The 144,179-nt window shown below is 45.5% G+C and overlaps 3 protein-coding genes and 2 pseudogenes across 3 annotated transcripts; 2 read left to right on the top strand and 3 right to left on the bottom strand.

The window, feature by feature from the left end:
* The first annotated feature begins 500 nt into the window (after window positions 1–500).
* On the top strand, window positions 501–29,129 carry LOC146064822 (cytochrome P450 2C5-like). The gene is made up of 10 exons (XM_083178724.1): window positions 501–657; window positions 3,198–3,394; window positions 3,938–4,100; window positions 9,919–10,068; window positions 16,279–16,439; window positions 17,280–17,456; window positions 18,431–18,572; window positions 20,359–20,543; window positions 27,864–28,005; window positions 28,771–29,129. Exons 2-10 carry the CDS (start codon window positions 3,212–3,214, stop codon window positions 28,947–28,949), a joined length of 1,482 nt encoding a protein of 493 aa, XP_083034850.1. The 5' UTR covers window positions 501–657; window positions 3,198–3,211; the 3' UTR covers window positions 28,950–29,129.
* A 2,323-nt stretch (window positions 29,130–31,452) lies between these two features.
* On the bottom strand, window positions 31,453–31,571 carry LOC146064971 (5S ribosomal RNA; annotated as a pseudogene).
* Window positions 31,572–33,611: 2,040 nt separating this feature from the next.
* Window positions 33,612–33,730, top strand: LOC146064983 (5S ribosomal RNA; annotated as a pseudogene).
* Window positions 33,731–38,464: 4,734 nt separating this feature from the next.
* LOC146064825 (cytochrome P450 2K4-like) lies at window positions 38,465–67,246 on the bottom strand. Its single transcript, XM_083178727.1, has 10 exons — window positions 67,045–67,246; window positions 59,816–60,009; window positions 57,921–58,083; window positions 55,898–56,047; window positions 51,538–51,698; window positions 48,823–48,999; window positions 47,282–47,423; window positions 45,176–45,360; window positions 42,040–42,181; window positions 38,465–40,114 (listed from the first exon to the last, which is right to left on the bottom strand). Exons 2-10 carry the CDS (start codon window positions 59,984–59,986, stop codon window positions 39,936–39,938), a joined length of 1,470 nt encoding a protein of 489 aa, XP_083034853.1. The 5' UTR covers window positions 59,987–60,009; window positions 67,045–67,246; the 3' UTR covers window positions 38,465–39,935.
* A 30,641-nt stretch (window positions 67,247–97,887) lies between these two features.
* Window positions 97,888–140,911, bottom strand: LOC146064823 (cytochrome P450 2K1-like). Its single transcript, XM_083178725.1, has 10 exons — window positions 140,693–140,911; window positions 135,045–135,239; window positions 128,336–128,498; window positions 123,373–123,522; window positions 113,682–113,842; window positions 110,367–110,543; window positions 109,375–109,516; window positions 107,719–107,903; window positions 104,986–105,127; window positions 97,888–101,449 (listed from the first exon to the last, which is right to left on the bottom strand). Exons 2-10 carry the CDS (start codon window positions 135,225–135,227, stop codon window positions 101,271–101,273), a joined length of 1,482 nt encoding a protein of 493 aa, XP_083034851.1. The 5' UTR covers window positions 135,228–135,239; window positions 140,693–140,911; the 3' UTR covers window positions 97,888–101,270.
* Window positions 140,912–144,179: the final 3,268 nt, after the last annotated feature.

A 144,179-nucleotide genomic window follows, 5' to 3' on the forward strand; every position in this document is an offset into this window, starting at 1 on the left:
CAGCTAAAAAAAACATGAAAACTCCAACAACCATATCCCCATAAGTATACAGTCAGTAAAGTTGAATATTGAGTTGCTGTTATTCTCATTCATTAACCAGCCGAGAATGACAAGACATTGCAACACACAAAGGGGGTTATTCTGGTTCACTCGCAAAGGCAAATTCCTTCTCAAATGGACAAAACCATATGCACTGCAGGTGGGGTAGATGAGTTAGATTTGGGTGGTGTTTTACTTCTAAGTGAGATCTATATTGCAGTGTAAAAATAAAGCAGTCAGTATTTACCCTGTACAGAAACAACATAACACCCAAATCTAATTCTCTGTTTGACTAATAGATAATTATTTACATAGATGTATCCACTTTATGAGCTGCTGGGCTGATACAGTAGGATGATAAGTGTTATGTGGTAGCACAGTAGGTTATCAGTGTCCTGCACTGTGTACTGCGCAGCATGTGCGCTGAGCACATTGTGGGCGGAGCTATAAGACAGCAGCAACTGGAATGTTAATAGCCAACAACTATCAATAGCTGACGGACGTCATGTTGCAACGTCCACAATATCACAGTATTTAAAAGCAAATCATTCTCACTAGGAGTGGAGAGCAGAGACGACTGGGTTGATACACCTACTTCACTGTACAGGAGGACGCACAGTAAGAAACCAAATCTCAAGGCTTTTCTTTATAGAATGAACAGCTTTTCTATATTTAATATTAATTGCAAGCAACGCCAGTGCAAGGTTTATTGGCACTGTAGGCAGAACTAACAGATTGCAAATATTGGACGAGTTGTGGGGTGTGGGGATACTGCTATACAGGCTGAGTGGAGGTAATAACCTGCTTGGAACAGTAGCAGTACCAAATACTGTTATACCCCTTTCAGATGGACCCTAATTACTGGTTTCATGCCGGTCTATTGCCGGTTCGACTCAGAAATAGTTGCGATCTGAAAGGGGCGTACCGGGTCCAGCAACTGGTTAAAAAGTAGGGTTCTTGCCGGATTGCTGTGCTGTATAAATGGGTTAATCGGGTCCAGCAACCCGGTTCGTGTTCACACTGATAGAGGAGGCAGTGCGTGGAGCAGTGCCAGCTCCAAGCGCTGCCTCCTCCCCCACCCTCGATGACGCTCCACAGCTCCGCCACTACGTCCCAATCCCGCATGACGTCAGTGACCCAGCAATATTGCCGGGTCGCTGAAGGGGGCTGAAATGAGCAAAAAGGGTTGCTCAGGGACTGAACCATGACAAAGTCCCGTTGCGACCCTGCATTTTATGATGTGAAAGCGATATAACTGTCACCACTGCTACAGAAAAGTGTAGTGTAGCGGTTTTGAACTGCAGAGGGTTCATTTAGTTTTTCTCACTTTTGGTTCTTTCTTGTATGACAATGATGGGCAACAGGATGATACATTAGCACAATCTAACAATTAATATTAACAGTGTTTGTGACTGCAGGTACCTAAAATGTTATGTAACAGTAGTAAAACATGTTAGATGTTGAAATACAATTACATCTTATAAATATTGTGCTATTTTTGGGCCAAGTGCCATAGTGCACTATAATTTGTTGAATGTGACACATCTTACAAGTGCTCTTGGATCCAATACTCATTGGTAGAGGTATGAAGCAGTGATAAGGGAGGAGAAGTGAGCCATGGCAACCAATCAGCTGCTCTGTATCTTTTTATATTATGCAAATGGCAGATGTTACTTCAGTGCTGATTGGTTGCCATGGGTCACTTCTCCTCTGGCTTATAATGAAGCCCCACATAGAAGGGTTTGTAGTCATCATGTTTCCAGTGCAAATGGTGGCATTGAGAACATTTGGCCTTATTCCAGGGTTGCCGACTTTAAGATTCTCCTCTCCGGGAGAAGCCTGGAGAGGAGAGATTCAGCAGCCACTTAGGGGGCAGGGCTTGTGAGTGACACCATTAAGCCCCGCCCCCATGCTGTTAAAGCAGCTAATTCACAGATCTCCGTGGAGGGGGCGGGGCTAAAATGACGCGATTGTGCCGTTTTAGCTCAGCCCCCTCCTCTGAGACCCGAGGATTGCGGCATTTTAATGCCGCGATCCGGGGTCAGCGGGGGTCCCCCCTGAATCCGGGAGGGTTGCCCACCCTTCCGGGGGGCCGGGGGGGGGGGCCGGGAGGGGACCCGATTTTCGTGAGACTCCCGGAAATTTCGGGAGCCTCCCGGAAATTCCGGGAGGGTTGGCAACCCTGCCTTATTTTAGTTCACTCTTTCTGACAAAATCCTTCTTAGATGGACAAAACCATGTGCACTGCAGGGGGGCAGATGTAACATGTGCAGAGAGAATTAGATTTGGGTGAGTTATTTTGTTTCGGTGCAGGGTAAATACTGGCTGCTTTTTTTACACTGCAATATAGATCTCACTTTGAAGTAAAACCCCACCCAAATCGAACTCTCTCTGCACAAGTTACATCTGCCCCACCTGCAGTGCACATGGTTTTGTCCATCTAAGAAGGAGCTTGTCAGAAAGAGTGAACTAGAATAACCCCCTTTGACACTATAAAGTTGTCACAGATGATGTTGACATGGCTAAAATGTCCACAATATTAATGTCAACATTTTCCAAACTGTCAGCAATGAAAACACTGACAGAATATCAACATAGGAAATGTGAACATTGCGTCAACACTTTGATTATGTTTACTGATGACGTTTGGATTAGTGTTTCGGCGAGGGATAGAGTTAAACAAACAAGGCATTGTTGACATTCCAACAATGTCAAAATTAGAACAGTGTCCACATGCTTAATGTCAAAATGGGTCATGTCAACATTGGGAACATGTCCGAAGTTCTACACCTGCCATTTGTATTAAAGGGACGGTTCAGACCTGTTCCCACAGCTCCTAATTAGTCTCCCATCCCCGATGGAGGTGGTCTGCCCTAGCGTAATATTGCCTGATTGACACAAAAAAACGGTTGGTGCGCCTATAGAAATGCTCGGCAGGCGCGTCGCCTAGTGAGAAGGTCTGAATCGGGCCCTAAGTTCAATAACAATGCCTCTCTCAGAGCCATCCTTCATTTGCGATAAGTCAGACTCAGGGGCCCCTAATGGCCGAAACATTAGCAGCACAGTACTGAGATCATCGCCGACCCATGTTTGCGCTGTAGTTGGATAAATGTGTTCCTTATGACAGACCTCCGGCTTATCTTGTCTTCCCTCTCTAGGCTTTGCAGGAGGAATGATCTCCATGGACCCGATCACAGTTCTCCTGTCCGTGATAGTCATCCTATATTTGGCCAATGCCTTTAGCAATCGGAAAAAATACAACTACAAGAATTTCCCCCCTGGACCAACACCTCTACCCATCATTGGAAACATGCACTTGATCGACAGCGCGAGACCCCATAACACATTTATCGAGGTAATTATTTACTGTGACAAGGATCACAAACATGGGGACACAGGTGAAGCCTTTGATATTTATTTTAAATAGCAGGTCGCAGCATACCAGATTAATTCCATAGGCAAGCGTAGTTACATATGCTAATGGCCCAGGCCGAGCACCCCACGCCCCTCTTCACCCCCCACTCGCAAGGCCGGGGGCATGCACCTGGCAAACAGACTTTTCACCAAGGTCGAACACACCCAGTGTATACAGAACACCGGTCCCCCATACAAACTCACGGGCCAGTGAGTCAACGAGAATAAGGGCCAATGGGGCAGAGATATTAAGCTTTAACAAGAGATAAATGCAAGGGTGATAAGGAGAGATAAACGTCCAGCCAATCACCTGCCAACTGCCATGTTACAGCCTGTGTTTGAAAAAAAGTCAGTAAGGAGCTGATTGGCTGGACGTTTATCTCTCCTTATCACCCTGGCATTTATCTCTTGTTAAGGCTTAATACATCTGCCCCAATGTTCTTTGTAATGATCTGGTGCTTTTTGTTCGCTTCTGTCTTTACAGTTATCAAAGAAGTACGGCCCAGTATTCAGCGTCCAATTGGGATTAGAGAAGTATGTTATCCTGTGTGGCTATGATGCTATAAAAGACGCCCTAATCAATTACCCTGAGGAATTCTCGGAAAGACCTGATACACCCGTGTTCGAAAGAGTATCAAAGGGAAACGGTACGGTAACTATTGTCAATTGAATCACAGATCATAAAAACAAACACATAAAGAACTGTTAACGTACAGTACATGTATTAAACATATTAAGCATGGATCAAGTTAAATAAACACTTTTCAATAATTTATATGGGGCCGATTCAGACCTGACCGCTGCCCTGCGAATTTGCAGCGGCCAGAGAACAGGCAGATGCCGCCCAGTTATAGTGAAACCCCGCCTTGCAAGTTAATGTGCTCGCGGTGCGAATAGATTTGTACAGCCAGCGAAGACTTCGCAGCTGAGTGAATATGTCACAATCCATTCGTAAGACGCTCACCGTGGAATGGATTTTCCCACTGGTCGCCATAAGTTCGGAGTAGCCAGGGACTTACTAGGTGGCTGCGGAGAATACAGGCTTATCCGACCCGGAGCTGATGTTACACATCCTCCCCTACAACGCTCAGACCCGCCTGGGTTTTCCTAGGCACGTCTAGAGTTTTTTCCGACATGCCTGCGTTTTACTTAGCACACCCACTAAACGGGCTGTTAATCACCTTACGAATGGCCAGTGAAGGAACACAGGTATCACGCATGCATGTTGAGGCTCATATGCATGCTCAGTATATCGATAATCGCCCGCTGTGTCAATACGCTCAGCGTCAATCAGATCGGTCACTTAATCACATGGTCAGCGTCTTTTCCATTAAAATGTGTCTTATTTGCATCGCTATGTCAAGAGTGGGCAAGGGCCTTGGTACTGAGGAGGGTGTGGTTAAAACTTGGGGCGTGGCCACATACGCTCAAGCATTGGGGGGGGGGGGGGGTGGTGGTATTTGTATATTTGGACATTTCTCAGTCTTAGCAGCAGACCTGGGTCTGGGTTTTTGATACCAGATCCCCCCGACCCTTCACCGACCCCACTGATTGGAAGCTTAATTAATATTCTGCTGTGTAAGCAACAGCCCATAAAATGCTGTGCGATGACTTTATAGGGTTACAAACTTAAATTCCTGTCTGATCAGGGATTGAAAAGGCAGTGGATGGACAGACAGTCATAGTAGTAGTAGGCGGCAGGACACCATGCTGGTAAGACAAGCGAATGAGACTCCTTTCACACTGTCATCAATGTTCTGGGGTATTGCACATCAGTCGGATCTATTGTGTAGTGTGAAAGAACTCGGCTGAAATCACGAGCGACCTGACATTTCAACCTGGATATCCAACAGGGTTGAACACATGTTCAACCCGGCTTATGGTGCATGTGAACGGGTAAGCCGTGTCAATGTCATCTTGCACCTGTTAGGAAGAGCCGACGCTGGAGATGATCGAGGTTCATCAACGGCAGGGCCGGCAACAGAAATCTCGGGGCCCGATACTAAGCATGTCCGCCTCCCCCGTATTGTCAGAGACCGGGACAATACGGTAACCACTGGCATAGCGTCATGCCACGCCCCTGTTTTTCGGGCCAGACCAAGTAATGCAGAGGGGGGGGGGGGGTGTTATTAGTGTGGGGCAGTGTTAATGCAGCTACTTGTTTTGTTTTATTAATTACAGTGCGGCCAAGAGCGCACAGTTTTAAAAGCCCCATTTTATGTTCTTTTGATCACTGGTGCCCCTCCGACCCCCGGGGCCCGGGTTAAGAGTCCCCACTCCCCTTTGTCGCCGGGCCTGATCAGCGGTGACATCACCAACTCATGGTTTCGATTCCCCCTATGAGTTCCATTACCTCAGTGCTGTGAGGCAGTAATGCTAACCATTAGGGCTATTTCACACGCTCCGGCTCCTGCCGGGCGGCTAAATCCCGCACGGCGTAAAGCCGTGCCGCACACTGTAGTTAATAATGGACTCAATTGTGTCCATTCACACGGGACGGCCACGGCCTGACCGTCCGGTTGCAGCCGGATCCCACCACTGGAAGGGAGGGCTGCCGGGTTGTAAACTATGGTGTGCGGCACGGCTTCCTAGTCGTGCGGGATTTCGACGTCCGGCAGGAGCCGGAGCTTGTGAAATAGCCCTTACACCATCCGTGCTGCTCTAAACATTGTATCCATTTTCAGTGACTCCTCGGAGCAGTTGTTTAGAAAATCTATATGTACTCATTTGGTTGGCTATAAAGCAAGGTCGATATAAGAGTGCAGGAAAGGCCGGATTAAGCCTTCAGGTGGCCTGGGTCATTGGGCCCTCTCCCTCTTGTCAACTGCACAGGAGAATATTACGCTGTCAGAACACACGTAACGGCAGTATAAACTTACAGACCCTAATACAGAAGTGACAATAGTAGCATCAAAGCCTTGTATGTACATCATACATATGTATAATGTCACTGACTAGTTCACATAAACTAGGAGGCAAGTTCAAATGTAAGGACATGTTATCAAGCAAAGGTAGGAACATTGCGATAAGAGAACACATGTAAACTCCAAAGTTGTTGGGAGAGTACATGTAAACCTTATGGGCAAGCGTGCTAGGCAGGGCATCTGGCTTATCAAAGAGTCATACCCATAATATAAGTGGTCTATAACTGAAGGTGGTCAGAAAGAATAGAGGGAAATGACGTGGGAGAGTACGTATAAACTTGCTGGTGTTAGAATGTACAAGAGGCTGATAATCTTATGATATCAATATTGCGCTTGTTAGAAGGAGCTGTTTTAGACACAGACAGCAACAATATATCAGGGGTGTCCGGCCCTTAAACAGGGGTAATCAGAAAGAGAAAGGTGGCTTTGCTGCGCTCAAAAATAAATTTGATAAATATTTAATTGTAAAAATAAATATTTTTCTTATTAGACATAGTTTACAATATTTAAAAATAGCATGCAGATATATTATATGCAGAAATAACAATAAAATACAAAAAATAAAAATAAGAGAAGCATGTATTATAATTAATATAGTCAACCATAGCCTCTGATCCTAAATTGTCCAACAATAGATGGTGTTATGTCCCAGTTGCAAAAGGGTTTCTCCAAATAACTATTTGGGTAAGTGTGGGATACAGTACCTCAATGGTGCTGGCGAGGTGGCTTTCCTCCGGTGAGATGGTAGAATACTGTGTATGGTTGCCGCAGGCTGAATATACCCATCTCCCTTGTAACCTTCAAAAGCCTTCATTCTAATGACATCACTTCAGGACTGTTCTGTGTAACCTGGTGGGACTGCTATGCTATAGATAGTGACTATCCTTGTGTATCCTTTCTATTATCCCTATAGAGTGTAAGCTTGCAGCAGGGCCCTCCTACCTCTATGTTTGTTGTGATTACCAAGTTTGTTTTAACACTGTTGATTCCAATTGCAAAGCGCAACGGAATCTGCTGCGCTATATAAGACACTGTAACGGAATCTGCTGCGCTATATAAGACACTGTAACGGAATCTGCTGCGCTATATAAGACACTGTAACGGAATCTGCTGCGTTATATAAGACACTGTAACGGAATCTGCTGCGTTATATAAGACACTGTTACGGAATCTGCTGCGCTATATAAGACACTGTAACGGAATCTGCTGCGCTATATAAGACACTGTAACGGAATCTGCTGCGCTATATAAGACACTGTAACGGGATCTGTTGTGCTATATAAGACACTGTAACGGGATCTGCTGTGCTATATCAGACACTGTAACGGAATCTGCTGCGCTATATAAGACGCTGTAACGGAATCTGCTGCGTTATATAAGACACTGTAACGGAATCTGCTGCGTTATATAAGACACTGTAACGGAATCTGCTGCGCTATATAAGACACTGTAACGGAATCTGCTGCGCTATATAAGACACTGTAACAGGATCTGCTGCGCTATATAAGACACTGTAACGGAATCTGCTGCGCTATATAAGACACTGTAACGGAATCTGCTGCGCTATATAAGACACTGTAACAGAATCTGCTGCGTTATATAAGACACTGTAACGGAATCTGCTGCGCTATATAAGACACTGTAAAGGAATCTGCTGCGCTATATAAGACACTGTAACGGAATCTGCTGCGCTATATAAGACACTGTAACGGAATCTGCTGCGCTATATAAGACACTGTAACGGGATCTGCTGCGCTCCATAAGACACTGTAACGGAATCTGCTGCGCTATATAAGACGCTGTAACGGAATCTGCTGCGTTATATAAGACACTGTAACAGAATCTGCTGCGTTATATAAGACACTGTAACGGAATCTGCTGCGCTATATAAGACACTGTAACGGAATCTGCTGCGCTATATAAGACACTGTAACAGGATCTGCTGCGCTATATAAGACACTGTAACGGATTCTGCTGCGTTATATAAGACACTGTAACGGAATCTGCTGTGCTATATAAGATGCTGTAACGGAATCTGCTGCGCTATATAAGACACTGTAACAGAATCTGCTGCGCTATATAAGACGGTGTAACGGAATCTGCTGCGCTATATAAGACACTGTAACGGAATCTGCTGCGCTATATAAGACACTGTAACTGAATCTGCTGCATTATATAAGACACTGTAACGGAATCTGCTGCGCTATATAAGACACTGTAACGGAATCTTCTGCTCTATATAAGACACTGTAACGGAATCTGCTGCGCTATATAAGACACTGTAACGGAATCTGCTGCGCTATATAAGACACTGTAACTTAATCTGCTGCGCTATATAAGACACTGTAACGGAATCTTCTGCTCTATATAAGACACTGTAACGGAATCTGCTGCGCTATATAAGACACTGTAACGGAATCTGCTGCGCTATATAAGACACTGTAACGGAATCTGCTGCGCTATATAAGACACTGTATTGGAATCTGCTGCGCTATATAAGACGCTGTAACGGAATCTGCTGCGCTATATAAGACGCTGTAACGGAATCTGCTGCGCTATATAAGACGCTGTAACAGAATCTACTGCGCTATATAAGACACTGTAACGGAATCTGCTGCGCTATATAAGACACTGTAACGGAATCTGCTGCGCTATATAAGACGCTGTAACGGAATCTGCTGCGCTATATAAGACACTGTAACGGAATCTGCTGCGCTATATAAGACGCTGTAACGGAATCTGCTGCGCTATATAAGACACTGTAACGGAATCTGCTGCGCTATATAAGACACTGTAACGGAATCTGCTGTGCTATATAAGACGCTGTAACGGAATCTGCTGCGCTATATAAGACACTGTAACAGCATCTGTTGCTCTATATAAGACGCTGTAACGGAATCTGCTGCGTTATACAAGACACTGTAACGGAATCTGCTGCGCTATATAAGACACTGTAACGGGATCTGCTGCGCTATATAAGACACTGTAACGGAATCTGCTGCGCTATATAAGACGCTGTAACGGAATCTGCTGCGCTATATAAGACACTGTAACGGAATCTGCTGCGCTATATAAGACGCTGTAACGGAATCTGCTGCGCTATATAAGACACTGTAACGGAATCTGCTGCGCTATATAAGACACTGTAACGGAATCTGCAGCGCTATATAAGACTCTGTAACAGAATCTACTGCGCTATATAAGACACTGTAACGGAATCTGCTGCGCTATATAAGACGCTGTAACGGAATCTGCTGCGCTATATAAGACACTGTAACGGAATCTACTGCGCTATATAAGACACTGTAACGGAATCTGCTGCGCTATATAAGACACTAACGGAATCTGCTGCGCTATATAAGACACTAACGGAATCTGCTGCGCTATATAAGACGCTGTAACGGAATCTGCTGCGCTATATAAGACGCTGTAACGGAATCTGCTGCGCTATATAAGACACTGTAGCTAAATAAATAAATAAACTGTATACACAATGAGTATAACGCAATGGCTGTACTTACTCTATTAGTATCTATTACAGGTGTTATCTTTGCTCATGGCGAGAACTGGAAAGTGATGAGACGTTTTGCTCTCTCAACACTGCGAGATTACGGGATGGGGAAGAAGAGCATAGAGACCAAGATTAATGAGGAATGCGAATGTTTAATGCAGACGTTCAGATCCTACCAAGGTGAGTGTTCTCTCACAGCAACTGTCACAGGTAACACTGTAACCAGTGTGTATCATTTTATGTATGTAGATTAACTGAAGAAGCCAGTGGATAAAGGTGTACAGGGGTGGTACAGCTTGGGAAAAGGTATTTAGGTCAACATTGGGAAGGTCGACAATGAAAAGGTTGACATGGCCGACCTAATGACCCATACAGCTCATAGATGATGTATAGTACCACAGTCAAATATGTCAACCCCAAAGGTCAACATGCACACAAAAAAGTTGCACAAGGAAAAGGCAGACGACGGAATAGTTGACATAAAAAAGTGAACACGGATTTTCGCCAAAAATCATTCAAAATAATTATTTTCAGTGGCGTCTCGTACCTTATGGCAGGAGGGGGGGGGGGGGGGGGCTGTCGCTGGCTACGATGCAGGCAGACACCCCCCCCCCCCCTGCTGCCTCTGCCGCTCCTCCTGGTCCCTGCCACAGGTGCAGCCTGTAACCTGCGCCTGTACTATGATGACAGGTGCCAGGACTGGCGCATGCGCAGTACATACTGTACCTCTGTGCTGCGCATGCGGCCAGCTTCTATGGGCTGCTTCGGCAACAGCCCATAGAAGGGAAATCATGGTCCTGACACCTGTTTAATACAGATGACAAGTACCGGGACCGGCAGCCCATAGAGAGATGCCCTGGAGGAAGGGAACACCTCCCAATGGGACTGCTTTGGTGACTGGCAGGTCGGACTTCCAATAGGAAGTAACTGCCAGTCACAGTGAAGCCAGTGCAGTCTCAGAGACTGCATCAGGCTTCACTACATTGGTGGATTTTACCTGGGGGGGGGGGGGGGGGTTAGCTCAGGGTTGCCGACCCTCCCGGAATTTCCGTGAGTCTCCCGAAAATCGGGTACCCCCTCCCGGCCCCCGAAGGGTGGGCAACCCTCCCGGATTCAGGGGGGACCCCCGCTGACCCCCGGATTGCGGCATTAGAATGCCGCAATCCTCGGGTCTCAGAGGAGGGGGCGGAGCTAAAACGGCACAATAGCGTCATTTTAGCCCCGCCCCCTCCACGGAGATCAATGAATTCGCTGCTTTAACAACATGGGGGCGGGGCTTAGTGATGTCACTCGTAAGCCCCGCCCCCTGAGCGGCTGCTGAAACTCTCCTCTCCGGGCTTCTCCCGGAGAGGAGAATCTTAAAGTCGGCAACCCTGGGTTAGCTGCAGCTCATAGGTAAAAAATAAGCCCTGCAGCCATTGCAGTAAAAACCGCCGCTGGTTATTTTGCAGTTAATGCTGATGTACAGTAGGAGGTCTGTAAATCTGAATCTGTATAAGAACGAAAAGTCAAATGTATGTGGAGACTACTGAATTGCATCACTCATTGTAAGTAAACAAAGCGATCCGGTCAACTTCGAATGTGGAATGATTGTTGTTTCAATTTCCTTATCTCTCTATCAGGTGCTTTAGCCTTATCAAACTATGGACTTTGTGCTACCTTTTTTTTAGTTGTCTCTGTACATGTCTTTATTTCCTCACAGCCGTATTAGTTAATATTTATTGAAGATGGAAATGATGCAGTGGGTGACTGAAAAATGTTGTTAGGCAAAGGGTTATATAGGAGACAGTCAAAGGCTGCCAGAGGGTGACAGTGAGTGGCAGGTGGGTGACGGGGAGAGGCAGAGGGTGATGGCTAAAGAGGCAGAGGGTGACAGGAGAGATTGGGGAAAAACAGTGGGTAACAGGCAGAGGAAGTGGGTGCCGGGGAGAGGCAGAAAGTGACAGGGAGAGTAGCAACCAGTAACGTATTATCATTTGTTGATTATTTATTGCTTATTAAAGTAATAACAAACATTGGCTGATTACCGATGATGAAGTGCAGCATATTTACCATAGGTACAATGGTTGCTCTGTGTGCAATGGAATGGAGGCAATTGGCTTTATTTATGAAGAGGTGGCTTTTCTAAGCTGCTGCTGCTGCTTCCTGATATAGATATTTTAAAGTTGCAGTTACATTCAGTGTAAAGCCCACCAAAATGGCAACAGCTTCAAGAACCCACCGCTTGGCTAACATAGCCCAGTGTCAGGCTTGTGCAAATTAACTGGAGGCATCCCAAATGCACGGAGGCCAAATAAATGTTGTGCTCCCCCTGGAGATGCGGAGCACTTTAAACTGACCATGTCGACTATGTCGACATTTGGGTAAAAAAACTGTGAAAAACCCCTTGTCGACCTCTTGACTGTCGACCTTGCCCACATCGACCTAATGATTGTGTCTACCTAATGTCCTGTCGACCTAGACACATGTCGACCTTGACCCAAGTCAATCTTGCTGCCTGTCGACCTAGTGGTGTTGACCCAATGCTTCTCGACCTAGTTGGTGTAGACCTAACAAATAACACCCGTTCTCTTCTCCGCTTCTGCATCCATTGAGGTGTTCTCTTCCCCCTTCCTCATGTGTCCATTATCCTCCCACCTGTGTCCATTACTTTATTTATCTCTCATATGTTCTGCTCACTTACCTTCTTCTCTCTTCCCTGTTCCTCAGCCTCAGCTTATCCTTCACTCTTCCTTACCCGTGGGTCTTCTCTCTTCCCTGTTCCTCTGCCTCAGCTTATCCTTCACTCTTCCCTCCCCGTAGATCTTCTCTCTTCCATCAGTACAGTCTTAGCGCTCCAAATGCTATGATTGTCAGGAGGACACAGCGGCGCCTCTTCAGTCAACCACTGTGCCGATGGTGGCAGCAAAACCCCCGTAGAGTCCTACATCCCACAGCAACTGTGTGACGTCACCCAGCAAGCCAGGGCTGAGCCACACTATGCAGTGCACGGTGGGCTTTTCCAGGGAGGGCTTTGCAAAACCCTTTGAATCTATTTTGTGCCAGACCGGGAAGATGAAGAGGTTGGTTGTCCTGGGAAGGTGGGGGTGGAGGTTGGGAGTGGATATGAGTGGGTATGGCTTCAGAGAGCTGCTAATGGTGACATTTTTAGTCCGGCTCTGGGCTCCTCTTTTACTGCAGGAACCACGGAACTAGCCATGAGACAACGGAGGAGGTGCCCACCTCAGGGCTGGAGGTTTGCCCCTTGGAGGCATTGTGTAATGATATAGACTCTGTATGATCAAATGTGGGATTCAGTATTAAATCCCGGCGGTCGGGATCCCGGCGTTCAAAATCCCGACGCCGGAATCCCGACCGCCGAAATCCCGACAAGGGGGGGACGTGGATCGCCCCCCCCCCCCCCGCTACGCTCGGCACACTAATTTATTCTCCCTCTGAGGGTGTCGTGGACACCCATGGAGGGATAAAGTGTCGGGATTTTGAACGCCGGGATCCTGACCGCCGGGATTTACACTGCATCCCGATCAAATGTGTGGTGTATTGTATTTGTCACTCTGTTATTTTATTATCTTTCTTGACTAGTTAATTTAGATAAGTATATATTTCACAGTTGGATATAGAAGTGTTCACATTGTCATGACTAGGGATGCCAGGGCATTTTTTCAATCCTGGGATTCGGGATTGAAAAATGCTCAATCCCGGGATTCCCGGGATTGGCCTTCCTAATAAAATTTAAAAAAAAAACACGCAACAGATCCCAACTAATCCCCCCCCCCCCAATCCTCCCCATCCCCCCTGCCCTGCACTGTCACTTACACATCGTTGGTGACAGGCAGCAGGACCATCTCTGGTCTTCACAGTCGAGTGTCTGGGAGCGGCACAGCAACAGGGGCAGCAGCATGGCGACTGAATACAGCGTGTCCGTTGACCTCACGTCACGCTTCGCTGCTCTCTGTGCACAGCCGTACCCCTGGGGGGGGGGGGGGTCCGTTATGCAGCCGTGCAGCACATCTGAGCTATGTAATGTGCACATCTGGCTTTTAAAAAATAAATTCATTTTGCATTGCAGCAGTAATCCCGGAATCCCGGAATTAAGAGCTTCAGTCCTGGAATTCAAATCCCGCCTATTTTATGCCAAAATCCAGGGATCCCGCCGATCCTGATCCCCGGATTGGCCTCCCTAGTCATGACACATTGGGGGTTATTCAGAGTAGATTGCTGATGTGCAAATTCACAATCGTCTGGATTATCTAATGACTGCTCATGCACACGGATTGTAGCGCGCATGAGCGAAGCCAAAGAGCGGGAAAGAATAGCGTATGGATCTAATTGCAATCCCCTCTCAACTTGACCGGCCGGTTTCCAGGGGTGTCAGGTAAAACGCAGGCGTGCCCAGGTATTTCCAGGGACGGTCTGTGACATCAGCGCCGGTCTCGATCAGCCTGATTCTGTCGCACAGTTGTGGAAGGATCAGCGTTCCGCACAGACTGCACAGACTGGGAGGTCATTCATTACATGGATATGCAGAGAATAGTTAATAGCAAGGTTTTCACACCTCATTCGCACACAGGCGTTTTCTCTTTTTGTCTGGGCAGCGGCTATCTGCTAATTTGCAGATGAGCGATCTGTTCTGAATCAGGCCCATAATACATTAAATTGTCATACCTGATTATTGATTGTTTTCTCACTATATATATATATATATATATATATATATATATATATATATATATATATATATATATATCAAAAGGATGACCCCACGTGCGCCCGTAGAAAATTACAAGCCGCTACTCTATGACCCCCCCTGTTAGTGGGAGGCAGGTGTTTAGGAATAGAAGGAATAGAGGTATAGAGAGCGCTTTCAACCACCAAATGGAGATTCAAACAATATTTTGTCAAAATACAAAACAGTACAAATCTTTATAAAACCAGTGTGCTTTTTATTGAATGATTTTTTCAGAGTCACATCTGGAAATGGTATCCTTTTCGGAAATGCAAGTAACCCGACGCGTTTCGTCTTGAAAAAGACTTCATCAGGGGTTTAGTACATAATGATATTAAAACGCTTATACCAGCGTGTAATTCTTCAGATATGCGTAAACAGTATAAAACTCCCACGAAGGGGCTGACTTCAGAATCCGAAGCAATTTAGCAGCGTTTATACCAGCTTGTTTTGCTCCAATAATACATAGGTTGTGATGACCTCCCTCACAGGGGTAAAATTCAGATATCTAAAGGTTATTTCAAATGGGCATACTGACGTATGTTTTCTTTAGTGGTCTAGTGGCTGTGATAGCTTTCACTTCAAACAGATGATTACCCAGATTGTCTCTTTGTGGGGGCAAAATCCGCAATTTTTTATGGGTCTTAAAATGGTGGGCAGTGTTCAACTTAATGTACGTGGGACCATCCCATGATAAGGGGTTAACCACCTGTTAGACACAGTGTTTGGCCCGATCAGGCGATTAGGCTCCACAGAATCTACTCTTCCGATGGTAGATAAAACGCACGTAGAAGGCAGAACAGAAAATCCAGTTTCTGGTCTGAATGTGAAGTGCAATGACATGATCGGCAGACAGATCATTGCACTTCACATTCAGACCAGAAACTGGATTTTCTGTTCTGCCTTCTACGTGCGTTTTATCTACCATCGGAAGAGTAGATTCTGTGGAGCCTAATCGCCTGATCGGGCCAAACACTGTGTCTAACAGGTGGTTAACCCCTTATCATGGGATGGTCCCACGTACATTAAGTTGAACACTGCCCACCATTTTAAGACCCATAAAAAATTGCGGATTTTGCCCCCACAAAGAGACAATCTGGGTAATCATCTGTTTGAAGTGAAAGCTATCACAGCCACTAGACCACTAAAGAAAACATACGTCAGTATGCCCATTTGAAATAACCTTTAGATATCTGAATTTTACCCCTGTGAGGGAGGTCATCACAACCTATGTATTATTGGAGCAAAACAAGCTGGTATAAACGCTGCTAAATTGCTTCGGATTCTGAAGTCAGCCCCTTCGTGGGAGTTTTATACTGTTTACGCATATCTGAAGAATTACACGCTGGTATAAGCGTTTTAATATCATTATGTACTAAACCCCTGATGAAGTCTTTTTCAAGACGAAACGCGTCGGGTTACTTGCATTTCCGAAAAGGATACCATTTCCAGATGTGACTCTGAAAAAATCATTCAATAAAAAGCACACTGGTTTTATAAAGATTTGTACTGTTTTGTATTTTGACAAAATATTGTTTGAATCTCCATTTGGTGGTTGAAAGCGCTCTCTATACCTCTATTCCTTCTATATATATATATACTGTGTATCTCGTATAAATTGCTCATTTTGAATGTAAAAAAATCCATCTTTGTTTTATTATCAGGGAAACCCTTTAACCATCTGACCGTCATGAACGCTGCTGTCGCCAATATCATTGTGTCCATACTACTAGGCCATAGATTTGAATATAATGATCCAACCATACTGAGGCTCATGGGATTGATCAATGAAAACGTGAAGATTCTGCAGAGTCCTATGGTCAGGGTAAGACCCTCACACCGATTTATTGTATTTAATTACATTCATATTCCTTCAGTTTATAATATACTGGTATTTGGACCATTTGACACTTCACAATCTATTGCACACAGGTTCTCTACTATTCTACGCTTTATTCCACTTGTCTCCTCTATTCTTCTGGTCTCGCTAATTCTACCCCACCTCCTTCCACCTCCATTTTCCCCCTATTCCTCTTGTCTCGTCTTGCTCCTGCCTGCTTCCTACCTTATGCTGAGACTATTCTCCCATTCTGGCCTGCCCGCCCACTGCTATCCTGTCTGTAGTATCAACATTCACGGGTGGTGTTCTGGTTACCTAGAACCCTCCCTCCCCTGGCTGATCACAGCTGGAGTCCCGCCCCCTATTTGAAGATATATATAAAACTAGTAAAGGTCTGGTGTTCCGCTCTGTCCAATGCCGCCCCACCCACTGTTCTCTGTTCCATCTATACTGTATTGCCCCCCTCTCTGTCCACTGCAGGTATTCTAATCAGCCCCTCACTTTGGTCCCACCCTGTACCTCTTCGTCCCACTCTCATGCACTGTCCTGCTACACCCCCGCTCTGTCTCACTCCACCCCTGCACTGTAGCGCTACACCCCAGCCCTATCCCTCTTTCCTCCCCTTTCTCAATCCTCATCTGTATACTTAGTTTACCCATTCACTGCATGTCCACATACTTTAGATTATTGTACAGATGTTTAATTAACCATTTTTGTGTTTAGCTTTTCTTATTTACATTTTTGGAAAACTTCTTTTCTTTTTACACTTTAAAACTTACAGTTTATTTAATGGAATATTCTGTTTAACATGATCATTTTTTCTAGTTATACAATAGTTATCCCTCACTGATTGGCTGGCTTCCCGGGGGTCACAGAAAAATCTTTGAAAATAACAATGAAATGCAGGAATTTACAAAAGCCACATTTACAAAACAGAAGAAAGAGCTGGACGTAAATGATCAGAGGAATCTTATAGATTCATTCCTAGCAAAACAACAAGAGGTACAGTGTGCAATCATTCCATCTGCGATGGTGGTTTGGAACAATGTTTTATGTCCTTTAATGACACAAACCCCTATGCAAGGATAGAATCCAGTGCAATCGTCATGCAGGGAACTCAAGTGTGTTATTCTTACCTCCCATTTCAAAGTTGTTCATTTGCTATTTCCTCTGAAGATGAGATTTGTAATGTTTTTGCAAGATTCTGAACTTGAAAATCATAGACCATTTAGGGATCATATACAGGTGATTTTCTGCCTCTGCTCTGGTGATCTACCACCTCTTCTCTGTGATCCCCTGCCTCTTCTCTGGTGATCTACTGCCTCTGCTTTGGTGATCTACTGTCTCTGTTCTGGTAATCTACTGCCTCAGATCCAGTGATCTGCTCTGGTGATCTCCTGCTTCTGCTCCAATGATCTGCCACTGCTCGGGTGATCTACTGCTACTGCTCTGGTGATCTCCTGCCTCTGCCATGGTGACATCTACTCTAGTGATTTCCCACCTCTGCTCCGATGATCTCCTACCACTGTTCTTGTGATCTGCTTGGTGCAATCCTACCTCTGCACTGGTGATCTCCTGCCTTTACTCCAGTGATCTCCTGCCATGGCTCTAAGGATCTCCTGACACTGCTCCATTGATCTTCAGCCTCTGCTTCCGTAATCTCCTGCCTCCATTCTGGTGAACAACCACCAGCCAGATCCCTCTCAGGAACCCCCCCTGTGGCGTGTGGAACACCATGCGCATGCACGTGCTCCAAAGGACTCCTGGTGAGGAGTGCTGTCCTTTGAGACTCTACATACGTTTCTAGGTACAAATGGGTGTTATTAACCCCAATATACACATGACAAGTGGCGTTATGTATCGCAGATGCATTACATAGAACATCCTGCCTTGTTGCGCAAATATTAGTCAAAAGCTATTTTTTTTATTCCTGGACTTTATTAATCTCAAAACATTTCTCTATTTATATTATGAAGGGAAAGCCAGAATCTACTTTATATTACCACAACGACAACCTGATCACACTGGTCAACAATCTGTTTGGTGCTGGAATGGAGACAACCTCAACGACTCTGAGATGGGGCCTTCTGCTCATGATGAAATACCCTGAAGTCCAAAGTAAGAAATGAGTATGAAAATAATAGTAATGTTATATTGGATGTAAAGCTAGCTGTGCCATAAACTCTGATGGATTACTGTCCTATGATGTCATAGTTCTTATCTATAATACACTGCTCAAAAAAATAAAGGGAACACTTAAACAACAAAATGTAACTCCAAGCCAATCACACTTCTGTGGAAGCAAACTGTCCACTTAGGAAGCAACACTGATTGACAATCAATTTTGCATGCTGTTGTGCAAATGGAATAGACAACAGATGGAAATTATAGGCAATTGGCAAGACACCCCCAATAAAGGAGTTGTTCTGCAGGTAGTGACCACAGACCACTTCTCAGCTCCTATGCTTTCTGGCTGATGTTTTGGTCACTTTTGAAAGCTGGCGATGCTTTCACTCTAGTGGTAGCATGAGACAGAGTCTACAACCCGCACAAGTGGCTCAGTTAGTGCAGCTCATCAAGGATGGCACATCAATCCAAGCTGTGGCAAGAAGGTTTGCTGTGTCTGTCAGCGTAGTGTTCAGAGCATGAAGGCACTACCAGGAGACAGGCCAGTACATCAGGAGACATGGAGGAGGCCGTAGGAGGGCAACAACCCAGCAGCAGGACCGCTACCTCCGCCTTTGTGCAAGGAGGTACAGGAGGAGCACTGCCAGAGCCCTGCAAAATGACCTTCAGCAGGCTACAAGTGCATGTGTCTACTCAAACGATCAGAAACAGACTCCATGAGGGTGGTATGAGGGCCTGACATTCACAGGTGGGGGTTGTGCTTACAGCCCAACACTGTGCAGGATGTTTGGTATTTGCCAGAGAACACCAAGATTGGCAAATTCGCCACTGGCACCCTGTGCTCTTCACAGATGAAAGCAGGTTCACACTGAGCACATGGCAGACGTGACAGAGTCTGGAGAAGCCAAGGAGAACGTTCTGCTGCCTGCAACATCCTTCAGTATGACCGGTTTGGCAGTGGGTCATTAATGATGTGGGGTGGCATTTCATTGGGGGGCCGCACAGCCCTCCATGTGCTTGCCAGGTGTAGCCTGACTGTCATTAGGTACCGAGATGAGATAATCGGACCCCTTGTGAGACCATATGCTGGTGCGGTTGATCATGGATTCCTCCAAATGCAAGACAATGCTAGACCTCATGTGGCTGGAGTGTGTCAGCAGTTCCTGCAATACGAAGGCATTGATGCTATGGACTGGCCCACCCATTCCCCAGACCTGAATCCAATTGAGCACATCTGGGACATTATGTCTCGCTCCATCCACCAACACCACATTGCACCACAGACTGTCCAGGAGTTGGCAGATGCTTTCGTCCAGGTCTGGGAGGAGATCCCTCAGTAGACCATCCTCCACCTCATCAGGAGCATGCCCAGGCATTGTAGGGAGGTTATACAGGCACATGGAGGCTACACACTCTACTGAGCCTCATTTTGAGTTGTTTTAAGGACATTACATCAAAGTTGGATCAGCCAGTAGTGTGTTTTTCCACTTTCATTTTGAGTGTGACTCCAAATCCAGACCTCCATGGGTACATCAATTTGATTTCCATTGATAATTTGTGTGTGATTTTGTTGTCAGCACATTTAACTATGTAAAGAACAAAGTATTTAATAAGAATATTTCATTCATTCAGATCTAGGATGTATTATGTTAGTGTTCCCTTTATTTTTTTGAGCAGTGTATATGTGTCTAGTGTCCGTGTGTCTCCGAAACACTGCCATCTTTTAGCAGCAAGTGAAACTTCATCTACTATCTTTCATATCTCTTTTACCTGGCAGAAAAAGTGCAAAATGAAATAGAGAAAGTGATTGGATCTGCTCAGCCTCAATTAGAGCACAGGAAGCAAATGCCATACACCGATGCTGTCATTCATGAAATTCAGCGCTTTGGTGATATCGTCCCGAGCAACGTTCCACATGCAACTATTCAAGATGTTACTTTCAGAGGATATCTCATTCCAAAGGTGATTTGAGCTTCCTAAAGTACTTGTTTCATCTTTAAGGTCCCCATACACTAGAAAGACATGATCCGATTTGACCCAATTCGACAGATCGGGCCGATAGAACAGACCAAATCTCATGTGTTTGACATCCCGTCCTACCTGTTGCGTGGTCCCATGCACATCAGACCGGAGTCGGAGGTCTGAGGGGCTGCAAATAAAATAGATCTGTGTGCAGCCCGGAGCCAGGCGGGGGGATGCTGGGAGCCTGCGGGGGGATGCAGAGAGGCGGGCAGGGGGAGCCGGGTGATGGGCAATTTAAAAAAAAAAAAAACATACAAATTAATAGGCAGCCACTGATTGGCTGTAAGCTCTCTCAGCCAATTAGCGGCCGCCAAAATAGGAAGCCAGTGCTACTCGGCTCCTGGCTGCCCCTGCCCTGCTCTCCGCGAACCACTCCACCTGGTTCCCGGGTCCCTCTGTCTGCAGCTCCCCAAGATTTATTACATACAATTACAAAACTTGGCACATCAATCGTATTTGTGCCCTCCCGGGGAGCTGTCGGGAAAGTCAGGTCCAATTTGTCCTTCGAAGCAGCTCTGAAAATTATTTTCTCGCTATTATTATTATTATTATTATTATTATTATTATTATCCTCATTATCATTTATTTAGTTACCATATAAAAGTACAGTAGATGTATGCTATATGTGGATTGCATCATTGCTATCCACTTGTGATATACTGTAGGAAATATTGTTGCACAGGAAATGCTGTTGCAACCATTGTTTGCCGTGCTCATAGGCGAATCTAGGGGGTGGTCCGGGGGTACACAGGACCACCCATTAGCCCATTTTGTAGCTGAGGGATGGGGCTTTCCATCATGATGTGTGGCACAATGTGTAATGGGCATTATGGTGTGTGGCCTTATGTGTAATTGGCATTATGGCATGTGGCTTTATGTGTAATGGGTATTACGGAGTTTGCCAAAATGTGTAATGGGCATTACTGTGTATGGTCTAAAGTGTAATACCACACCCCTTTTTGTGATACCACGCCTCCTTCCCATGAGGCCACGCCCCCTTTTGCCACGTGGCTATACCGCGCAAAGGTCCCCCTGCTATTGTGTCTAGGTCTGGGACCACCCATTACCATAATTCTAGATTCGCCTATGGCTGTGCTATACAAGAAACTTTAAATAAATAAATAAATGAATAAATAAAGTGTTTAGTATGACATACAAGTAGTAAAGAAACACTTATGCAGTTCTCCAGAGTACTGAGTTGAATTGCACACTGAGCACTTTACAACCTATCTGTCTCTTTATATGATGGCCATAAATGCTGTGTGCATATACTGTATGCAGGGATAGGGTACCTTCATGACTCTGGATATTGTGACAGTTAGTGAACTCTCCCTGTGCACCTTCTTGCTATTCTGGAATATGTGACCTGCTGGGTGGTCTGAAAACTGTGACAGTTATTTGCAGCCACCCACTAATCAGGTATTTTTCTAAATTCATCTTCTAAAAGGATAACATAGTAATATAGTAATTAAGGCTGAAAAAAGACATTAGTCCATCGAGTTCAACCTATCTAACTTGTAACTACTGACTTGAATAAGTCATATCTATAGGATTCCCTTAGTGGCCAAAAATGCATCCAGTTTTGATTTAAATTCATGAGCAGCTGTAACCACCCCACCGGCAATGAGTTCCAGAATTTTACTGCTCTAATGGTGAAGAATCCTCTTCTTACTGTAATTCAGTACGGAATTTCTTTTCCTCGAGCCTCAGTACATGCCCGTGTGTCCTAAGTATAGGCCTGTTAGTGACCAATCATCCCCCAGTTCCATATGATTCCCAATCCTGTATTTGAATGTATTAATCATATCACCTCTCAGCCTCTGTTTCTCCAGTGATAACATATTCAGCCTGGTATAACCTATCTTTGTATTCTAGTGATTCAAGACCTTTTACTAGCTTAGTCGCCCTTCTCGGTACCTGTCCCAATTCATTTATGTCATTTTTAAGGTGTGGTGCCCAGAACTAAACACAATGGCCCTTATTCTACTCGGCTCGGTACGGCCCGCGTGCGGCCGTACCGCCGATGTTTTTGTTCTGCACATGCGCAGAGGTCATTCTGCGCATGTGCAGCCCCCTTCGCCGCAGACGGATTTCGTCCGCCGCAAAGGGGGCGTATAGGGGCGTGAGGGGCTTCAGCCCCTCATTACCCTATGTGTACGCCCCGCGTTTCATGGGGGTTCCCATGCAAACGCGGGGCGTATGCATGGTAATGAGGGCATGACGCCCTCATTACCATGACATGGGGGCGGAAAGCTGACGTCGCCGGATGTCAGCTTTCAGCCCCCTTTCAAGCTCCCACACGGACGATTGTCCGTGTGGTCTGAGCTTGCGGGAGCTGCCGCGGCGTGCGGGCCTGCCTTCGATGGTCGTCGACCATCGAAGGCAGGGGGCAGCTCCCACCATGGTGGAGGCGTAGCCTCCACCATTTTTGTGCGGATCGCCAGCCGTCCGTGTACGGACGGCCGTGGCGATCCGTCGGGTGGGCGGCCCTTGGTTTGTGCGGTCGGAGCCCCGTGTGCGGCTCTGACCGCACCAACCAGAATAAGGGCCAATATTCCAAGTGTGGTCTCACCAATGCCTTGTAGAGAGGCACTATCACATTGGCATCCCTTGAATCCATACCCCTTTTAATGCATGCCAATGTCCAGTATGCTTTTGCTGCTGCCACTTGAGCAGTGTGCACTATTACCCAATTTATCATCTATGATGACCCCCAAGTCCTTCTCTACAGCAGAATTTCATATAATAACTCCATTTAGCCTATGAGTAGCTTGTTCATTTTTGTTCCCATAATGAATAACTTTACATTTTTCAACGTTAAACTGCATTTTCCACCTTTCCGCCCACTTTTCCAGTTTACTTAAGTCACTTTGTAGTGTTTCCACATCCTCTCCTGAGTTAATTTCCTTACTCAATTTTGTGTCGTCTTTAAATGTTGCAATTTTACTCACTATGGGCCTTATTCTGGTTGGTGCGGCCGGCCCGTACGCGTACGTTCCGGGGTTTTTCATGATCTGCGCATGCGTACAATCGCCAATGCGCAGGCGCGAACACTCCACAACGCTTACGGACGGGTCTCTACGTGCGAAAAAACCTGTACGCGAGAGTACGGGCATTGGGGGCGGCATAGGGGCGTGATGAGGGGAGCGGCCGAAATAATGAGGGAAAATGGGCGTAAATATGGGCGTACATGGGGGTGTGTACCAAAAATGAACGGTGCTACTACCGCACGATCGCCTAAAGCACCGTTCATTTCGGACACAAAACAGGCGCCCGCCAACCGCCAGCTCAGACCACCCCTACAGATACCGCATGCCAGCGTGCGCCTGGGTTTGCTAATTTACGCTGATTACTACTCAAACACATACACCTGAATGTAATAACCAATGCTGCAGTCTATTAAGTCCAAACCATGATTTCACTACCTGCAAGCCACACACATCACTCAAACACATTGGAAGCTTATCTTTCTATACTTCTCTACATTTAAAGGTTTGTTTAATTTAAGGTAAGAATCTTTTTAAGACCTGCTTATATATGCTAAGGTAGGTATTTGTTAAACAGTTATACACATTCACTACGTGCTTTCATAGACTTTACACAGTAGCACACTCAATCTACACAAGTCGACATGTGTCAACGTGTTCACTCTAATACAAACATAGGTTTTGTATTTATGATACAATAACATAAACCACATCTAACACCTACAAAGTATGTTTCAGCAATGTTTTAAGGCCATGCCCACTATTTTGCACACAATCTTCAATTGAGTTAATAGAAAACAATAATTGAATAACAATTAGAATAATTAATTAATTGTCAGAATTGTAGTTGAAAGGCAAGATTTGCAGGTCCATATATGTGAAGGGTATGCCAGCGTGCACGGACGTACGCTCACTCTCACGAGCGGTGACATAAGCTGAGTTTTCTATTGAAAACAATAGGGACCCGTCCGTGCAAGCTTGCGTACGCTCAGATAGCCGCAAGAAGTCGGTGGGAAGACGGACGAGAGACGTCCGTAAACGGTGGCGTACGCTCTGTTGTACCCCAGTTGTCGGAGTGTAAGGGCTGGTCCGTCCGTGTACGTTGGCGTACGCTCAATTGTACGCCACTCCCCTTCGACGTTGTTTCTGCCCGTACGTATGCGGCTGATTTGTGGGTGGACTTAACCCCAACGGCCGCGTACGGAGAGCGTACGTTAATAGCGAACGTACGCACGTTTGGCCGCTTCGATCAGAATAACCTCCTATGTCACTTCCAATATCTTTAATGAATATATTAAACAAAGTGGGTCCCAAATGTAACCTTGCGGGACTCCATTTTGGACCTTACCCCAGCTGGAATGTATTCCATTTAAAACCACTCTCTGTCCCCGATTGTGCAACCAGTTTTTAATCCAATTGCAAATGTTATCTCCTAACCCTAAATTACCTAGTTTCATTAATAACCTTTGATGAGGCACCGTATCAAAAGCTTTAGCGAAATCAAGCAGTATTACATCAGCAGATTTTCCTAAGTCCAGCCCCCTACTGACTTCCTCATAGAAGCTAATTAAATTAGTCTGACATGATCTATTTTTTGACGAATCCATGCAGAGCCTTACCTATCACTTTCTCCTGTTCCAAGAAATTTTGGATAACTCTTATTATTCCTTCTAATATTTTACCCACATGAATGTTAAGCTGACCGGCCTATAATTTTCAGGGTTAGTTTTGCTTCCTTTCTTCCATATTGGTACTACGTTAGCTATGCACCAGTTCGTTGGCACCATCCCTGAGTTTATTGATTCCTCGAATATAAGATATAATGTTAGTGCTATGACATGACTCAATTCTTTTAGTATCCTAGGGTGTATTTCTTCCGGGCCAGGAGATTTGTTACTATTTAGGTTCTGTAATCTATTTTTGACTATTTCCTCAAACAAACATACAGTTTGGGAGGAATCATTTAATCTGTGGGAGATCTTCTGAAGATTCTTCCCTTGTAAATACTGAAGCAAAGAATTAATTGAATAATTCCGCTTTCTCTTTTCCTTCTATTACCAGGGTACCCTGCTTATTTGGGCCACTATTTTCCTTTCCTAACCGCTTATTCTGGTTGATTTGCAGCCTTGCGATTCCACCAAAGTCTGGCCCTGGGAAGACCAGTTAGGAGACTATTGCAATAATCAATGCGGGATATAATGAATGCATGGATTACAGTTTTTGTAGTGTCTTGTGTAATGTACGGACGAGTTTTGGATATTTTAGAGCCAAATTAAATGTGAGGAATGAAGGAAAGTTCAGAGTCGAAATAAATAAAAATAGGTGAATAAATAAAATATATTGAATCTGGACCAGAGGCTGAAATGATGGAAGAAATAATGAAATTAATCCCAATGGAACAGAAGTGTATCGGTAAGTGAAATGAGTCAAAAGTGCCCAGTGGGTTGATAGTTACGACACACTGTCACAGTTGGTCCAATCCCAGGTGCAAGATTGTGAAGGTGTCCTCAAATAATTGCGGCAGTGGGGGCACAGTAGGCAATGACCCAATAGTGATAAAATTGTTGCCAGGAGGTAAGTATGGAGGTAGTGGCTGAGCAGAACGGAGCTATGTGGGCAGGCGGCGTGTAGATAGCACCGCCGTCTGTCTCCCGTCTGCTCCGTAGTGTAGCACAGAGCTACGTAGGCAGCGGCGTGTAGGTAGCAGCGCCGTCTGCCTCACGTCTGTTCTGTGGTGTGGAAAGCGGCGGTGCAGACGTCATACACCGCGGCTTCAGACGGGCGTGCAATCCCAGTGGAAACTGGCGTACGCTCGCCCTATCATTAGCAGCTAAGACACAAATCAAGTCAATAACATAGTATAAATGGGGAGGGGAAAAGGGGAGTCAAACACACTGATTTTCTAGGTCAGTGTACACTTCGCAACACGGAGCTTCATCAGGACAAGCTATAAGGACACCTATCAGTAGCTGACAGACATTGGAATAAAAGTGTTGAGCACCAATATATTTAAAGTGTCCATTTGTCTGCCAGCAGTGCCACAGCAGCACTTATTTACATCCATAAGGGGACATCAGGGGAAGTGGGCCACACTGAGTAAGGATAAATCTTTATCCTTTTTTATCACACTGTCCGCGTCTTATGTTTGTCATTTGTTTGTCAATATTTCGCCCCGTTGTCTTTTATGAAAATGAAATAAAGGTTATATTTTAACAATATCTGTATCTTGAGGTGCACCACACAGAGACATTTTCTTTCTCTTTTCTTGATAAAGTTCTCCTTCGTGTCCAGTGGTAGCACACCCTTCTGAAATCAATAGAGTGGAAACCTCCAACATAACCACTTTGAGGGTCCTTTAAAATTGTATCTTACAATTTAACACACAGATCCAGTGCGACTGACCTCCCCCCACACCCCCAACCCTGTTTTTTTAGTATTTTATTTATTCACCTATTTTTTATTTTCTTCTCATATTGTTGCACAATTGTACCAAATGATTTTTAATTGTTATTAAATATTTGTAATACCTTTCATCAAACCAGCGCCACTTTTATTTTCTATTTTTGTTTTGGTCTATTGGGGCTGACAACCCCATTGCTAAGTGGCAGCTTTTAGCGAGGCACCCTTGGTAGCGCCTGTCTGTGCACCCCAGGGAGCACACTGCACCTCTTTCTGGTAACTACTCTTGGCTGGTGGGAATATAATTCTTTTTTTTAAATGTTGAGTTTGAGGTGGCGAGCTGCCATCCAAGATGAAATGGCAGACAGACATTCAGAGACACGGAGCAATACTGATGGTGACAATTCCGGGGAGGATAGATACTGTAGATTTGAGTATCATCAGCGTACAGATGATACTGAAATCCAAAAGAGCTGATGAGTTTGCCAATAGAGGAGGTACAGTATATAGTGAGAAAAGCAGAGGACCTAAGACTGAGCCTTGTGGTACTCCAACGGATAGAGGTAGTGAGGAGGAGGTAGAGTCAGAGAAGGGAACACTGAAAGATGGATCAGATAGGTAGGATGAGAACCAAGAAAGGGCTGTGTTCTGAAGACCTAGGGATTGTAGTGTTTGTATGAGAAGAGAGTGGTTGAAAGTATCAAAGGCAGCAGAAATATCTAGAAGAATAAGAAGTGAGAAATGGCCTTTAGATTTAACTGTATACATTATAGTAGTTTATGTATGTAGAAGCATCACATTTTTTTATAACTCGATCATTTCAATATCAAATGATTCTTCTTTTACACCCACTCTTACTCTGTATTTCTCCCAGGGGACCACCGTTCTCCCTATACTGACCTCTGCACTGAGAGACAAAGCCTACTTTGAGAAACCTGACCAGTTTTATCCGGAACATTTTCTTGACTCAAACGGGAATTTCAAGAAGAATGAGGCGTTTATACCATTCTCATTAGGTAACATTCACTATGAACAATTTTTTTTTTGTTATGAATCCCCTGAGATCAATAATATTATTACATTTTATCTGCAGTATAAAAGTGGATTTACCTTACAGTATATTATAGGATTAACATCAGGGCAAGTATTAAAGGTGCAAAAATATCTACCAGCCAAATGTGAGAGTGTACTCAGGGGAATCATTGGGAAACTATTTGGATCCTCCATCAATATTATGATACCCCCCCCCCCCACACACACACACACACACACACACACACATCATTATATACTGTTGGAGTGTATCTCAGCCAGGACTGGGGATCACCAGATTCCCTTTAATGGTGATCACCGGTGAAGAGACAATACATCTGACGGGGATGCTCAAGCATGTCCCAGTCACTCCACGGTGGTGAGTGGAATCCACTTCAGGGAGACAGGCAGGGTTAAAGGGAAATGCGGGCAGCTATGGGCGAGATGGGGGAGAGACAGGGAGGCGTCAGAGACCAGTGGAGAGCTTTGTTGGAACAGGGTGCATGAGCATCTCCTGTCCGCCTTCTGGCGGATGGCGGCGGCTGCCGATTCGATCGCCAGGAGCAGCTCCAATGAGAGCTGCTCCATCTGTAGTCCTAAATAAGAGTGAAAATCTGGCCCCCTTCTGTCGACCTAGGGTACGTCGACCATTTTAAGGTGTCGACCTAGTCACTGTGAATCAATATTGCCTTTTTTTACATACACTGATATTTAGCTGGACTCACTGTTCTCGTTTACATGTGATCTAGGTAAAAGAAGCTGCGCTGGGGAGAACCTAGCCAAGACGGAGCTGTTCCTGTTCTTTACGACCTTCCTACAGAACTTCACATTCCAGGCTCCACCTGGAGCTGAACTGGACCTCACCCCGGGAGTTGGCTTTACTAATGCACCATTACCTCACGAAATCTGCGCCATACCTCGAAGCTGAGCACGTTTACAGCCGCTTTTTAGTATAAGATCTATCATAATTGCAATGAGTCAGTCAGACGGCAAATAGTTAGATTTTTGTACTTTGTACAGTAAATGTATTTTTGTACAAGTGTTTACACGGAAAATTATTGTGCATTAAATATATTTGTTCTAGAAATTAAAGGACCGATATGTTTTGTTTTATTGCAAATATTTCATCATCGATAATAATAAAAATAAAATATCTTGCCAAAAATTCCATTTGAAGACCCTTGGGAAGAGTCATCAGTAGCGCCACAATTTCTGATGTGTGAGCCACAGTCAGTCCACAAGTGTGGTAACCCTAGCAACCAGGAAGTGGGCTTGGCAACAATATAGAGCCTTCACCAAGGGCCCTATTCAGACCACACTGTGCGCATGCGAATGCTGTCCGTATGTAGACATCTAGGGAAGGCTAGCCTTCGCTGGCTGCTGCGGCTGATGGTATCCATGCGTTTTCTGGGAGTGCCCCAGAAAATGCAGGCGTTCCCCCAGTTGTATGGAGGGAGGGCGGCTGTAGTCATCAGTGGTCTCCTTCTCCCCGCGGCCTTCGCAGCGCCGAGTGAGTCTAGACTTACCCGGCACTGCGAACAGAGGGGAAAACGATCTGATGGCGAGTGGTTCCGAATGGTTTTCCCCTCATGTGCACAGCTGCAAACGCATTCCCCGGCCATGCACATGGACGAAATGTCAATCGGGCGGGGCGGGCTTTACCTGCTCTCTGGGCTCTGAAAACTCGCAGCCCAGCGATCAGGTCTGAATCGGACCCTAAATACGGTTAAAATTTTTTTAAAGAGCAGATCACATTTATTAATCCAGAGGTGCAATTACCATTGGGGCAGCAGGTGCATTGCACCAGGGCCCTGAGAAGTAAAGGTCCCACTGCTGTGTGGCATATTGTGAAATTGGGTTGGAGTGGAAAAGGGGGGCCCAAATGATATTTTTACACCTGGGCCAACTACTCACAAGCTCACGACTGCCTTACTCAATATCCTCTAAAGGAGAAACTACATGACACACAGCCATATAATTCCTGCAATAGCTATAGCTTTACCAACAGCAGGAATGGGGAACCCATACCTCCCAACTGTCCCGTTTACCATGGGAACGTCTCGGTTTTTGTGGATGCTCCTGCGGTCCGCCTGGGGCCAGCAGTGTCCCGCCGCGGGGGTATAGATGCATTTGATTGTATGTGTTTACACAGTGAGGTTGCAAAGCTCCCAACATGACCCATTCCAGGAGGGACAAAATGCTCTGATCCTGAACTTGTTGCCAGTGGCAGTTGCAATGATGGGACTGTGCTACTGTACTAAATTTAAATAGGGGAGCCACACTTGCCAGTGAGTCCCAGACTGTGGTGTTTGGGGTGTCAGTTGGTGGCAGTCCCCTATTTGAATTTTGGACTGTGCTGCAGCCCCACATCTGCAACTGCCACTGGCATGAAAGTCCAGAAACAGAGCATCTTGTCCCTCCTGGAACGAGTCTTGTTGGGAGCTATGCAGTTGTGCTGCAAACCCTGCTGGAGGTGAACCAATAGGAACTTGTGGACCAACAGCCAGACAGGAGCCATTTCTGAGGTGACTCCTAACTGGATGCGGTACGCTAGCTCTTATTGGCTTGTGACCGCCTCTGTGTTGGAAATACTGCCTGCAGCGACTCTACCTTATTTTTGAGTGCACTATTACGTATAATACAGTCTTTCTGTTCTTTAAGCCGTAACTCATTACGGCCACCAAGATTTCTCATTATCTTGAATACATGAGTCTAAATTAACCTGCATGTTCAGTCAACAGGTGGGGGTCAATAATGATGTGTAGAAGTGCGCATCATTAATGACATCATTTGAGCATGCACACTACAGGATATGCAAAAAGGAGGCTGTAGATCCGCACAGACTGGGAGTTAGTTTATTGATCAGAAAACCAACTGAATTACAACTACTATAGGATATAATTTCTGGTAGTTATGGGGTTGGCGGTGCGCCCAGCGTTTAGGGTCAATGATTGTACACTGGGGTTTTGTCAAGGAAGACCTGACAAAGAGAGAAAAACGCTTTTTGGGCGCACTCCTTTTTTTGTAAATTTACAAGTATTAGATGATTGTTTTAAGATATAACTTTTATTAAAGACTTTGTTAAAATAAGTGGCACTCTGAGTTCAAATAATTGAATAGGTTAAAAATGTAGTGTGGTCCTCAAACTATTATTGTTTAAGGAATAATAATTAGTATGTCACACTTTACTTTATCATTTATGCACTGAGTTTTTCAAAGGTACGATTACCAGTGAACATAGGCAGAGAAATGATTTGGTTCCCTTTATGGATCGATATAGTGTGCTGATATTGCACGATAGGTATACACAGTGGTTTACCACAAATAGGTCACAGCCTTGTATAATAAATGGTTTCTAATAACAACAGTTCTCTCTAGCAGTCATGGGTTCAGTGGTTAAATTGAGGCAACGGCTTGCTTCCCTTATACGTGTATTGCCACACCTGGTCTTCCCCAGGGGTCTCCCACCTGAGTACTGTCCCGGCCCTCCACTGCTTGGCTTCCAAGTTCGGAGAGGGTTTGGGCAAACCAGCGGGGTATGGTGGCAATACGTAAAAATTAATGCAAGGTGCTTCAATCAATTAGTACTGTTTGGCTGCAGATAGCGGTGGCGCATCAAACTGGGCCTTTTTTAATGGCCTGATAATTTCACAAGGGGTTAATGGTAAATAGCTTATTGGAAATGCAGTTATATTGGCAGGTAGAGCACACTGGTACCGTAGAAAAAATAAGTATAATATAATGGTTGACACCGATTGTGTCGACACAGTGTTTAATTTAAAGGAGAAAAATAATTATTATACAATGGTGGGGAGTAACAGTGTAAATAGTAAATTGTTTTTGGAGAGAAGAATTATATTAGTAGGTAGAACACATTGTTGCAAAAATCGTGCTGTGAAAGACTTGCTGTCTGTAGATAGAGTCAGTTCTTGGCAAGTATGAAGCACTGATTTAGAGCAGTTTGAGCAGGATACATAGACACATTGTTAATGGTTTTCTACAAATAGATACAATATTGATGAACTGCTCCTGATTGATCAAAGGAAAAGGGAGATACTGTAGCCAGAGTATGATAGCCGGCTTGCTGAAAAAAATATTAAATAGGGCTGACGCTGTGTTAGGATGGTTGACACACGATGTGTCGACACAATGTTCCCTGTGGTATAAAGTACAAAGTAGCGACAAGTGGGGAATGATGTTAGAGCGAGCACTTCCCAAATGCAAATGCACAGGGGAGTGTGCTCGTGTACCAGCTGCCGCTGCCTGTGTTAGCGGCTGATTCGGGACTCAGCGTGTCCGCGGCTTGCTGCGGTGAGCCTCGCGGTGTTGAGCCAGACCAGGAGATGTTAACAAGTGGTCTGCCGCTGACTGGCGGGGTGCGGGGAGATCCAAGGCGCAGGAAGCCGGACCTGCTTGTTGCTGTTGCTCCGTCGCAGTGATTGACGGCTGGTGGAGTCGCGGCTATATCGCGTTGGTTACCGGTGATGGCCGGTGATTGCTAGAGAGGTAGGCTGGACGGGAACTGGCTGGACACGTGTTTCGCCTATGAGGCTTCTTCTAGCAGTGCCATTTCGTCTGCTAGAAGAAGCCTCATAGGCGAAACACGTGTCCAGCCAGTTCCCATCCAGCCTACCTCTCTAGCAATCACCGGCCATCACCGGTAACCAACGCGCTATAGCCGCGACTCCACCAGCCGTCAATCACCGCGACGGAGCAACAGCAACAAGCAGGTCCGGCTTCCTGCGCCTTGGATCTCCCCGCACCCCGCCAGTCAGCGGCAGACCACTTGTTAACATCTCCTGGTCTGGCTCAACACCGCGAGGCTCACCGCAGCAAGCCGCGAACACGCTGAGTCCCGACATCAGCCGCTAACACAGGCAGCGGCAGCAGGTACATGAGCACACTCCCATGTGCATTTGCATTTGGGAAGTGCTCGCTCTAACATCATTCCCCACTTGGCGCTACTTTGTACTTTATACCACAGGGAACATTGTGTCGACACATCGTGTGTCAACCATCCTAACACAGCGTCAGCCCTATTTATTATTTTTTTCAGCAAGCCGGCTATCATACTCTGGCTACAGTATCTCCCTTTTCCTTTGATCAATCAGGAGCAGTTCATCAATATTGTATCTATTTGTAGAAAACCATTAACAATGTGTCTATGTATCCTGCTCAAACTGCTCTAAATCAGTGCTTCATACTGGCCAAGAACTGACTCTATCTACAGACAGCAAGTCTTTCAAAGCACGATTTTTGCAACAATGTGTTCTACCTACTAATATAATTCTTCTCTCCAAAAACAATTTACTATTTACACTGTTACTCCCCACCATTGTATAATAATTATTTTTCTCCTTTAAATTAAACACTGTGTCGACACAATCGGTGTTAACCATTATATCATATTTATTTTTTCTACGGTACCAGTGTGCTCTACCTGCCAATATAACTGCATTTCCAATAAGCTATTTACCATTAACCCCTTGTGAAATTATCAGGCCACTAAAAAAGGCCCAGTTTGATGCGCCACCGCTATCTGCAGCCAAACAGTACTAATTGATTGAAGCACCTTGCATTAATTTTGACGTATTGCCACCATACCCCGCTGGTTTGCCCAAACCCTCTCCGAACTTGGAAGCCAAGCAGTGGAGGGCCGGGACAGTACTCAGGTGGGAGACCCCTGGGGAAGACCAGGTGTGGCAATACACGTATAAGGGAAGCAAGCCGTTGCCTCAATTTAACCACTGTACCCATGACTGCTAGAGAGAACGGTTGTTATTAGAAACCATTTATTATATAAGGCTGTGACCTATTTGTGGTAAACCACTGTGTATACCTATCGTGCAATATCAGCACACTATATCGATCCATAAAGGGAACTAAATCATTTCTCTGCCTATGTTCACTGGTAATCGTACCTTTGAAAAACTCAGTGCATAAATGATAAAGTAAAGTGTGACATACTAATTATTATTCCCTAAACAATAATAGTTTGAGGACCACACTACATTTTTAACCTATTCAATTATTTGAACTCAGAGTGCCACTTATTTTAACAAAGTCTTTAATAAAAGTTATATCTTAAAACAATCATCTAATACTTGTAAATTTACAAAAAAGGAGTGCGCCCAAAAAGCGTTTTTCTCTCTTTGTCAGGTCTTCCTTGACAAAACCCCAGTGTACACTACAGGATATGTTAAATGATTTTGCCCCTTTTACGAGTAATATCTTTTAATCCTCTAGTGTGTATGGTGCTTTAGACATCTAAATAGTTGATACATATGATACAGTGCTGATGGAATTAGAATTTGTGTATTCGGCAAATGGTGAAATAGAAATGAAAATTAATATAAATAATCTATATATCTGCTGTAAAGAATGAGATTCATTCCGTAGGCCAAACCACAAATACACTTTTCCTTTGGGTAAACCTGGTTCCCATAACCGTTCCCAACATTTGTTAAAAAAACAAGACTAATTCAATCAACAAAGTATTTTTGCTGTAAAATTTATCTGAGGTATGATATAATTAAGTCATGTGATGCCTGACGAAAGCAGTTATTTAAAAAAAATAATAATAAATTAATGTTCATATACAATGCTCCATTTAAAATAAAAAAGTTACAAATTGGTATTTTGCCTTCAATGTGTTGGAATGTGCCATTTCCCAAAACAGGGTTTTATCCTCAATGCCAGATCTGAGAGACCTTACAATTGTGAATCAGCATAATGTGATTTATTTGTAAGGAGCAGCCTTATACAGATGGAGAGAGTAGACAGTTTCAGGTACCTAGGTGTCTACATCACGCAGGACCTGACATGGTCCTGCCATGTTAACTCCCTGGCGAAAAAGGCCCGGCAACATCTTTATCATCTTAGATGGCTGAAGGACTTTAGACTATCCTCAAGGGTACTAAAGAATTTCTATGCCTGCACCATTGAGAGCATCCTGACAGGAAATATCATGGCCTGGTTTGGGAACAGCACCAAAAAGGACAGACAAGCTCTCCAGAGGGTTGTGCAATCGGCAAAGCGTACCATCCGTATCGAGCTTCGAGATTTGGACACTATATACAGCAAGCGATGCTGGACCAAAACCAGGAAGATAATGAAGGACCTCAGCCATCCCAACAATGGACTCTTCTCCCTATTGCGATCAGGGAAACGCTACCGCTCATTGAAGGCAAACACAGAACGAATGAGAAGGAGCTTCTTCCCGCAGGCCATTAGAGCCCTCAACCAGACCTTCTAGTACCGGGCCTTTCCTTCCTTCTACTAGACCTACCCCACACAATCTCTTTCTCTACACTATTCCTCAGCCGATCTACTTACCCTAACATAATGTAGGACAGTTGAATAAGCATTTCACTACATATTGTACTATGTAGGACTTTGTATGTGACAAATAAATACATTTGATTTGATGTAGCGCTGCTAATTTAGCAGGGTAACTTTAAAAATGTGAACTGTGTGGGGATCCCTGGTTTAAGCCTTTGCCACCATACCTATGGAGGAATACTGGCAGGGGAGAGATCTTTCAATCTCCCTCCTGCAGCCTCCGTCCAGAAATCCAGAAACTAATGCTGTGAAAATATGTTAAAAACTCCACAATGCCGCTGGCCCTGTTAGTTTTACATACTGTAGTACATTGCTCAGATGCGTATTAAGGGGCCAATTCTGGTTCACACACAGTGAACTGATTTCGGCCCCTGCCGCAATGGTCAGGGTTTGCGCATTAGCATTTCTGCTCAGGTGCAAACCCTGGCAGCAACTGGCCTTTGCGAAGTTCGCATTGGGGAGGGACGGGGGGTGGTCATTGGCTGTTGCGGCACTGGGCCATGGGAATGCCCATGAAAATGTTGGGCGTTTCCATGGGTATGCATACGGGCCGATGCCTGACAAGGGTGGGCGGCTGATATCACATGACGTCAGCCGCCCTTCCTGTCTTGGCTGCAAATATAAGTTAGCTGCAGCGCCATTTTTCCTCCAAATGGATCCGATCCGATGTCAAACACCTCAGATTTTTTGGCCGATATATCAACCCGATCTGTCGAACAGGCCGAATCGGACCAGTGTATGGGCACATTTAGCTACTGCAATCAAATGATTGTAATACTGTATGTTATATACAGCTTGTGGATGTTATACAAAAGGAAGTCCTTGTAACAGGGACGTGCAGTCAGTGGAGGCAGTGCCTCCCTTGTCATAATGATGAAAATAACAAAAGGTAGATATTTATATATCAGTGCGGAGAGGTCAGTGCCTCCCCAGGCAATGACCTCACTGCACGTCACTGCCTTGTAACATTTACAAACTGTGTCATAGACCAGAAAAACGTGGCACAAATGTGAAGCAAGTTATATAACATTTTGGGACTTCAAGAGAGCACAGAGCGCGGGGTAAACACCATTTCTTACTAGAGAAAAGGTAGAAGGATTTTTCTTTTAACTATTTGAATGTGGTGCAATTATATTTACAATTATAGCCCAATAAAGATATTTAACTTTCTTGTGAAGTGAATTTAATACTTTAAAAGATTTAAAAAAAAAAATAATACAATTTGAGAAAATGATTTATTGACATTGTATTGAATTGTGCGCGTTGTGATCGGGGGAGTATCCAGAAGAAAATGATAGGGGGTGGGGGGTCAACATCATATAGGAAAGGGGCAGTGTGGTGGTACTAGGTACATTTTTGGCATGACTAAGGCGGACGTGCTCACAAAAAAGAGGCGTGATCTCACTTAAAGGATCGTGGCAGAAGCACATACACAGGGTGACATACAGTACATGGGGTGACAGAGGGAGATACACAGGGTGGCAGAGTGACATATACTGGGTGGAAGTGGCATGGTGGCAGAGGCAGAGTTGGATTTAGACCTTATGGTGCCCCAGGCAAGATACCGGCTTGGGGCCCACCTCCATGCAACGATCCATAGCCCGATATTTTTGAAGCTGATTGCAGGTGTCATCGATAGAGTACCTGAGCGCCAGCACAGTATACTGATAAATGCCCAACTGCGTGAACATCGGCATTGCGTACAAATCTGAAGCAGACTCTAGGTCTTTTGGAAGTAGGCCTGATACCTGTGTAACATTTACAGTAACCTGACTGCCTACATACCACGGATGAAGCCACTGTGTGTGTCCAAACATTTCTGAGGTGACAATGGGACATATACGGGGAGTCAGTAGAACAGCGGGTTACAAAACATGTTTCCCCTTGGGGCCGAATGTAATAACAATGCGAAATACATCCCGCCCTGCATTACAACGATTCTAATTCAATTTGTAATAACATATAAGATCACTATCACAAAGGACAGCCCTGTGAAAAGAGCTGACCTTTGTCAAACCGCCAACACTGGATGAGAGGGTGACCGCGGGTCCCTGTCACCTTCCACGTCTGGCAGCATCCTGCTGCAAAAAGAAACTCCTAAGCTCCTCCTCCCTGCACACGGAAGGGAAAGTCCTGTTGCTAGGGAGGAGGATGTCACTGGGTCCGGCAGCACACCAGCAGGTTGCCTGGACAGCAGGTGAGGGGGTGGTGCAGGGGTCGGCGGATGTCAGCGGAAGATGCAGGAAGAAGCCCATAAGCATCGAAAATGTGGCGGTCCCGCGTTGATACATTTGAAAATTTTCGTTTAATACATCCTGGCCTTAATCCGCTTTTGTCAGCTCAGCTACCATATTACTTTACCTCAACCGCATCTCACCCCATTACTAACTGACCTGGCCAGCCGCCACTGCTGATTTCCTGTATGCACTGGATGGGACATTGCTAAAGATAGGCTAGATATAGTTGGAGCCTGAATAGTGACAATAGTGACATTGTTTTAAATTGTATTATATTGTATTCAACTACAGTATGCTGACAGAAGGAGATTTGGCCTGATAGGGGTTAAATCCCGAGGCACTTGGAGATGTATTGGAGGTTTATTGGATTAGTTAACCAATGGGTAAAAGGGAAGCAGAAGAGCTTTGAGTTAGGGTTCTATATTAGGGTCCCTACCTCTGATTGAGGCCTTTTCTTCAAACCTATACCCATCCTCCTTATTGTTTGGTTTCCTGGCGGCAGCAGTGAGATTCATATCAGACATGATTCCGTGCTAACTCTGGTATTCTCTCAGGAGAGCATTTACCAAATACGGAGGTCAGCGACAGGACTGGGTGGAGACAGGGTGGTTAATCTATAAGGCTTCATAAGAGAGATTAGGTGGAACCCATGTTGGCACTGTTGTGTGTATAAAGGCTGCTATTGGAGTATATGGTATCTCTCAGGTAGTCTGGCTTGCTCGCTTTCTACTTGCAACCACAAACAGTTTTTTATATGAAAAAATTGATGATCAAATTTAACATCGGCTCTTGTTGTGTGTATGGTTATTTATTAGAGTCTAATACCCCTTTTCCACCAACCCAAAAATCCATAGTTTTTGCACATGAATGTGTACCACGGGATTTTTGTCAGTGCAAATGGTGACAAGGTAAACAACCGGGGTCTAGTGACCAAGGTTTTATCTCCCAGTACATAAGCAGGGTTTTTAGCAGGTAAAACACGTGTGGAAACCCTTCTTACACATGTTTTTTGACCCAGGCAGGGGAGGCTGGCCATTGCACAGCCGCCTCCCACTGGCCGCCCGCTGCTCACCCGCTGTTGCCCATCCGCAGGTGCCTGCTAGCTGCTGACCTCCCGGTCCGGCGGTGCCCCCCCTGCCACTTATCACCTGCTTGGCAGTGCCTGTATGCCAGATGCCAGTGCCCTCACACCGCTGACCACTGATGTTTGTTCCCACATGCTTGCCACTGATCCCCCCCCCACTGTCCTGCTTTCCATAGTTAACATATGCCATTAAGGTATTTATGCTGTTTACAGGATGTTCACAGTGACCCAACCTACAAAATCCCTAGTTTGCCATCCTTATATACGGACACATTCAGTTGGATAGAATAGTATCGGATTAGCGAACCGCTCTATTTAAAACACTGAGACAACAACAGGATAGCGATGTTACCTTATCTAGGGAAATATATCATATTATCACTAAATTTTGACTGGTCCATCAATGAAATGTTGACAGTATCTAGGTTGGAAGTCAATAGTTGATGGGTTCAAAAGGTGGACAGATGAAAGGACGACAGGTACAAGAGGTCCACATGACAATAGTTGACAAAAGTTTGTTTTTTAGGCTTTTTTTACATGTTTTCCTAACACTCGCTTTAATTACTATCTACGTGGACTATGATTGAACTCCAGTTATACTGTAAAGTGCAAGGATACATGTGTCCGCTGATTGTGGTAAATTAGGGTGAAACAAACAAAATCACACAAAAAAGAAAAAATACTTGACGATCACATGTAATAATCATCAAATATTATCTATTAAGTATGCAACATAATGAAACATGAAAAATATAACACAAGTACATGAAAATGAATATACAAGCCCCAAAGTAACCTATAGTTACCCGTAAAATGCTCTTACCTTTCTACAACAGTAGAATCTGTGATACCAACATTACAGACACATTTGGATACTTTATTAATTATCAAGGTATCCTCATTCCATTCAATCTCCAAATTAATCAGATTACCCAAAGTAGAAGCAAAGGGGTCCATGACGCATTCATATTTTGCTCTTTGAGTCATCCCTTTACCACTGTATTTTGGAACATACTGTACACATTGCTAGATGTTTTCTCAATATCATGAATGAAGGAGAGTAGACTGCTCAACAATCCGTACTATCCATTTTAATTAACATTTATCCATCCCAAGCGAAAGCACTAATTCCAAATTCAGTAGCTGCAACCTGGGAAAAGAAATACCAAAAACCTTATAAACTACTGTATGAATATTTTTCCTTTTCATACTAAACAACACTGAGAGGGCTTTCGGATTAGCTTGTGTTCTTCTAGCTGCGGGGTATAGCACAAGTATCATAAGACTGTGGGGCGTTAGTAGCTCCCAACGCAGGTGTGAGGTCCACTGTAGCTCCGGGAGGTGCCTGGAAGGTGAAGTTCTGCAGCAGGGTTGTAAAGAACAGGAACAACTCCATATTGGCCAGGTTTTCCCCAGCACAGCTTCTTTTACCTGCGGCAAACAGAAATAGGAAACATTAACACCAGCTACAGAAGTAGTTACTGGCCAACACGGGTCCTTGTGGAATCCAACCGTATGATGGCTCATGGTTTGCTACCCAGGGGAGCCGTCTGCTGAGTAAATAGTTCCTAGTTGCTCATTTTATATGAAGTCATGGAGATATACACAGATGCTTAGGCTGAATGGGTTCTCAATATTCACTTTGTAGCCCTTTGGAACATGAGGCAAAACTTTAGAGCAGATAAACCTTCACTTGTGGAATATGTAGTCGTTGACTTGGCCGAGGGAGTGACAATAGCCTTTTTAGAGGTCAAAAATCATTAAGTAGCTACTGTAATTCCTGCTAAATACTGTATATCACCAATGCATGTAGGGTAAGTGTAAAACTGGGATATGTTTGTTATTCAGCTTCCTAAATTCATTGCAGAATTGGATTGTGCTGATTTTGAAATAAGAAATTGTTAGTTTGCTCCACAATGTCACAGAATTACAACACCTGAACCTGCTGTTTCTGAGGCCCGGTGGTGACATTATAAGAACTTACAGCAAATATGCTCTTTTGTTATGATGTGATTTGGGAAAGTTGAAATTAGCTTTACTAAGAATCCCACTTCTAACGCCAATTATGACCCAAACTCCTTTAAAGATGTCACTCACACGTGGGAATTCCTAATAGCTTCCTTGTTTCTTAAGTAAGACTTACACAAAAGACTTCCTATTTGGTCAGTTCTATGAAAAAAATTTAAACATTTATACATGAACATTTCTATGCTCTATACCAGCGGTGGGGAACCTCCGGCCCGCGGGCCATATACGTCCCCCAGAGCCGGTTTGTGCGGCCCGCCCACCCGCCCGACAGCTGTACAGCGAGTCAAGTACAGGCGAAATCTCGCAAGAGCTACCGACCTCTCGCGAGATTTCCCCTGTATGAGACTCCCTGCACAGCCGCCGGACCACACAGACCGGCGACTCGTAACCTGCAGCAGCCGCCGGAACGTGGGACGGCTGCCGCTGAATGATTTGTAAGTTTCTTTTTTTTTTTTTAATGGCCCCCGAGGCATTATGCCTCAATGCAAATGGCCCTTGGACCTCAAAAGGTTCCCCATCCCAGCTCTATACCATTACTACATGATAGTACAGCACTGTGTATTAATCAGCATTACTGCCTCACAGCACTGAGGTCATGGTTTTGATTCCCACCATGGCCCTAACTGTTCCTTCCAGGGGTTTCCTCCTACTATCCAAAAATATACTGGTAGGTTAAATGGCTCCCAACAAAAATAACCCTAGAATGTCTGTGTGCGTGTACATGTGGTAGAGAATATAGATTGTAAGCTCCACTGGGGCAGGGACTGATGTGAATGTTCATATATTCTCTGCAAAGCGCTGCAGAATACATGTGCACTATTTAAGTAACTGCTAATAAATAAAACATTAAATAATGTCACTCAGATTTGAATTTGTACTATGCTTTCACTCTGTTTTGTGGCCGCCCTGTACCTATACTTCAGGGTCTAGTAGCTGCTAAGCATTTGAATGAATCAAACAGGATGGTAGCTGTGTATCCATGTGTGCCCTATATTCTACATTAATGTTAATTAATGATTTATTTAAATGTATATTAATTATTAATTCATTATAACACATATGCAATGAGAAATGGTGACAATATTCTTATGTATTAAAGTGCACTAAAAAGAAAAAACTTCCTATAGCTAATAGTAAAATTCCAATGGGAAAAATAACTTCCTACAAATGTTGGAATTGTGGTTTTACTGTCTCACATGCCTAGCCTTTCTTTGTCATACATTAATACTGACCAAGGACCCGACAGGCCATAAGTACAGAATATCTGGATTCCCAAGCCCTACCCAACATTGAGATTGTCATCAAAATGAGTTTGGATTTAGCATTACCCAGTGAGAACGGTATGAAGGCTTCATTCTTCTTGAAATGTCCTTCTGGGGTGAGAAAATGTTCTGGGTAAAACTCATCTGGCTTCTCAAAGTAGGCTTTGTCCCTCAGTGCCGAGGTCAGAAAAGGCACCACAGTGGTCCCCTGGGTAGAAAAAGCCATTTAGAACCTGCCCATTATGGGACAAAACTACTATACAATGTTATAAACAGAATATGTGGAGCTCACTTATAGGCAGAACCAGTTGTGCAATGGGAGGGTTTAAAGGTCTGTAGCCAATATGACCAGAAATGTGGATTGGCAAATTGGCCAGATCTTGGGCATGATTCAGGAAGTTTTCCGTCGATGGTGGTGTGCACATATGCGAATATGCGCAGATCACAGGGGGTCCTGTTTTTTGTCTGGTGATCACATACATATGCCAATTAAGTAATTGACCAATCAGAATTTGAAACTAGAATTGGAGCATGTTTTTATTGTTTAGAAAGCCAATTTTATACATCTAACTTACTTGGCCAATAGTTTGTTGCACAAACAGCGGCTCATTTTATGGGTGAAACTGGTTTTGCCACAACTAGTGTACACTTTTGCGAGCATGTGTGTGTTAGGGTTTTGGGTGTGAACCCACCGCTGGGACCCCTGTTTAGGATGGCCATGTCATGCCCTAGGCTGACTCTGTTGACCTCCTCGTACAGGTGACTGTAGTCTGCGGGTAGCTAGGCTTCTCCTGTAGTCGCTGCATTTGAAGGAGTGAGTTAAGCCCACTCCAACCCCGATGCAACCAGGTTTTAAGTGGTGACAAGACTACGGCGACCATCAGAGGTAGTGCCAAGAGGAGATCTAGCGAACATGCGCTATCTGGGAGGAACACCCTGCCTAGCGGCACCTGGCCAAGGATAGGGAGTGCGACCCAGTCGCAGACACAGAACACAACAGAACCAGGGTGTCTCCAACCTAAAACACGCCAAAGTAAATAATGAGTACACAAACACACGGAACCCCAAAACAAGCGTATACCCACACCCAGCTGCACCAAATTGCACCATTGTAAATGCATTATGCCAGTGGTTCCCAAAATGTGTGCCAGGGCACCCTGGGGTGTAGTCGTTGCCGCAATGGGTGTGCACATGTGTACGCATCGGGTAATGATGAAGAGGGATAAATCTGTAGTTGGCTGCATTTTGAATTGGATCAAGCATACATTAGAGCTGATGCAGATTTAAGGGATGCAGTGAGGATGTCTACAGTTACAATGGGTCTGATTCACGTTAGCTCGTTCAGAGCCACATTCGGTCAGGGGACCATTGGTGTGGCTCTGCATATAGTCAAATATACGTGCGCAGGGCCACAGTGCAAATGCTTTTCGGCAACTGTCACAGTTGCCAAGGTGTTCGCACACAGCGGTGCGGACAGGGGTGTTCCTACAAAAATGGTGGGTGCGCCCAGAAAAATGCTGGGTGTCCCCATGTGAATGCAGGCATGCCGAAGCTTTCACAGGGTGGGTGGCTGATGTCACAGGACTTTAGCACCCAGCCCCTGCTCCACCATCTCCAGGGGACACAAGGGATTTTGGAATTCTGCACACACTATGGCACTTATGCCCTCAATTTGTGGGCAATAACCCACTGTGTGTTCATTTACACCAGTGGGGGGTGCTATCCTAAACGTTCTGGACAAGAAGAAAACAAAAATAAAAAGAGTTTGTTGTGGATGCACTCCTTATTGATATTGAAATTTTTATATTGATTATACTTCTTTGAGAATTTTTACTTAAAAGTAGTGGGGGCTCCTTTTATCTTTATTAAACATGAAATGGATACGGAGACACCCACACGGTAGCAAAATAAGGGGTTAAAAGATTACATTGACATACATACACACACATATGGTGATAATAGAGAAAGAAATGTGATTTAAATATTTAAAATGTAGGTAGAGGTGACTGGGTGTAGTAGCGATTGGTGTATACAGGGGTATATTCCCCACCAAACTGTTTGGAGTGGTGTTTGTCTTCAGTGGATTCAACCTAGTGTTATTGACCCAATTAAACTTTTAGTGATTGCCTAGATTGGCTATAGTAGTTTATTGGGCTCATCCCCATATAGTACAATTGGGGTCTTAAATTGAAACACTGTCTAGGTTTGAAGACAGACAATTAATTAGTTTGTAGCAATTCTCTCCAATCTGGCTGTGTGCCCGGAGAGTTGAGATACAATGTTCTAATGGAGATGTCTCTATATCAGAGAGCATATTACAACAGTGGCATCTGCTGGACAAATGTGGCTATAGCAGTGTAATACAGTATGTTGTGGCATTGATCCTGATATTATGCAAGTTATATTGACACTGTGCTCTGATATTCCTTTACTGGATGAGACTATCCACTAGCAAGACATTTACATATGCCCACTCAGTTAGGAAAACAGCCTGGTGAGTTAAGGGTACATGATGGACAATAAATTTCCCGCACTAACTAACAGTCTACTCTCTAGCGTTACCATGGACAGGACACGCGTTTCGCTGGATGCGCTTCTTCAAGCTGACCCAGCTTGAAGAAGCGCATCCAGCGAAACACATGTCCTGTCCACTGTAGCCCGGGACCCACGCGGCACCCACGCTGCCTGTTTCTTCGCATAGGTGTGTGCCAGCGGTACTTCACCACTGGCACACACCTACGGAACAGACCAACACATCGTGGGTACTAAAAAGCTGATGGGTTCCGGCCCAATGCTCACAGGACCGTGCATCGGGTTGAATGAGGTGTCAAACACATCCAATTTGAGTCAATTTCTTAGGCTCGATCTGTCGGAATCGAGCTAAATTGGATAAGTGTATGGGCACCTTAATACTTATACCTGTTACCACCTGGACAAGAGGACTGGGAAAGGTAGAGGGAGGTATTATGTCAGACAAGCACAGTAAGGGTACATTAGTGTAATGGTAAACAGATGCAGTGTGTTTATTTTGAATTGCTTAATTCTAGCAAACGTTCCTTACTGAACCCTTACTGGGCCTCATTCAACCTTGTTACCCCACCTGCAGTGTAACATGGATTTACCCAGTTGTGTGTTTTTTGCTTTGCTAACCTGAACCAGGTCCGATGTCCCTATGATTTTCTCTTGCAAATATAAGTCTCACCTTTGGAATAAAGTAGCCTCTGAATGTGACATCTTGAGAAGTTGCATGTGGGGCACTGCCCGGTATGATATCACCATAGCGCTGAATTTCATGGACAACGGCGTCAGTGTACGGCATCTGCTTCCTGTGCTCTATCTGAGGCTGAGCGGAACCGACCACTCTCTCAATTTCATTCTGCACTTTTTCTGTCAGAAAAGAGATATTACTGAAAGTGTAATTCATGTCACATATTCATAGCCCAGATCAGTGGTTTTCCAGGCCAACCATCTGTGTTCAACCAGCGTAGCGTAATGAGACGCACGGACAGCAGTGCCCTTACACATGTGGAACCTATACTATTGCTAGCTCCATAGTTGTGGGCTCCCATAAAGCCCTGGCTGACACCTGGAAGTCATTTTTTTAACCCCTTCTGTGATTGAGTCTGACCTGCTCATACTGTATGCCATTCCTGCTGTAGCGTAAATCTGTGTTGAACCAGTATAGCGTAATGAGATGCACGGAAAGCAGCGCCCTTACACATGTGGAACCTATACTGTTGCCAGCTTAATACTGTACTGTACAGTAGGTTATCTTTTTGTGCCACATCGACCCGTTTGCTTGGAATGGGACACACAAGCTACTAACATACTAAACAGTACAGTAATGTAAAGTAGTTCTTTGTGCATTTCAATGGACACTTCACGAACATACAATTCGGATTCTTTCGCTACATCTAACGCATGCGCAGTGATGAATTTAAAAAAGTGGTGGATGATCACTGGTATTGCATTCATCTGGTAATGGCATTCGCCAAACGCCAAGCCGCGTGCAACTTATTTGGTGCAGTGTGACTAGGCGCACTCTTGCGAGATGGTGAGCCAAACGCCATAGGTAGGATAGGTGAGCGTGGATCCATCTGTATACGTAATAGACCTCAGTCTTGGACACTCTTTCTGCCTGGAACTGTAGTCCCATCAGCCCCCCCCACCCCCCCGATGGCAGCCCTGCTGTAATTACCAGGGGACCAAACCCTAAATTTCTAAAATGGTATAGCACACAGACAACATCTAGGTCAGCAGTCATTAGGGTAACAGAAGAAGGTCTATGTGCACAGGTTGGCATTGACAAAAGATCGACACAAGTATAATGTGTCTTTGACATGGAAAAGACACATCAAAAGGTTGCATGCTGCAGTTATTAACAGTATTGCTATCACTGCAAGACATAGCAGTGATAGCTGCACCAACCACATCCGTATTAGCCCCATTGTAGGGCTGCCAGTACACATTAAACCACACAGCCAGCACCCCCTATTCCCATTATGACATACAGTGCCCCTAGTTCGTATTATGCCGCACACTATAGTTACTCCATTTCATATTGTGTCACATTACAATGCCCATGTTCATATAATGTACATTTATAGTGTCATCCACATTAAATTATGGCACATAAGAATGTACTCCAGGTCACATTGAGCCAAAAAACAGAGGCATCCAATTCAAATTATGTCGCATTACAATGCCCCCTTACCGTTATTACACCCACTACACCAGTGGTTCCCAAACTGTGTGCCTTGGCTCCCAGGGGTGCCTCAGGACACATGCAGGGGTGCCGCGGCTTGGTGGTGCAGGACCAACTCAAATTATTAATGGTTAATTATTTATGAGCAAAACCAGTGCTGGTGGCTGCCAATGATAGAATGTGTGCAAACAGAAGCAAATCCTGCCCTTTACCACATAACTGCCGCTAAGAATCGCATATAAACCCAATCTTAATATTTTTTTTTGGACCTAGGGGTGCCGTGAAAAAAATTCTGATTCTCTAGGGTGCCCTGAATCAAAAAAGATTGGGAACCCCTGCACTACACACTTCTCTCACTGACAGGCTGGGCAAATGATCAGACCCAATTGCTTAGCTGACAAATCTGGGAAATTGGTGTTCAAATTTATAACCTGGGTCCAGACCTCCTAGGCCTCTGAGCCCCACAGGAGTGGCCCTCCTTGCACCCACTATAGTTAATCCCATTAGTATATTACTGTATATGGTTATGTCGGACAATTGTTTGATGAGGAGTTTTCTCTCACAATGTATAACCAACATTAAATATTTATATATATTTCTCACTTTGTATAGCTGGATATTTCATCATGAGCAGGAAGCCCCATCGCAGAGTGGTTGAGGTCGTCTCCATTCCCGCACCAAATAGATCCGCCATAAGTACAGTCAGGTTGTCATTGTGGTAATACAAGGTGGATTCTGGCTTCCCCTGGACAACAGGAAAATAACATCACTAACTGCATCCTGCTTACATGGATTTAACATCTGACTCCCCTAACTAGCATGCATCCACACAGGCAAAAAATTTTTCAATAGTCGCTGACTGACTTTTATCATGGCCAGAGTTGGTCATATTCGAGGCGGGTCTGACGTCTTGTGATGTCAACCACCCACCCAATACAGGCATCGACACTCCTGCGCTTGGGCGTTCCCCTGCTCCAGTGCCCTGCCCACCCCTTCCCTCCCCACTGAGGCTGAGCACGTACCACACAACCTCCATGAAGCGGACATTTAATCATAGTCAACTGAATATCAAAAATATCCCCAATTGTTCCGTAGTGGAGCCCAGAAACACCATAAAAAATGTTACACCCCCAAAGAGCATCCACTCCTGTTCCTTTTACAGATGCATATACAGTAGATGGGCCCCAGCCTTAGATATGTATTTGCATATTCTGTGCGGGTCCCTTGGAGATTTGCATAGACTCCGTCGCTCTCGCACATGGTTAGGGGGGTGGGCGGGATGGAGGCGGGCAAGGGGTGTTTTCATGCTTACACCCTGTGTTTCCCGGGCATACCCACCAAAACGCTGGCTGCACCCAGGAAAATGCTGGACGTCCCCATGCAAACGCAGGGGGGCACCTGCCTTTCCAGGGGAGGTTGACTGATGTCACAATACGTCAACCACCCACGGCAGGCGGGCAAGGCAGGCGGGCACAGCTTTTGGGGGGGTTTCAGGCGCCGTATGCACTTTGCAGTGATCCACGGGGGGGCGTTGGTGCGGCACTGGCCAGCTTCTCCCTACACTTGACCCCCTCCTCCCCGCAGCAGCACTGAGCAGCTTCGTGCACCTCTGACCCCGTCTGGAGGGGGGGGGAGGGAGGTTGGAGAGAGACACTAGGGGAACGGTCACCTGGCTCCACGGGGGTGCAACGGCCGCCGCTTCCATACAGCACTTCAAAGTGCCGCCCTCCAGAGGCTGGCGCCCTAGGCAAATGCCTAGAGATGCTTAGTGGGTGCGTCGTCCCTGAGAAGGCTCGCTAAGCAGTGAACTACCGCTGCTTAGCGAGCCAACCAGAATGACCCCCAATGTTTGCCGATGTAGGAGACACATCCGAAAAACTTTGCAACACACCAGTGTTCTAGCTGCGTTCCACTTTACATCCCCCAAACAGTCCTTAACTTTCACTTTGCAAATAAATAATCTGAACATAGTTGGAAAAGTACTTTGGCTACGTACCGGACAATCATGGTGCATGAGCAGTTGGCCGATTAGCGCTCAACCATGCTAATCAGGCCTTTAAATGAAGGGTTTAATGCTATTACATACATATATACTTATGGGTGATTAAAGCCAAATCATGTAAAAATGAAGATGTCATTTATACCTCCATCTGCTTAGCCAGGAACGCATCAATCAGATTCCTCTGGTCGTTCACATCCAGTTCTTCCTTCTGTTTTTTAAATGTCGCTCGTATGAAGTTATGTAACGTTCTTATGTTTTCAAAAACTGTGTGGTGAGCGCCCGGCACCCATTCCATCACCGCGGGGAAGCTGTTGTACAGCTATGGAAGAACAATGCAATGTCAAGTAAACATGCCTTGTAAATAATTACTTCTTAAAAAATAAAAATTTGAGCATTCTCGGCCAAAATCCTGCACATCCGACAACTTGGACCCTATTATATTTACCCTATTACATTACAATGTACCCTATTACGATGTCTTGTAACATTGTTGTATTCAAAGCATAGTTTTGGATAGTTTAGTGCCATTATTGCAAGAAAGGGCAAAATGTATTTGCATTATGTAGGCTGAGTTTATAGTTAGGAGCTGGCTGATCTCTCTCTCTCTGTCTCCTTTATATCTCCCCAAGCTTGAAATACATTTTGTCGTGGAATAATTGCAGTTATGTATGCTGATACTGCTACCCCCCCCCCCCCCCCGGGCTGGATTAAGGCTTCGGGGGGCCAGGGCACTTTAGACAGGGGGGACCCCTCCCAATTGTCATTACTCGCCGCAAACTGCACAGGAGAATTTTACACTGTTAAAACACAGAGTAAAGGCAGTATAAACTAGGTCGAGGGGGGATTAATATTAATATTTACCACATAGAAAGCCTGTGTTTGTCCCTCTGTACCTTACTCTGTAGGAGCCCTGACAGGCTCAGCGCTGCCTCTGATTAAAAACCCTCCCATAATGAGGCTGCTGCTACTGTTGTTCTCCATGGGTCTGAGAAGCATGTAATGAGCTCCACCAAGCAGAGCTCAGCACAAGCCTCTCAGCCTCTGACCTCTTGTGCAAAATCTCATGGGACTTAGTCAACTAGCAGTAATGAACTTCACACTTGTGTAGTCAGTGTGCCTTGGGTCCCGATGTTCAGCACCATTAATCATTGTCACATTGGCAGATAGGTGAAGCTACAGCACTACCCCACCCCCATGGAGAGGGGTACTGATCCCTTGTGCCCCCCTTAATCCTGTCCTGACTCCCCCATGTATGAATGTGGGAAGTGGAAGTGTGTCTTTCCCCTGGCTGGGGGAGAGACACACAATGCTATCAGCACTAGGCTGATATGCTTTTTTTTGGGGGGGGGGGGCTGTCAGTGATCGCCGGAGTGAGGAGTTATCACTACCCCACTTTGGCATCTGAAATGTTAATATATTTCTGCGTTGTTATCAGCAGTAAGCATTATAACTGCACAATACATGCAGAAAAAATACATCTGCCCAACAGTTCATAGACCCCATAGTCAGTTAATGGAGATGTATCAAACCTTAGAGATAAGGTGAAGAAGTTGCCCATAGCAACCAATCAGTTTTCATCTATAAGTTTCTACAATAAATAGGGGTGGCCAGTGACAGACTGGGCCGCCGAATTGGCCCTGGCATTTGTGCACATGCGTGACTTTTGTTGCGCACATGCCAGGCACGCGCATACCAGTGCACACATGCACTGCTCTCCCGGTTTGCAGGAGAGGAGGCAATACCGTCGTGTGATTCCCCTCTCCTGGACCTCAGCGGCGCACAGAGAGAGCCGGCAGACCCGCCGCAAGTCCAGCGGCTCTGTCTGTGCACTGACCGAGAGGCGGAGCCTTCACTTACAGGAAAAAATCAGCCCACCAGGCCATCGGCCCCTCTGGCATTTGCCAGAACTGCCAGATGGCCAGCCTGGCTCTGGGGCCAGTGTAGTTATTGAGTGTGCGGCCATCCGATCCCTCTTGAGCTTCCTGGGACCTTCCCAGGAGGTAAGATCTCATGTGACGAATCACATGCGGTCCTTCTGCATGTGATGTAGTCCAACCTCTGACTCCGATCTGATGCGTACAAGGCCGAGCATCGGATCAGATGTCAAACACATGCGATTTGGGCCAGTGTCACCCAATTTCTCAACCAGATCCATCAGAACTGGGTAAAAGCAGTCCAAATCGCATAAGTGTATTGAGGCCTATAGCTACAGTTTCACACCTGGAGCTATTCAATTATTATGCAAATCCCCTACACAGTAAATCCAGGGCTAACTCGTACAAGCCATATATATGAGGTAGCCCCATACAGTGCACTTAACGTGGGTTTTTCCACAGACCCTGAGGGTCAAAATAATATTTTGCACTCTCTGGAGCTTACTGTGGGCAAAACCATCACCGGTGTTGTGTCAAATGGTGCACAGTCTGCATTACTCCCTCAGTGCCTTGGATGCAGCCGTCCGAAAAGCGCCATGGCCTAATATATATTGGCATGGCCTAATAAAAAGGGGCGTGACCTCAAAGAGGTCTCTGTTCCATCACCCCAGTGGCATGAACCGCATTAACGGAGATGATGGCTGCTCCTGGAGGCTGGTTACAGTTTGATATTGCCATTTTTATTATTATACATGTATATATTTAGGAAACAGAATAAAAATACAAATAACTATGGAAATGGAATGGCAAATGCAATTTTCATCTTCTTTCTGTGTGGAACTATAAGTCTCAGCATGGTAGAAACTCTCTTTATGTTTGGAAACAGAATGTGACTGTACGGTCTAGCCCCCCTCCCCCCTTATACATACAAAGCAGCTTAAGTCACCCAAACCTTTGAAACAGCAATATTATTTTACACTTACCATGACAATAGGTTTCCCCATGAGTTTTATATTGCCGTTAATTAAGTACATGAGCTTCAGAATAGTTGGATCATCATATTCAAATCTGCGATTCAGCAGTATGGACACTATTATATTGGCTACAGCTGTATTAATGATGCTCAAGTTATCAAACGGTTTTCCTAGAAATGAATAAATATACAAGTTATTACCAATATTGATAGGGGGGATATAAACCATCAAATTATTGTTATCCTCACCTTTATAAACACTAGAACTCACTGAGTGCTTACTATGCATATTAGTGTAACATTGGTACAATATAGGTCAGTGCTCATTCTCTGAGTCACCTATCACGGAGGAACAGACTAAAATATAGATACAGTATAACCACAAAGTTGATATGGGTCTAAATTGGTTGATAGGAGAGCAGGAGCAGCAACCAAGTACTAGTGCTGTGACTGCTGCCAGTCATGATGATAGCGACATTAATATGTAGTGATTCAACATCAACAAAAGCTGGTGCTCAAGGGCAAACAAAAAAAAATCACCTCTTATAAAGAGAAAGTTTACTTCCAAAAACATATTAAATTGCCTACATGGGAATCGATCATTACAAAAGTATCTGTACTTTATAGCATTGGGTGGCAAAGGTCTTCCTCATAGAATTTGTTGCTGATTTTTATGAACATGAGTTTTGTGCCACATTTATATTAGCTGCTACTTCAAATGGTTTCAATAGTTTGCGTAAAGCAGAGTGTGTGGAGTAAGGTACATTCTCCCTCCTCACCCTATGTCATAGCTGCTTGAGTAGGTTTTGATGCATTGGTTAATGCATATAATGGTTGCAAGTCCACCTGGTTAATTCTTCTTGCTTTAGTTGGTAGTATGGCATTTGAAACTGTTCTTGCAGCTGCTGCAATCTTCTATAAGCGGTTATGGAATGAATGCCAAAAATATTCAGATTTTTTTATTCGGGCCACCGACAGTATCTCCTGCATGCCTAATATTTTTTTCAAAATCTGAACCACCAAGTTTATTGTGTGTGCAAAACATGGGCTGTGTTCAAATTCACCCAGTGGGATTGCTCTCACAATGTTACATGAATTATCAGACATTACAAATTATCAGGAAAGTCTTCATTTGTATTTTAGTGAAGCCGGTGATGCAGAAAGTAGCCTATTGTGAATGAGCTTTTGCAAAAATTTAGTTTGACCAGTACCGCTTGTACACACATGGTTTGTGGATAAAATTGCATTTTATGGGCCAATAATGAGCAATTTTTTAACCACCCAGGCAGGTGAGGAATCATTATTCTGGTCAAATAGATTTATAGATGGAACGACAATGGGAAGTTCTAGCGTGAGACGCTCGTGCGTTCCCATCTCAGCGAATGAAGCACCGAGGTGGGGATTGTCGAGCTGAACGAAAACGGCTTAATCTGTAAGATGGTATTTGATTGCAGAGATACAGGTCCTCAATTAACTGTCGAAAACCAGGTTCATTGATGATCTACTGGACATACTAACTCGTTTTCTTCATCATAAAATATTTTAATCAATCAAAAAGTTAACTAACTAACTAGTCAATCCTTATATCTTTTCACCAACTGAGGAGAGAAAAGGTCATTAAAGAGGAAAATCATTTTCAATCATTAATACTAAATATCTAAATAAAATTAACAAGAAATCAAACATTCCAACTTTACTCACCTTTACTTGCCTTCCACACCATACATAACCCATTCCCATTAGCCTCGGATCTAGTTCTTGAATAATTAAAATATACTTTCTATAGGGTCATATAGTTTACTAAACTGATCGTCCTGTCTGCCACTGCAGTGTCACTCTGTTTCCTAAATGTGCCATGTTTGAAGTTGAACTGCCACGTGTGTAGGGTGGCCAATCCTGGGATCGGGATAGGCAGGATCCTGGGATTTGGCCCAAAAAAACACCACATGCGCAAATCTAATGCCGATCCCAGGCATTTTCAATCCCGATTTCCAGTATTGAAAAAAAATGCCCCGGGACTGGCATCCCTACACGTGTGTGTACTGCCCCCTGCTCTCGCTGATCTTAGTCAGCCAGTTAGCTCGGTGTAACCTTTTGGCCTAAAGTGGATAAAAACTATTTCAGAAGATGGAATGGGGTTTATAGAGAAAGCAAGTCTCTTATGTGATGCACTTTCAAGAAGCTAATATTTAGAGAATAAAAATTAACCTTTAATTCGTTATTTAAGATGCGAAGTATTTAAAAACATACATACAACATGTAACAATTAAGGACAGTTTAAAAAGGATATAATTATCCTGACGTGGCAGAGGAAGGAATGTCTTATACTGTGTTACAATTACTGGGTATAGTAGCAGAGATAGGGACCGTGCCACTCCGCTTCGTTTAGTATAGAAATTCAGATGTTATGATTTTTAGTAACCGTTTGACAGCTAAAGTGTTAAGGAGCAGACACGGACGGCGTCCCGGCCGTTGTGAGTCACTGGCGGCGTCAGCTGTAAGCAGATAGACGCGCGTCTATCTGCTTACAGCTGACGCCGCCAGTGACTCACATCAGTGAGCTCACAGAGAGTGCGTGATAACGAATCCGCACCACAGGGCAGACCTCTGCCAGACCGGGCGCTGACTGCACGGAGGAGATCATTCATCTCCGTCCGTGCTTACAGCGCTGTCAAAGTTTGTGTGCACCCTTTCAATGAGAAGCGCTTATACAGGCTACGGCCGGCGCTTCCTGTGTCATCTGCAGTAGTAGGATTATATCTGAAGCGGAATTATCCGCACACTTCCAATATATGAAGAAAGATAATATTTGCCTCTATCTGCAATAAAAGCAATCAGTGCAGGACCAGAACGGCCGGGACGCCGACCGTGTCTGCTCCTTAACACTTTAGCTGTCAAACGGTTACTAAAAATCATAACATCTGAATTTCTATACTAAACGAAGCGGAGTGGCACGGTCCCTATCTCTGCTACTATACCCAGTAATTGTAACACAGTATAAGACATTCTTTCCTCTGCCACGTCAGGATAATTATATCCTTTTTAAACTGTCCTTAATTGTTACATGTTGTATGTATGTTTTTAAATACTTCGCATCTTAAATAACGAATTAAAGGTTAATTTTTATTCTCTAAATATTAGCTTCTTGAAAGTGCATCACATAAGAGACTTGCTTTCTCTATAAACCCCATTCTATATGTTTTTTCCTGTCCGGTGGTAGCACGCCTCAGTCTAAAATTGTGATATTCCCTACAATGACAATGAGGTTCTATGTTTAAAATGGGAAAACGGTTTTTCCCACATTCAGATCAGACCAGTGCGACTGACACTCCATTTCCCCCATCCCTCTTCTTTATTTCAGAAGATGTCAAGTTGCCAAAACTGACTAGAAATGACTGGAAATTAATTCTGTTGAGGTTAATAAATCTGAAGGAACAAAAATAGGCTCAATTTACATGAGATTAGCAGTTTGTAGCATTTAAAAAAGTAGAGACACAAAACCAAAACCAAACAAGTGAGGGATGTTTTTTTTTTGTTAAAATTTTAAAAAATAAATTAAAATGCTTCTACCCACAAAATGGCTGCCCCCATGGTAAAATTGATAGATGCACAAAAATACTGAAATTGATGCTTTTAGATGTAAAAACTGTGTTATTGGAGATAAGGTGCACAAAATGAAATACATGAGATAGAAGATACAGAATCTATACAGAAATAGAATAATATCATACCTCCCAACTGTCCAGCTTTTTGCGGGACCTTTCTGATTTTTTGGGACAGTCCCACCTTCCTGTTTGGGGCTGGAAGTGTCCCGCGGTGGGTGGGGCAGTTGGGAGTCCCCCCTGCCTGCCAGAAATATAAACTGTGCGCATGTAGAAATTCAGAGATGCAAAGGGGCTGGGACCCTGTCCAGCACCTTTCGCAGCGCTGGCCATGCCTCTGTAGTGATGAAAAACAGGGGTGTGTTGTCTGTGGATGTGGCATCCGTGAGGCAACACCCCTTTTTTATAGGCCCTGCCCCTTTTCTGGGGAGCCACCCAAGTGTCCCTCTTCAGAGAGGACAAATGTTGGGAGGTATGTATTATTAAAGGATGGAATAAGCGAAAATGAGAGAAAAAAATCCTTAACAAAATATCACATAATACAGTTCAAATTAATAAAAGCATTACAATAATTTCATTAGTTTGTGAGGTGTATACACATACAGCAATTAGGGAATAATTCAAATCTGTTTGCTAATCTGTGTATATTTGCAGCCTAGTGGGGGTGTAAATGCTGCCACTAGGCAAACCCCACCATCGATTCAGACCCCCAAAATTCCTACAGTGATCTGTAATCTGTGTTCTTGTAGAGATTACAAAGTAACTCACCTCCATAGGATTTAATAGTCTGTGATAAGTAAGCGGCCTCCTCAATGATCTTGTTTTCTATACTTTTCTTGCCCATTCCAAAGTCCCGTAATTTTGATATAGTAAATCGTCTCATCACTTTCCAGTTCTCGCCGTTAGCAAAGATGATGCCTGTATAGAATAGATATATAAATATATGCAGTGGCGTAAGTTCACCCCAGTTGCCCGGAGGCAAGATAAATATTGGTGCCCCCCAAATAGCTCAATCAGTAAGGTGTCTGTCTTCAGTAAGACAGGTCATGGGTTCTTATACAGGTTGGGAGGCTTGCAAAAATTATGTTAGGAGGGGGAGCCAGCCACAGAAACGATATCAACAGCTTTCAATGAACTGATTCAAACCTGCAGGGGAGGAGAGGTGCCCCCTAGGGAGGAGGAGCCCGGCGCCAGATGACTCCATTGCCTCCCAGACTTACGTCTCTGTATATATGTGACAGTGCTATACTGAATCAGAGTACTGGTCATAATAGCGATTCCCAATATCTTTGAACTTCATTGAGAATAACATCTGCCTCAAACACTTGTGTACTGACCGGACACTGATTGGCTGAGATAATTCTCTCAGCCAATCAGTGGCCTCCCATCTGATTGACTGAGCAAATTCTCTCAGCCATTCCACGTCCAGCCAGTCATTTCAAAATATTCAGCAGCCGCATCCCACCCCGCAGCCTGGCAAAATGCTGCTACAAGCTCCTGGCCACCGTTGCTGCTCGGACAGACCCGGCTGCCCGCCACTATGAGCTGCCTGCCTCCAGCCAGCACCAGCTGGCCGGACCCTGCCACTAGGAACTGCCCGCTGCCCGCCCCATGGACCACGCTGCCTGCCCCCCCCGCCGTGTGGACCGGAGTACCCACACAAGCACGGGGAGAATGTACAAGCTCTGCACAGTTAGGGCCATGATGGGAATGGAACCCATGACCTCAGCACTGTGAGGCTGTAATTCTAACCATTACACCATCCGTACTGATTTATATTATATTACTCTATATTTCACCTAAATGGGTATGGGTCATAGGGACCACAGTGAATAGGTCGACCACTATTGGTCGACACATGAAAAAAGGTTGACATGCATTAGGTGGACAAGCTATAGATCAACATGAAAAAGGTTGCTCCTCTTTGAATTTTGGACTGTGCCGCATCCTGCCACTAGGAAGGAAGTCCAGAAACAGAGCATTTTTTCTGTCCGGGAATGGGTCACGTTAGAAGGTCCAGTGGCACCAAGGGGTACTTTTTTACCAAAGCCCAAATCTGCTGAAGGGGCCGGGGTCCTCCTCCCCCGTTGCAGGGAGCTGGGCAGTGGAGAGAGATTACAGGCTGCCACCACACCACAGAAACTCTCCCCAGCTTAGCACATGCTGCACAGTGCAGTGTGCAGCGACAGCCTGTCATTTCACTCCCTCTCATTTATTTTATTTTTTACACGGGAGTGTCCACGCCCCACCCTCTGCATGGTGACCACGCCCCCTCCTTAGTACTGGAGCTTGGCCGACCTTTCCCTAATTGCCTGATTTGCATTTTCTATCATTAGCAATCTGTGCTGAATTAGGCCCATTGGGGCAGATGTATTAAGCCTTAACAAGAGATAAATGTGAGGGTGATAAAGAGAGATAAACATCCAGCCAATCAGCTCCTTACTGACTTTTTTCAAACACAGGCTGTAACATGGCAGTTAGGATGTGATTGGCTGGACGTTTATATCTCCTTATCACCCTTGTATTTATCTCTTGTTAAGGCTTAATACATCTGCCCCATTATCTGCTATTGTAGTATATGTACAGTATACTGTATTGTTTTTATTTAAGTTTTGTGAATGTATTGTGATTATATTTTTCTTTTCTGTGTTTTTTTATATTAAATATAATATTTTGTCTCATATCTGAGACTTTAATCTTTTAGGGTGTTTATGTGTATATAGAATAATATCATATCATGTACATTCTGTATGTAAGATAATTTTTATTTAAGGGAAGAAAAAACATTTACCGTTGTCCTTTATTATTTTAGAAATGATTGGGGCTTCTGGTCTGTCAGAAAATTCATCCGCGTGGTTTACCAGAGCATCTTTGATGACATCATAACCACTTAGGATGACCATTTTCGCCACGCCCAGCTGGACGCTGTATACAGGCCCGTACTTCTTAGACAGCTGTAGATGCAATAAGCAATAACCGGAATGATCAGCAATATAGTCGGGAATAAATGACATGATGCCAGTAAAGTAATCATTCCCTTCAACTGGTACTCATAAACAGTGGCGTCGAGAGGGGGAGAGGGTACTTTTAATCTGGGCCGGTTCAGCTGGAGGGGCCCTAAGGCATACTTGCCTACTTTAAAATTCTCCTCTCCGGGAGAAGCCCGGAGAGGAGTCTGTCAGCATCACGTGTGGGGGGCGGGGGCCTGATGTAAATGTCATCAAGCCCCGCCCCCAGCACTGCAAATCCCCCTGATTTGCAGGGCCTCACGGAGGGCCGGGACTAAATGATGCTATCTGCATATTTAGCCCCGCCCCTCCCGGCGAATACACGCAAATCGCAGTAATTCAACAATGCGGGTGAGGGTTAGGCAGAATCCAGGAGGAATGCTTACTTTTCCGGGGGGGCCGGGAGGGGGACCCGATTTCCGGGACCCTCCCGGCCAATCCGGGAGGGTAGGCAACCCTGCCCTAGGGCCCACTCTCCCCTCCTCCATGGCAGGGAGCCAGGCAGCGGAGAGAGGTGACAGACTTCTGCCATGTACACATTAATAGGTTAAACCACTATTGATCGACACAAACAAAAGGTCAACATCAATGGCGGTTCCAGTGGTGGAGCTGCAGCTCAGTTCAAACTTCAAATAGGAGAGCCACACCCACTGCCAGTGAGTCAGTTTGGAATGACAGTTGGTGGCGGTGGGCGTGGCTCCCCTTTTTAAATTTTGAACTGTGCTACAGCCCCTCTTTTGGAGCCGTCACTGGTGAACATGGGAATGGTCCACACCTGAAACGGTTGACATAAGTTTTTCACAATTTCATTTTTTGAAGGTTTATCAGACTGTACCATCCACTTGGACAATGCTTGGGAACATTAAGGAGCGCTGAACGCAGTGGAAACAGAGCAAGGCACCCGGACTGAAAAAGCTCTCAATGCCTCAGGCCAGGAGCTCAACTTGAAAAAAAAAACATAAAAAACTTATATCAACCATTTCATGTGTCGACTATTTCTGCATTGACCTCGTGTTTGTGTCGACCTCCAAAACGGTGTTACTGTAGTGAAGAGGTTATCTTTAAAGCCAGGTAATAATGATATTCCAAGCATTAGGCCAACAACTGGAACTTTAATTGTTCAGGTGCCATTTCCTGGAAACTGTGAATGGGATTTTACTGGAATATTACTGTATGGAATAAAACAATTGTAACTGTGGTAAGAAGTCTGGCAGTCCGCATGGAAACGGCTGCCAATAACCCTCTAAAAATGGCCACGGCCTTGAAGGAGAATACAGATAGAGGTCCTACTGGAAGTCTAGCTTCTGTCTGGGAAATGCAGCCTGCATAGTGATAACAGTAAGCGTCTAGATTCAGGGATTTCTAGAGTGCCTGCTAGTCACCCCTGGAAATAAGCATGTAAAGGGGCAACGAGCATTAAACAAGTATTTAACCCCTGGCAATGGGCAAGTAAGCCATGGAAACAAGCTTAAAACCCCTGACATTGTGCAAGAAACCCCTGGCAATGAGTTTATAACCCCTGGGAATGAGCATATAACCCTGGAAATGAGCATGCAACCCCAGACAATGAGCCTGTAACCCCTGGCAACGAGCATGAAAACCTTAGCAACGAGTATGTAGGTAAAAATTGATAATCAATGTACTGTATGGGGGTGTGTCAACGCAAGTGATGCATTACCTCTAAAAATGTATTAATAGGCTTAGACATGTCAAACTGGTGTATATTCCCAATGAGGGGCAACGGGTTCGGTCCTGGAGGGTAATTCTTGTAATTTTGTTTATGACTGTTATAAATATAGGCCAAAAATAGGATGACCACAGCGGACAGAACAATTGTGGCGGGGTCCATGGCAAATAACGATTCCGTAAGATCTATAGAGGGAAGACAAAACACAGGTATGATAAATCCCTAGACAGTGCAAGCAATATTCCGATGGGTACCACCCTAAAAGAATGCCCCATTTTGTTCAACAACATACCCGGAGCTGGCCCGGCATAATTGAATCACTCTAATATCTGTGAAGAGAGTGGTAGGCTGCCCGGCTATCTTCAGAGCTTCATAGCTGAGCCGGAGGCTATTTAAATCTCATGCCGGGTTGATAGCCAATAGGAGCTCGTGGTTCAGCAGCCAATCCAGAGCAGCTGTCAGACTGCTTCAATTCTGCCGGGCATTTTTTTCAATGTGCCCGCTGTATACCCGCCGGCACCGGCTCCCATATGGAAACGAGCATGTAAACCCCCTGGCAACGAGCATGCATGCAACCCCCTTGGCAACGAACATAAAACCTCCTTGGCAATAAGCATGAAACCTCCTTGGCAATTTATTTATTTATTTATTTATTTATTTATTTATTTATTTGCAGTTTCTTATATAGCGCAGCAGATTCCGTTGCGCTTTACAATAGTAGACAGTGATAAAACAAACTGGGTAACAGACAGACTTGGTGGTTAGAGGGCCCTGCTGCAAGCTTACAATCTATTAGGTATATAGGAGGGAAACACAAGGACAGGCATCAGTAATAGCATAGCAGTCCCACCAAGTTACAAGTCCAGAAGGGAAGCTATATCATACATAAGTGCCTCGGAGGGTTATGCGTGTAGAACTTAAATATGATAGGCTTGCCTGAAGAGCTGAGTTTTCAGGGAACGCTTGAAAGTTTGGAGGCTAGCGGAGAGTCTAATTGTGCATGGAAGGGCATTCCATAGGATGGGAGCAGCCCGATGAAAGTCCTGTAATAGTGAATGGGAGCTAGTGATCCGCTCAGATGAGAGACGCAAATCTTGTGCAGAGCGGAGATGGTAGAGATGGGAGATATTTTGTGATAAGTGCAGAGATATAAGCTGGTGCAATATGGTTAATAGCTTTATATGCAAGTAGAAGTGTTTTATATTGAATACGGTAATATACAGGCAACCAATGGAGGGACTGGCAGAGCGGATCAGCAGACGATGAGCGTCTTGCAAGGAAGATCAGCCTAGCAGCAGCATTTAAAATAGATTGCAGTGGTGAGAGTCTGTTCTTGGGAAGTCCAGTTAGGAGACTATTGCATTAATCAATGCGGGATATAATGAGTGCATGGATAAGAGATTTAGTAGTGTCTTGTGTGAGATACGGTCGTATTTTGGATATGTTTTTTAGATGCATGTAACATGATTTGGAGACAGATTGAATGTGGGGAACAAAGGACAGGTCAGAGTCGAGGGTGACCCCTAAGCAACGAGCTTGTGGGGTAGGGTAGATTGTCGAGTTGTCAACAGTGATGGAGATATCAGGATGGTAACTGTTCTTAGTTGGCGGGAATATAAGTAATTCCGTTTTGGAAATATTGAGTTTGAGTTGGCGAGAAGACATCCAAAGTGAGATGGCAGAGAGACATTCAGAGACTCGGCCCAAAACCACTGGTGACAACTCTGGGGTTGATAAATAGATTTGAGTATCATCCGCATATAAGTGATACTGAAATCCGAAGGAGCTGATTAGTTTGCCAAGCGAGGAGGTATAGATTGAGAAAAGCAGAGGACCTAAGACTGAGCCTTGCGGAACTCCGACAGACAGAGGAAGTGAAGAGGAAGTAGAGTCAGAGAAGCGAACAGTGAAAGAGCGATCAGATAGGTAAGATGTGAACCAGGAAAGGGCTGTATCATTAAGACCTAGGGAGTGTAGTGTTTGTAAAAGGAGAGTGTGATCCACAGTGTCAAACGCAGCAGAAAGATCTAGAAGAATAAGCAGTGAGTAATGGCCTTTAGACTTAGCTGTTACCAGATCATTCACCACTTTAGTCAGTGCTGTCTCAGTGGAGTGTTGAGAGCGAAAGCCTGACTGAAGCGGGTCTAATAGGGTGTTGGAGTTAAGAAAGTTTGTTAGGCGAGAGTAGACAAGTCTCTCGAGTAGCTTGGAGAGGCATGGGAGCTGAGAGATAGGACGATAGTTAGAGAGAGAGTTAGGGTCAGAATTGTGTTTTTTCAGAATGGGAGTAATCGCTGCATGTTTGAGCAGAGACGGAAAAGTACCAGTAGCAAGAGAGAGATTGCAGATTTTAGTTAAGGTTGGAATAAGCACAGGAGATAGATTTTTAATGACTTGTGCAGGTATAGGATCAAGAGGAGAGGTAGTAGAGTAGGAGGATAAGAAGAGTGCGGATACTTCCTTTTCATTTGTGGGCTCAAATGAAGAGAAAGTGCCAGAGGGTTCAGGTGTGGCAGAAAGAGGGTTATGGTGCCCATACACGCTACGATTATCGTATGCGTTTTGTACTTTTTAAGTACAAAACGCATCGCATATACGATAATCGCGGCGTGTTAAGTGTCTGCCGCGTTCAGATCCGACGCGATGGGCGTCCCCGGGAGCCCGATATAGTAAAGTACAAAAAGGATGTGCAGGCACATCCTTTTTGTAGTCAAAATCAAATCAAATCAAATAGGACCAAAAAACCGTAGCGTGTATGGGCACCATTAGAGATTGTGGAGCATACCATTTCATCTCGGATGTTATCAATCTTGTCCTTAAAGTAGGAGGCAAGTTCTTGTGCACTGATGGTAGCCGGTGGGGGAGGAGGGGGAGGGTACAGAAGAGACTTAAATGTGTTAAAAAGTCGCCTAGGGTACATTGAGCATGAAGCCCTGGGCATTGATAAAGAACCCCCTAATAATGAGCATGCAGGTAAGCGGCACTTACAGTATGTGTAATGGAGCATCACGGTGTGTGGCATATGTGTAATGGACATCAGTGTGTGGCATATGTATAATGGGCATCACAGTGTGTGGCATATGTATAATTGGCATCACAATGTGTGGAATAAGTATAATGGGTATCACGGTGTGTGGCATACGTGTAATGGGCATCAGTGTGTGGCATATTTATAATGGGCATCACATTGTGTGGCATATGTATAATGGACATCATGGTGCGTGTCATATGTGTTATGGGCATTACAGTGTGTGGCATATGTATAATTGGCATCAAAATGTGTGGCATAAGTATAATGGGCATCACGGTGTATGGCATATGTTTAATGGGCATCATGGTGTGTGGCAGGTGTAATGAGCATCACAGTGTGTGGCATATATATAATGGGCATCACAGTGTGTGGCATATGTATAATTGGCATTACAATGTGTGGCATAAGTATAATGGGCATCACGGTGTGTGGCATATGTATGATGGGCATCATGGTTTCTGGCAGGTGTAATGAGCATCACAGTGTGTGGCATATATATAATGGGCATCACGGTGTCTGGCAGGTGTAATGAGCATCACAGTGTGTGGCATATATATAATGGGCATCACGGTGTGTGGCATATATATAATGGGCATCACAGTGTGTGCATATGAATAATTGGCATAACAATGTGTGGCATAAGTATAATGGAGCATGGGCGCTTTAAAAAATCTTGCTCAGGGTGCTAGTAGTCCTCGAACCAGCCCTGCCGATACAGATGGGGCCAATGTCGTCTCAGCGGAGCACTGAGAGGCTCACGTGCCCCATTCTCGCGCCATGTGCGTCCATGTCCTGTGCCCATCCGCGGGATAGCTATCCGCCAGAAACCTGCAGATGGCGGTCTGGCGGAAACAACGAGAGCGGCCCCATCTGTATGTTTGTTCTGTTCTCCTACAGTCGGTAACAATGGGCCTGATTCCTAAGTCTGACACAAACCACACGCAATGCCGATGTTGCTTCTGCCACAAAATTCAGATGGAGCATATGTTGTCTTGTGTGAGGGATGCACTGTATATGCTAGGGGTGCAGAGGGGGTGCACTGTACATGTTGGGGGTGCAGAGGGGGTGCACTGTACATGTTGGGGGTGCACTGTACATGTTGGGGGTGCAGAGGGGGTGCACTGTACATGTTGGGGTGCAGAGGGGGTGCACTGTACATGTTGGGGGTGCACTGTACATGTTGGGGGTGCAGAGGGGGTGCACTGTACATGTTGGGGTGCAGAGGGGATGCACTGTACATGTTGGGGGTGCAGAGGGGTTGCACTGTACATGTTGGGGGTGCACTGTACATGTTGGGGGTGCAGAGGGGGTGCACTGTACATGTTGGGGTGCAGAGGGGATGCACTGTACATGTTGGGGGTGTAGAGGGGATGCACTGTACATGTTGGGGTTGCAGAGGGGGTGCACTGTACATGTTGGGGGGTGCAGAGGGGATGCACTACATGTTGGGGGTGCAGAGGGGGTGCACTGTACATGTTGGGGGGTGCAAAGGGGGTGCACTGTACATGTCGGGGGTGCAGAGGGGGTGCACTGTACATGTTGGGGGTGCAGAGGGGGTGCACTGTAGATGTTGGGGGTGCAGAGGGGGTTCACTGTACATGTTGGGGGGGTGCAGAGGGGGTGCACTGTACATGTCGGGGGTGCAGAGGGGGTGCACTGTACATGTTGGGGGTGCAGAGGGGATGCACTGTACATGTTGGGGGTGCAGAGGGGGTGCACTGTACTTGTTGGGGGTGCAGAGGGGGTGTACTGTACATGTTGGGTGTGCAGAGGGGGTGCACTGTACAAAGTAGATGTTGGGCTGCAGGATGGGGATGAACTGTACATGTGTGGGTGCACTGTACATGTTGGGAGTGCACTGTCCATGTTGGGGTGCAGGTTGGGGAAGAGTGCACTGTCTGGGGGAAATTTACTAAAGGAAATTTGTAAAAAATAGGTGTATTTGTATCCAGAAATATACTTATCTTTGACATTTACTATCCCGAAAATACGGCAATTCGTATTGATAGCACATCAAGACGAATACGAATTGCCGTATTTTCGGGATAGTAAATGTCAAAAATAAGTGTATTTCTGGATACAAATACACCTATTTTTTTTACAAATTTCCTTTAGTAAATTTCCCCCTCTATGTTGGGGTGCAGTATAGGGATACATTGGTCCATGGGTTTCTGATGTGGTAATACTAGAATACTAGATCATAATGTATGAAATGAGAGTGCACTCCAGTAACATCCAGGAAGTATTAGCTGTGCTTCTGTGAATAACCCTATGCCATTCCTGGGTGTGTGTGTGTGTAATCCGGAGAAGCTGCAGCTCTCAGTCCCCATACTCCCCCTGTGTGATCAATCCCAGCTATACATGGGGTCTGGGCATTGAGTGCCTCTTAAGGTTATGTGTACTTACAGTATGTTTATTGCATCTAGTTAACCATAGTTACTGATGTCATGCATCATAAAGGTGGTCACAAGATACTGTTCAGCATGATACTAATTATGGCGCAGCAGCGGCGTAACTATAGCACCGCAGCCCCCGCCACCGCGGGGGGCGCTGTGCATGTGGGGGCGCCGGGGGCTGCGGTGCTATAGTTACACCCCCCCCCCCCAATACCCCGCAGACTTACCTATCTCGCTGGTCCCGGCGGCTCCGTTCTTCTGCTGAGGACCACCACAAAATGGCCGCCCCCATATAGCACACAGTTCTCTGAAACTGTCTGCTGTATGGGGGCGGCGATTTTGTGGTGGTCCTCAGCAGAAGAAGAACGGAGCCGCCGGGACCAGCGCGATAGGTAAGGCTGCAGGGGATTGGGGGGGGGGGGTTGTTTGCATGGGCGGTGGGGCAGCGGGGGATTGGGGGTGCTTGGCGTGGCGTGGGCGGCTGCGGTGGGCGGGGGGCCCCTAACGGCGAGGGGGCACCCAAAACTTAGTTACGCCACTGTGGCGCAGAGATCTCCGATAGCGGAGACTAAACACGCAGGCAGGTATGCGCCTGGCACAGCTGCTTCTTGTTATCAGTTGATACATCTTGAAGTGCATACATTATTTTTTCATTATCAGTTATGTATATAGCACACACATATTCCACAGCTCTGTATAATATTTGCATATTCACCTCTGTCCCTGTCCCAGTGGAGCTTACAATCTATATTCCCTACCACATCTACATGCACACAGAGACATTCTAGGGTTAATTTTGTTGGGAGCCAATTAACCAACCAGTAAATTTTTACATTGCTGGAAGAACCGGAGTACCCGGAGGAAACCCACGCAAGTACAGGGAGAATATACAAACTCCGCACAGTTAGGGCCATTTTGGGGATCAAACCCATGACCTCAGTGCTGTGAGGCAGTAATGCTAACCATTACACCGTCCATGCTAAATAGTAAACTAAATATGTAAGCCTAAATCATTTATTGGGTAATATACACAGCTGTAAAACAATAACGCTCACAATAATACATACTTGCCTACTTTTGAAAACTAGTTTCAGGGAGATTATACTTCGTAATAAAATTTTGCAAAGCGCCCATTGAGGGGGCGTGTCAAGCTCCGCTCTAAAGGGCGTGTCTAGTTCCATATACGGAGAGATTGTGAAAATATATTGTGAACATGGCACCTAGAAGCGTGGGTGTGTAATTTAAAATGACTTATATACAAATGTAGATGAGCCCCAGAGCAGTTAGTAAGAATTACTATACTTGGTAAAGTGCTGGGAAATGGTGCTGATGATTCAATGTAACTATATCTGTGTCTCTTTCTTTTTTCCCCCAAAAAATGTAACAGTGCAATGTGGGCTAGGTGAAATGAGGGAGATTACTAGACTAATGAGGGAGAGAGGGAGATTGCTTCTATTTCAGGGAGTCTTCTGCAGAATGCAGGAGGGTAAGCAACTATGCAATAATATACTATGGGTCTATTTAGTAAAGAACATGGTCATAGTTTAAATAACAGCAGCGCGTTATCACAGAATATTTCAAGACAACCGTATATGTATATAAGACTTTGAGCTAAAGATAAGTCCGGACGAAGTTCCTAGAGTCAGACTCGATATAGACTGTACACAGTGAGTGCATGTGTGTGTATAAGTGTATAATACACTACAGAGTATTTAAGGAGATAACACTGATAGTTCATAGACAAAAGCTAAGCCAAAACAGTGTATAAAATGCATATTAAATTGTGTTCTTACTGTGAGTGCTGCAGAGACTGCAACAAGCCTTGAATCGGTTTCCTTATCCCGTCCTTCCTGTGCGAGCTGTGGGTGTACTTTTAAACGCTAGAGAAATCAACACACAGACTTTTAGACCATAATTCCAGTGGACTCCGCCCTTCAGTAAACACACAGAAGCTCTGGAGAAAGCATGCCATGGAAAAATAGCACTGTATAACAATCTGTGGCTGTACTGTGTGGGACATTGGCCCTTATGCTGCCCATACACTTGTGAGATATTGTATACAATCCTTCTATTTCAACCTCATCTGGCCGAGAAATCTAATGATTGTATGCACAAAATGTGTACCATTCGACGCGATGCGCGGGCACGCCGCTCGATTGTCGTGTCTCGCGGTCTTATGTGCTGTACATAATTGTATGTGCAGTCGAATGCTGTTTTGTGCGCATGCGATTTTTCAAAACGGCTATGTGCAATTCTTGAAGAGTTCTGGTCACTTCCTAGCCCCTCCTCTTCCACCCACCCTTTTTTATCAAACGGTGCATTCGATAAATTGCATGATCAAATGCAAAATCGAATGCACTAAAATGCTTTGGTACTTGTTTCCTAGCACGGCGCCACCGATTTTGATTGTATCCATCGGGTCGGAAAAATCGTGTAGATCGCATCGCATGCCAACCAAATCGCATGCGATGCGATCGACCCGATTTTTACATTGGAATCAATGTAAAATGGTCCCTGAGACCCGATTTTACATTGATTTCAATGTAAAAAGCCCCAAAACACCCCATTTTAATACCCAAATCCCCCCTCATGTTTTAAATCCTCCCCCCCATTCTTAATGCCACCCCACTATTGACGCCAACCCGAAGCGTGGCGAGCGCAGCGAGCCTGCGAGGGGCGGCGGTACGCGTCCTCCGACCTTTTCATACCCCTACTATCCTCGTCGGCGTGGAGTTGATCTTATAAAGTGTGGCGAGTGCAGCGAGCCACCCAGCCCGGAGCGTGGCGAGCGCTCGGTGGCTCGCTACACTTTATAAAATCATATTGGCCCATTTCACATTGTCACCGATGTAAAATCGGGTTGATCGCGTTAATTTTCATTGACAAATAATTTAACATTGTTCCCTATGGGAAAATCACGCTGATCGCGTCGGTAGCATCGCGGCCCCTTATTAGGGGCCGGGATGGACGCGATCAACGTGATTTTGTCTTTCACCGGCAAATTAGCTGGTGATTGACATAAAATCGGGTCCATCGCGTTGATTGTATGTCTTAAGTGCCTTAAACTTAAGGCATACAATCAACGAGATGGGCGCCGTGCTAGGAAACAAGTACCAATGCTTTTTTTCATGCGATTTATCGAATGCTGAGCTTAACGGGAAATCGAACCCGAGATTGCATCGAATGTAAACGCATAAGTGTATTGTTCTCAAAATGGGCAAAACCATGTGCACTGCAGGTGGGGCAGATGTAACATGTACAGAGAGAGTTACATTTGGGTGGGGTGTGTTGAAACTGAAATCTAAATTGCAGTGTAAAAATAATGCAGTTAGTATTTATCCTGCACAGAAAAAAACCCTCTCTATACATGTTACATCTGCACCACCTGCAGTGCACATGGTTTTACCCATTTTGAGAACAAATTTGTACTGCGATCATCTGAATAAGGGCTGTTAGAGTTAGAAGCGATGGCAGCTTTTAGTTATTAGGGGTGTGCACCGGGCACTTATCTTGTATCGTATTTTGGGTTTGGGGTCTGTTTCTCCGGCTGTGTTTTGGGTCTTGATCTGTTCCAAAACACCACCCTTCCGGGTTTTGTGTTTTGGATTTTTATTTTTTTTTTATTATTTTTTTTATAAAAACTGGTAAATACTGTACGCAGAATTTGGCTTTTTGCTTAATTTCCACTCATTTCCAGTCTATCCTGAACACCACACAATTTTGTTTTTAGGTCAAAAGGTTGCACCGAGGTAGCTGGATAACTATGCTAAGTGAGCATAGTGGGCAGCATAAACATGTGGCGCATCTAGGAGTGGCACTGCAGCGGCAGACAGGATGGCAGTTTGAAAAACTAGGCCCCAAAAAGCACATACCGCCTATAAAAAAAGAGGTGCAAGATGGAATTGTCTGTGGGCCCTCCCACCCACCCTTATGTTGCGTAAAAAGGACATGCACACTGTCTTTAACAAACCAATCATTTCAGCACCAGGGTTTGCCACACAAGTGTGACTGAAATGCTTGGTTTGTTTGGGCCTCCACAAGAAAAGAAGCAAGTCACCTCTCCCTGTACAAACCGGCTCCACAGAGGCAAGATGTTATCCTCCTCCTCCGTTTTGTCACCCCCATTAGTGTGTACATCCTCATCCTAACAGATTATCAATTCATCCCCACTAGACTCCACAGTCACAGGTCCCTCTGTAGTCTCTGGAGGCAATTGCTGGTCTTCATTGAAGAATTGATCATTCATTTTGATGAACATCATCCTCTCCGCATTTTGCGGAAGCAACCTCCTACGCCTCTCGCTGATCAGGTTCGCAGCTGTACTAAAAACTCTTTCGGAGTACACACTGGAGGGGGGGGTGGGGCAACTAAGGTAGATTAGAGCCAGTTTGTACAGGGGCTTCCAAATTGCTTCCTTTTCCTGCCAGTACATGTATGGACTGTCTGACATGTCTACTTGGATGCTATCACCAAACCAGACTCGCTCCTGCTCGCCCTGCATCACTGCCAGCAGTTTGGGTAGGAAATCTTAGTTGTTTCATTGCAGCCAAAGGTGTGGGAGAAAATGAAGGGGGAAAAAAACACAAAAAAAGAAAATGAAGGAGGAGCTGTGGCCATGTTATGGTCCACTTCAGATGACAATCTCTTGATCAGCAGGTCTTTGCACCTTTGTAGACTTGTGACATATGTAGGGCATCATCCACAAGAGCTACATGCTTTGCGGAATCGCAACACTTTAGCTCCTCCATCATTTTCTCCAGCTGCTTCTGCAACAGCCTGATCAGGAGAATAACCTGATTCAAGCTGGTAGTGTCGGATCTGACTTCACATGTGGCAAGTTCAAACAGCTGTAAAACCTTGCACAATGCGGAAATCAGTCCAATGTAAGTTAATGTAAAATAAATTTTAAGCATCGGCAGCTCCTACCTCATTGTAGGAGGGGGGCTACTGCTTGCTGTGATTCTGGCACTCCCTTGCCCACTGCTGATCCCTCTCTGCACCTCGTCCCATTTACATTTCAGAAGACAGGCACTATGATTGGCAAATGCACAGTATCCACCTCGGTACTGTGATTACACATGCCCCGAGTTTCTATGGGCTGAGCCCTGAGGGAGGAAGCACCTCCCAATGGGACTGCCTTAGATGACTTCCTATTTAAGTCACTTCCAGTTAGGACCGGCGCTTCCACTAGGCAGTTTTAGGCAGCTGCCTTTGGGCGCTGGGTGCCTGAGGGTAGTCTGCTGTCGCTGTCAGATGGAAAATTGAAGAAAACAGTAGTGGCCATAACACCTGCCTCTGCTTCTAGTACTGCCTACTGCCTGCTGACGCCTCTAGGATCCGATACAGCGGCGGCTGCAACACAAGCAGGCAGGAGAAGGGACTCTGGGGCTGCCCACTGACAGCAGCTGTGCGCTACATAAAGGGGCGGAACTATTGGCGGCGCAGTGCATCGGTGATCATGTAGCCCAACCGCTGCCCATCAGCACTGCATGCTGCCGCCGTTTCCATGTTTATTTTTTTTTTCAACTTAAAGTGGCACAGCGGCAGCATGGGTGTGTAGGAGGTACACGGACCTGACAGGATGCTGCAGGGGGGAGGTATGCAGAAACCCCCCTTCCTGGACACTGCAGGGCAGCCGTGGGATTCCCTCAGCCTGCACAGCTCACTTGTCTGCCCTGTGCTGCTCCCGGCCATGCGTGTATGTCAGGAGTCAGGCTGCTGGAGGGAGCAGAAGAAGAGAGAAGTGGGTCCCAGTGGCAGAAGGTTGGGAAGCTCAGGAGGGTGCATGGATGAATGAAAAGTTGCAGTGAGGTGAATCGGTCCGGAATGTCTCCCAAATGCAGCCTTCTTTTAAGCACAGGGGGGCAGCTTAGTAGCTACTACACACCCCCTGAAGCCTAACACTATCCCCCCAGCAGCCTATCTCTAACCATACATACCCCTCCCCACAGCCTAACTCTAACTATACCTCCAGCATCCCGCAACCTAACGCTAAGTATACACCTCCCATAGCCTAACCCTAAGTATATACCCCCCCATAGCCTATTCTTAACTATACACCCCCCCCCCCCCCGTAGCCTAAGCTTAATTTTATACCCCTTCTCTGCAGCCTTTAACACTAACCATACACACACACCACAGCCTATAACCCTAACCATACAAACACCATGCAGCCTATAACCATAATTATCCATACACATACCCCTCACTCTAACCCTAACCTTCTCCCCCACAACCCTTACCCCAGGGTGTGGCATAATATGTCAAGGGCATTATGGTGTACGGTATAATGTGTCAGGGGGAATATAGTGTGTGGCATAATGTGTCAGGGTGATTGAGGTTTGTGGTATAATGTGTCTGGGGCATTATAGTGTGTGGTATAATGTGTAATAAGCATTATGGTGTGTGGTAAGATAGGTAAGGGGCATTTTTCGGTTATTAAGCTGATTTTTTTGTTACAGAAAAATTTGAAGCTCTTCAGGAGGATTATTTGTCTCAAATAGCTCTTGCCCAATTAAAGTTGGAGACTACTGGTGTAGATAATTGTTTGTGTTGGTATTATGGCCATTTGGATGCTGGCATCAGTATTCTTGACACCGCCATCTTATACTCTACCCAGATCATTACACCAGCAAGGGCCTCTCTATACCATAGTTGACCACTTTCCGGTATGAAATAGTGGGAAAGTCCATTGCCTTCTGCTTTGTTAACATACCACCATCTCTAACTTCACAATACCAGCAATTATAATATAACATAGCTTGGGGTGGGGAGATGATAATGGAATCACGCTGCCCACGACTGGTTCACAACACCCCACGCCCCTGCATTGCCATCTTGGCTGCAGTCTCCTGAGGGGGCAGTATATAGGTCAGAAGGCTTACACCTAATGATTTGCTTTGACTATGATAACTAATGCCCACTGCCCAGCCCTGTGGCATTTTATGTCACCCTATGAATATAAAGTGTTGGCAATAAAATACTGCCCATGATTTATTTTTTAAATATATTTATGCAATTATTTAAAATCACGAAAGGTCACTCTAGTACGTTATGGTCCAGGTTATGCCCCTTTCTGACCGCACAAAAAACCCCGGTATTTTGCCGATTTTTACCCGTTTTGAAACGGTAATCTGTGCGGTCTGAAAGGTGCAAAGTGATTTTACCGTTTCCCAAAAAAAATGTTTTTGGAAACGGAAAAAAAGCAGGGTCCTACCCGTTTCAGACCTGCTTTTTTTGGGGACAACACGGATCTGAAACGGGATTCTCCCCCCCCTCCCCCCTGGGCAGCGTAGGGAGGGGAATAATCGCGCTGGGGGCAGGGGGTCCCTACAGTGTATGTTATATCAGTGGCGGGGTCCCTGCAGCTACTAGTTCCCACATGCTGCAGGGACCCCGCCACTGATATCACATACACTGTAGGGATGCGCGCCCCCCCCCCCCCGATACACCACCCTGCTGTCAGATGTGGATGCTTACAGCGCAGCCCATGCTGTGATGCCTCCCGAGCCGAGTCCCCGCTGCCAGTGGTCAGTGCCAGCGGCGACGCGTCGTGTCCTGCTGTGATGCCTCCCAAGCCGAGTCGGGCGCCGCCGGGCGCCCTCCTCAGTCCTCGCTGCCAGCGGTCAGTGCCAGCGGAGCTGCGTTGTGTCCTGCAGCCGGCGATGCGCTGCGGCCGCCCTCCCGCATGTCCCTGTGCACAGCCCGCAGGGAGCGGTGATAGGAAGCGAGGCGCCTGCTCCTCCCACACTACTAACCCCCGAATGATGGGGACTTCGGGATCCCTGATTGGACGCCTCCTGCAGCTACACCCAGCCGGACGACTTGTATCAGCAGCATGGTAACGGCAGCCGCGGCTCCAGGCATGTGTGCGGCTGGGATGCTGCTATTACAGCAGGCAGCGCACTAGGGCTGCTCTTGGGGCTCATGGGTGACTGGCTACTGCTGGGATGATGATAATGGGGGTGCACAGGTTTGCCCCCTCCGCAGCTACAAAGTCTTGGTTGGGACCCTGGGGCTCCTTTGTAAAAATTGATTCATTGCCCCCCCCCCCCCCAATATCAGTTCAGCGGACAGCTGCTCTCCCTTCCCCCCCCCCAATATCAGTTCAGTGGGCAGCCGCTCTCCCCCCCCCCCAGCCTGGAACGGCCACAGTGCACAGGGCAGCAATGTGAGCCGTTTTTTCACTATTGCTTTCACACCGCAAACCTGCTTTAAACCAGGTATTTAGATGCGTGAAAGGGGGTAAACTTCCTCTGACCCGTTTTAAAAAAAACATTTTAAATACCTGGTCTAAAGCAGGTTTTGCGGTGTGAAAGTAGCATTATAGTTACAGGTTAGAGTTCTGCGTTTTCCATAATACCCTCTACATTTGAACTGGAAATAGCTGTATACATTCCAGTGCACAGGGAAGTCTCACCTTTACCTGAATTACCGTCTCACCTTTACTCAGCAGAGAGAACTCAGCTCACTTGTATCTCTCCCAGGTGCACATTCTGCAGAATGCGGAGCCGTCACATTTTGTAGTACATATACTGCAGGGCCTGATTCTGGTGGTTAACTCGTTAAGCTGCAAAGCTCACAGCTTACCGAGTCCCATAGTGTCTGTCTTGCTGCATCGCTGCCCCCCCCCCCCCCACACTGTCGTATCCACTTTATGAAAACACATCCCCTCACATGTCCCACTGCTGGATAACTCATTATTTCATTGTCGACGATCATCAAATGATTTCTCCAGGGCTTGCAAATAGCCCCCTCCCCCAACGTGACACTGCCATTTACATGAAAATTCCCAGTTTACATGGGAATGCCCGTGAAACGCAGGGCGTTCCATTGTCCCATCACCGCCACCTAAAGGTTGGCTCCTCCTTGACAGGATTTGCATGCTGAACTGTGACACTACATGCAGCACTCATATCATGTCAATGTTTAAGAGGCAGAGAAGTCTCCATGGAGGGCGCAGCATCTTCACTGAAGCCACACCTCCTTTTGCTTACATGCATGAACAGAGGTGGCTGCCATAGGCGAATCTACGGGGTGGTCCGGGGGTGCACAGGACCACCCATTAGTCCATTTTGTAGCTGAGGGGTGGGGCTTTCCAATGAGCCCAGCCCCGTGTCTCTAGCCCCCTGGGAACCGGAGATACTGCCAGGCAAATATGGAACGTTTTCCTTATAGGATAACATGGGACCTGCTAATTCTGACCCCCACCCAGTTCAACAGCTGCCAGTTCCCCCTTCGGCATCACTGAAGCTCGAGGTTGATCTTAGGCAAACCCAAATTGCGGGGCCTTCAATCTGATATCAGGCTGGATCCATATGGGTTAATTGGTTCCAGGGATATTGAGGTTAAACCGTTTTTTTTATTTCTTAAATGTAATTTAATGACTGTTTATGTTCTTTGAGGGCAGATTTCTCTGGAACCAAACAGCACAGTTTCACAGCACCAAAATCATTCGAAGCCAACTCAAAAGTTCTTCAATATGATACTGGTCTCATGTAAATGGGTCAGTTGGTTCTGAAAATATAGCTGGTTGGTTAAAAGGGGGTAGGGAGAGGGGAGTGGTTGTTTCTCCCCCTCACACCAGAAAATGCAGGGACTAGGCTGGTGTATAAGGGGTCAGCCTGGGAATGTCCCTGCATGATCCTGGGACCATATTCCCGGGTAAATCCCTGCATTTTCTGTTGTGAAAGGGGTATTATTTCAAATAGCCGTGACCTGAAGTGCTCTGAATACAGCCGGGCAGCCCCTGCTCTCTGCCCAGCTGTCAATGACTGTAACCCCTGCAGCTTCCACTCCAATTCTTCTACCCGCTTTCACCTCAGCCCGCCCCTCCCCTTTAATCATGTGGTTCCGGCGCCCGTCGTGCTCCCCCGACGTCACGCACAACAACAGCGCGCACAATATTTCAAATGTCCACTCGGCTAGAGGGGACACCAGGAGGGGAGTGGGAGCGTGCTCTGCGCTGTGCTCTGCTCCTCTTCCCATAGAAGCAGCTGCACCGCTCTCCATCTCTCCCTGCAGCAGCAGCGAAGGCTCATTTAAAAATTTACAGTAAGTGGCACTTTTGGGGGCATTGCTTAAGGGATGCTACAAGTGGCGGTATGTGGGGGCATTACGCATAATGTGTGGCTTAATGTGTAAGGGGCATTAAATTGTGCAGCATCATGTGTAAGCGGCATTATGTGTGCAGCATCATGTGTAAGGGACATTATGTGTGCAGCATCATGTGTAATGGGTACTATGATGTGCGGCATCATGTGTAATGGGTACTATGGTGTGCGGCATCATGTGTAATGGGTACTATGGTGCCATCAAGCAAGAACCCCCTAGCAATGAGCACGTAGGTAAGCAGCACTTATGTTGCAAATATGTAATGGGCATTACGGTTTGTTATATAGTATGTAATGGGCATCATGATGTGTGGCACAATGTGTAATGGGCATTATGGTGTGTGGCCTTATGTGTAATTGGCATTACGGCGTGTGGCTTTATGTGTAATGGGTATTACGGAGTTTGCTAAAATGTGTAATGGGCATTACTGTGTATGGTCTAAAGTGTAATACCACACCCCTTTTTGTGATGCCACACCTACTTCCTGTGAGGCCACGCCCATTTTTTGCAGAGCGGCTACGCCGCGCAAAGGTCCCCCTGCTGTTATGTCTAGATCTGGAACCACACATTACCATAATTCTAGATTCGCCTATGGTGGCTGCTGCCCCTAGGCTGCAGCACCGAGCAAAGTTTGCAGGAGGGAGCCAGCCAGCATATATCAACACACATGTAAAATATGTGCTGACTGCCTTACCCATGGATCAGTAGCCGCTTGAGTGACCACTCTAAGTCATAAGAGTGCTATTATGTGATTGGCTCCTGGGTCTCCAAGTGACAGAAGTAACCCAGAGGTCAAAGGAAACCCATGTGTATAAAAAGGTTCTCTTCAGTTTGTATGGATTGGGAAGTTTGACTTTTTTTTAACCCTGAAGATGCCTACATGGACCAAAGAGGACCGATCTACACTGAATAATAAGTGTGTATGTGTTTGTTTTTTTACAGGTACAGTATGGATTCTACTAGAGAAGAGGACCAAAGGGTGATGTGGGAATGTAGATGAGTATATCTATGTATGTAGGTGTACATGGGGGTTTAACTGTCACAGTGTACATGTATTTTTTATTGTAATATTTGTTTTACAGGTGAAACTACAGGTACTAATGAGTACTTTAATTCCCAGCATGCTGATAATTTAAGTACCAGCATGCAGGGGAGGCTTTCTGGGACCTGTAGTTTCACTCGTAAAACATATTAATTATAACTTTTACACTAATTTCAATCAACTCTGGACCCAGGATTCCATGGTCCAGCCTTGCCCCTTGGGTGCCCTGGAGGTTGGGACTTTATTGGGGGGGGGGGGGGGGGGTTTCCCACTACCCCAATGACCTTGGCCAGGGCTGACTAATTGGGTGATAATGCCATATCTGCAGGGACCAATAAAAACATACCCCCCCCGGCTTTAGCATTACCTTATAGACAAGTAGATCCACTAACGAAACACCTATATCCTGTTCCCAGAACCAGGACCAGCTCAAGAGCCCAGTGCTGCTTCTTTAAGTACAGGGGGCCCCTATGTCCTTTACCTTTGTATTTGTGGAACCAAGACCAGCCCAAGAGCCCAATGCTGGTTCTATAAATACAGCGGGACCATATATTCTTTTTCTCCTGTATTTTTTAAATCAGCATTGGCTTAAAGAGCCAGGGGTTGTTTGTGCTTAGAAGCGGGGACCCCCACACCATTTTAACTGTTTATTTTAAATTTATATACAGAAACACTTCACTGAGATGACAGATCCACGCGTGCCTTATGTTTGCAGTGTGGCTGCCGGCAAACTTGGCAGCCAAACACGAATCCCTTCACCAGCAGAAAAGACGAAGCAGCGAACACAGCAGCTCAATAATAAACAGATTTTTCCCACCGAAACAGAACTATTCACGTTCGTAACCAAAGGAGATGCTACTCAGCAGATATATGGGAGCTTAGTAAAATTACCCCTAAGATATTATTACACTGTATAATCGTATAACTGTATATAGTAAGGATTATTCTGATTGACTCGGACAGGTCACATTCGTTCGTATTGCGTATTCCTGCTGAGTGTGTGTGCGTAGCCTATGCATTGCGCATGTGCAACAGCGGCACTCCGTACTCAGACGGATGTCCACCGAACACTCTCGGAGAATATGGGCATAATGTGGGCGTATCTATGGGCGCGGTTTCAAAGTGGGCAAAACTGGGCGTAAATTGGGGCGTCAACATGGGTGTGCTCGATAAGTGGTAGGCGTGCACTCGGACCACTCACCGAGCGGTCACCTTGCGGACGCAACCCATCACTCCCAAAATGTTCGGTGCAAACAAGTAACTTTTATGTCCCGGAGGGCAATGGTTCATGTGCAACGCATTGAGTCGCACAATCAGTACACCCCGCACCAAAATTACTCTCAGCATAGATTAGTGTCAGTAATGGAGTGCTTAGAGGATCAGGGCTAGAAATGGGTCATTCGCGAACGAACCGGGTCTGTTGAACGGATCCCATAAAAGACTGAGTGAGCCACTGATCCCAAAAAGGTAAACCGTCTTTTACTTTCAGTTTTATTTTTCATTACAATGCATTTGCCTGATCTCAGCACTGCCACCTGTGGCAGCTGAGATGTACTTACTCTGGAGACTGAGTACAGTCAGGGCAGGCGACAGGGGGGGTCAAAGGGGACACTCGTACCGGGCCCCGACCAGTTGAGGGGCCCCAAAGCTTTGAGAAACTCAAGGTCTGTAAGCATGACTGCCTAATCACCTGTCTGGCTACCCATACTAACAGGGGCGCTGGAACGTTTTTAGGTTGGGGGGGGCAAGATATAATCTCACACACCCCCCCCCCCCCTCATCACCCGTCCGCCCGCAGTACCTGTGTGCCAGACTGCCCGGCTGTAGTCTCCGCTGTAGTCTGCGCTCCGCTCCGCTGTAGTCTGCGCTGCCCGGCTGTAGTCTCCGCTGTAGTCTGCGCTCCGCTCCGCTGTAGTCTGCGCTGCCCGGCTGTAGTCTCCGGCAGGATAATCTTTATTTTCATATCTCCCGCTGGACCGGCGGGCAGCCAATCAGGAGCGGCGGCATTGATAGCCGCTCCTGATTGGCTGCCCGGCGGTCCAGCAGGAGATCTGTGAAAATACAGAAACTCCTTCCTGATACTAGTACAGCCGGGCAGCGCACATACAGTCTGCCCGGCTGTCAGCTACCTATGCGTGTGTGAGCGCAGATGCAGGGACCGGGTCTCCCGTTGGCAGTGGCGTCTTTAGGCGGGTGCGGGGGGTGCAGCAGCACGGCTGATTTTGGTGTCACCCCACTGACTGGTGACACCCGGTGCGGGCCGCACCCCCCGCACCCGCCTAGTGACGCCACTGCGCCCGCCCGCCCGCCTATATTAGCGCCTCAGTAATTTTGGGGGGGGCAAGCTGCCCCCTCGCCCCCCCCGTTCCGGCGCCACTGCATACTAATGAGTTTAATGACACAACACACCAAACCACACAACGCACAATGTTGTGCCCTCCCATCTGCCCTTCCCTATTATATTACATTGTGAATATTAATTATCTGTTTATTTCTATTAATAACAAAATACATTCAATATGCAATGTAATAACAATCTGCGTTCGGTGTTGGGGGCCTCAGAGATATCAGTGTTCCGGGCCCCAAGATTTCTGTTGCCTGCCCTGAGTACAGTACTGCGACTGCAAGTGAAAGAAAGCATAACAAGGCTGCTGCTGCTGCTAGGGATGGCCATCGGTGCAGACGCCATCGATGGTTGCCATCAATGGCGATTCTGCACCCAGCCATTGATCAGTGTTTTACTCGGTCATGTAAGTTCTTATTTGTTCAGCTCAGTTTTTAAAAAAAAAAGTAAAAAAAAAATGGCAATAAATGATTGTAGAACAAATTATGCTTCGTTATTATCAAATTAGCCCTTCTTTCAAAGTGAACCGATGATCAGTGTAAAAGATCCAGATCTTGTCACGGACTGATGTGCTGGATCCCAGCTCTCGTTAGTGACCCATTTTGCCCATCTCTAAAATTCAGGGCTATTCGTATATCCTGGGCACAGGGTTTTGTTGTCCTCTGCTCAATGGATAACTGGGGGTATAAATATTAATCCATACAGTATATAATGGTGTATCTAGTTCCCTGGTAGTCACTGTCCTCTACTTATATCAGGGTTGCCTACCCTCCCGGAATGGTCGGGAGGGTCCCGGAAATCGGGTCCCCCTCCCGGCCCCCCAGAAAGGGTGGCAATCCTCCCGCATGTCCCCCCCAGCTCCCGCAATGTGTCCCTCGGCGGGGGAGTCCGCGGGTAAAATGCCGCGATCGCGTCATTTTAGCCCCGCCCCCCGCAGTGCAATGCCTGCAATACCGGCATTGCACGGCGGGGGGCGGGGCTAAAATGACGTGACGTGTAGGAACGCCCCCAACAGTGCAGCATCTGTGTGGCCACGCCCCTGAACCACCTCTTTTTTCAGGCCCCGATATGGCCCCGCCCCCCCTGCCTAACAGAGCTGGTTGCCCTCTCCCAGAGAAGGCAGCTGAAAAGTTGCCAAGTATGACTTATATATACATCTCAAAAACAATATTAGCGGCTTTATTGCCCTCCACTGGTATATAGTAGATCCAGGCTAGTTATTACTGTATGAGATACCACAGTGTTTTAAATTCCCTGGAAAATACTGGGGCTTTTATTGCCACCTACTAGGTGTTCCAGCGTCTCTGGACCTTACATCAATGTGTGTTTGGTCCAGTCTAATTTTTACTAAGGGGGAGATTCTCTAAGAATCTCCGTCCCCCTTCGCCGCCCATCGCATTTATAATTATCGCATATGTTGTAACATATGCGATAATTAAGGCAAAGGACAGCTCTTGCGTTAAGAGCTGTCCTTTGCGGTGAGAGTCGCCGGGTCTTAGCAGGTCCCGGCGGCTCCCCCCTCCCTCACACAGCCGGCGCTGCTGCTGCTGCACCGGGCTCTCCTCCTCCCTGCACCCGGAAGAGGATCAGTGCAGGGAGGAGGTCACAGGTCCGGGCAGCACAGCTCTGTGCTGCCCGGACACAGGTGAGGGGGCGTTGCGGGGCGGCGGGGGGTCGGCGCGGGGCGGCGGAGGGTTGCGGTAGAAGACCATTGGCTTCTATGGGGCATCGCCAGATTTTTCTGGCGATGCCCCCCGCCGCGGTAACCCGACGGGGGATGCTTACAGCATCCCAAAATGCGGTAAAAACCCAGATAACGGGGTTTTTACTGCATTTTTTGCTTAGAGAATCTCCCCCTAGGTGAGAGACCACATTACTGTATGTTCAACACAAAAAATATGGGGCTTACATGCCACCTATTAGATATTTATATTCCTGTCTGTCTCGCACAAATATGGGGGCTTTTATTGCCACCTACTAGACGCTGCAATAGTTAGTATTATAGGTGTAACCACGGTATTATATATTTGATAGCAAATAGGGGGCTTTAATGCCACCTGCTGGTTGCTTCAATTCCTGTGGGTTTCATGATACACACAGTGGGTGACATTCTATGGGATGAGATAAATGCGCGTTTTTTTTATCGCACCACTTCGCACTTTTTCAAATCGCAAGATTGCCCCGTTTTTCGCATATTTAATGAGATGCGAAAAACGGGCCAAATAGTGCGAATAGGTGCGAGGTGGTGCGATGTCTTTAGTCCTGAAAATGTGTGATTTTCATATCTGAAAATCGTACGTTTGCAGGAAAGCGCAAATAAGTCCCCCGCCAGAGCATAACCAGCCCCGGGCTCATTGAGCCAGTGCTGGTGACATAAAATCAGGGTCCCCGACAAATAGGGGTCCCCTTGATTTCATGAAACCAGCACCAGGCTCAAGGTCCAGCGCTGGTTCCCAAAATATGGGGGACAAAATGACTAGGGGTCCCCCGTATTTTAAGAACCAGTACCGGACCCAACCAGCCAGCGGATTAATGCCACAGCCGGGGGACACTTATTATATAAGGTCCTGCGGCCAAAGCATTATCCCCGTGGCTGGTCAGCATGGGCAGGGGTCCTGGGGAAGTGGGAACCCCCCCAATGAAGGGGTACCCCCCCCTCCAGGACTTACCAGCCCATGCTGATAGCCCGGGGCTGTCCCCGATGCCCCTGGGCGGTGGGCATCGGGCTGATGTAAAGTGTAAAAAAAAGCAGAAAAACTATTGTTTTCTACTGGCGAACTATGAGTCCCAGCAAGCCTCCCCCGCATGCTGGGACTTGGAGAACCACAAGTCCCAGCATGCGGGGCATTAAAGGGCCCGCTGACACTTGTAGTTCTACAGTACAAAAAATAGTGAAATAACACACACACTGACACCCTGAAAAATAAAAGTTTAATACACACATAACACACACACTGATACTTACCTAATTGAGCCCGTAGGTCGGTCCCTGGATCCTGGGTCCGGGTTCCGGGGCTCCAGGGCAGAAGAGTCCGGTTCCGGGGCCTTGGTCCTGGTTCCGGGGCTGGTCTTGGGGTTCCGGGGCTGGTCCTGGGGTCCAGGATCCGATGAAGTCCACAGGGGTACCTGAGGAAGGAAATCCTACTCACCTGGTGCCCGGCGACGACATCGGCATCCTCTCCGGCAGACGCGCTGCTCCCGGCTGCTGTGGTACCCGTTCTCGGACTGAAGAGGCGAAGAGATTTTCATCTTCCGCGCCTTTCCTCCGGATGATTCTATTGGCCGCCTAGCGGCTAATCAGGAGCCGACTTTCTCGGCTCCTGATTGGCCGCTAGCCGGCCAATGGAATCATTCTGAGAAGAGGCGCGGAAGATGAAAATCTCTTCGCCTCTTCAGTCCGAGAGCGGGTACCACAGCAGCCGGGAGCAGCGCGTCTGCCGGAGAGGATGCCGATGTCGTCGCCGGGGACCAGGTGAGTAGGATTTCCTTCCTCAGGTACCCCTGTGGACTTCATCGGATCCTGGACCCCGGACCAGCCCCGGAACCCCAGGACCAGCCCCGGAACCAGGACCAAGGCCCCGGAACCAGACTCTTCTGCCCTGGAGCCCCGGAACCCCAGGACCAGCCCCGGAACCCCAGGACCAGCCCCGGAACCCCAGGACCAGCCCCGGAACCAGGACCAAGGCCCCGGAACCAGACTCTTCTGCCCTGGAGCCCCGGAACCCGGACCCAGGATCCAGGGACCGACCTACGGGCTCAAGGTAGGTAAGTATCAGTGTGTGTGTTATGTGTGTATTAAACTTTCAGGGTGTCAGTGTGTGTGTTATTTCACTATTTTTTGTACTGTAGAACTAGCGGGCCCTTTAATGCCCCGCATGCTGGGACTTGTGGTTCTCCAAGTCCCAGCATGCGGGGGAGGCTTGCTGGGACTCATAGTTCGCCAGTAGAAAACAATAGTTTTTCTGCTTTTTTTTACACTTTACATCAGCCCGATGCCCACCGCCCAGGGGCATCGGGGACAGCCCCAGACTATCAGCATGGGCTGGTAAGTCCTGGAGGGGGGGGACCCCTTCATTGGGGGGGTCCCCACTTCCCCAGGACCCCTGCCCATGCTGACCAGCCACGGGGATAATGCTTTGGCTGCGGGACCTTATTTAATAAGTGTCCCCCGGCTGTGGCATTACCCTGCTGGCTGGTTGGGTCCGGTGCTGGTTCTTAAAATACGGGGGACCCCTAGTCATTTTGTCCCCCGTATTTTGGGAACCAGCGCCAGACCTTGAGCCTGGTGCTGGTTTCATGAAATCAAGGGGACCCCTATTTGTCGGGGACCCTGATTTTATGTCACCAGCACCGGCTCAATGAGCCCGGGGCTGGTTATGCTCTGGCGGGGGACCCCGCGCTCGTTTTTTTTTTTTTTTTTTAACTGTTTTTTTTTTTTTTTTTCACCAGAAACCTGCACAGAACATTGCGATCTGTGCAGGTTTCTGGCTAATTCGCCCATCAGAACCTGGTCTGATTTTTGGGCGAATTATAGTCACACTTTATACAAATCGCATACCATTAAAACATCTGGATGCGATGTGCTGCGAAAAGCAGCCATCGCATTTCCAGTGTGTCCAACTTGTTGGCAAAAATCGCATTTTTTTCACATTTTCGGAGCTCATTAAATATGCGAAAATGGAAAAAAATGCGATTTTGGCCGTTTTTGCGAGAAAATTCGCAAAAGTCTAATTATCTCATCCCATAGAATGTCACCCAGTATCTGTCTATTACTCAGTATTTGCTGCCCTCTGCTGCTTAGAGCGCAATGGCTAATTTTAAGCTAATATTTAAAAATATTATTTTTCCTCATATACTGACACATAATCATTATTTAGCTGATAGACATTTTAGTTGACATTTAGCCGACACGTGTTTTACTGGTGACACAGCATTTTCAAGGCCAGCCTTGAAAAAGTCAAGCTGTTTACAATAAAGTCAAGCTGTTTACAGGTACACCTGCTAATGTATTTCATGTTATTATTAGGGCTTCCATACCTGTAGTACATCTGTGAGTCTAACTAAATATCATGCTTACTTGAAGAGCAATAAGAAAACCCCACTTCGTGGCCATCTTGATTGACAGCTAGCCACTATATATATTCTTTGTGAGCTGACGTAGTAGCCACACCCTCTGATGAAGTCTTGTGACAAAATGCGCCAGGGCGTGGCCTACATCACTCATCGATCTGCACCTCCTCCATTTGGCTTACCTGATCGGGTCTCCCCGTGTCCTGCGCAGCAATCCAGCTTTGTGGTCTTCCCATTGGTCCGTCGGGCAGGTCGTGAGCAGCTTTGCCTCTGGCTATGTATATTTTCACCTTGTGGTATCCAGTCCACAGAACTTTTAAACTTGATACGAGTCTTCATTTGCTGTACCTTGGAAATTCTGTTTTATCCATATAAAAATCTTGTTTAATGCACTTTTTTTGTTTAGATCTTCACCGCTGTGGATTCCAGAGGTCTCCCCGTTTTGGAAATGTTGTTGCGAGCATCATATTGGACTTTGGTGTTCCCTGTGGTCTAACAGAGGTGGCACTCAGCAGACTGTATTCAAGAGGTCCTTTAATGCAACAGTTTTGGGGTTTCACCCAGTCGTCAGGGACAAACAGCACACAGACAGGGCCGGATTATAATGGAGGCACAAGGGGTCAGTGCCCCTGGGCCCCCCTCTAGCTAGGGGCCCCCTGTGGTTGGCATGTATTTTTTAAAAAAAATTTAGCTAAAGGTTTTGTGCATGGGAGTGGGGTAGTGCTGCAGCTTTATCTATCTGCCAATGTGACAAAAATTAATGATGCTGAGCATCGGGAGCCAAGGCACACTGATTGCACTAGTGTGCTGTGCATTACTGGGAGTTGACTAAGTCCCATGACACTTTGCACCAGAGGGCAGAGGCTGAGAGGTTTGTGCTGAGCTCTGATTGGTGGAGCTCATTACATGCTTCTCAGGCCCATGGAGAACAGCAGCAGCAGCTTAGTCATGGGAGGGTTTTTAATCAGAGGCAGCACTAGGACTGTGAGGTCTCCTACAGAGTAAGGTGCAGAGGGACAAACACAGGCTTTTCATATGGTATGTATGTATGTATGTGTGTGTGTGTGTGTGTATATATATATATATATATATATATATATATATATATATATATATATATATATATATATCTTATATATTTAGCCAGATCTGTCACTCAACCCCTGTGGAGAACGTTCCTGTGTAGAACAGTTTCACTTTCATGTGTATGACGTTCCACCCCCTTGGCATCACCTCCCCCCGCCCAGCCAGGGCTACAGTACACGCCCACCATCCACCATTACTCCACAGCCACCATCCACCATTACTCCTGCACATCCCTACCCTCTGCCAGGCCTCCAGTTGCCATTTCCCGGCATGGAAAAATAGTGTACCATACGCTCAATTCCTTAGAATTAGGCGTAATTGCAGTGATGAGAGTGAATTTGGATCTCAATCACAACTTTTATTTGACAGATTCATTGAAAGGGGCTATGAGGCTGATTTTGTTGAAAAAGCAAGGGAAAAAGCATTCTCATGTGTAAGAGATGAGCTTTTGAATGGAACAACCAGACCTCCAAAAGAGTTTAAAAGTAGACCTTTTGTAACACAGTTTAGCTGTGAAAACTATCAGATCAAAAAGGTACTTGAAAAACATTGGCCTATTCTGTTACGAGATCCAATTCTTGGCCAACAATTACCTCCAAGGCCAAATTTGGTATACCGACGTGCAAAAAATTTAAAATCTATTTTAGCACCAAGTCGATTGAAACCCACTGCTTCATCATCTAAGGTGTCTCATTTTTTAAACAAAAAGCCAGGCACCTTACCATGCAATAAGTGCATTTGTTGCCCATTTTTGGAAAGGGCACCATTTCATCACACTTTGAAAAATGGCAAAGAATACACACTGAAGGAGGCGGTGACTTGTAACTCTGACCACGTAGTTTATAGAATTACTTGCAGTTGTAATCTAATCTACGTGGGGAAGACCATCAGACAAACAAAGCTGAGGATACAAGAACATATGCGCAATATAAAAAACAAAGTAAGAGTACATAGCTTGCCCAGACATTATCTAGAGAAGCATAATTCTCTAGTAACAAAGGAAAATTTTAAATTTACCATCTTGGAGCGTGTCCCTTTAAACCCAAGGGGTGGTAATAGAGGTCAGGAACTGATCAAAAGGGAAAGTTTCTGGATCTACTCCCTCAATTCCCTTACTCCAAAGGGTCTCAATGAGGGTGTGGATATAGTGGCCTTTCTTTAGCTTGTTCTTTTTCTTTTTCTTTTGTTGGGTACAATTCTGAATGTGTTATCAATATATGTGATTGTATATTATGATGATTTCGATGTAAATGAGACGGGAATCAACTAAGGGAAGCAAAGTTGGAAGCAATAATATTGCCCCTTTATATTATTCTTCCTCTCCTTTTTTTTTTTTTTTTTTTGTCACTTTATCAATAGTTATTAGCATAATAAGTTCACTATATAATTAATTCAATGTAAACCTATTGTAGGTTTCTTTATAGTCTAAACACACACTTAAATATATGCACTTAATGAAAATAAAGGAGCATATTTATCATTAATTAATTAATGTACATAATTAAAATAATAGAAGCTCACTTTATCACTATTAATTAAATGTACTTTTTAACACTAATGTAATATTGAATTAATGGGATTATTTTCATTAGTTATTAAAAATTTATTTATATAAAGGATAGTTATAATGTATGATTTAGAATTTTTTATTGCTTTAGTGATATATAGGTATTTGGGATAGCTAAATGGGTAATTGAGGATTAATTATATATAGAAAGGGTAGGTAGGCAGAATGGTATTCTGGTTCTCCTATCCTTATTCCCCAAAATTCAAATTTATTGGTAGGTGAATAATTATATAATATTTGAACTAGTGAAGTTAAGTAGAACAGCTGCTATATGGAAGCGCATTTATTGCGTTCCAGGAGAACAAAATGGCATCCATTTGGAACGCATAATGGTTTGTGTAGTTTAATATTATCTTTAGATCTTATTGCCATGGTTTTATGGCCCCATTTGACTTAATGTAAATTGCGCTAGGTTGGAGAGTTTAATAAAGTAGCCAACGGCATTATAAGTGATTGCTAGTAGTATTAGTATATACCAATAATTAGTAGTATTAGTTTGCGTTCCATCTCTTCAAAATGGCGTCCGTTTGGAACGCACAGAGTGGGACCTACCAGAGATTATTGGTAGTATCGGTTTGCGTTCCACTTCTTCAAAATGGCGTCCGTTTGGAACGCACAGCGTTCCGGACGGCTCTCCACTGTTCTTTATGGGTAATTATAGTCTGATCATTTGATCAGCATTATTGTACCCCGTCCACGCTAAATGCGTAAAAGTTATGCCTCAATGGGGAAAAATACAGGCACCTATCAGACGTCCGTTTGCGTTCCAGCCGGACAAAATGGCGGCCGTTTGGAACGCATAGCGCTATTTGCTGTGTAATACACTGGGTTCCTTTCGTTCTTTTACTCTATTGAGTGAATCTATCTCTCCAACCCTTACTCTACCAAATAACTGGGGCTAAATTAGCGATCTAATCTTTACCATATTCACAATATATATAAAGGGATTCCTTCCAATGAAATTTAAACAGGAAGTGACGTTTTTCAGAGCAGTGCTATATATAGCCTTGAGTTTTCTAGAGCTGTCATTCAGCATTTGGACACACTAGAGTGAGCACCTTGGCTATTTGGAACTATGTAAGTACTTTGCTTTGGACTCTTTTATGGAAGCTATTATTGCTCCTTTTTTGTTGATTGCTGTCTCATAATTGATTATGTTTGTATATATACTGAATAGAATTACTTTGATTTATTTTCAAAGTTGTTTGGTTGACCCTTGATGTTAACACCACTTCACTTGGTGTGGAGATACAGAATTTCTGGAGATTTACTATTGTATATCTATTTCCATCAACATTTTTTTTGAATGTTTTTTCGATATGTAAGTTCTCGAATTTATATTTTCAAGGGTGATGGTGATGGTCCAAATTAGTGGGTTTTGTGTAAACCCTAATATTTCTATTGTATGTATATTTTTTTACCATTCAGATATGCATCTGTACTATTCTTATTTGTGACGTTCTGACAAATACCGCTTGTTGGGGTTACCCTAACATTTATCGCTCCAAGAAGGTACCAATTTTTAAAAAATTTTATGTTAATAAGATATGTTATTGCTGTTTTCTTTGTATTAATTATGTTTTTTTTTTTTTTTTTTTTATAATATTTTTAATGATTTAAATATTAGTTTGGGCTGCATAGTGATTCAGACCATGTCTTATCAATTGTTTGTTCTCTCCATTGTCCTTCTCTCCTCCTCCAACTCTCTCTTCTTCCTAGATTTAGTACAAATCAGTATTTTTATTGTATGTTTATTATCATTTTTTAGTGCTTTCTGCATAAGTTTTCAATCAAGACATCAAAACGCCCCTGATGAAGTCACGCTGGTGACGAAACGCGTTGGGTCCTTTTTTCTCAGATTGTAAAACTAATGATGTTATCATAGTGTATCTCTGTATGATATTTACTTTTAGCCATTGTTTGGCACTGTTTGTATTAAATATTTGTACTTTTTGAATCGTTACCAGTTGTATGATTTACCTTAGCGCACCCTGATTTTTTGTATTTATATATATATATATATATATATATATATATATATATATATATCTTATATATTTAGCCAGATCTGTCACTCAACCCCTGTGGAGAACGTCCCTGTGTAGAACAGTTTCACTTTCATGTGTATGACGTTCCACCCCCTTGGCATCACCTCCCCCCGCCCAGCCAGGGCTACAGTACACGCCCACCATCCACCATTACTCCACAGCCACCATCCACCATTACTCCTGCACATCCCTACCCTCTGCCAGGACCCCCGCGACCCCCCTCCCGCGATTCGCGGGACCCCCCGCGACCCCCCCTCCCGCGATTTGCGGGACCCCCCCGCGACCCCCCCTCCCGCGATTCGCGGGACCCCCCGCGCCCCCCCCCTCCCGCGAATCGCGGGACCCCCGCGCCCCCCCCTCCCGCGAATCGCGGGACCCCCGCGCCCCCCCCCCTCCCGCGATTCGCGGGACCCCCGCGACCCCCCTCCCGCGATTCGCGGGACACCCGCGACCACCCCGGTATCCGGACTATTGTTAGACAGCACTTACATCGACACCATTAGTTCGACAGCTCAATAGGTCGACATGGTTTTAGGTCGACATACCATTAGGTCGACATGTCATTATGTCGACAGCTCATTAGGTCGACAGCTCATTAGGTCGACATGTTTTTAGGTCGACACTGCCATTAGGTCGACAGTGTCTATGTCGACAGTCAAAAGGTCGACATGGGGTTTTTCACTGTTTATTGAGCCGACATGTGCCGACAGGCGGTATTTCATGCCCTACTATCCACTAGGGCGTGGTGGGAGAATAAAATAGTGTGCCGAGCGCAGCGAGGCACCGTGCCCGAAGCATAGCGAGCGGCTGCTGGGATACACTTCAAACTGTGTCCATGTCGACTGTGTCGACATTTCGGCCAAAAAAAAACAGTGAAAAAAACCATGTCGACCTTTTGACTGTCGACATAGACTCTGTCGACCTAATGGCAGTGTCGACCTAAAAACATGTCGACCTAATGAGCTGTCGACCTAATGAGCTGTCCACATAATGAGCTGTCGACATAATGACATGTCGACCTAATGGTATGTCGACCTAAAACCATGTCGACCTATTGAGCTGTCGAACTAATGGTGTCGATGTAATAGCTGTCGATGTAAGTGCTGTCTAATATCCGTCCCAGACCCGACCACCCCCTCCCGCGATTCACTGGACCTCCGCGACCACCCCCTCCCGCGAAACGCGGGACCCCCGCCACCCTCCCGCAAATCGCAGGACCCCAGCGACCCCTCCCTCCCGCGAGCCCCCGATTCGCAGGACCCCTGCATCCTCCCCTCCCGCGATTCGCCGGACCCCTGCGACCCCCCCTCCCGCGATTCACGGCACCCCCCCCCTACTGTGATTTGCGACCCCCCTCCCGCAATTCGCGCCGCCCCCTCCCGCGATTTACGGAACCCCCCGTAGCGCCCCCCTCCCGCGATTTGCGGGCCCCCTCGGCACTTCTCGCGATTTGCGACCGCCCCCTAATTCACACATTCGGGGACCCCACCTCCCACGATTCATGCCCCCTCACGCAATTCACGGCACCCCCCAAACCCCCCTTCCTGCGATTCGCAACCCCCCACGACCCCCCCTCCTGCGATTCACGAAACCCCCCGTAGCGCCCCCCTCCCGCGATTTGCGGGCCCCCTCGGCACCTCTCGCGATTTGCAACCGCCCCGTAATTCACACATTCGGGGATCCCCCCTCCCGCGATTCATGCCCCCCTCACGCAATTCACGGCACACCCCATACCCCCCTTCCTGCGATTCGGAACCCCCCACGACCCCCCATCCCGCGATTCATGCCCCCTCCCGCGATTCACGGACCCCCGCACCACCCCCCTGCGCCCACCCTCCCTTGATTCACGCCCCCCTCATGCAATTCACGGCAACCCCCCACACCCCCCCTCCTGCGATTCGCAGCCCCCCCACGACCCCCCCCTCCTGCGATTCATGACCCCTCCCGTGATTCACGGACCCCCGCATCACCCCCCCTTGACTCACGGCACCCCACGCGCCCCTCCCGCAATTCACGGACCTCCGCAACCCCCCCTCCCGCAATTCACTAACCCCGACAACCCCCCTCCCGCAATTTGCGGACCCACCTTCCCACGATTCAAGCCCCCCCGCGCCCCTGCCCACGATTTGCGGACCCCCGCCCCCTCCCGCTAACCGCGGATCCCCACACACCACCCCCCCTCCCGCAATTTGCAGACCCCCCAGACCCCCTTCCGGCAATTCCACCCCCCAGCGGACCACCGCGGCCCCCGCTCCCGCATTTCACATACCCACGTGACAATGGGGGATCCTGTACCACCACAAGCAGGTACCGCCCCTAGGTGGGAAATCCGGCCCTGGCTGCTGCACTGCAGGTTTCCCCACTGCCCTCTGCACCAGCGCCACAACTTTTATCAATGTCTTGCCCACATACCACTATTATACAGCCTCCTGCTCTCATGCACGCTCACTCCCTCCCAGTGGGAGGAGACGCTCACCCACTGCCGGGAGCTGCATACTGTCCCCCACCCTCCTCCAGTTCTAGGGATGCCCATCGACCATCAATGATTTTCAAATAATCGATGGTTTATGGCCGATGTTGAATACTTTTGCCATCAATGTGGGAGGACACTGCCCTGCCTCCTGTTCTCCTGCCCCGTAACTTCCGCCAGTGGAGACCCGCTCACCCTGTGTTGCCCACATTCCCCTATCATGCTTTACCGCCCAGCCTCCTGCTCTCATGCACCCTAACTCCCACCCAGTCGGATGAGACACTGACTCCTGTATTTCTGTGCTGCCACGCTGGACCCTCACCCACTGGCAGAAGCTGCACAGTGTCCACCACCCTCTTTAGTCCTCCGTATGCCCACACACCCCTATCACTACCCAGCTTCCTGCTCTCCTGAACCGTAACTTCCACCACTGGGTAATCGCTGACGCACATACCCCTATCATGCCTCATATCCCAGCCTCCTGCTCTCATGCACCCTAACTCCCACCCAGTAGGAGGAGACACTGACTCAGGGCCACCGTCCGGTACTCCTGTGCTGCCACGCTGGACCCTCACCCACTGCCAGAAGCTGCAATACAGGCCATCTTTCATACAATTCTAACCATATTTCTCACAATACAAATGTTCACAAATTAAGGGGCGTAGCCCCTTACGCCGGTGTGAAGAGCGCCCGTAGGGCGCGATGAATCACCTAGTATATATATATATATCCCCTGCAGTTACCCATTGACCAAGTTTATTCTGCCTTTACTCTGTGTTTTGACAGTGTAATATTCTCTCATGCAGTTTGCGGCCAGTAATGACAAGTGCAAGGGGGCCCCCCTGTCTAAAGTACCCCGGGCCCCCCGAAGGCTTAATCTGGTACTGCCTACAGATACACCACTTGCTCCTCCCCCAACAAGGTCAAATCAGGTTGTGCTCACCTGCCAGGCAGGGGGTTATGGCCCGATGCCAGCAGAAACCAACTATGCCTCGGCGGTTTGTCAGCCTCACGTGACTCCTGAAATGGAGCACTGCACTGGTGGCTAGTAAACTCTGAAAAAAACATAATATACATGTGCAACACTGTGTAATAAAATATAATACAACAATGTGAAACAAAAAAAAAGAGGAAAAATAAGAAAATAACAGGACCAACATATACATTAAGAATTATACAAAAGTCAGAATTATTGATGACCTACATTTAAAATACTGACCTACAGTATATACAACTCCAATGACCCACAGTTAACATAACACAGCCCACAGCAGAGGTAAAAGAAACAATGGCACTGATAGTTTACAAATTTCATTGAGACCCCTGGGGACCAAAGTGTCCAACAAAAAGATCCATCTGCTCTCCCGCTGCACTAGGATTTTGTTTCTATTTCCTCCTCTCTAGGAGCCTGGGACATGATCAATAATGATCAAACGCATGCTATTAACTGAATGATTGAATATTAAGCAATGTCGGGCCACAGGTTGATCACTCTGACCCGTATTGATGGCTTGGTTGATGGCTGTCCTATGTAGGGCCATGCGCTCTTTAAATTGGTGTTGAGTTTTCCCCACATAGGACAGCTCAAAAGGACATGTACTGTAAGAAGGTAGATAATGTAGGTGGAACTACAAGTAAGAGGATACTTTATATTGTTTTGCATGTTGCACACCCTAAACAGCGGAAGCAACCATTCTTCCTGGTCCAGAAGTGTGTGGGTGCTTGTTTATCCCAACCCGTTAGGTGGTAGCTTGTTGGACAAATTTGTCCACCATATGTCCATCATAGAGTCTAAAGCAGGGGTGTCAAACACAAGGCCCGCGGGCCAAATCCGGCCCACCAGACCTCTTCATGTGGCCCGCGCAGCCGCCGCCAGCCTTCACCTTTTATTCTCGATTTTTTTTTTAAACAAGAAAGCGCCTCTTCAGCGCATGCGCGGCAGCCTACAAGCCAGAGAACGTCTGCCCTCTAGCGCAGTGCCGCCGGTCGTCAACCCCTCCTCCGCTCCCACCTGCTGTATAGGAGCCAGAGAGAGGAAAGAGCAGGTCCATCGTGGTGAATGGTGCTGCTGCTGTGCGCTCCAGGTCACTTACTGCTGAGTGTGCCCTGCACAGTGACCGGGAGCACGCTGCCCCCCACTCCTGGATAGATACTGCGAGGAGCGCTACTCACAGGAGGGAGGGGGAAATGCGCCTGTGTGAGAGCGCAGCTGTGTCCTTGGTGGTGGAGCAGCTCAGACTGGAGTGGACGCATCAGAGTGGGTAAGTGTCAAACTCTCTGCCTGTGTGTGTGTGTGTGCACTGGCACATTGCAGCCCATCATTAATTGCTGTGTCCCATGATAATAAGCAGGACATATGCCCTAAGACTGAGTGCTGCCCCCCTGTGCAGGCAGCGTGTGCCCTAATGCACTACAGTTCACAGCAATAGCAGGAGGGAAATGCTACTGCTGAGTATACAATAATTGAATGCAGTGACAATAATTTATGATAATAAAGAGTGGACACATAGTCCTACAGATACAACCGGCCCTTTGAGGGTGACCAAACTGCTGATGCGGCCCCCGATAAATTTGAGTTTGACACCCCTGGTCTAAAGCTTTGGGTACCACTTGTTCATCAGAGGTAATGCAACGTACCCGCAACAGTTGCGAGTACGGCAGACCCTGCTGTAGCGGTAATGGTTGGGAACTATTATGATGCAAAAGGGTGTTTCTGTCCATCCCCTTGGTGTAAAGGGCAGTACTTATATGCCCTGCATGAAGAGTGATGTCTTGGACATTGTGTGGATCAATGTGGGATTTTAGTTTTATGACACTGTGGGGTTCATTGTGTTTGGTCAGTAGGTCTCATAACATCTGGGACTATCTAACCAAAAAATTAGTAGATCGTCAATGTATCGTTAGTATAATGCTACCTCATCAATCAATTTACCTCCATGATAGAATAGTGACTGTTCCACAAAATACAATATATGTATTAGCATAGGCGGGACCACATCGGACCCTATGGTCACACCCGATACTTGAATAAAGAAAGATCCGTCATGTAGAAAATAATTCCTGGTTAACATCAGGGTAAGTAAACGTATAAACAGATCTATGGGTGGATCAACATACAAGGGAGAAGAAACAAGACTATATGGCTGTGCGCTAGATACACCCTATGTGTGCCAAATAATTTTACTATTAGGAGCTGCAGTGACAGATGTGGGTACTCATCCACATATAGGGCCTTATTCTGGTTGGTGCGGCCGGGCCGTACGCGTACGTTCCGGGGTTTTTATGATCTGCGCATGCGTACAATCGCCAATGCGCAGGCGCGAACACTCCACAACGCTTACGGACGGGTCTCTCCGTGCGAAAAAACCTGTACGCGAGAGTACGGGCATTGGGGGCGGCATAGGGGCGTGTTGAGGGGAGCGGCCGAAATAATGAGGGAAAATGGGCGTAAACATGGGCGTACACGGGGGTGTGCACCAAAAATGAACGGTGCTACTACCGCACGATCGCCTAAAGCACCGTTCATTTCGGACACAAAACAGGCGGCCGCCAACCGCCAGCTCAAACCACCCCTACAGATACCGCATGCCAGCGTGCGCCTGGGTTAGCTAATTTACGCTGATTACTACTCAAACACATACACCTGAATGTAATAAGCAATGCTGCAGTCTATGAAGTCAAAACCATGATTTCACTACCTGCAAGCCACACACAGCACTCAAACACATTGGAAGCTTATCTTTCTATACTTCTCTACATTTAAAGGTTTGTTTAATTTAAGGTAAGAATCTTTTTAAGACCTGCTTATATATGGTAAGGTAGGTATTTGTTAAACAGTTATACACATTCACTACGTGCTTTCATAGACTTTACACAGTAGCACACTCAATCTACACAAGTCGACATGTGTCAACGTGTTCACTCTAATACAAACATAGGTTTTGTATTTATGATACAATAACATAAACCACATCTAACACCTACAAAGTATGTTTCAGCAATGTTTTAAGCCCATGCCCACTATTTATCTTTATTAAGGTAGACAATTGAGTTAATAGAAAACAATAATTGAATAACAATTAGAATAATTAATTAATTGTCTGAATTATAGTTGAAAGGCAAGATTTGCAGGTCCATACATGTGAAGGGTATGCCAGCGTACACGGACGTACGCTCACTCTCACGAGCGGTGACATAAGCTGAGTTTTCTATTGAAAACAATAGGGACCCGTCCGTGCAAGCTGGCGTACGCTCAGATAGCCGCAAGAAGTCGGTGGGAAGACGGACGAGAGACGTCCGTAAACGGTGGCGTACGCTCTGTTGTACGCCAGTTGTCGGAGTGTAAGGGCTGATCCGTCCGTGTACGTTGGCGTACGCTCAATTGTACGCCACTCCCCTTCGATGTTGTTTCTGGCCGTACGTATGCGGCTGATTTGTGGGTGGACTTAACCTCAACGGCCGCGTACGGAGAGCGTACGCTAATATGGAACGTACGCACGTTTGGCCGCACCGATCAGAATAACCTCCATAGTGTAGCAAAAAAATCAAAACAACTTCACTACACTTAGAATAGTAAAAAACAGTTTAATAATCATAAAATATTAAAAGAACAAAGACATATATTCAACATTCATAATAAACAATTCATCCAGGAAAGATATTCTATGTGGTCGCTAAGGGAGGAATCCTCAAAGAATCTATATATGCAGTTGTTAATAAGCAGTTGTGGTTTCAATAGGAAATGTATAAAGCAAGAAGCAGTTCATGCAGAGGCTCAGAGGGCTTTTTAAGCAGAATAGGTGGCAAGCGCAGCTCGCCACCATGCCCGCAGCGTGGCGAGCGCAGCGAGCCCGCAAGGGGCTTCATTGTGCTCCCCACGCTGTGCAGTCGGGATTCCGATGTCGGAGTACTGACTGTCGGAATCCCGACTGTCGGGGTATTATACCACACCCTTTTAAGCAAGCAAGAGATCAGCAGTCAGTTTGTTAGTAAAGCCCAATTAGGCTAAGGTGGTTGTATCATATGCAGTTTGAGGATAAATGGTTTATAGTTACCACTCCATCTGATTGGGAGCTCCCGGCTCCCAATTTTCACTGGTTAGCACTCCAGAATGGTAGCCTTGAGGCCTGGAATACAAGTGCTACTGAGGGAGAGGCACAAGATGCAGAAGTGCCGTGTTCGCGTCACAATGGTGGCAATACCGCATCCTATTTAAGGCATAATGTTGATGTATGTGACTTACCTATCCCTGAGGAAGCCGCTGAGACTTTTAAGGTGGAGAAACACGTTGGTGGCTATTTACTTTGGTACCAGTGTGGAAAGTTCTATTGGAGACCCTTGCAGGTGGGCGGACCCTGATGCTACCATTCTGGAGTGCTAACCAGTGAAAATTGGGAGCTGCTATACTCTGCAATAGCTGGCCACCTGTATGCATTTGATGTTAATGCCAATGTTACCATAACCAACAGAAAGACCTATCATCAGATGGAGGGGGTAATTATAAACCATTTATCCTCAAACTGCCTATGATACAACCACCTTAGCCTAATTGGGCTTTACTAAAAACGACTGCTGATCTCTTGCTTGCTTAAAAAGCCCTCTGAGCCTCTGCATGGACTGCTTCTTGCTTAATACGTTTCCTATTGCGGTTAACCCTCTTATGGAAACCACAACTGCTTATTAACAACTGCATATATAGATTATTTGAGGATTACTCCCTTAGCATCACCTCCTCCCACTCCCGTGTCCAAGACTTCTCTCGCGCTGCCCCCCTGCACTGGAACAACCTCCCGCCACTCATCAGGCTTTCTGATTCTCTTACCTCCTTCAAGCATTCCTTTAAAACCCACTTCTTCCGACTAGCCTATCCCTCCTCCTTCGCTCCTCCTATCATGCCTATCCTACCCCTCCATCCGTTCCCATCCATTCCTACTTATCCTATTGCTTTCCGTTCGTCCACCCACCTCCTTTTAGTATGTTAACTCTTATGAGTAGGGCCCTCCTTCCTCACGTACTCACCCTACCTCTTTACCTCACTAGTGCTCCTGTCCTGTTCTTCCCTTCCTCTACTTCATCTTCAGTCTCCTCGACAATTTCGACACCTACTTCAGAACTGATGCTGATTTTAGTTCTACCAGCTATACCCCTATTTATGCTGTATTTTATCAACACACCCTGTACGTTACCTTATAATTTGTTTTTTGTTTGCTATGTATGGCACTGCGGACACTTTGTGGTGCCTTATAAATAAACATACTACTACTATTACTACTACTTAGCGACCACACAGAATATCTTTCCTGGATGAATTGTTTATTATGAATGTTGAATGTATGTCTTTGTTCTTTTAATATTTTATGATTATTAAACTCTTTTTTTACTATTCTAAGCACAGTGAACTTGTTTTGATTTTTTTGCAATATACAAGGGATTGTCAAATAATAATTGCCTAACTGCCTCTACACCTGCATCATGAGGGATATAGGTGTACAGGCTGGCAACATCTGCAGTATACATACAAGATATTGCGGTCAAGTTCAAGGTCCCTCAAAACCACCAGCAGAATGTTAGGAGCATATCAGCAGGTAGCTTGTATGACCAGAGATCCAGAGCCGGCCTTAGGCATAGGCCAACTAGGCAATTGCCTAGGGCATTTGGAATGCCTAGGGGCATCAGCAGCTTCTGCTGATTAAAATGATATGCAGCATGTCTATATTCTGTGTGTGAGTGAGGCTGTATCTGCATATGAAATAGTGTATTCATGGAAATCACTGTAACATAGCATATGCAGGTACAGCCACAGTCGCTCACAGAATATACGCATGCCGCATATTATTTTAATCATTGGAAGCTCCTTGTGTGTGCTGGTCATAACAATGCAAATAAGATGAATTTTCAGCAAAAAAGGCACCCAACGTTAGCAGAACTGGCCAGGAGCTGCATGGCCTATTGAGGGAAGATGTATGAGGAAACATCTGTATCCAAGCAGAGGCAGAGGTCACAGTGTTAGCGGCTGTGCGAGTGCTGTCTGCGGGTGGGTTGGCTGTGCAATAGTGTTCGGCATATGTGTAAGGGGCATTATGTGTGTCAAGTATAAACGCATTATTAATGTGCGACATATGTGTAACAGGCATTATGTGTGTCATGTGTATAAGGGCATTAATAATGTGCAACATATGTGTAAGGGGCATTATGTGTGTCATTATGTGTATGAAGGGCATTAATAAAGGTTGGCATAATGTGTAAGGGGCATTATGGTTATAAGGACATTAATAATGTGTGTCATGTGTAAGCGGCATTACTGTGTGGTATTATCAGGGATGCTGAGAGAAAGGGGTAGGGGGTACAAATTACCCAGGCCAAAGTCTGATGGAAGGGCCCAGTGGGGGCCCCGGGCCCCCTCCCCTTAAGTCAGCAGCAGCTGCAGCTCTTCTCCTCTGCCCAGCACACACTGCTTTGTGCTGGGTTGCAGTGTGGCCATGGAGGTGGTTAAAATACAATATTTTCTCAGGATTCTTTTCTAAGGGTATAATGTGAATAATGTGAGGAGTAATGTATATAAGGTAAAGTGGTACTACTGTGTGATGTAACGTGAATAAGGGACACCATCGCATGATATTATGTGAATAAAGTTGCACTACTGTGTGACATAATGTGAATTGGGGGTACTATTGTGTGGCCATGCCCCTTCCCAGCAAAAACACACCCCTGTTTGGGCTGTGCACCAAATGTGTGCACTGTTTCTATTTAAAATATTGCGGGTAGGAGCACCAAAATGATGACTGCTATGATGAGGGGTGCTGGTGCTGGGAAAGGGGAGCAGGGTCAGAGACGGAACTAGTGGCGGTGCTAGGGGGCACCAACCAAAAATCTTGCCTAGGGCGTCATTTAGGCTAGGGCCGGCTCTGCAGAGATCTGCCTTATATAGTGAGTGAGCTGACACGCAGTAAGTCCTGTTGAGGATTAAGGCAATTGGTAAGTAAGCTATATGCTGTTGTACCTGCATGTTAGTAAAGCAGGAGGGGGGATATTATCTCACCCACACAAGAGTCCAAGTGAAGAAATCCTTTGCTGTACAGACACGTTTCAAGTCCGCTCCCGGCAGCTGAAGGTGGCAGGCCGGTACCGCTGGTGTGCTAATGGGCAGCTGTCTGCTGGGATGGTAGAGAAGACTGCACGCTGTAGATTGTGAGAGCGTGCAGCAGCGGGGTCCAGCACACAGAGCGGTGGTGAGGGCGGAAGTCAGACGGAGATGAGGCGGAAGTCAGGCACAGTCAGGAACACAATCTGGCAGATGTGGAGCAACGCGTTTCATCTCCTAGGAAACCCGGAGACTTTTTCAAGCTTGAAATAGTCTCCGGGGCTCTTTGGAGTGTGGTTTACCAACCCCTTAGAGTAAACTTTTTTTCTGATGAGATATGCTCATCTCTTACTGCTTGATTTAAGATTGCATCCAACTCCAACTTGAAGCCCCAAGTGGGGTACTTGGTCAAACGCCCATATGTATTGGTGTCACTCAGTTGACGAGCACATTCTATACGGTAGTCATCCGCGTTTAAGACCACCGCGGCCCTGCCTTTGTCTGCGCTGCGGATAATTATATCCTTGCGCGTGGCTAGCGATTCAAGGGCTTTTTTCTCTGCCAGTGACAAATTGTGGTGAACCGGAGATGTATGAGGTGACTTGGGCAACGACTCTAATTGTTGTTACACGAGTCTGGTAAAGGACTTTATGGATGGGTTTGTCGAAATGGGATCAAATTTGGACCTGGGTGCAATCCTTTTCAATTTAGGTGGAATATCCGAGGTGGTCAAGTCTGATTTTGTTAACGTGGTTGCTTTGTAAAGTGGTCTTTAAGGTGAAGGAACCTGTTCAATCTAAAGGTATCTACTTTCCACTGGAAAGGATCCATGCCACGAGTTGCAATGAAAGAGAGTCCCTTTGCTAAAACTTGCAAATCCATGTCAGTTAAAGCTGCTGAAGACAGTCTTTTTGTTCTTTTGAGAGACGGCTCCTTTCTTGCCGGATATTTTGCCCTGAGCGCCTACAATCTGTGATACCAACATTACAGATACATTTGGATACTTTATTAATTATTAATGTATCCACATTCCATTTAATCTCCAAATTACTCAGATTACCCAAAATAGAAGCAAAGGGGTCCATGATGCATTCATTTTTTGTTCCTTTGTGTCGTCCCTTTACCACCGTATTTTGGAACATACACAACATGGCTAGACATTTTCTCAATATCATGAACATATTAGAGTAGATTGCTCAACTATCCGTACTATCCATATCAATTAACATTTATCCATCATAAGCGAAAGCACTCATTCCAAATTCAGCAGCTGCAATATGAGTGCTGGGGAAAGAAATATTGAAAAATTTCTAAAATATTAATATTTTTCCTTTTCATGCTAAACAAAACTGAGGGGTAGATGTACAGATGGAACCGGCCTCATCATTTCCGCCAGCTCGCCATGGCGGAGGTTCTGGCATTCCAATTTTTTGCTTGCGCTCCCGTCCGCCAAGGGGCGTGGGTGCACGCCATGCAATACATGGCTAATGCTCCATCAAGCTAGCATCGGAGTGATATAATGTAAATAAGCCAATGGAACCCCGCCATTCCCCGTACGGAGCGCGCTTACTGTATGAAACGCTCGTGCGAAATGAGACGCTTGTGCGAAATGAGACGCTTGTGCGGAATGAGACGCCTCCGCAAAAGAAAGTGGATCATGCTGGCGCTGGCGGTGTGAGAGAGGCGCTGACTAGGCTTACTGGACAGTACAATAGTAGCACAGTGTACTTTACTGTAGTTCCTGCGCTTCATGCACGCGCTGCAGCACAAATTTCACGCATGCGCAATGAGGTTTTCAAAAAATGACATCTGGTGGATGATCACTGGTATTGCACTCATCCGGAGACACCACTGTGAATCGCCAAGCTTTTAAAATGTATTGCGATGCCGTGCGCCATGGCCTGCCGTGGCCCCCCATGGCGAGCTGGCGGTACAATCGCCATAGGTAGAAAGGATGAGCGGCGCTACATCTGTATGAAACAGTGATATGAGAGGAGAAGTGATAAAGTGCCTGGTACTTTATCATTGGCCAATCAGCTCCTGATTGTTAAGTTACAGGCTGGGTTTAAAAAGGGACAGTTAAGAGCTGATTGGCCGGTGATAAAGTACCAGGCACTTTATCACTTCTCCTCCCTTATCACTGCTTCATACACCTGCCCCTGAGATCTTTCAGACTAATTTGCCTGAATATGTATTCTTCTAGCTGCGGGGTATAGCACAAGTATCATATGACTGTGGGGCTTTAGTAGCTCCCAATGCAGGTGTGAGGTCCACTGTAGCTCCGGGAGGTGCCTGGAAGGTGAAGTTCTGCAGCAGGCTTGTAAAGAACAGGAACAGCTCCATATTAGCCAGGTTCTCCCCAGCACAGCTTCTTCTACCTGCGACAAATAGAAATAGGAAACATTAATACCAGCTAGAGAGCTAGTCACTGGCCAACACGGGTCCTTGTGGCATCCAGCTCCCGATTTGAGGGCAACCAGCTCATGGACTGCTATCTAGGGCAGTTTTCTGCTGAGTAAATAACTCTTAGTTGATCATTTTATATGAAGTCCTGGAGATATACACAGATGATTAGGCTGAATGGGTTCTCAATATTTACTTTGTAGCCCTTTGGAACATGAAACGAGTTCCAAGCATCCCAAAAGGCAGAACTTTATAGTGGAAAAACCTTCACTGGTGGAAAACATGGTCTTTGACTTGGCCGAGGGAGTGACAATAAACTTTTGAGAGGTCAAAAATCATTAAGCAGCTAATCCCTGCTAAATATACTACCAGTTCATGGGGGAAATTTACTAAGATGTGAATTCTACTTCACATGTGATGTTGCGATGGGCAACCAATCAGAATCTACTGTACTTCTTAATTATTTAGCACCCTCTGGAAGATTGTAGACGGTATCTGATCACATGTGAGGTAGAATTCACATCTTAGTCAATCCCCCCCCCATATAGGGTAAGCACAACACTGTAATATGTTATTCAGCTTTCTAAATTCATTGCAGATGTGTATTGTGCTGTTGGATTTTATCAACTAGTTGGACTGTTTTCTCTACAGTAACTCCTGCTTGACCTCAGTATATCTGGCCTTGGGAATATAGGGGTTTATTCTAGTTCATTCTTTCTGACAAAATCCTTCTTAGATGGACAAAACCATGTGCACTGCAGGGGGGCAGATGTAACATGTGCAGAGAGAATTAGATTTGGGTGAGTTATTTTGTTTCTGTGCAGGGAAAATACTGACTGCATGATTTTACACTTCAATATAGATCTCACTTTGAAGAAAAACCCCACCCAAATCTAATTCTCTCTGCACAAGTAACATCTGCCCCACCTGCAGTGCACATGGTTTTGTCCATCTAAGAAGGATTTTGTCAGAAAGAATGGACTAGAATAACCCCCATAGTAGGGGGAGTGACAATGTCATGACAAATTAAGTTTGTTTGCCCCGCGATGTCACAGATTTATAACACCTGCTGCCCTGCTGTGACATTACAAGAACTTACAGCAAATATTCTCCTTTGTTATGATGTGATTTGGGAAAGTTGAAATTAGCTTTACTAAAAATCCCACTTCTAACGCCAATTATGATCAAAACACCTTTCAGATGTCACTCGCACGGGAAACGGTCGTATTTTCGACCACACTTCGGTCGACAGTCATTAGGTCGACGCCGTTGGGTCAACAGGCAACAAGGTTGATAGGTGTCTAGGTCGACATGGGACTAGGTCGACATGGTTCTAGGTCAACATTTGCGTTAGGTTGACATGGGTTAGGTCGACAGGTCACAAGGGCGACATGGGTTTTTTCACTGTTTTTGAGCCGACATGTGCCGACAGGCGGTATTTCATGCCCTACCATCCACTAGGGTGTGGTGGGAGAATAAAATAGTATGCCGAGCGCAGCGAGGCACCGTGCCCGAAGTATTGTGAGCGAAGCAAACAATGCGAGGGGCTGCGGTTGACTTCCAACTGTGTCCATGTCGACTGTGTTGACATTCGGGTAAAAAAACTGTGAAAAACCCCATGTAGACATTGCGATCTGTCGACCTAAACCATGTCGACCTTGTCCCATGTCGACCTAGACCCCTGTCGCCCATCACCCATGTCAAACTAGACACCTGTCGACCTTGCTGCCTATCAACACAACAGTGTCGACCTAATTACTGTCAACCTAAGTGCGGTCGACAATACGATCCACACCCACTCACACACAGGCATTTATTTTATTGTCAGCGTAGTAGAGCTAAAGAACACATTCCAAACAAAAAAATCCTGACAATAGTTACACATAGTTCATTGTATTATTTATCAGTCAAAGGGTTTGACTTCGGTTGACTTATCAAATCTGTGTTTTCCTAATATCTTCCTTGTTCCTTGAGTAAGACTGATTAGACCAGATGCCCCAATGATTCTGTTTGTATTATGCTTTCGCTCTGGTTTGTGGCCTCCCTGTACCTATGCTTCGGTGTCTAGTAGCTGCTAAGCATTAGAATGAATCAAACAGGATGGTGGCTGTGCCTCCATGTGTTCCCTACAGTCCTCATTATCATATATATTATTTCTAAAGATTTTTCTTGATGCTCCCTTTTCCTCCCCTAATTAAAATCTATAAGTGAGGTACTATGTGAAAGAATACGTTCTCCCCTTCTGACAAATTGATCATTTCCAATTGCACATTGTATTGTTTGTTTACAAATCGAAGTAAAAAATTGACGATATCCCGTTTACCCGCTCCACTTTACCGCTGCCCTGTATCCGATCAGTGAATGAAAAACATGGGGGATTCCACGTGTTAATAAGATTAGCAACACTGCTACATTACAGCCATTGCTGCTACCAGACCGCCGTGCAGTCTCAGCACCCCCCCCACCTGACACCTAAAAAAAATCCCGCACAGCTATTTCTGCTTTCATACTTAGCCAAAATCGATAAATGAGGAACTGTTTTAAAGATTGAGTTCTCAGCTGAACGCTTCATCATCTGCCTGTGTGTAGGCCCCTTAAGATGATCAGTTTTGCTCAGCTTCTCCAAATGGCTACAAATGAACCGGTTCTTCTTTGACCCTACTACAAACCACCAACCTCGCTATAAAATTATTCTTATTTTATTCATATGCTAAATTTTTGCATAGGCCACCTAGTTACTTATAAGGTTGAGTATCCCTTATCCGAATAGCCGTTAACGGAATTATTCCAAAAACCATACATTCCAGAAAGCGAAGAAAACATTTTTTTTTTTGCTAAAAACTTACTGGGGTCATGATATGTAACTGGCACTATACATGTGCAAGAAAATGATTGCTTGGCATTCAAATTCAGGGCCTGAGATAGTACACAAATTTTGTTTCATGTTTTGAAACCTTGTTTTTTCATTAACAAAGAAAATATATTGTATTTCATGTGGTTGATGTGTTTATACCGCATAAATGCAAGATACCTAATTGAAATATTCAAATATTCCAAAATACAGAATGATCTGTTATCCAAAATTCTCCTGGTCCTGAGCATTTTGGCTACATATCCAATAAGAAATGGTAACAATATTCTTATATATTAAAGTGCACTAAAAAAAACTTCCTGTAGAAAATAGAAAAATTCCCATGGGCAGCATAACTTCCCATAAATGTTGGAATTGTGGTTTTACTGTCTCACATGCCTAGCCTTAACCTAACGCTAGTAGGCTTGATTGGAACTCTATGAGCAAAGTACTGTTAAAAACCAGCAAGGTCGTAGATTTAAGGTCACCTACGGTAAAAATGTGATTTCTACTGTCAGTAAATTCTCTGACTTATGGTTTTCTTTGTCAGACATTAATACTGACCAAGGACCAGATAGGTCATATGTACAGAATATCTGGATTCCCAAGCCCTACCCAACATTGAGATTGTCCTCAAAATATCTTTGGAACTAGTATTACCCAGTGAGAATGGTATGAAGGCTTCATTCTTCTTGAAATTTCCTTCTGGGGTGAGAAAATGTTCTGGGTAAAACTCATCTGGTTTCTCAAAGTAGGCTTCATCTCTCAGGGCAGAGGTCAGAAATGGAATCACCGCGGTCCCCTGGGTAGAAATAGCCATTTAGAACCTGCCCATTATGTAACAAACTACTGTACAATGTTCTAAACAGAATATGTGGAGCCCACGTATTATGTAAGGTCCCCCGGCCGTACCATGCACACTGTGGCTGGTCAGCGCTGGGTGGGGTACCCGGGGGAGTGGGGACCCCCTCAATAAAGGAGTCCCCCCCAGGCTTCACCCGTCCAGGGCTGAAGCCTGGGGCTGTCCCCAGCGTCCCTAGGCAGTGGATGCCGGGCTGATACGTGTATAAGAAAGATAAAAAACATTGCTTTTTACAGCCAAGTCCCAGCAGGCCTCCCCCGCATGCTTGGACTTGGCAAACCAAAAGTCCTAGCATGCGGGGCATTAATGGGCCCCCTTGGACTTGTAGTTCACCTGTAAAAGGAATGTTCAAATAAAAACACACACAGAGAAAAGAATAACTCTAATATACATACACTAATTTTACTCCAGTATACATATCAATCCAGACTCCAGAGGTGTCTCTCTGCTGCCACATTTACAGAAGACTGCGGCTTCCTCCTCACTAATGACAGTGGGGATCCCCGATGTCACATTAATGGGATGTTGGATAGCAAGGGTATATCAATACAAAATGATCATAGTGCAGTATCCAAGTATAACATGGGTTTTATTAAGTACAGAAGGATGTTGGTCCGAAATGCAAGTGAGGTGCATACTCTTTGTTAGAAATTTGGCTGGACTGCAACCGATCTTGCCTGGATCTGCGGAAAGACTTGGGATACCGGTGCCCGGAGCTTCCACCTGCCACCTGGATCCATGTTCAGGACTGGAGAAAAAACTGCAGGAGTTTTGCCAAAAGGATTTGTGAATATATGCTTTTAATTATCTCTCATTGGGGCAGATGTATTAAGCCTGTTGAAGAGATAAACTGGAGATAAAGTGGAAGGAGATAACGCACCAGCCAATCAGATCCCAACTGTCATATTTCAAACACAGCTGATTGGCTGGTGCGTTAACTCCTCCAAGTTATCTCCACTTTATCTCCAGTTTATCTCTTCTCCAGGCTTAATACATCTGCCCCAATGTGAGTTCCCTGTACTTAATAAAACCCATGTTATACTTGGATACTGCACTATGATCATTTTGTATTGATATACCCTTGCTATCCAACATCCCATTAATTTGGGAAAAGGGTATATCCTTTGTGTTGTTCTAGGTATCCAGGAAAAAATCTGAAATCATCTGGATCAGTGCCTAATGAAAGTTATGTAAAATGAATCTTTCAAGGTTTAGCGCTAAGTGGTGTCACCGATTTTCTTTATCCACTACACGTTTCTTGAGTGTTCATGTTGACAGGACACTTGGTGTTAACTTCTGGCTGCATATTTCCTGTTTAGCTGCGCTATTTTTGGTAATACCTTTGTTACTAGAAAAGAGGCGTTTAAGAGGAGACATGCTTAATATGTACAAAGGTATCAGGGGGAGTGGCGGATTACCTACGGGGTGACAGGGGCGGTTGCCCCAGGGCCCCCACACATTCGGGGCCCCCACACCTGCCACCCCACTGCTGCGGCGGTGGTGGGTGGGTGGCAGGCAGTGGGGTCAAGCAGCACGGGGCGGGCAGGGGGTCCATGCGGGGGATGTGAAGTCAGAGGCGGGGTCCCTGCGGCGGATGGGAAGATGGACGTATGTCTTTTCTCAACCTCAACTACTATGTTACTATAATGTCAGACAAGTACAGATGTGGCCAAGTACATCGTGGTTTACAACGCGCTTTTGAGGTTTTTTTCTAAAGTATGATACTGTAGGTCCTCAAATAATGTTTTAAGTAGTCATCCAGCAATAGCAAAGGTTAGCATGGCTTCTGTACCAATTACATAAATGACCGTACGTAGCTGCTTCTGCGAGTAAATACAAACACTCTGTCCGTAAAGTAAGGACAAAATCCGTAGTGAAAAGTCGTGGTGGCCACTGTTTTGTAGAAGAGATTTTTACGCATGCGCTGTACTGTTTGGGAAAAGTGACATCTGGTGGTCAATGAGTGTAAGTGCAGGTTACATTTACAAGATTACGTTACGTTATAACGCGATCTATAACGGGACTATAGCGCAAGGAGCAGGCGCGATCCATGCGCGATTTGCATGGCGCACTTTATGCGCAACGCAGCCACGATGTACTTGGGCATAACTGTACAGTAAGAGTATGTTAGTGTAATGGTAAACAGATACAGTGTGATTATTTTAAACGGTACTTATATGTTAGTTGGGCGCCCACTAAGCTATTTGCTTAGTTTTCCGTGTCCGCTCGCCACACTTCAGGCTCGGTGACTCGCTGCGCTGGCCACACTATATAAAATCAACTCCATGCCAACATGGATAGTGGGAGTATGAGTGCACTAACTATAGTGGGTGCCCAACTAACATATAAGTACCTTTTAAACTGCTTTTTTCCGGCAAACATTCCTTACTGAACCCAACTATGGGCAACATTCAACTTTGTTACCCCATCTGCTGTGTGACATAGTTTTACCCAGTTGTGTGATCTTTGCTTTGCTAACCTGAACCAGGTCCGATGTCCCTATGATTTGCTCTTGTAACTATGAATCTCACCTTTGGAATAAAGTAGCCTCTGAATGTGACGTCCTGAGAAGTTGCATGTGGGGCACTGCCCGGTATGATATCACCATAGCGCTGAATTTCATGGACGACGGCGTCGGTGTACGGCATTTGCTTCCTGTGCTCTGCCTGAGGCTGAGCTGATCCTAACACTCTCTCAATTTCATTCTGCACTTTTTCTGTCAGAAAAGAGATATTACGGAGAGTATAATTCATGTCACATATTCATAGCATAGATCATGACCCAACCTTGGTCCTTAAGTACCCCCAACAGTTCTTGTTTTCCACGTCACCTGGCAAGTGCCTTTGATAAAGTCATCTGTGGATGACGAAACGCGTTAGGCGCTCACCCTCTATTGGACCCTGTGGATTACAATTTACTTCATCTCACTTTGAACCAGCTCTCCTCTTTTTTCAAGTTAATCACTGGACTCTTCCAACTAAGGGACACCACCACCTGCCAATTCTGTGAGACCCTCCATTCCGTGAGATGTGTACCATCTTTCCTCACGAGGGGAGAACAGCACCATCAGCTCCAAGTCAGGTTTATGGACACCCGCCAATCCAGTTTAATCACTGGACCATTCCAACCAAGGGACACCACCACCTGCTAATTCTGTGAGACCCTCCATTCCGTGAGACGTGTACCACCTTTCCTCACGAGGGGAGGACAGTACCATCAGCTCCAAGTCAGGTTTATGGACACCCGCCAATCCAGTGCATGTATCTATCCATTTATCACACAGGAGAGTATCACCAGGAACAAGTGAGATATATCCACATTCCATACTTTTCCCATTGGGGTTCCATATAGGGGTGATTATTGTCTTATAGAATTTTATTTACAATGTATTTTAGATGTGTTTTATTTGTGTTATGTGTAAATTCTTGAGATAGAATATATTAAACTGATTATTGTAATACCCAATTGGTCAATATTTTTTACTTAATATAATTCTTCATAATCTAAATATATTCAAAAATAGTAGCGCTCCACCATCCATTTTTTTTCATTTTTTTCTTTTCTTCAGGTGCATAGGTGCACTCAATATTCAGTGACACATTTTATAAGATCCGCCGGTGGAGTTAAATATTTCACTTGTGATTCTGTTTGGAGACCTGGAAAACACGGACTGTTGGCAAAGTTTGGAACCACTGGTCTAGAACAACAGAGACATCTCATTCTTACTTAAAGCTATTGCAAATATTCCTGCATCCGATATGGGTGTATAAAGGTTTTCTCTTAAGGAAAGGGCCTACTTCTCCTTCTCCATCCCTCTGGCATGCCTGGTGAGTTTCCCGGTGTCTGCAGCACTGGCGGCACAAAACTTCTACATGGCTCCATGGGATATGTCAACTTTTTTATGTCAAATTATACTTAATAGACCCCAGTTCTGGGTCCTCTTTCTGTCTGGTACTGGTGTTCCGCCAGTCCTCCTCTGATGGCAGCCTACATCAGTGCCATGCAAATTGTGCCATTTTAGCCCTGCCCCCTCCTCAGAGACCCGCAAATTGTCAGATTTGCATTACTGGGGAAGGGATGACGTCTCCATCAGATCCTGCCCCCAGAAGTGCTGCTGACAGTCTCCTCTCCAACTGTAAAAGTCGGCAACCCTGGTATAACCAGCATTCCATATACCTATTCCTCACCTTGGATATCTGGATATTTCATCATGAGGAGGATGCCCCATCGCAGAGTGGTTGAGGAGGTCTCCATCCCAGCAGCAAACATATCCGCCGTAAGTACAGTCAGGTTGTCATTGTGGTAATACAAGGTGGATTCTGGCTTCCCCTGGACAATAGGAACAGAACATCACTGCATCCTGCTTACATGGATTGGAATAGGTACAGTACAGAGAAGGGCGACTAAGCTAGAAAAAGGTCTCGAATCACTAGAATGCAAAGATAGGTTAACCAGGCTGAATCTGTATTCACTGGAGAAAGATGGGAGTTCTATTTCACAAGGGATGTTGCTATGGGCAATAGCAACAACCCATGTGATTCGGGGCAGTACGGATGGTGTATTACTGCCTCACAGCGCTGAGGTCATGGGTTCGATTCCCAACTGTGCGGAGTTAGTATATTCTCCCCGTGCTTGCGTGGGTTTCCTCCGGGTACTCCGGTTTCCTCCCACAATCCAAAAATATACTGGTAGGGTAATTGGCTCCCTAAAAATTAACCCTAGAATGTCTGTGTGTGCATGTACATGTGGTAGGGAATATAGATTGTAAGCTCCACTGGGGCAGGGACTGGTGTGAATGCCCAAATATACTCTGTAAAGGGCTGCGGAATATGTGTGCGCTATATAAGAAACTGTTAATAAATAAATGTCATCTAGGACTCCCATCTTAGTTAATTTCCTCCATAGAATTTGATAGGAGATGAGAGCCATTTGGCCCATCTAGTCTGCCCATCTTTTTAAACCATGATGTTACCACAAACCCTATTTGATCCTTATATCTGTGTAAGGATGTCCTTATGCGCTATTGTCTTAGCTTCTGCCACTTCTGAAGGGAGGCTATTCCACTACTTTTTAGTTGCCCTCTCTTATGTATTTATGTATGGTGGACACAATGTTTGCAGATGTAGGAGACACTCCCCAAAACCTTTGCAACCGGTAAAAATTAAGAAGCCATTTATACCTCCAACTGCTTAGCCAGGAACGCATCAATCAGATTCCTCTGGTCGTTCACATCCAGTTCTTCCTTCTGTTTTTTAAATGTCGCTCGTATAAAGTTATGTAACGTTCTTATGTTTTCACAAACTGTGTGGTGAGCGCCCGGCACCCATTCCATCACCGCGGGGAAGCTGTTGTACAGCTATGGAAGAAAAAACACAATTTTGCCTAGTAAATAACTACTGTTAAAAATATGAGCATTCTCGCCCATATTTCTGCATGTCCTACCAGGGAGTGCTGACAGGTCGGCCTGTCCACAGGGAAATGATGTCGTGGCCACTGGGTGGGGCCTCCTAAAGGGGGCATGGCGTTGGCCAAAAATACTAATTAGAGTGAGAGGGCGGGATGTACTAATATACATCGCCGCCCAGCCGCCACAATGCGACCACATATGTACTAACATATGCGGCTAGCATTGGGGTGCGGTGATGGAGACCCCCGCGATACCTGTAATGTGGTGTGCGGGGGGTTTCCGTCACATCCCGGCGGCTGTCAGTGTCCCCGGCGTCTCCTCCTCCCCCCTGCAGCCGGATGTCCTCCCGGCTGTGACACCTGCTGGGGGAGGAGGAGATCGATGGAGGACGGGAGGGGGGTCACACAGACGGCGGGCAGCGGGCGGCGATAGAAGCCATAGTCTTCTATAGAGGTGGCGATACCCTGCCCAGCGGAGACGGGCGGACGGGTAATGGTACATAGGAAAATGCGGTAACCCCCCGTTTTACTGCATTTTCCCTTAAGCACATCCTGCCCAGAGAGAGGACAGTCTGCAGCTGCAGCTGTTTCTCTCTCCAGTTCAGCACACAGCACTGAGCAGCATGTTCAGAGCAGGGGGGAGAGGCTGTGCTGCTGCGGCAGCCTGTTACTTCACTCCTCACTTCCCAGCTCCCTGCAATGTCAGAATGGGACCCTTCAGCAGACCCGGTCCCAGGTAAAAAGTACCCCCCCCCCTCTCGACGCCCCTGCGTCCAGCAACTTTATTAAATTTACCCTATTACATTTACCCTATTATATTACACTGACTGGACCCTTTTACAATGTCTTAATAACGTTGTTATATTCAAAGCATAGTTTCAAAGAGTTTAGTGCCATTATTGCAATAGTTATTTAAATTTTTGTAGGTTAAAGCATTGTGTATGTATCACAGCTTGGAGAGAAAAAGTAGAGAGAGATAAAACACCATCCAATCAGCTCCTGTCAATTTACAGGCTGCGTTTGAAAAAACAACAACAATTGGGAGCTAATTGGTTGTTTCCTGATCTATCACTTAATCGGATCCCAAAAATGATATGTCTCCCATTGTGTGTATTATAAATGTTATTTCTAGCGTACTGCCTGCGGACTTACTCCCTCCAGAATCTGTGTCCATTCTTTGGGGAAGATCAGCTACTCCTGCTGAGGATGCACCCTACTTCTTGACCTGTGAAATCCCCTTACAGCAGGTTGCTATACATGTGTGTGAGTCAGGCTTCTGAATGATAATCTCCTATTATTTTTGTTTGAGAGTGTACCATACTCTGTGTGTATTCTTAAAATATACTTAACCGTCTTTGTAATCATTTTTGTAGCTAAAGCTCTGAAGTATTCTTGGAATTAAACAATTTACATTTCAGTTCTGATTTTGTGCTTCTTATGAATCAATGCCTAGTGGCCACCATTTTTCTATATTGTATGGGAATGGGATCATTCGTCAGACTGCATTTAGGTCTACAGTCATTAGGTCGACTGGCAGGAAGGTCGACCTGACTTAAGGTCGACATGGGCCAAGGTCGACATGACTTAAGGTCGAATTTGCATAAAGGTCGACATGAGGAAGGTCGACTGGTCATAAGGTCGACATGGGTTTTTCACTGTTTTTTTATCCGAATGTCGACACAGTCGACATGGACACAGTTGGCAATGAGAATCGGACCCTCGCATCGCTCGCTTCGCTCGCAATGCTTCGGGCACGGTGCCTCGCTGCGCTCGGCACACTATTTTATTCTCCCACCACGCCCTAGTGGATGGTAGGGCATGAAATACCGCCTGTCGGCACATGTCGGCTCAAAAAACAGTGAAAAACCCCTGTCGACCTTATGACCAGTCGACCTTCCTCATGTCGACCTTTATGCAAATTTGACCTTAAGTCATGTCGACCTTGGCCCATGTCGACCTTAAGTCAGGTCGACCTTCCTGCCAGTCGACCTAGTGGGGTCGACCTAATGACTGTAGACCTAAGTTCATTCTAATAGATGACCGCATCCCATTGTATGGTGTGTTCGGGTACGAGCATAAGCGTACCTTGTGAGCAAGGCGCTAAACTAGGCTTGCACTGGTGGCAGTGTACCGTGCATGTATGACCACGTGTGACATCACAGGCAATGCTACTCAGATTGACGTATCTGGAGAAGCAACTGGTAGGTCCGTGACAGGTTGGTACCTTATCTTTCTCTACTAAATCTTTGAAAAAGCAGAATCAGCAGCATTATGTGTGCTACCACTACTCCCTCATGTATGAATGTGGCAAGTGGAAGTGTGTCTCTCCCCTGACTGGGGGAGAGGCACCCAGCGCTATCAGGACTAGGCTGGTACACTTTTTGGGGGGGGGGGTCATCAGCCACAGGGAGGAGTTCACCCCACTTGGGTATCCGAAATGTTAATATATATTGGCGCTGCAGCTTTGCCCTAATAAAGAGGCCAAGCAGGAAGCATTATACCTGCATGATAAATGCTGATAAATACATCTACCCTACAGTTCACAGACCCCATAGTCAGTTGGGTCAGATATATAAAACTTCTCAGAGATACTGTAAGGTGAAGAAGTTGCCCATTGCTACAGCAACCAATCAGTTATCAACTATATATGCGAACAGGGCCGCACATCGGATTGGTCGGGACATCAAGCACATGCAATTTGGGTTGGTTTCACCTGATTTCTGATCCATCAGAACTGGCTAAAATCATTCCAAATCGCATACGGTTATGGGGGGCCCGGCCTATAGCTCCTGGCTTCATGTCCGGAGTTATTCAATGATTATGCAAATTAAATTCAGGGCTAACACATATATTTGAGGCTACCCCATGCATTAAGCCCCACACAGTGCACTTACCGTGGGTCATAGCACATGCAATTTTCTTCTTCTTACTGTGTGGAACTATAAGTCTCAGCATGGTAGCACCTCTTATGTTTGGAAGCAGGGTGTGGCTGTGCAGTCTACCCCCCCCCCCTCTTTCCCCCATATGCATAAAAAGCAGCTAAAGTCACCCATTGTCTTTGATACAGCAATATTATATATATACTTACCATGACAGTAGGTTTCCCCATGAGTTTTACATTGCCGTTAATTAAGTACATGAGCTTCAGAATAGTTGGGTCATCGTATTCAAATCTGCGATTCAGCACTATGGACACTATTATATTGGCTACAGCGGCATTAATGATGCTCAAGTTATCAAACGGTTTTCCTAGAAACGAATAAATATACAAGTTATTACCAATATTCATAGGAGGAAAATATTAGATATCAAATTATTGTTATCCTCCCCTGTATGGACCTTTATGCACCTTGTACTCTGTTCCTGTGTTGTAATACTAAGGGAAATAGCGACAGGGCCCTACTCAATGCTGTCTTCCCGACAGCATTGATCAGGGATCTCGGCAGAACGTACCTGACTCTACAAGCAGTAGGACAGGTTCTGCCAAGAACAGGCAGAATTGGCGAGCTCCCGGCAAGGATCGACGATTTCCGCCTGCTTTTTGCGGCCATGCTCCACGCTTGGCAGGTGGGACATTGAATCCTGCCTGCCGAATGAGTGTCGAGCCGGCCGAGAATGGGACAAGGTCACAGCTGTCAGACCAGCCTCACAGTCATGATCCTGCACTGAATATCCCCCTAAGTCTCAGTGAGGTAGCGCATACCATTATCAGTAGCTAGGGGGTGCAGTCCAGGCCGCCCTCCTGAATATAATGTGTAGACATACACACCTGAAGGCCAGAGACTTCTTCAATCTGGATTAGCACCCCTTCCAACTGTCCTGATGTTTTTAAAGTAGGGACCTAGCATTTGAAGACTGCACAATGGAATAGCCAAACTGCAGGTAAGATCCTTATTATATAGCAAGTCAGATCTGGGGTGAGCTTTTGGGGTGTTGGGTATCCTGGATTGCTCTCTGGACCACTATTGGGGAACCACCATTTAACATAACATTATTCTTTGTTTATATATATATATATATATATATATATATATATATATATATATATATATATATATATATATGTAACAATGGGTCAGATTTATTAAACCTTAACAAGAGATAAATGCAAGGGTGATAAGGGGCTAGATTCTCTAAGCTTCAAAAGTGATAAAATGGAGAGTGATAAACAGCCAGCCAATCAGCTCCTACCTGCCATGTCACAGGCTGTGTTTGAAAAATGTCAGACAGGAGCTGATTGGCTGGCTGTTTATCATTCTCCATTTTATCACTTTTGCCCAAGGAGAGATAAACGTCCAGCCAATCAGCTCCTTACTAACTTTTTTCAAACACAGGCTGTAACATGGCAGTTAGCAGGTGATTGGCTGAACGCTTATCTCTCCTTATCATCCTTGCATTTATTTCTTGTTAAAGCTTAAGGTGCGTACCCACGGTACGATTTATGTTCCGTACGATATTGTATACGATTTCCCAGGAAAGTCCCAGTGGTCAAAAGCATAAGATTTGTGCTTAAAATAACATACAATGTGCATAAAATATATACGATATGACATCACAGCTGTACTACACTATACTATCTTATGCTTTCTAGCCAGATTGAGTTGCATGCTCACCCGTGTAGCTCCCTCCCAGACGACCGGCGGGAGCGCGCATCGTACTTCGGATAGTGCATACACACGGTAAGATATAGTGCACTATCTAGTAGAGATGTGCACCGGCCACTTTTCGGGTTTTGGGTTCTGATTACCTTGAGGTTTTGGGTTCTAATGGGTTTTGGCAAAACACCTCCTAAGTGTTTTGTGTTTGGATTTTTTTGGGTTTTGGGTTCTGATTTTTTTGTTAAAAAAGCATAAAAACAGCTAAAATCGCAGAATTTGGTGGGTTTTTTTGCGCCTACGCTATACTGACCTCAATAACATTCATTTACACTCATTTCCAGTGTATTCTGAACACCTCACACCTCACAATATTGTTTTTATTGCCAAAGTTTGCACTGAGGTAGCTGGATAACTATGCTAAGCCACACAAGTGTGCGGCACAAACACGTGGCTCATGTAAGAGTGGCACTGCAGCGGAGTTATGTCACAGAACAGCGCCACTGGAGTGCAATTAATATATGTCAGTGGGTATGCACCAGCAGGCAGTTATACAGATACAGCAGTATTAGGTAGTGAGCCCCAGACCACACAGGTAGATATACAGCAGTATTTATTAGGCAGTGAGCCCCAGACCAGACGGTAGATACGGCAGTATTAACCAGTGAGCCACAGACCAGACAGGCACGGCAGTATTAGGCAGTGAGCCCCAGACCAGACAGGTACGGCAGTATTAGGCAGAGAGCCCCAGACCACACAGGTAAATATACGGCAGTATTTATTAGGCAGTGAGCCCCAGACCACACAGGTACGGCAGTATTAGGCAGAGAGCCCCAGACCAGACAGGTATGGCAGTATTAGGCAGAGAGCCCCAGACCACAAAGGTAGATATACGGCAGTATTTAATTATTTATTAGCCAGTGAGCCCCAGACCAGACGGTACATACGGCAGTATAGCCAGTGAGCCCCAGACCACAAAGGTAGAGATATACGGCAGTATTTAATTATTTATTAGCCAGTGAGCCCCAGACCAGACGGTACATACGGCAGTATAGCCAGTGAGCCCCAGACCACAAAGGTAGAGAGATATACGGCAGTATTTAATTATTTATTAGCCAGTGAGCCCCAGACCAGACGGTACATACGGCAGTATAGCCAGTGAGCCCCAGACCACAAAGGTAGAGATATACGGCAGTATTTAATAATTTATTAGCCAGTGAGCCCCAGACCAGACGGTACATACGGCAGTATAGCCAGTGAGCCCCAGACCACAAAGGTAGAGAGATATACAGCAGTATTTAATTATTTATTAGCCAGTGAGCCCCAGACCAGACGGTACATACGGCAGTATAGCCAGTGAGCCCCAGACCACAAAGGTAGATATATATGGCAGTATTTAATTATTTATTAGCCAGGCAGTATTTAATTATTTATTAGCCAGTGAGCCCCAGACCACAAAGGTAGAGATATACAGCAGTATTTAATTATTTATTAGGCAGGCAGTATTTAATTATTTATTAGCCAGTGAGCCCCAGACCACAAAGGTAGAGATATACGGCAGTATTTAATTATTTATTAGGCAGACAGTATTTAATTATTTATTAGCCAGTGAGCCCCAGACCACAAAGGTAGAGATAAACTGCAGTATTTAATTATTTATTAGGCAGGCAGTATTTAATTATTTATTAGCCAGTGAGCCCCAGACCACACAGGTAACTAGATAAGATATACGGCATTATTATTTATTAGGCTGTGAGCCCCAGACCACAGACCGCCAGACTGGCAGATTCAGTGCAGGCAGCAGTGCAGCACCAGTGGACTATATATATTTATTTAATATAATTAATTAATTAATTATTAATATATATAATAAATGGCACAGCACAGCACCAGAGGTATGCCCCAGCACAGAGGAGACAGTAGTACTACAGGCAGGTACACAGTAAAGCTGGGTACACATATATACAATCCAACCGTTTGGCCGACTGTACTCCCGTCGGACCGTCCACAAACAACAGCCGATCACGCGCGTACACACCTGTACAATTTTACTTGCGACGTCCGATGTACTCCCGTCCAAACAGTCGCAAGAAAAAGATTGTACCACCGTACACACTCTCTCGATTTGGGCTTTTGACACGATATATATGAACAAAATTATCATAATGGGCTGGGTTAAGGGCATACCAAAACAAAGAGGCGTGAGTACAGAACCTAAACAAAAGTGACGGGGTACGCGTCTACTAAACTTCAGTATAGAAATGCCGGTCTGGTCCCGCAGTTAAATTTGAGAGGCACAAGCAGACAGACAATAGCCCTTAAAATGGCCAAGGATAATACAAGGCACAGTTGCTAATATTTCAATATGCATTACATAATGTGACACACACGGAGCACCAAACTTCTATAAAGCCGGGTATGCGACTAGTCAGTTTGCGGTAGTCACCCTGCCAAACTTCTATAAAGCCGGGTATGCGAGTATAGTCAGTTTACGGTAGTCACCCTGTAGTCGCAAACTTCTATAAAGCCGGGTATGGGAGTATAGTCAGTTTGCGGTAGTCACCCTGTAGTCGCATACCCGGCTTTATAGCAGTTTCGCAGGGTGACTACCGCAAACTGACAAGTCGCATACCCGGCTTTATAGAAATAATGAACTACAATATTTCAAATGGGGATTAGTGCAGCGCTCTGCTCCTAGGTGTATGTGTGTGGGAATAAGTTGAGTGGTACAGTGTTGTTTAAAACTTTTACTTCAAAAATAATTCAGATACAATACAGTGTAGATACAAAGTATAACATATACAAAATTCATACAAATTAACGTTTCTGTGGGGATTGTAGTAAGCAAGAAGTAGCAGAATGAAAATGTCTGTCTGTCACAGAAGGCTGCGACACAGTGCTTCCTTGCTTCCTTGCTCTCTTACTACTGGGATTTCTGGGGGGTACTTTATGGGTTGGTGCTGGGTGGGTTGGGGTATCAGGGTGACAGAGTCCAGTAACGGTGCACGGTGGCGGCGTCCCGCTCGTCCGTGATAATTAGTGCGGTCCTATGCGCTTGATGGTTGACAGCGGTAACGGCAGAACATCAGCACCGGCCGAGACGCGACCAACAACAAGCGGAGAAGACACACGGGGAGAGCCGTATGAGAGAGACGAGAAGCAAGCCAGGGTGAGTAGGCGGGGGTCCGTAAGACAGGCACCGGGAAGGAAGGGGTTACCCAAGCCGCCTCCTACCCGCGCTCGCTGCCAGACACTCCACGTCCCCGACCGCGGCACAGGACTGCAAAGGCAGAGGGCTGTTAACCCGAAACCTAAGCAGCACTTCAGCCACGACGGGACACAAGGAGTGACCAGACCCACTGCCACCACTGAAAACCCGTTCGCTGCCGTACCACACCAATGAGCACGTCGATCTCAACCCCCCCCCCCCCCCCCGTGGAGGAATCAGTTACCAACTACCAGCCGGAGCGCATCAACCATCAAGCGCATAGGACCGCACTAATTATCACGGACGAGCGGGACGCCGCCACCGTGCACCGTTACTGGACTCTGTCACCCTGATACCCCAACCCACCCAGCACCAACCCATAAAGTGCCCCCCAGAAATCCCAGTAGTAAGAGAGCAAGGAAGCAAGGAAGCACTGTGTCGCAGCCTTCTGTGACAGACAGACATTTTCATTCTGCTACTTCTTGCTTACTACAATCCCCACAGAAACGTTAATTTGTATGAATTTTGTATATGTTATACTTTGTATCTACACTGTATTGTATCTGAATTATTTTTGAAGTAAAAGTTTTAAACAACACTGTACCACTCAACTTATTCCCACACACATACACCTAGGAGCAGAGCGCTGCACTAATCCCCATTTGAAATATTGTAGTTCAATATTTCTATAAAGCCGGGTATGCGACTTGTCAGTTTGCGGTAGTCACCCTGCCAAACTGCTATAAAGCCGGGTATGCGACTACAGGGTGACTACCGCAAACTGACTATACTCCCATACCCGGCTTTATAGCAGTTTGGCAGGGTGACTACCGCAAACTGACTAGTCGCATACCCGGCTTTATAGAAGTTTGGTGATCCGTGTGTGTCACATTATGTAATGCATATTGAAATATTAGCAACTGTGCCTTGTATTATCCTTCATTTTAAGGGCTATTGTCGGTCTGCTTGTGCAGCTCAAATACCTTTATGTTGTGACAGCCTGATATATCATGAGCAGCGGAGCCGCTGCTCCGTGAACTACATTTACCCTGTCACCTCCACACATGATTTATTCATGTGTGCGTTCTGAATGCAATGTACTTATTATATTGTAACTATATCTGTAGGAGAGATTATGCAGCTTCGGAACGCCCACATGGGCGTTCCAGCTTTGGCAGTATAGTCGCAAGGACGGCAGCATATCGATCGAACGTGCGTACACACTGCACTTTTGTTCCGATATGAGGCCGTCCTGTCGGATGAAAATTAAACTGCAAAGAACCATCGACCGACCGAGTATGGACGGACAAGACAGTTTTTTGCCGTTTATCGCTCGTACGGGACAGCGTACACACATATACAATTGAACGGCTGTCCGACCCAGAACGGAAGAACGGCCCGACAATTGTATATATGTGTACCCAGCTTTAGACTGTTCTCCTAAGCAGAGGAGAACATAGTACACAGCAGCACTGAGGGAGACAGCCCTAGCAAATAAAATAATTAATTACAGCACAGCTCACCAGAGGTAGACCGCACAGAGGAGACAGTAGTACTACAAGTACACAGTTAGACTACTACACAGCAGCACTGAGAGACAGCACCAGCGATTGCAAAAGCTCAAGGTCAAGCTCAAGTTTAAGCCCCAGCAGCAGCACCAACACACCCTCTCCCAACCCACTACTTGACTGGAGTGAAGATGGCAGGCGCGGCAGCCGCTTATAAAGCCTCGCGAAATCCGACGCCGGGAGATGACGTTCTAATCACGCGGACGGACCGAGTCAGGCGGGAATCTCCGAGCGCTGCTCAGAATCGGGCTCGGAATGATGACGTCTGTGGGGGCTCGGATCTCCGAAATCCGAGCCCGCACATCTCTTCTATCTAGCATGCTATTCGAAACTAGCTAGATAGTGTGCTAGATTTTGCACTATATCTTACCGTGGGTACGCACCTTTAATACATCTGCCCCAATGTCACATACTGTAACTATCTTTTCACCTTTAACAATTAACACCGAGCAGCCATTTTAACTTTCCTAACACTGATCCTGCACATCACTTTTATTTTTATACTAACAGTCTGATACCTCACTGTTATACTAACACTCTAATATCTCACTGTTATACTAACACTCTGATATCTCACTATTATACTAACACTCTGATACATCACTGTTATACTAACACTCTGATACCTCAATGTTATACTAACAATCTGATATCTCACTATTATACTATAACTCTGATATCTCACTATTATACTAACACTCTGATACTCCACTGTTATACTAACACTCTGATACCTCACTGTTATACTAACACTCTGCTATCTTACTATTATACTAACACTCTGATATCTCACTATTATACTATAACTCTGATATCTCACTACTATACTTACACTCTGATACATTACTGTTATACTAACACTGATACAGTATCTCACTCCTTTTTTCTTTTAACACTTACACTCTGACACTCCACTTTATCTTTTTATTTGTGCAGTGCCCGGTGGTGGTCATATTATTGTCCAATACTATGCCAAGAACTTCATATATTATATATAAAAATGTAAATTGCGTACGGTGCACCTTTTACTCTGTACGTACGTTGTCATGCTAAGTCTCAGGTAGCACATCCCGTTATTGGTAGCTAGGGTGTGCAGTCCAGCCCCCCCCTCCCCCCCTCCACTCCTGTATAACTTAGGTATAATTGTTCTGTTACCGCCACTGTCAGAGTAACACCCTGATTCACCACAATTGTCATCCAACACAAGCACTGACTGAGTGCTGACTATGTATACCCCTGTAACATTGGCACAATATGTCATTGCTTGTTCTCTGAGTCACCTATCACTGAGGAACAGACTTAAATATCCCTAAACAATAGTATTGTAGCATCCACTGTCACTCTCTTATTACGCAAGTCAAGGAGAAACGAACTTATATTGTACAATGGCATCCATTCAGGGAATAAAGTAAAAATGTGGACATTATAATGAGGTTTAAGATGGGAGGGATAGGGTTAGGAGGGTGATAAAGTACCAGGCAATCAACTCCTAACTGCCATTTTACAGACCATGGGGAAAATTTACTGAGAAATTGAAATTCAGCCAATGCCGGGTATAACTGCATACGACCGACATCCGACATATTTTCAGGAAAATACAAATCGTAAATAGGGCAGTTTACTAATCGTATTATGGGATTCATATTTCCTAATGGCGTAGCAGAACATATTTTCTTCGATTCATATTAGTATTTGGCAGCCGTATTTACAGCCCCCAAATACAAATATGACTCGGCAGCCTGCATGGATCAGTCAGATCTGTGCAGGCTTCAGTGTGTAAAAAATAGAAAAAATAAATAAATGATTTGAAAAAAATGGCTTGGGGTCCCCCCACATGGCTAGAACCAGCCCCAGAGCTGGTCCTGGTTTTAGAAATTCAGGGATTAAACCAAATAGGGGTTCCCCATAATTTTTAAAACCAGCACCAGGCTCAAGGGGCAGAACTGGTTTCAAAAATATAGCGGACAAAATGAGTAGGGGTGCCCCATATTTTGAGAACCAGCAACGGGCCCAAACAGCCAGCAGGGTAATTCCACTGGTGGGAGAAACTATTTATACTAGTTCCCCTGGTGAAAGCATTATCCCCCTTACTGTTCAGCCCAGACAGGGACCCTGAGGGAGTGGGGACCTCCCAATGAATGGGTCCCCCTCCAGAATTAACCCATCCCAGGGCTGTCCCCAGTGGCCCTAGATGGTGGGCTTTAAGTGTAAAAGTTAGAATGAAACTATTGTGTTATATTGTGGAACTACAAATTCCAGTCAGCCTGCACTGCATGCAAGGACTTGGGGAACCACATGTCCCAGCATGCTGGGCAATAATGGGCCCGCTGGGTCTTGTAGATCTACAACATAATAAATAGTTTAATGAAACACAGATACAGAAAAAAGTACAATTTTATTACACACTGCAATCATACACACAATATACTCACCAATTGAGTCCACCGCAGGTCTGTCCCCTTCTCCAGTAGAATCCAAGTGGGCAGACCTGTGGAAGGAAATTATACTTACTGACTCCTTCGGCCAAGATCACATCCTCTTCGTTCCATGTAGCATCCCGGGACAGGTGAAAAAAAAATACGGGAACCAAGCCGGACTGGGAGTAGCAGAGGTTTGTTTACATTCTCCTCTCCTCCCCACGAAATGTGCAATTGGTTGCTCATCAGCCAATTAGAAGCCGAGTTTTGGCTCAGTTGGTAGGAGAGCAGAAGCAGCAACCAAGTGCTAGTGTTGTGGCTGCTGCCAGTCATGACGATAGTGTAATTAATATGTAATAATGCAATATGAACAAAATCTGGTGCTCAAGGGCAAAAAAAAAAAAATCACCTCTGCTAAAAAAAAAAAAATTGCCAACATTTGAATCCATTATTACAGACGTCCATGAACTTTGTAGTATTGTATGGCAAATGTCTTCGTCATAGAATTTGTTGTTGATTTGTATGAACATGAGTTGTTTTTCACATTTAATCAGCTGCTGCTTCAAATGGTTTCAATAGCTTCATAAAGCAGAGAGTATTCTCCAGTGTGGTGGAGTAAGGTAAATTCCCCCCCGTATGAAGGTGATACACCCACCCAATGGACTGTCTGTCACGTAATCTTTAGTTTGATCCACACATGGATTTTGGGTACAATGGCATTTTATAGGCCAATAATTAGCAAATTTTTAAACCACCCAGGCAGGTGAGGAATCGCTATTCTGGTAAATAGGGAATAATTCAGACCTGTTTGCTAGGCTTCATATATTCGCAGCCTAGTGAGCACATAAATGCCGCCTATTCTGGCATGCACAAACCCCGACCATCGGGGACAGGGCCGTATTCGGCCCGCTGCGAGCGGGCCTGAATTGCCCCCAAAGTACCTACAGTGTTCTGTAATCTGTGTTCTTGTGGAGATTATAAAGTAACTCACCTCCGTAGGATTTAATAGTCTGTGATAAGTAAGCGGCCTCCTCAATGATCTTGTTTTCTATACTTTTCTTGCCCATTCCAAAGTCCCGTAATGTTGATATAGTAAATCGTCTCATCACTTTCCAGTTCTCGCCGTTAGCAAAGATGATGCCTGCACAGAATAGATATATAAATATATGACAGTGCTGTACTGAATCAGAGTACTGTACATAGCGGTAATTCCCAATATCTGGCCAAATCATACTTGCCTACTTTTGAAAACTAGTTTCAGGGATATTATTGTTGGTAGCAGAATTTAGCACGTTCCCCATTGATGGGGCGTGTCATGCTCCACCCAGAGGGCGTGTCTAGTTCCATATATGGAGAGATTGTGAAAAGAGATTGTGAATGAGGCACCTAGAAGCGTGGGTGTGTAGATGAGCCCCAAAGCAGTTAGTAAGAGATACTTTACCTGGTAAAGTGCTGGGAAATGCTGCTGATGATTCAATGTAAATGTATCTATCTCTCATTTCTTTTGTTCCACAAAAATGTAACAGTGTAATGTGGGGTAGGTGACATGAGGGAGATTGCTAGACGAATGAGGGAGAGAGGGAGATTGGTGCTATGTCAGGGAGTCTCCTGCAGAATGCAGGAGGGGAGGTAACTATGATGTAACAGTGTAATGTGGGCTAGGTGACATGAGGGAGATTGCTAGACGAATGAGGGAGAGAGGGAGATTGCTGCTATGTCAGGGAGTCTCCTGCAGAATGCAGGAGGATAGGCAACTATGATGTAACAGTGTAATGTGGGCTAGGTGACATGAGGGAGATTGCTAGACGATTGAGGGAGAGAGGGAGATTGCTGCTATGTCAGGGAGTCTCCTGCAGAATGCAGGAGGGGAGGTAACTATGATGTAACAGTGTAATGTGGGCTAGGTGACATGAGGGAGATTGATACACTAATAAGGGAGAGAGGGAGATTGCTGCTATGTCAGGGAGTCTCCTGCAGAATGCAGGAGGGGAGGTAACTATGATGTAACAGTGTAATGTGGGCTAGGTGACATGAGGGAGATTGCTAGACTAATGAGGGAAAGAGGGAGATTGCTGCTATGTCAGGGAGTCTCCTGCAGAATGCAGGAGGGGAGGTAAGTATGATGTAACAGTGTAATGTGGGCTAGGTGACATGAGGGAGATTGCTAGACTAATGAGAGAGAGAGGGAGATTGCTGCTATATCAGGGAGTCTCCTGCAGAATGCAGGGGGGAGGTAACTATGCTGTAACAGTGTAATGTGGTCTAGGTGACATGAGGGAGATTGCTAGACTAATGAGGGAGAGAGGGAGATTGCTGCTATGTCAGGGAGTCTCCTGCAGAATGCAGGAGGGGAGGTAAGTATGATGTAACAGTGTAATGTGGGCTAGGTGACATGAGGGAGATTGCTAGACTAATGAGGGAGAGACGGAGATTGCTGCTATGTCAGGGAGTCTCCTGCAGAATGCAGGAGGGCAGGTAACTATGATGTAACAGTGTAATGTGGGCTAGGTGACATGAGGGAGAATGCTAGACGAATGAGGGAGAGAGGGAGATTGCTGCTATGTCAGGGAGTCTCCTGCAGAATGCAGGAGGGGAGGTAACTATGATGTAACAGTGTAATGTGGGCTAGGTGACATGAGGGAGAATGCTAGACGAATGAGGGAGAGAGGGAGATTGCTGCTATGTCAGGGAGTCTCCTGCAGAATGCAGGAGGGGAGGTAACTATGATGTAACAGTATAATGTGGGCTAGGTGACATGAGGGAGATTGCTAGACTAATGAGGGAGAGAGGGAGATTGCTGCTATGTCATGGAGTCTCCTGCAGAATGCAGGAGGGGAGGTAACTATGGGCCAAATGTGAGCTTCACTGAGAATACAATTTGCCTCAAACACTTGTGTACTGTTTTATTGCATTTCTTGCTGTGTACAGTGGTGAGGGAAAGTCTGAGAGCTGTGTTATAGCTATAGCTGATTTATATTGGTTTTATATTGTATTACTATACTATATTTCACCTAAGTGGGTATGGGTCATAGGGTCCACAGTGACTAGGACAACGACTAGTGGTCGACAGTTAAAAGGGTTGACATGCATTGGTCAAAAGGTTGACACAAAAAGGGTTAGCGACTGCTTTTGCATAAAGTACACTACAATGGGGCTGCAGGTCAGTGCAAATTGAAGTGACTGGTCCCGTTGCAGAACCCTGCTGCAAATGTAGCCACACGATACCTATGCATTGCGGCATGGCTGGCACGACTACTGTGCCTGTGAATAAGAGGAGCACATGCACGCACACACCATGCTCTCCGGCCGCAGCGTGTCACTGTACATGTGCACATGGGTACGCATTGCAGCAAAAATGAGCGCGGCTGTATCTGTATAAGATGTAGCGGGACACATCTGTAAATAACTATTACCTATTTATTTTAATACTTGTTAAAAGCCTGTCAAAATGACGGCTTCTGCAATGTACTTTCACTTTGAGCTGTGACAATTTTTTCTTTCACTTTGAGCTGTGAGTTTTTAGTCCCACCCTTAGGGCGGGATGTATTAAAATACATCGCCGCCCTTCGCGCCCAACCGCCGCGATGCCAGCGCATATGTACTAACATATGCGGCTGGCATCGCGGGGCGCTGACGGAGACACCCCCCCCCCCCCGCGATACCTGTACTGTGGTCTCTGTCATCTCCCTGCCGCCTGCTTTTAATAAATGTATTGTTTATTTAATTCAAAATGATTATGTGGCTTATATTTATGTACTGAATGTAGCTTCGCCTCTCATTGTATTAGTGACAGTTTGTCGCTCATACTCCACTCCTTTTTGTCCAACTTGAAAGGCTCACACCCTTTTTTTTGAGGGGCAGCAGCAATATCCGGTATAAATCCAAAGATTATATTGAATATTTGTCATACTCCCTCCCTTTTGCGCTCCACTGTGAACTTAGGGTCATTTTTTGATGTGATATATAAGAAACGGTTAATACATAAATAAATAATAGATATTGGGGAAAATTTACTAAGGTAAAATCGTACAAAAAATTCATATTTGTACAGCAAAATACGATTTTTTTATGCGTATTCGTATTTTCAGGATTAACTATCCTGAAAATACGGTGATGTGTATTCGTATTCATGGTGTATACATGGCGTATTCGTATTTTTGAATGCAAATACGAATGATTACGACATCGATAGAATACACTTATTTTTAACATGAAAACAACGTACTTTAGTCATTTAGGGGGACATTTACCAAAATGGATTCGTATAATAAAAGTGAAAAAAGTCGTATTCGTAGGCGTATTGTCGTGAATTTCTGGCGTATTCGTGAATTCGTAATTTAAGAAGTAAAAAAATCGTACTATCGTGGAAATTATCTTGGCGTGAACTTGTGATATTGAGGTCGTATTTGTATATCAAAATACGACTACGCATGTGTACGAAAAGTCTACACCATCGATAGAATACGACTGATTTTTGCATGGGCTAGGCGTGTTTTCCTCATGTACTAAAAATTCGTATTCGTGAAGTTGTAAAGTCGGATTCGTAAACAACTCCCATTCGTACAAAAATTTGTGAAATAAAATACACCCTCCTTGACAAGGTCTATTTTAAAGTGTATTTCACCGGCTTCAATGGAACACATGTGTTATCATTTGAAAAACACATCACACACACACACACACACACACACAAACACACACAAATATCGACTATAGGACAAAAAAAAAAACCTAATGGGACAAACTTTGAAAAGGACAAGACAAACAATAGCATTTCAGAACAATACACACTCAGAAATCACTTTGAACAAACTCACCAAAAATCACCAAACAACTCACCACTGCACCTCTCTCCTACACACTCCAAACTACACCCACAACAAGTTTTGGCGCCTCCACGACTTATATATGGGTGTGAGAGCCCTCCCCAGTGTAAAAGAGATACACCAATCACGCTTGTAGTTTCATTTTCGTAGTGAGCCATGTGGTTGAATATACGAAAATTCGTATTTCATTTCACGACAAATTCGTGAAATAACGGGCTTTTCAGACAAAAATCTCTACGACATTCGTATTTCACCTACGAATCTACGACACTACGAAAACATGCGTAAACCAACATACGAATGCCTACACCATCGGAAAATACGAATTTTAAAAATACGACTTTGTAGTAACTTACACTCCGGAACACGACTTTTTCAAGATCACTATCATTCGTACACATTCGTATTTCCTACGAATACAAATACGAATACGAATTTTTAGGGAATCCATTTTGGTAAATTTCCCCCTTACTAACAATTTGTATTTGTAAAAAATTCGAATACGAATCGAAAACGCATACGAATCGTAAAAAAATACGCCAAAAAATACACCTTGATTTGGAAGTGTATTTCACATCTTAGAATTTTACACATGAGGAAGAAATCAGAAAATGACCCCCAGATGATCAAAATCACAAATGTGTGACTTATAAAAGGCCACTAAGCGCACATACACACTTTTAAAATTATTTATTTGTACATTTTTTTTTACACTGCAGCCTGCACGGATCTGACTGATCCATGCAGGCTAAAACCTATACGAATTTGTATTTTAACATCAAAATTTGTATTTAAAAATACGAATTTGTATTTAAAAATACGAATTCGTATCAGAAAAAATACGAATCAATACGCCTTCGGATAATACGAATCAGTCAAATACGACTGATTAGTAAATTATCCTCCGGAATACGAATGAAAATACGACTACACCAGTCGTATTCATTCGTATTCATTCGTATTAAGAATACGAATACGATTTTTTGTATTTGTATTCTTAGTAAATTTCCCCCATTGTGTCTAATATTTGAGAATTTTAGGGTGTTTGTGTGTATATAGTATAATATCATATCATGTACATTCAGTATGTTAGATCATTTTTATTTGAAGGGAAATAGAAACCGTTACCGTAGTCTTTTATTATTTTAGAAACGATTGGGGATTTTGGTCTGTCAGAAAATTCATCCGCGTGGTTTACCAGAGCATCTTTGATGGCATCATAACCACTTAGGACCACCATCTTTTCTAGGCCCAGCTGGATGCTGTATACTGGGCCGTACTTCTTGGACAGCTGTAAATGAAATAAGCAATAACAGGAATGATCAGCAATATAGTCAGGAATAAATGACATGATGCCACTAAAGGAATCATTCCCTTCAACTGGTACTCATAAATATTGGAATCAAGGGGGGGAGCAGATATTTTTTTTTACCAGGGCCCAGGCCTGCTAGAGGGGCCGGGGCCTGTTCCACCCTCCTCCATTGCAAGGAGCAGGGCAGTGGGGAGAGAGATGACAGACTTCCGCCACAGCACAGCCTCTCACCTCAGCTCAGCATACACTGCTCAGTGTCGTGTGTTTAGCTGGGGAGAGAGACAGCTGCAACGGCAGTCTGTCCTCTCGCTCTCTCATTTTTTTTTTTTTCATGGGGGCGTGGCAATGCTGCTCCAAGAGGCCCGTCCCCTCCATTTTACCGTATCCGGGCCGACCTGTCTTTATCCCTGCTCATAAATAGCATAGCCTGCATTTCAGGGTCAATTCCATGTCTAAAGAATATCTCACAAAGGGGATCCGGACTGTTGTTCTACATGTGTTAGGTCACCAGTCACTATTGGTCGACACAAACAAAAGGTCAGCATCAGTGGCGGTTCCAGCGGTGGAGCTGCAGCACAGTTCCAAATTCAAATAAGGGAGCCACACCCACTGCTAGTGAGTCAGTTTGGAATGGCAGTTGGTGGAAGTGGGTGTGCCTCCCTTTTTTGAATTTTTAACTGTTGCTGCCCCTCCTCTGGAGCCGCCACTGGTCATCATGGTAATGGTCCACACATAAAAAATGTTGAACTAAGTTTCTCATAATTTATATTTTTTAAACTTTACCATAATGTACCATCCACGTGGACAACGATTGGGAATATTAAAGTGTGGTGAGCGCAAGGTACCTGGACTGAAACCACTCTCCATGCTCAAATTGATACTGTTACTGTAGTGAAGAGATTATCTTTAAAACCAGGTAAGAAGGCTATTGCAAGCTTTAGGCCAACAACTGAAACTTTAATTGTTCAGGTACCTTTCACACAGAAAATAAAACCTGGGAATTACCCTGGTCCAGGAGGGAAGATCAGGGTTTTTTTTCTTTGTGAAAAAGTTAACTTGGATCGAAAATTCCAGAGCTTTGACCCTGAAATTTACCAGAATCTTAATTCCAAAATCTGGGTCAACGGCTGTCTGAACAGGTGGGACCCTGGTTTTTGTGATTAATACACAGAAATGCACTGTGTAGATGTAGCCAGAGATGCTGAGCGGCTGCTGGGAGCAGGAGATGGGGAAGCGGCACCAGCGGCCGGGCCAGTGATGCGGGGAGCGGCAGCAGCTGGATATGGACTGCATGCTGTAGAGGAGCAAAGTAACCTGGCGCCGGTGAACAGGAGGCTGGACGAGGCTAGTTAAGAATGAGTCTAGCCTCCTCTCCTCTTTCCCACCCAGCCCCACCTCACTCCATCATCCCCTCTCCCCCCGTCCTCACCCCCATCACCTCAGTCCCTCTCACGCCCCTTTTCACCTCACCTCTCTCATTAATCCCGCTTCTGTGCTAAAGGGGTCGACAGGGGAAATACCCAGGGGTTTTGTCACTGTGTGAATGGGGGTCAGAGATTTTACCTGAATTTTTGTATTTGGGAAATACCCCGGTTTTGGGGGTTTTCTGTCTGAAAGTGGTATAGTATTGCTGTATGGAATAAAACAGTGTGGTAAGAAGTCTGGCAGTCTGCATGGAATCTGCTGAAAATAAACCTCTAAAAATGGCCGCCGCCTTGGAGGACAATGATGCTAGAGGTCCTACTGGAACTCTAGCGTCTGTCAGGTAAATGCAGTGTATAAAGTGAAACCAGTAAGTGCCAAGATTTAGGGAATTCTGGTGTGCCTGCTAGCATGTAAACCCTGGAAATGAGCACGTAACCCCCGGCATCAAGCACGAAACCCCCAACAACAAGATTTTAACACCTGGCAATGCGCAAGAAACCCCTGGAAACAAACCTGAAACCCCTGGCAACATGCAATAAACCCCTAGCAATGAGCATATAACCCCTGGCAATAAGCATCCATCCCCTGGAAACGAGCATGAAACCCCGGCATTGAGCATGTAGGTAAAAAATTATACTCAATGTACAATATTTTTTTGGGGGGGGGGGGCTCTATAAACTTTTTTGGCCCAAAATTTCTAGTTACGCCACTGTATGTAGCGATGTGAATGTATCATGATCCATCATCACTTTCATTTATCATCATTTACATTTTCATTTTTCCAGATCAGTGAAGAATAAAAATGGTAAAAATAAGAATACTTTGAATGTGCTGGAAACAATGTATATATTGAACAATAAAATATTTATTACACTAAAAAATACACACTGGCCAGTGATATGAAAGTTACAAAGCACACAATTTTTTGGATAACACAATAAAAAACAATATTTATAAAAGGAAGAATTCCTACAACAGATGGTAAACTAAACAAGGATGTAAACAGCGCTTTTGGACCACACCATAAAGATTTGTGTAACTCCTTTTAATTTCAATCACAATTTAATAATATTAAAAGTTACTTCAGCATAGATAATATTTCTTCCACCGGCCGGTAGTATAAAACAATGCGATAATAATAAATATAAAAAATATATTGAATTTATACAGTAAACATATATACAGTATAAATACTAATTGACTGCACCCTCAATTCAATGCTGGCTTGTTGATAATTTATACAGATGGAGCGCCTCTCATTTTTGCTGGCGCTTCGCCAGCGCCAGAATCTGGCAGAGAGGCGCCCCATCTGACTGAGACGCGTGTGCGTCTCACACGCACGTGCGTCTCAGTTTCCCTCGGCGGGGGGATGGGAACCCTGTCCATCTCCGCTTCAGGGAGACGGACAGGGTTAGGGGGGCGGCGAGGTGGTGGGGACCCAGGGCGACCCTCGACGAGGCGGCGGGGACCCGGGGGGAGCCCCGTTGTAAGGCTACGCGTGCGCATCTCGTGCGCGCGCGTCCCCTTACGGCGACTGGCGGGGGATGGCGGATGGCGAATCTTCCGCCATCCCCTGCAAGAGCGAGGCCCACTCTATCTGTACTTAGCCGGCTTTGTTACTAGAGCTGTAGATGTTAATCATTTTGTAGCTAATGCTGCTTTCACATTGCCTAAACGTTTGAGACCGGGAATTTTGAAACGGTATTTAAAACAGACAGCATAGTGCATATTTAATGAGCCTCTCATTACATATGTGCATATGTAATGAGCGCAGTGCATATGAATGAGCCGCTCATTACATATGCGCATATGTAATGAGCTGCTAATTATATATGCACTGTGCTCATTACATATGTGCATATGTAATGAGCTGCTCATTACTTATGCACTGCGCTCTCATAGCTACTGCCTGAGTCCTATATACCGTTTCAGAGCCATTCACACTGCATAAAAAATGGCTCTGAACGTGTAGGATCTCTGCTTTTTACCCGTTTGCAAATACCGGTTATTTGTAACCAGTAAATGCAGACTGGTGTTTTCACACTGCAGCTCTAACTTTTTTAAAAGGCTAAAAAAATCGGCTATATACCGGTTAAGAGTTGCAGTGTGAAAGGGGTACAAGATGTTAATTGAATGGAAACAAATGTTTAAATGTTCCTTTTAAATGACAATAGCCCAAACTCTTATATAGCTTTAAACAAGCTTGAAGCAAGCAGAAGGTTCTGTAAACAGCAATATTGCTAGCCACAATGATTAAGTAGCATCTCCATTGCAAATTGTTGTTAGTAAGCTTTTTTAATAGTAAAGTTTTTAGTAGCAGTCAGTGTAATTAAACCAGAGAGAAAATAAATGAGCTATACTATGCTCTACTCCTTGTCCTCTCTGGAGATATTTGTAATCCACACGCTGGGAGCTGTAGGAACATCCACAGGCTAGTTCCCGGCTGCTGGTGCCTCCATTAAAACGCAGCCCTATCTGAAATACTAAGCCCGGACATGAAGGCGTTTCACCGCCTTTCAATCTCTCGGTGGCTTCCTCAGATACATCAGAGGAATCAGGGCTGCCACTAGGAATTTTGGGGCTCGGGACTGATTTCCAGCAGGTCATGAAGCATTGACTTCTTCAATGCAGGACGCCTGCGGCCAATTAAAATTCAGCACCAGCTGGTGAGCCAATCAGAGCTCGTGTACTGGCAGCCGGTTTGATTTGCTAATGGTACACAAGCTCTGATTCGTTTCGTTCAGTGCACCGAGCGCAGAGCAGGCAGTACAGTGGCAGTAGGTGCGCCAGTGCAGTGGGCAAAATGAGCTGCACAGGCCCTTCCAGAGGCCAGGCCCAGGACAGATGTACCCACCGCACCCCCCTATCGGCGGCCCTGTGAGGAAGCGTCATACAGCTTTCACTATCAGCTGCACACCTGATTGCCGCTGACCAGGAGACGCTGAAGTCCGGGCTTAGTATTCCAGATAGGGCTGCGTTTCAATGGAGGCACCAGCAGCCGGGAACTAGCCTGTGAATGTTCCTACAGCTCCCAGTATGTGGATTACAAAAATCTCCAGAGAGGACAAGGAGCAGAGCATAGTATAGCTCATTTATTATCTCTCTGGTTTAATTACACTGACTGCTACTAAAAACTTTAATACTGTATCAAAAAAGCTTACTAACAAAGATGTGCAATGGAGATGCTTCTTAATGATTGTGGCTAGCAATATTGCTGTTTACAGCACCTTCTGCTTGCTTGCTTCAAGCTTTTTTGAAGCTATATAATGTAGCTTTCACATCACACTTTTAAAACGGTATATTGCCTTTTAAAACGTTTAAGGCTGCAGTGTGAAAGTGTCATAGTTGAAATACCATTTAAAGTTAACTGGTATTTCAACACGTTTAAAAAGCAGAGTCCTACCCGTTTTAAAGCCAATTCAGAGCCGTTTTTTGTGCTGTCTGAATGGCACTGAAATGGTATTTAGTAAAAAATAAAGGTTAGAGCACTGTGATAGGCTGTCCCTTGTCTTGTGTCCCTTCCCTGAACCAGGAAATAAGCTGTGGGTAGAAACGTGTTCAGAGGTTAAACGGCTTGACTGGTGATGTGAATGGAACTTAAACGGTATTTTTAAATGGTAATCTGCTGCAATATGAACACTAGACCCGTTTAAAATACCATTTAAAATTACAGTTTTTCAAAACGTTTCAAAATGTTTTATGTGATTGCCATTTAAAAAAAGGAACATTTAAACATTTGTTTCCGTTCAATTAACATCTTGGCTACAAAATGATTCACATCTACAGCTCTAGTAACAAAGCCAGCTAAGGATAAATTATCAACAAGTCAGCATTGAATTGATAGTGCAGACAATTTGTATTTGTATATATGGTTACTGTATACATTTAATATTTTTTAATATTATTATCGCATTGTTTTATACTACCGGCCGGTGGAAGGAATATTATCTATGCTGAAGTAACTTTTAATATTATTAAATTGTGATTAAAAATAAAAGGAGTTACAAAAATCTTTATGGTGTGGTCCAAAAGCGCTGTTTACATCCTTGTTTAATTTACCATCTGTTGTAGGAATTCTTCCTTTTGTAAATATTGGTTTTTACTGTGTTATCCCAAAAATTGTGTGCTTTGTAACTTTCATATCACTGGCCAGTGTGTATTTTTTAGTGTAATAAATATTTTATTGTTTAAAATATACATTGTTTCCAGCACGTTCTATGTATTCTTTTTTTTTTCTGTATTTGTTTCTATGGGAAAGGGCATTTCTCTATACAGTATAAACACTGCTAGAACCTTCTGCGTATGTTGGGTAACCTCCATGTGTGTATACGTGTATGTACAGAAATATACACATATGTACATAGTTTATTTGCACGCAGTTGTGTATATGGTCCACACCCCCAACAATTCAGCTAAAAAGTGACATAGTGTTTGGTGAAGTTTAGCACCGATATTACTTCCTTTTTTAAGATATAATTGGCTTGCAAGGATCATTGAAGGTATAATTCATTTAGAGGCCTATGTACTAAGTCCCAGAGAAAGGGGGGTGGGGGTTATACTACTGCATTGATAATAATCGCATATGCACTAAGATATGCGATTGATATCACAAAGGACAGCTCTTGCTTCAGGAGATGACCTTTGTGAAGCAGGTCAGCGGGTCCCCGGCGGCCCTCCCCCTCCTTCTTGGGACGGTTCCTCCTCCCTGCACCTGGAAGGGGAAGTACGGTGCTAGGGAGGAGGAGGTCACTGGTCCATGCAGTACACCAGGAGGCTGCTCAGACATCAGGTGAGGTGGAGAGGCGCGGGGATCGGGGCGGAGTCAGTCGCGAAAAGAAGCCCATAGGATTCTATGGGGTATAGCGGCAACCCGGCGTGTGGGTTTAATTGCACATGAAATGCGGTAAAAACCCTGATAACCTCTTACCACATTTTCGTGTTAGAACATCCCGCCCAGATAGAGAAAAAATGGCCAGAGATAAAGCCAAATCCAGCTGGTAACATGGGAATTAGGAGCTGAATGGCTGGTACATTATTTCTACTTAATCTCTCTTAGTACATAGACCTCATAGTGGGGTGTCAACACAAGTGATGCATTACCTCTAACAGTGTATTAATCGGCTTCGACATGTCAAACTGGTGTATATTCCCAATGAGGGGCAACGGCTTCGGTCCTGGGGGGTAATTCTTGTCATTTTGTTTCTGATTGCTATAAATATAGGCCACAAATAGGATGACCACAGCGGACAGAACAATGGTGACGGGGTCCATGGCAAATAACATCTTCTGCGAGATCTATAGAGGAGACAAAACACAGATACGATACATAGAATCCAGACACAGCGCAAGCAATATTCCCATACGTGTCCTACAGGTCCCGTCACTAGCGTGTAGAGGAAGCTGTAAGACCGACCGCTGGGGATCATTGTACATAATGTCGCTGGATGGTAACAATGGGCCTGATTCCTGAGACTGACACAAACCACATGCAATGCCGATGTTCATGTAGTCATGCAACTATTCGCTATTGCTCAAAATATTTAGATGCCACATAAGTTATCCTGTATGAGGAATGCACTGTAAATGTTGGGGTGCAGGGTGGGATACTATGTACATATTGGGGTGTAGGAGGGGATGCACTATACACGTTGGGGTGCAGGATGGGGATGCACTGTACATGTTGCGATGCAGGAGTGGATACACGGTACATGTTGGGGTGTAGGAGGGGATACACTGTACATGTTGGGGTGTAGGATGGGTATGCACTGTCCATGTTGGGGTGCAGGATAGGGATGCACTGTACATGTTGGGGTGCAGGAAGGGATGTACTGTCCATTTTGGGGAGCAGGTTAGGGATCCACTGTCCATGTTAAGTGCAGGAGGGAATGCACTATACATGTTGGGGTGCAGGATGGGGATGCACTGTACATGTTGGGATGCAGGATGGGGATGCACTGTACATGTTGGGGTGCAGGATGGGGATGCACTGTCTATGTTAGGGTGCAGGATGGGGATGTACTGTACATGTTGGGGTGCAGGATGGGGATGCACTGTACATGTTGGGATGCAGGATGGGGATGTACTGTACATGTTGGGGTGCAGGATGGGGATGCACTGTCTATGTTAGGGTGCAGTATGGGGATGCACTGTCTATGTTGGGGTGCAGGATGGGGATGCACTGTACATGTTGGGGTGCAGGATGTGGATGCTCTGTACATGTAGGGGTGCAGGATGGGGATGCACTGTACATGTTGGGGTGCAGGATGGGGGATGCACTGTCCATGTTGGGGTGCAGGATGGGGATGCACTGTACATGTTAGGGTGCAGGATGGGGATGCACTGTACATGTTAGGGTGCAGGAGGGGGATGCACTGTACATGTTAGGGTGCAGGATGGGGATGCACTGTACATGTTAGGGTGCAGGATGGGGATGCACTGTACATGTTAGGGTGCAGGAGGGGGATGCACTGTACATGTTAGGGTGCAGGAGGGGGATGCACTGTACATGTTGGGGTGCAGGATGTGGATGCACTGTAAATGTTGGGGATGCAGGATGGGGATGCACTGTCTATGTTGGGGGTGCAGGATGGGGATGCACTCTACATGTTAGGGTGCAGGATGGGGATGCACTGTACATGTTAGGGTGCAGGATGGGGATGCACTGTACATGTTAGGGTGCAGGATGGGGATGCACTGTACATGTTAGGGTGCAGGATGGGGATGCACTGTACATGTTAGGGTGCAGGATGGGGATGCACTGTACATGTTAGGGTGCAGGATGGGGATGCACTGTACATGTTAGGGTGCAGGATGGGGATGCACTGTACATGTTAGGGTGCAGGATGGGGATGCACTGTCCATGTTGGGGTGCAGGATGGGGATGCACTGTACATGTTAGGGTGCAGGATGGGGATGCACTGTCCATGTTGGGGTGCAGGATGGGGATGCACTGTACATGTTAGGGTGCAGGATGGGGATGCACTGTACATGTTAGGGTGCAGGATGGGGATGCACTGTACATGTTAGGGTGCAGGATGGGGATGCACTGTACATGTTGGGGTGCAGTATGGAGATGCACTTTACATGTTGGGGTGCAGGATGGGGATGCACTGTACATGTTAGGGTGCAGGATGGGGATGCACTGTACATGTTAGGGTGCAGGATGGGGATGCACTGTACATGTTAGGGTGCAGGAGGGGAATGCACTGTACATGTTAGGGTGCAGGATGGGGATGCACTGTACATGTTGGGGTGCAGTATGGAGATGCACTTTACATGTTGGGGTGCAGGATGGGGATGCACTGTACATGTTAGGGTGCAGGATGGGGATGCACTGTACATGTTAGGGTGCAGGATGGGGATGCACTGTACATGTTAGGGTGCAGGATGGGGATGCACTGTACATGTTAGGGTGCAGGAGGGGGATGCACTGTACATGTTGGGGTGCAGGATGTGGATACACTGTACATGTTGGGGGTGCAGGATGGGGATGCACTGTCTATGTTGGGGGTGCAGGATGGAGATGCACTGTACATGTTAGGGTGCAGTATGGGGATGCACTGTACATGTTAGGGTGCAGGATGGGGATGCACTGTACATGTTAGGGTGCAGGATGGGGATGCACTGTACATGTTAGGGTGCAGGAGGGGGATGCACTGTACATGTTAGGGTGCAGGATGGGGATGCACTGTACATGTTAGGGTGCAGGATGGGGATGCACTGTACATGTTAGGGTGCAGGAGGGGGATGCACTGTACATGTAGGGGTGCAGGATGGGGATGCAATGTACATGTTAGGGTGCAGGATGGGGATGCACTGTACATGTTAGGGTGCAGGATGGGGATGCACTGTCTATGTTGGGGGTGCAGGATGGGGATGCACTGTACATGTTAGGGTGCAGGATGGGGATGCACTGTACATGTAGGGGTGCAGGATGGGGATGCACTGTACATGTTAGGGTGCAGGAGGGGGATGCACTGTACATGTAGGGGTGCAGGATGGGGATGCACTGTACATGTTGGGGTGCAGGATGGGGATGCACTGTACATGTTAGGGTGCAGGATGGGGATGCACTGTACATGTAGGGGTGCAGGATGGGGATGCACTGTACATGTAGGGGTGCAGGATGGGGATGCACTGTACATGTAGGGGTGCAGGATGGGGATGCACTGTACATGTTGGGGTGCAGGATGGGGATGCACTGTACATGTTGGGGTGCAGGATGGGGATGCACTGTCCATGTTAGGGTGCAGGATGGGGATGCACTGTCCATGTTAGGGTGCAGGATGGGGATGCACTGTCCATGTTGGGGTGCAGGATGGGGATGTACTGTCCATGTTGGGGTGCAGGATGGGTATGGACTTTCCATGTTAGGTTGCTGATGTGTTAATAGATGATACTGTTTGTAATGAGAGAGAGCTCCAGTAACATGCAGGAAGCATTAGCTGGGCCCCAGTGAATATCTCTCTGCCATGTCATACATCATAAACGTGATCACAAGATACCGTTCAGCATCAGAATATTAATGGCGCAGAGATCTCACAGAGTGGAGACTAATCATGCAGGCAGGTATGCGCCTGGCACAGCTGCTTGTCAGTATGAGTTCCTGCATCTTGAAAGTGTGTCCTGCTGTGTATACAGTATTATTATTTATTACCAGTTATTTATATAGCGCACACATATTCCACAGCTCTGTACAATATTTGTCCATTCACATCAGTCCCTGTCCAATCTATATTCCCTACACACATGTACACGCACACACAGACATTCTAGTGTAAATTATTGTTGGGAGCCAATTAGCCTACCAGTATATTTTGGGACTGTGGGAGGAAACCGGAGTACCCGGAGGAAACCCACGCAAGCACAGGGAGAATATACAAACTCTGCACAGTTAAGGCCATGGTGGGGATAGAACCCATGACCTCAGCGCTGTGAGGCAGTAATGTAACCATTACACCATCCGTACTGCCCCGTATATGTAACCATTACACCATCCGTACTGCCCCGTATATATAACACATGGTGGGGATAGAACCCATGACCTCAGCGCTGTGAGGCAGTAATGTAACCATTACACCATCCGTACTGCCCCGTATATATAACACATGGTGGGAATAGAACCCATGACCTCAGTGCTGTGAGGCAGTAATGCTAACCATTACACCGTCCATACTGCCCCGTATATATAACACATGGTGGGGATAGAACCCATGACCTCAGCGCTGTGAGGCAGTAATGCTAACCATTACACCGTCCGTACTGCCCCGTATATATAACACATGGTGGAAATAGAACCCATGACCTCAGTGCTGTGAGGCAGTAATACTAACCATTACACCATCCGTACTGCCCTGTATATATAACACATGGTGGGGATAGAACCCATGACCTCAGCGCTGTGAGGCAGGATGGACAGAATGTCAGTCTGCCTGCCGCCCTTAATTGGTGCCGCCCTGAGGCCGGTGCCTCACGGGCCTAGGCACAAATCCGGCCCTGGTCACAGGGCATGGCCTATTAGTATGCTCCTGTCTAAGGATACCGGCATTTGTCAGTAGTGCAAATACGCTATCTTGTTCACACAATGCCTACAAGTCTAAATCTGCATTTTCAGCCTTCTAGCTCTTTTCGTTAAGGAGATATTGCAAGGCATTTGGAAAAAATGTCAACGCGGTTTTCTCACAAGTCACTCACGACATATATCCTGTGTCCTGTCCTGTGTGACGACTGACGACATATCCTGTGACCTCAGCGCTGTAAGGCAGTAATGCTAACCATTACACCGTCCGTACTGCCCCGTATATATAACACATGGTGGAAATAGAACCCATGACCTCAGTGCTGTGAGGCAGTAATACTAACCATTACACCATCCGTACTGCCCCGTATATATAACACATGGTGGGGATAGAACCCATGACCTCAGTGCTGTGAGGCAGTACTGCTAACCATTACACCGTCCGTGCTGCCCGTATATATAACACATGGTGGGAATAGAACCCATGACCTCAGTGCTGTGAGGCAGTAATGATAACCATTACACCGTCCGTACTGCCCCGTATATATAACACATGGTGGGAATAGAACCCATGACCTCAGTGCTGTGAGGCAGTAATGCTAACCATTACACCGTCCGTGCTGCCCGTATATATAACACATGGTGGGGATATAACCCATGACCTCAGCGCTGTGAGGCAGTAATGTAACCATTACACCATCCGTACTGCCCCGTATATATAACACATGGTGGGAATAGAACCCATGACCTCAGTGCTGTGAGGCAGTAATGCTAACCATTACACCGTCCATGCTACCCTAATACAGGTCACAGTATCTTCTCTCTAGTTACGCTATAAGCACCTACAGTATATGTCCGCTGCTGAATGAGCCCCCATCTCTGTGCTGGTAAATATGTAAGCCTAAATCATTTACTGGGTAATATACACAGCCATAAAACAATAACGCTCACAATAATATACTATGGGTCTATATAGTAAAGAACATGGTCATAGTTTAAATAACAGCAGCGCGTTATCACATAATATACTACAATTATTACACCTTGAGCTAAAGATAAGTCCGGACGAAGTTCCTGGTGTCAGACTCGATATAGACCGTACACAGTGAGTGGGTGTGTGTGTATAAGTGTATAATATACTACAGAGTATTTAAGGAGATAACACTGTTAGTTCATAGACAAAGGCTAAGCCAAAACAGAGTATAAAAAGTCTGTTAACTTGTGTTCTTACTGTGAGTGCTGCAGAGACTGCAACAAGCCTTGAATCGGTTTCCTTATCCCGTCCTTCCTGTGCAAGCTGTGGGTGTACTTTTAAACTCTAGAGAAATCAACACACAGACTTTTAGACCATAATTCCAGTGGACTCCGCCCTTCAGTAAACACACAGAAGCTCTGGAGAAAGCATGCCAGGGAATAATAACAACGTACAGTATAACAATCTGTGGCTGTACTGTGTTGGTACACACTCCGTTAAAGGTAAACATGTGGTAGCCGCCACGTTAGGGGTAGATATATACCCTTGTTGTAGATATGTATATGTTATGAATGTACAGTTAATGTCATATTACAAGTCTCATAGAGAATACTTTATGCTTTGTGTAATAATTAAACCCTATAGGGGACATTAAATGTATGTCTATGGGCATGCCTCCACAGAAGGCCAGAGACTGTTCTTTTAATGGTTTTACACTGTGCTCCCTGCCAGAGAGACATTAGACAGGGAGCAACGAACTGCTGGCAGAAAACCCCTATGTCGATAAAGTTATTCAGCCCATGCACATGACAGGCACCGTGAGCCACGAGAGCCTGGGTAAAAAACTGACAGCCGTTAACGGCTGTTGAGCAGTTCCCCAGAGGTTGTAAAAGCAAGCAGAGCTACGCAGCTGGAGAGGAAGCAGAGAGCGGTGCTTAGACACGGGGCACACTCACCAGGGGCTCCAGAGACGACGGCAGAGCTTCTTCCCTTCAGCGGTGACAGGCAGCAGAGATCCGGCGGCTTCTCCCCTGCAAACCCAGACGTGGTGTTCCTGGGCGGGCCGCAGCTTTATAGGAAGGCGGTGTCTGCGTCACTAGGCGGTGGAGGCGGCACCGGAGGGAGTGTCCAGTCGATCCTGCAGCAGATAAGGAACAATAAAGGGGCGCGGTGAGTGACTATCCAGCCCAAAAGGGCCGCCCACTATGCCCTCAGCCCTGCCTCCCGCATCATACACTCAGCTGTTCTAGCAAGTCCCAGGGACTTGTATCACACGCATCAATCAGACTGCTTTGCTCAGTAAGAGCTGTATAAAACTGCATACAGAGCTGTAAGAGCTGCATAAAGTAAAGAGACGACGCTACATCATCTCCCAGTGTAGTCTGCACCCCCGAGTCTGGCTATAAGGTTATCTCAGCACATTAGGAGTAGTCATAGACTTCAGGACGTACGCTCCTTGCCAGCAATCCTTACTGAAGCTGTCGATGTTACAGAGAGAGAGGGACCTTATAACTAATCCAGGCTTGCTTCAGAAATAGCTAATAGACTATCATACTTGGGAGGTTTAGACTACAACTGCCAGTTAAACTAAGATTTTTCTAGGACATTGTATTTGGAGACTGATTTACTAGCAGCGGTGCTTCATCGTAATAAGAAGCCTATCCCAGCAATAGCAGGGACAGTTCACATAGCAAGGGGCTCAGGATAACAACAAAACCAATTTTGCAGTATAATCTCAGCACAGAGGAGCAATAATTTGGAAGTGCCAGACAGCTGGGGACTGTTGTAATTTATAGACCATTCTTCGGTTTAACGCCCATTAGCCTATTCTTCCCTTTAATGCATAGACTACATCAGGACCCCGCCAAGCGACACTTACCTACTTCTTCCCAAATTTTGGATTACAAATATTCTGTTCAGGGAATAGACATTGCGACGTGGGACCTGAAAGCCTGCAACAAAGGAATAGACAGTTATTAAAAAGCGCTTGTATAACAGTTGACTATAGTCATAAAAAGAGTTAACTCTAGGTTATTATAAGAAGGAAGGATTATTGCGCAATAATAACCCATTTGTGTAATTAAAGGCCTTATAGGAAACAAAGGGTACTGTGGAAATGTTTAACATTTTAATGTAATTGATATTTAGGAAATGTTTTACCAGCAATTATTTTGCCTGTCTATCAAAGTAATAACAATCTAGTGTAACGGTTTAGACAGCGATCTCTAGAGGTCAGTGTAGTATTTATTCGCATTATTTGGCATTGTAACGTGTCACCATAGTTTGTAAGTGAAGTGTTAAATCTTTATTTTTTCTGCTGTCAACCAGCTCACTAATGTTATGTGAGTAAATGTTTGTATTGGCATATTGATATTTCATGCCCAATAATAACCTTGATTTGAAACAGGCTTTCATCGAAAGCAGAGTTCCAGTTTAATAAAAGCAACCTTATTGTTTTATTTGTGTGTTTTATTGTAATGAACTGTCCATAAGTGTAAAGCTGAATAACTTGTAAAAACAAAGCGATACTTACCTGTAAAGTAGAAGATACTTACCTGTGAGGATCACAGAATTGGCGTCACGAACAGGATTCGTACAAGAAAAACAGCAAAATGTCCAGCGGAGATTCAGCTGAAGGAACCCCGCAACCAGCCATGGCCACCCCTAACCCAATTACCTTGCCATATCATTTTGGAGCGCCATGGATTCCATGCTATTCTGGCGAAGAAACAGGAAAGGATGGCGTTTCATTGAAAGCATTTAAAAAGAAACTGAACTCTATATTTATACTTCATCCATTAAGTCCACAGCAACAAGTGGAAATAGTTATAGGGCAGCTGAAAGGACCAGCGCTAAGGGAAGTTTGGTCCTGGCCAGCAAGAGAAAAGCAGACGGCAGATCAGATTTTTCAGAGACTAGCAACAACCTTCCATATTGCCACTCTATCAGAGTTAAAGTCACGGTTTTATGCAAGAAAGCAAAGGTTGGATGAGACTTTGAGAGATTTCGCCCTGAGTCTTCAGGAAATGCTGAAGGATATACAAGAATTCGATGCAGAAGATGCCCAGATTCCAGACGAAAATGAGGCTCTTATCAACAGATTAATCGAAGGAGTACACCAAGACAGTGTCCGGACCCAATTGAAACTCTTGCGTCTGCAAAAAGACGAAGCCTCATTCCTAGATTTCAAAGATGCGGCCATTAAACTAATTGGGGTTAAGCGTAACACTGGAGCTGGATTCCCGGAACTCCCAGGGTATCAGGAACATTCATTTTCAAGTCCAGATGAACTTTTGGGGGCAGCAAAGGAGGTTAAGACACAACAAGTGAATGCTCAGAATGCACAGTCGGCTGCTGGAGATCTAAACTACATCCTAAAAGGACAGATAGAGGATTTAGTTACAGGAATGGCTGACATGAAGAAAGAGATTCAGAGGTTAGCAAACAGTCGACGCAACGAAAGACCAAATTCTGATTGGCATACTAGAGACCGTTCTTCACGAGGCGGGTGGTGGGGCCCTAGTCAAGGAAGAGGCCGAAGGCCAACGGATCAATTCGACGCCCAAGGTCGTCCCATCTGCAGGAGATGTGGCCGCGGTGGTCATATTGAGCGAATGTGTCGTCAGGAGAGACCTTTAAACTTGAATGCCCCGGGGACAGAGACCGATCCCCGGGGAGATTACCCTCAATAGGTCCGTCCCCAGAAGAGTGGTGCTCTCGATATACGGGGCGATGCCCTGTAATA

Source organism: Crinia signifera, chromosome 3 (assembly GCF_055691185.1).
Source record: "Crinia signifera chromosome 3, ASM5569118v1, whole genome shotgun sequence".
NCBI lineage: Eukaryota > Metazoa > Chordata > Amphibia > Anura > Myobatrachidae > Crinia > Crinia signifera.

What these genes read in the sequence shown, in the direction of transcription:
- LOC146064825 (XM_083178727.1), bottom strand. Translation starts at nt 59,986, where the DNA reads ATGGACCCCGCCACAATTGTTCTGTCCGCTGTGGTCATCCTATTTTTG. An exon ending in CTATTAATACATTTTTAGAG is followed by an intron (nt 58,084 to 59,815) that starts GTAATGCATCAC and finishes TTGCATCTACAG; the next exon opens with CTGTCTAAGAAGTACGGGCC. An exon ending in GACTATTAAATCCTATGGAG is followed by an intron (nt 51,699 to 55,897) that starts GTGAGTTACTTT and finishes ATTCATTTCTAG; the next exon opens with GAAAACCGTTTGATAACTTG.
- LOC146064822 (XM_083178724.1), top strand. Translation starts at nt 3,212, where the DNA reads ATGATCTCCATGGACCCGATCACAGTTCTCCTGTCCGTGATAGTCATC. An exon ending in GAAATACCCTGAAGTCCAAA is followed by an intron (nt 18,573 to 20,358) that starts GTAAGAAATGAG and finishes TTTACCTGGCAG; the next exon opens with AAAAAGTGCAAAATGAAATA. An exon ending in GAGGATATCTCATTCCAAAG is followed by an intron (nt 20,544 to 27,863) that starts GTGATTTGAGCT and finishes TATTTCTCCCAG; the next exon opens with GGGACCACCGTTCTCCCTAT.
- LOC146064823 (XM_083178725.1), bottom strand. Translation starts at nt 135,227, where the DNA reads ATGTTATTTGCCATGGACCCCGTCACCATTGTTCTGTCCGCTGTGGTC. An exon ending in TCCTGGCTAAGCAGTTGGAG is followed by an intron (nt 109,517 to 110,366) that starts GTATAAATGGCT and finishes CCTATTGTCCAG; the next exon opens with GGGAAGCCAGAATCCACCTT. An exon ending in GAGGCTACTTTATTCCAAAG is followed by an intron (nt 105,128 to 107,718) that starts GTGAGATTCATA and finishes ATTTCTACCCAG; the next exon opens with GGGACCGCGGTGATTCCATT.